The sequence below is a fragment of the Ochotona princeps genome, chromosome 31 (assembly GCF_030435755.1).
Source record: "Ochotona princeps isolate mOchPri1 chromosome 31, mOchPri1.hap1, whole genome shotgun sequence".
In the NCBI taxonomy this organism is placed as follows: Eukaryota; Metazoa; Chordata; class Mammalia; order Lagomorpha; family Ochotonidae; genus Ochotona; species Ochotona princeps.
This window is the reverse complement of record NC_080862.1, coordinates 9,490,790-9,612,444: the sequence shown is the minus strand read 5'-3', so window position 1 is coordinate 9,612,444 and position 121,655 is coordinate 9,490,790. Positions and strand designations below refer to the sequence as shown.

At 40.6% G+C, this 121,655-nt stretch overlaps 2 protein-coding genes across 5 annotated transcripts; one reads left to right on the top strand and one right to left on the bottom strand.

The window, feature by feature from the left end:
* Positions 1-21,176: 21,176 nt before the first annotated feature.
* JAK2 (Janus kinase 2) lies at positions 21,177-97,877 on the top strand. Of its 4 annotated transcripts, none has more exons than XM_058657320.1 (25): positions 21,177-21,248; positions 29,883-29,968; positions 51,474-51,724; positions 59,040-59,163; positions 64,018-64,135; positions 66,758-66,903; positions 70,418-70,739; positions 71,520-71,639; positions 76,193-76,350; positions 77,730-77,841; positions 79,672-79,858; positions 81,665-81,792; positions 83,287-83,421; positions 83,795-83,882; positions 84,528-84,655; positions 85,376-85,514; positions 88,143-88,294; positions 88,443-88,593; positions 89,283-89,419; positions 91,670-91,859; positions 92,713-92,837; positions 92,990-93,162; positions 94,407-94,524; positions 96,685-96,798; positions 97,044-97,877. In XM_058657320.1, the coding sequence occupies exons 3-25, from the start codon at positions 51,499-51,501 to the stop codon at positions 97,149-97,151; spliced, it is 3,399 nt and encodes a 1,132-aa protein (XP_058513303.1). In that variant the 5' UTR covers positions 21,177-21,248; positions 29,883-29,968; positions 51,474-51,498; the 3' UTR covers positions 97,152-97,877. The 4 variants fall into 4 exon arrangements, with proteins under 4 accessions (XP_058513303.1, XP_058513304.1, XP_058513301.1 ...); XM_058657318.1 differs by lacking the exon at positions 21,177-21,248 and adding an exon at positions 29,288-29,429; XM_058657319.1 differs by lacking the exon at positions 21,177-21,248 and adding an exon at positions 29,288-29,433.
* A 4,618-nt stretch (positions 97,878-102,495) lies between these two features.
* INSL6 (insulin like 6) lies at positions 102,496-109,261 on the bottom strand. Its single transcript, XM_004591872.3, has 2 exons — positions 108,978-109,261; positions 102,496-102,899 (listed from the first exon to the last, which is right to left on the bottom strand). Exons 1-2 carry the CDS (start codon positions 109,222-109,224, stop codon positions 102,541-102,543), a joined length of 606 nt encoding a protein of 201 aa, XP_004591929.2. The 5' UTR covers positions 109,225-109,261; the 3' UTR covers positions 102,496-102,540.
* Positions 109,262-121,655: the final 12,394 nt, after the last annotated feature.

The window sequence follows — 121,655 nt, the reverse complement described above, 5'->3', positions numbered from 1 at the left end:
TAATTTCAATATTTGCAAACATCACAGGCTATTCATATCAGCTGAGTTGGCCACTATGCCCTTTGGCAATAAAATGATATGACCCCACCATTGTAGAAGCACTTGGTCATTAATCGAAACATCATTATGGGGTGCATGACCATATTTGGTTTTTGAGTCAGGCATCTTAGTTTACAGTCTATGGACATTTCTAACAGAAAGACTACATTTTCAAAATCAAGTCAAACAAACAGTAACTATAACACAATTAGACTGCGAAGCATTTGAGAACATCTCGACTTTAACTTGTGAAATCCACATAATGCCCTGTGAATACTCAAAAAATGTGCTGCAAGTAATTTATTCATGTGAAAAAAAGATTTAATTATGGGATATAATGGTCATTTATTATGTATTTGACATAAGGTTTTCTTTGCAATGGATTCATTGTTTACCTACAAACGCCATATGGTTAGTAACAAAATGATTGGGGGAAGAAAAGCCTGTCTATTGCTGTCCCATGGAAATCGTAGGGAATTTTAAAGAAATAAAGTCAAAAATTTTTTCTTTATAAAGTTGATATGTGCTATTAAAAATAACTTGAAATCTCCTCCAAAGTTCCAACACATACAATCAACTGTGGGATTTTTTTTAGGCTTATGTTATTTTTTTTCCCCAGTATTTTATTATGAGAATTGTCAATTATACTGAAAAACTGAAATATCTGCACAATGAAGTGGTAGAGAAATACTACTTTAATTCTTTAAGTAGAAATTACTTCTTTTGTCATATGTTTACCCAGCCATCTTATTGGTTGGTTTTTATATCTACCCATCAGTCTAGGCATTTCACGGCAAGTTAAAAACATCAGTGATCTTCACCCATTCCTCCAGTTTGCCTTCCACTATCTAAAGTCCAGGATATGGGAGTAAGATTTTATGCATAGTGGATCACACAGTCTGTGCACTGATTTATGTACCATTCGGGAAATTGCATCAAATACATTCATTGGGTAAGCCAAACTTCTACCAAGATACAGAATATTTTTACCATCTCCCAAATAATCCACAAATTCATCCCTAAAAAGGAAATCACTGTAGTTTTCAGCATGGCTTGATTTAGAACAGTGTCGAAAAGTGTCAGTTTCTCCACATCCTTAATGAGTTTTGGTGGTGTTCATCTTCTCATTTCCATTTTCAGTCTGATTTGTTTATGTTGTTATCTTTCCCACTTTTTTTAGCATTTGTGACATTCCTGTATCTTTCTTTCTGGAATCTTAGATTAAATCTTTTGCCAGAGCCAGGCTGGTTAGCCCCAGAGGAAGCCTGACATGCTCCAGCTCAGGCAGCCCAGGGTGCAATGGTGCCAGGTGAAGCCCTTGGGCCACCTCACATTGTGGTTGTGGGGACTTGCGGGTGTGGGCTTGCAGGGGATCTAGGGGATGGAATAGGCTGGGGGCTTGCAGGGACCTGGGGGCTCATAAGCAGGAGAGGAATGATCTCTGAGGGACTTGCATTGACAAGCTACTGCTCCTGCAGATCCGAGCCTCCTCCGTGGCAGTGCACTGGGGCCTGCAGAGGGCATCTACTACCATAGCAAAGGAGAGAGGAGGAGTCAGGAGACATGCGGGAGGAAGGACCACCTAGGGAGTGTGTTGCATGTGAAGAACAACTACTGAAGGACTTCCATTGACAAAACCACTGTGCTTGCAGGTAAGCGAGGGGGCTGAGACTGAGTGGCTTGGAGGGAGGACCTTTAGGAGACAGACTGAAGCACCAGCCAACATGGGAGACCTGACCTGGCTAGTTGGCATCAACCACCACCAAATACCACTCACTGGCACACACTAAAGCTAGGGTGGCAATATGTATTTTTTTTAATGTCTGAATAGTATTCCTTATTTACACTCAGCACATTCTCTTTTTCATCATCTAAGGATGTACACTTTGGCTGGTTTTATATCTTGGTTGCCGTGAACAGTGTTGCAATAACCACCGTGGAACAGGTATGTCATATAAAATGACTTCATGCTTTTTGGATAAATTCCCAGTGGTGAACTGACACTTTCAGTTTGTATTTTTTAAAGGAAATATCTATAACGTCTTCCATAAAGACTGTGCTAATCTGCCTTCCCACCCGCAAAATCAATATTGGTTACTCTTTGTCTTTCCTGACCTTGCCTTTATGACAGGGTTCAAGTGATAGTTACTGATATTGAGCATTTTCTGTTGTTTGTTTACTATATTTGTTGGATATTTGTATTTTTTCTCTTAAAATATGTATTTATTTTTGTTGAAAAAGCAGATTTTACAGAGAGTGAGAGACAGAGAGAGGTCCTCCATCTGACGATTTATTCCTCAAATGGCCACAGTGGCTGGAGAAAGGCCAATCCAAAACCAGGAGTCAGGAGCTTCTTTTGGGTATTTCACATGGGAGCAGGGTCCCAAGGACCCAGATCATCCTCAACTGCTTTCCCAGGCCACAAGCAGGGAGCTGGATGGGAAGTGGAGCAGCTGGGATACAAACTGGCGTCCATATGGGATCCCAGGTTTGCAAGGCTAGAATTTAGCCACTAGGCTACCACACTGGGCCTGATAATTAAGGATAATTAGTTTTGTAGGGTCTAGAATTCTGGGTTACTGGTTTTCCTCAACATATGAAGCACTCATGCTGCTGTGTTTTTGTTTCATGGTTTCTGAACAGTCCTCTTAGCACAAACATACTTGATATACAATAGTATTTTATGTATTAGATCCTATGTTGTTTTCTTCATTATTTTTTAACTGACTCTCAAAATGAAAACTTCAGTTGTTCGTTTTTGCATTTCCTAATACTTTTTTTCCTGCCGGCTCAAATTGGTTGTTGAACTCTGTAAGTGAATTTTTTTCCATGTTAATTTGTATAGTTTTCAACTCTACAACATTTGTTTCTATTTAGTTTCTTCTTTATAGTTTCTGGGTATTTCTTGTTGTTTTTGATAAACTCTAATGAGTGAGAAATGATTCCGTTGGTTTTCTTTAGCTTTTCAACTACAAGTCATTCAATTTAAAGTCTTTGTCTAGCAAATTCTCATTAGTAATTTCTGCTGGCTTATTTCTTCCCTTAATGGACAGACTTGTTTTTTTCCATGCCTCACGAATTTTTAATATTCGACATTTCAATATTGTAATTTTGTCCCTTCACCAGTTTGTTAATGTCCCTGTTGATTATTGTTCTTTGCTTAATTACTGACCTTTTTAAAAAAGATTTATTTATTTGAGAGGCAACATTATGTGCAGGAGAGCTGGTGAGATGAAGCCAGGTTTATGTCCTGGTGTCAGTGACAATTTATGAAACTGGATACACCAATGAGAGTGGGAGAAGGGGCTTCCATTCATGTACGTGCTGACCAAGGGCTGCAGGATGGAGCCATTCTGGCCTGCTTCTTGTCCTGGGCTCCCTAAACCAATAGAGAGAGCAGAGGAGAAAGAGAGAGTGAGAGATCTTCCCATCTGCCTACTCACTGCCCGGTTGGCCAGCCACAAAGGGCTAGGGCTAGACCAGGTCCTGGAACACTCAAACCATCTTCCTCTGCCTTCTCGGGTGCTGGGTGGGAAGCAGCGCAGCAGGGACTCCAGCCAGGGTTGGTACGGGCACCCAGCACCAATGGGCCTCTCTCAACTGCTTCTTAAGGTGTGTGTGCTTGGCCAGGCGGAGCCGCTGGAACCTGTGTTCTGATCAGCAGATGTCAAGGCCATTTTGACGGAGCTGCCTCTCCCAGGCTTTGCAGAACTGTTGTGTACCAGGGAAGTCTGTCAGTGCCATGCCGGCACATTGGCAGCTCTTCCTGAGCAGATATTGCAGGCCAGTTAGAGGTAAAAGCACTGTGCCTACTCAGTCTTTTCGGGCATCTGTCTTACCGTGGGTATGCTTTTATTGTAGCTCCTAGTTTTTAATGTAGTTTTCCTAGTTTCTTCATAGGCTTCTCTGTCTGTCTGTCTCATACCCAAAGCCTTCTTATTTGCCCCCATGCTGCTCTGGGCAATATATGTGCCTTTAAATGCTGTGAAGAGGAGTCACTTGGAAAGCTGCTCTAGCCCTAAGAACACTTTGGGTCAGATGAGACCAGAAGTCAGAATTCATCCACAGGAGCTGGTGTTGCATTGCAGTGGGTTAGCTATCATTCCATAGGGATAGACACCAGTGTTCTGTAGGGATGCCAGTTGAAGTCTCAGCTGTTCCACTTCCCATCCAGCTCCCTGTTAATGTTCCTGGGAAAGCAGCAGTGACCAAAGTGCTTGGGCCCCTGCCACCCATATGGGAGATTTGGATGAAACTCCTGACTTCTGGCTTCAGCTTGGCCCAACCCTGATTATTGAGGCCATTTGGAGAGTGAATCAGTGAATGGAAGATTTCTCTCTCTCTCTCTCTCTCTCTCTCTCTCTCTCTAAAACTCTACCTTTCATATAAATAGAATCATTTTTTAAAATCAGATTTACAGAAAAAAGTCTTCTATTCACTGGTTCACTCCCCAAATGGCCATAATAGCCAGAGCTGAGCTGGCCTGAAGCCCAAATCCAGGAGCTTCTTTCGTGTCTGCTATGTGGGTGCAGGATCGCAAGGCTCTGAGCCATGTTCAACTGCTTTCCCAGGGCATAAACAGGGAGCTGAACTGGAAGTGGAGTATCCGGGATATGAAGTAGTGCTCATATAGAATACTGGCACTTAAGGTGGAAGATTAGCCTTTTGAGCCACAACACTGTCCCCATAACTAGATTAACTCTTTTAAAATTTAAAAGATATCAACTCAACCACAGTACTTTGAGAGCAAGATTTGTGTTGCTCACTCTGCTCACCGTTGATCTGTGGTGGAGGGCATAGTAAAAGGGCAATTAAGAACAAGGAGTGCTTTAAATGAACCAGCAAGCTTGATAAGAATGACAATGCTACAAAGAAAAAGACTGAAGGAGTGAGCAGAGTGATTCTTTCCATATGCTACTGGTTCTTCCCAAATGGCCACAGCAGCTGTGCCTTGAGTCAGGAACTCCATCCTGGTCAGCCACATGGGCCCCAAGTACTTAGGCTGTCTCCCACTGCCTTCCCAGGCACATTAGCAGGGAGCTGGATCAGGAGAGGAGCAGCCAGAGTGGTGGCTTAACCTGCATGCCACAGCACCAACCCCCGCAGTGCTCTTTGAACACCAAGCAGAAGCTTCCTTCTTCAGCAAGTCTTGTGCTTATTGTAAACTTTTCAGCGGGTTGCAGGGTTCTGCCAACGTTGGTTTGGGCAGCTTTAGGTGGCTCTATGGCTGCTGAAACAGAGAGATGGATCCCTGGGCTTCTTTTCTTTGCTATTTTCAGTACATGCTGTTATCTGTTTTAGTGCATACAATCTTGCTATTGAATAACATTTTATCTAAAAGGTAAAATATTTATCATTTCTCCATTGTTGAATGTTAGCTTTTTGTTAAATTCTTTGTTATGTAGAATATAAAGTGGTTTTTATTTTTAAAGATTTATTAGCTCCTAAAGCAGCTTTTTTAAAAAATTCATTTACTTATTTATTTTATTGGAAAGGTAGATGTATTGAGAGAGGGAGTTACAGAGCAAGATGTTTTGTCTACTGGTTCACTCCCCAGATAGCCACAACAGCCAAAGCTGAGTCGATCCAAAGCCAGGAACTAGGAGCCAGGAACTTCTTCTGGGTCTCCCACATGGGTTCAGGAGCCTAAAGACTTGGGGCATTTTTTGTTGCTTTCTTAGGCCACAATCAGGGAGCTGGATGCAAAGTGGAGCAGTTGGGACACAAACTGGTGCCCATATGGGATGCTGGCGCTTGCAGGTAGATTATTAGTTAAGTCAGCATACCAGCCTTATTTCAAATAAAATTACAATGAACATCTTTACACATAAATTTTTCACCTTCCCATGAGTTCTTTCTTTCACCTGCATTTCCAGAAATGTAGGTACCAAATAGAGGTTGTGACAATTTAATGATTTCTGACACAGCTTCCACTTTGTGGAAAGATCTGCACCAATTTTTATTCTAACCTCAGACGTAATCTTAAACTTCGGATTTGTCTAAAATAGTCTGCCATTGGCATATGTTTCAGGAGGTAACATACATTTTAATTCTCTCTTAGTATATTAAAGAAGTGCTTCTCAGCCAGCAGGATGCAGGGATATTACCCCAGGATCTTGTGAAACGCAGACCTAATTCTGCCAAGTCTGGGTGGAACCCAAGACCCTGTTTTCCTAACAAGTTTGCAAGTGGTTCCCATAAGGATCACATGAAGATCTTCCTGGGGGGAGCCAGGCTGTGGCAGGGGAAAAAGTGGTGAAGCATTTCCTGAACTTTGGGAAAGAAATCAGTTTTGAAAAACTCACTTTCCAAAGAAAGCAAGGCATATGGTGGTAATACTTAGTGAAGAGAATAGAAAGAAAAAAAAAATAAGGTCAACTAGAAGCAGGAGCTTCCACTAAATGCACCCAGCATGATCAGCCCTTTTCGCGAAGGGATGTGTTAAAGATGGAAATTTTATATTCAGATTAGTGTTAATGATAGTCTTCTATCAAGACAGGCAACATTTTCAGTTTTGTCATTAAAACACATCATTCTCTTTGAAATCATTAATCTCTCTGTAGAAATATCACAGGTTCTCACTGGGCAAGTTTCAAGGATTATTGTTATTTATAAACAAATTCAAACCATTTTTTCTTAAAGATGTGTTTATTTGAAAGGCACTTAAAGAAAGATACTGAGACAGCAAAAAAGAGGGGACAGTCCCTCAAATACTTTGTTTCTCTTTCTTTCTCTCTCTCTTTCTTTCTTTCTTTCTTTCTTTCTTTCTTTCTTTCTTTCTTTCTTTCTTTCTTTCTCTTCCTTCCTTCCTTCCTTCCTTCCTTCCTTCCTTCCTTCCCTGCTTCCTTCATTTCTTTCTTTCTTCCTTTCTCTTGTTTCTCTCTCTCTTTCGTTCTATATATTTACGTGACAGAATTACAGAGAGGGAAATAGATCTTTCATCCACAGCTTTACTCCCCAAATGGTTGCAATGGTCCAGCTTGTTCCAGGTCTCCCACATGAGCACAGGGGCCCAAGCACTTGGGCCACATTTTGTTGCTTTCCCAGGTGCATCAGCAGCAAGCTGGACCAGAAATGGAACAGCAGACACTCAAACCAGCTCCCAAATGGTATGCCAGCCCTGCAGTGGTTATTTTATCTGTTACTCCAAAATTCCTTTTCTTTTTCTTTGAAAAACAGAGGCCTATTTACTTTTTTTTTAAGATTTATTTATTTTTATTACAAAGTCAGATATACAGAGAGGAGGAGAGACAGAGAGGAAGATCTTCCGTCCGATGATTCACTCTCCAAGTGACCGCAACGGCCGGTGCTGCACCGATCTGAAGCCGGGAACCAGGAACCTCTTCCAGGTCTCCCATGCGGGTGCAGGGTCCCAAAGTTTTGGGCTGTCCTCGACTGCCTTCGCAGGCCACAGGCAGGGAGCTGGAAGGGAAGTGGAGCTGCCGGGATTAGAACCGGCGCCCATATGGGATCCCAGGGGCGTTCAAGGCGAGGACTTTAGCTGCTAGGCCACGCCGCCGGGCCTGGCCTATTTACATTTATTGGAAAGGCAAATTTACAGAGAGAAGCAGAGACAGAGAGAAAGATCTTCCATCTGTTGGTTTACTTGCCTCATGGCTGCAAAAGCTGGAGCTGAGCTGATCTGAAGCCAGGAGCCAGACGCTCCTTTCTGGGTTTCCCATGTGGATGCAGGTTCCCAAGGACTTGGGCCATCCTTTACTACTTTCTCAGACCATAAGGAAGGAGCTGGATGAGAAGTGGAGCTGCCTGGACACGAACCAATGCTCACATAGGATACCAATACTTGAAGGTGGAGGATTAGTCTGTTGAGCCACCATAGTGGTCCAAGCTCCAAAATGTTTAACATATATTTGTGTGATATGTAATTGAGGCATTGACCAATTTAAAAATCTATTTAATGTCTTAGAAAATAAAGGAGAAATATTGGAAAAGTCTAATTACCTGTTTGTTGGGTACTGTAATTTATTTCTATATTACCAATTTCGGATGATTTTTTTTTTCAGTAGCCAAGTGGCCTGGCTCCTTAAGGATCAAGAATTAAGAGCAAGTATTTGAAGCATGTAGGAAAAGAAATCTTTGTGACCACATCTAGGCCTTCTTTCAAGAGCTCTGTCAACACGAAGTGTTAATTTGCTGGTGTTGACACTGATGCCTGAAAATTCCAGAATTCCGGGAATTCATCCTTCATACCGGGAAGATAAATGAAGGGGAGAATCCTTTAGCTATTTTTAAAAAATTTGGTCAATGATTCTGATTTTCTCTGTAATTATTGTATGACTCCTCTTCCAGTAACTCCTGATTTTTGCCTTGTAGACCTGGACTGACACCAACAACGATGCTAGGAACTCATACTAACGCAGGCAAGGTCCTGAGTCTTAAAATGGTGAAGAAAAAGATAGGAGGTTTTACCATAGTAGATTCTTGGGAGGGATTTTCAGATCTAGCTGGTTTCTATTGAGCCCACCCAGCCCAGGTCTTTGGAGAACTACTAGATGGTACCACGCGGTGGCACAACATACTAACACTCTGTCTGCAGGGCTGGCATCCCATTTACGTGCTCCTCAGAGTCTTGGTCGCTCCATTTCCCATGCAGCTCGCTGCTCATAGCCTGGGAAGGCTGCAGAGGATAGTTCAAGTCCTTGGACCCCTGCACCCACAAAAAGACTGGGAGAAGCCTCCTGGATTTGGATTGATTCAACTCCAGCTGTTGCAGCAATTTGTTGATAGAAGATCTTTCTCTCTCTCTTTCTTTCTTTCTGCCTCCCACTCTTTTTACGACTCTGACTTTCAAAAAACTATATTAATCTTTTAAAAACTAAATAACATCTAATCATTACGAAGAACTACTAATTATACCAGGCTTCACACTAATGACACACCTCAGCTATAGGTGTCTATAACGGTAAACTATTTCCAGTTATTGCTGCTTATGAAAGGCCCCAAAGATTAAATAAATGATGTCTTTTTATTTTTTGGGGGGCAGGAGGTGATAAGGGTGGTCTATTAATTCCAGTCCAATATTAATGAGTGTTACCTAAATTCCCTAAGCGGTGTATCAGTCCTGTAGATCTCTATTTTTTTCCATCAGAATTAGTAAAGAAATGCTTTATGGAACCACAATGCACAGACTTCTCCACTGACCAACAGAATTAGAACTGGTAGTTTTAAAAGAACTCTCCCTGGGCATGTCACATATAGTCACACATAGCTGTGGTTTTCAAACTCAGCTGCCTATTCAAATCACCCTGAAAATGTTTAAGTATCCAATTCCCAGGCTGCACTACAGACCAGTTAAGAAGCAGAAACTAGAATAAAGCCCAGGTCAGGCACCAATATATATACATTTTTTTTTATTTGAGTGGCACAGAAAGAGTTCCAGCTGTTGGTTCAACCAAGCTAGGCTAGCAGAAGGTGGGAGCTGGAACTCAGTTCAGGTCTTCTTGTGGGTGGCAGAAACCCAGCTCCTTAAGGCCTCACCCTCAGTCCCAGAGAAACTGCGTTACCCACAAACGAATCAATAGCTGTTAGCTGGCCATCAAACTCAGGTACTCTGCTATGAGCCCTGCGCATCTGAATCAATAGGCCTTCCCAGGACATTGGTCTTTTTTTGTTTTTCAAACCATAACAAATGTATATAGAAATTGGTCTATTTTCAGCATTCCACAGTCATGATAATAAGCCCAAGTTTGAGAACCATTGCTGACTCTTGTCTCCAACTAAACTAACCCATTGTGAATAAAACTGTGTACCTCTTGCCATGGATGAATTAGATTAGTGGTTCTCCTAGATAAATGTTCACCAGATTCCCTTGGGGTCTTGTTAAGATCCACTCAGCAGCAAGGGTGTTGGGATTCTGTACCTCTAATAAGTTCCCAAGGGCTACTGCTGCTGCTGGCGAGAAAACCATACTCGGAGTAGCAGTCAGGTTTGACTGTATGCCTGGCATCTGAATGAACCTTCAACCAGCAAAATACAAAACAGGAGGATGGTGGCGAGGATTTCATATAGAGAGCCAACATTACAATGATTCATTATAGTTAATTAGCTCTAATGAATTTCTGGTAAGAAATCATATTTTAATAAAAACCGGGAGGATTATATAGATAATTGAAAAGTCAGATTTACAGAGGAGGAGAGACAGAGAAGATCTTCCGACCAACAATTCACGCTCCTAACAGCCACAGTAGCCGGAGCTCAGCCAATCTGAAGCCAGGAGCCTGGAGTTGCTTCCAGGTTTCCTGCATGGGTATAGGATACCAATGCTTCGACACTTCATCGACTGCTTTCCCAGGCCACAAGCAGGGAGCTGGATGGGAAGCAGGGCTGCCAGGATTAGAACCGGTGACCATATGGGATCCCAGTGCGTGTAAGGAGAGGACTTTAGCCACTAGGCTACTGCGCTGGCTCCACTACAGTTTTTCTGATAGAATTACTTACTGGAAAGACGGAAAAGATTCCAACATTAGTGAGATGTTTTCATCCTTGCCGTGTGGCAATCCTCTTTGAAGAGATTCTTTACTGAAAACCCATGAGCTGAAGCAGACACGATAGTTATGTAAGTTTTACAGTGCTGTTTAAAGTTTGGTTTGATGGGAAGGTATGTCCGTGTCAGGAAACCCTGAACTGTTTGCCAATAATTTCTGGTCCTTTAGAGTACGTGTAGACTGCAGTCCTGTTATTCAACACACAAAGACTGTAAGAAACCTATTTTAAGGAATTCAGTTACAGCTCTGCTGAGCTTATATACAAAGTGTTCGTTTATGTGATATGGCTTATGGCCACAAGGTTAATTTGATCTTGTCATGATTCATTTAAAAATTTTTAAAAAATTTTTTCTCTGTCTTGTTGCCTTACTATGGATCAGTCAATGTTATGGATGGAACAGGACTTGGTGCCTGAAACTAATGTGGATATTTACAAGCCCAAGTCCTGTGTTAACCCATGGTGACTGAACGTGATGAATAATTCCAGCCTGAGATCTCGCCCTCGGCACATGTGTCCCAGGTGTGTTAGCTTTCCAGCTCGGCACATGCTGTCCAGCTTCCAGCCTCTGCCACATACCCTAACAGCCAAGTTCCGGACATGGCCCAAGTACACCTCCAAGTACAAGCCTAAAGAAATGCTTTCTTCCTCAAGAGCTGCTGGCAGGGTTGTTTTGTTTGCTTGTTCATTTTTGTAGTTGCTTTTAGTATTTTTTTTAAAGGATGTATGTGTTTTTTGAAAGCCAAAGTTACAGAGAGAGAGAGAGAGAGAGAGAGAGAGAGAGAGAGAGAGAGATCTATCTTGAGTCTGCTGGTTCACTCTCCAAGGGCCTCAGAAGCCGAGGCTGAGCCAGGCCACAGCCAAAACCCTGGGACTACTGTCTGGCTTTCTCTGCTTCCCTAGGGAAGGATCTAGATTCTAGTGGAGCAGCCAGGACTGCAGCAGGTGCTCACAGGGGATGTCATCGTGGCAGGTCTGTACCACAGTGTGGCCCCTCAGGTAATTTAAAATAACAACAACCAAAAGGGCTGGCTACTATAGTTATGCTTCTAGGAAATGAAAATAATGGGAAGACCTACTTGAAATTAACAGATCATTGCATCTCCAAATACAAATGCATGCTAACTATGCAAAAAAGAATTCAGAAACAAACCACAAAAGTAAAATGCAGAAACCAAATTATCTATGATATTCACATACACACTTGCCTTTACTTTTCCTTCTTCTTGTTTTGCTTTTTTTCTAAGTGAGATTGTGTCATCTTTGGTGCAGCCTATCTGCTTTTACTCTATCCTGTGTCATAGTTGCAAGTTTGAGGTTTGCCTAACCCTTTCGCCTCGCCAGACGATTGGCGGAGGTGGCCACGGCTGTGTCTGAGCCCCCTGATAATCCTTATCAGGCTCCCAAGGCGCTCCGGTGAATACTCAGGTCACAACAAGAATGCCTGCTAGACAGTGTTGTTGGTGATATGAATTCCCTCCAGGCAGCGGCACCACCCTTTCAACTGGATTGTCCTTCAACTTTTCCTGCTGAGCCCTCTGTGCCAGCTCCCCGAATAACTGATTAATCAGTGTGGGTCTGGGTGAACAATGAAAAACTTTGTTTTTCAGACCTAAGTTGTTCTTTGGAGGTCTCTTTCTTGCCATTCTTTTCATGTACACACACACACAGGCTTTGAAAAAACTCAATTTCTTATATGATGAGAAAGCTATACATGAATTTAATTTTTTGGTACCAACAACAAATTATCTTTTAATTCAGATTTTCTGTAAATGTTTTAAACACCCTTGAACTCTCTAAAGAGATTTTTTTTACCCCCAAATCTACTTAAATAGGCCAACTTCCTCTACTGGCTTGCTTGTTGCCAAAGTTCACAGGAAAGTGGGAGTGAATTAGATTTCTTCTTCCCTGGTTACGCTTTAAAATCGTGCAGGCAGTAAGCCGGGTATCAAAAGTTGCTTTCTTTGGTCTTATCTATGTTTAAAAGTGGAGAGGGACTTTTACTGAGAAGTATTTTAAAAATCACTAATGTGTTGTTGTTACTATTTGAAGAAAGTTTTCCCTTACCCTTGTGCCAATTCTTTATGTGTCTCTGCTTGTCCTCATCTGCCTCCTGTCTTTACCTTCCTTGTGTACCCAGTTTATAGTCCACGAGCAATTGTTTGTACAGGTGAGCACCCTCATTAAAAGAATCGGAAATCAGAAATGCCCCAGAGTTGAGAACTTGAAACCATGCTTGAGAAATTCTACCCCTGATCTCATGGTATATACCAGCTGCAGTCAAATCATATGAAATAAAAATATTGTATAAAGTTACCTTAAGGCATTGTGTATAAGGTATTTATGATGCATACACTGATTTTGTGTGTGGACTCTGGTTCTACCCCCAAGATATGTCATCCTGTACATGCAATGTTCCAGAATCTGGGAAAAAAAAATACGAAATCCAAAGTACTTCCAGTCTGAAATATTTCTGGTAAGAATTACTCAGCATGTGTTCATCATTTGCATGTATGCTCATTCTGCTTGCCCTTTTTCACTTCCTCTTACTCACCTGGGAAAATTCCAACTCAGCTTTCATTGAACTTTTCCTCCATGCTGAGCTTTGACTGAGAGGCTGAGTGTAGGAGGAGAAAAACCCACAGCCAGGCTGCTAAGTTTCAAATGTTTGACACCCAGTGGGTTCTTAATGTTGATCACATGACATGGGTCTGTTCCTTTCAGCCTCCTCTCTTCTGGATGAGTTTCTCATGCTTTCACTTTTTGTCTTCAAGCGTTCACTTCTGTACTTATTGGCCCCGCCACTATCAGCTAATGACTTGGCTTCCTATGCATAGAAAAACAGAAACAAAGAATAGGTCAGTAGATTATACTCCCCAGCAGAAAGAAAGAAAGAAAAGAAGGAAGAAGAAAAGGAAAAGAAAGAAAAGGAAGGAAGGAAGCAAGGAAGGAAGGAAGCAAGGAAGGAAGGAAGGAAGGAAGGAAAAGCTCCAGTATGAAACCTTCGCCATGCGTGGTCCGGGATCCCATATGGTCACCGGTTCATGTCCCAGCTGCTCCACTTCCATCCAGCTGCCTACTTGTGGCCTGGAAAAGCAGTAGAGGATGGCCCAAAGTGTTGGTACCCAACACCTGCATGGGATACCAAGCAGAAGCTCCTAGCTCCTGACTTCGGATCAGCTCAGCTCCAGCCGTTGTGTTCACTTGGGAAATGAATCAGCAGACAGAAGATCTTGTGGTCTGTCTTTCCTCTGTTAATCTGCCTTTCCCATAAAATAAACAAATCTAAAAAAAAAAAAGTCTCACAGCTGTTTGTTCTGCACTCTGTCACCAGCCTTCTCTTACCCCTTAGCATTGTGCGTGGGAGCCTCTACTATAAGGTGTGCCGTGGAGGTTAGCTTCCCGCTGACCCACTTTCGCTTTGGGGGCAGCATCTGCACTGAAAGCCCACTCTTGCTGCTGTTACACCCTCTTCCCTCTCCTCCAGGACAGTGACTGTGTGTGGTGGGAATACTGCACCTGGGTGTTACCCTGTATTGCTCAGCTCCAGTTTCTCTAGCAGGCAGTCTCCATTCTGGTACTCCTTATACTCCTGACCAAGATTTTCTTAGAATAGCACTATAGTCTGAATTTCTGCTTAACCAATCGTGTCCCCACCCTTCTTTCTTCATTTTTTAATACTATTTACATATTTACGCTGTACATTAATCTTAGGATTAATTAATCTTCTATGTAGACTCTATACTGGTGGGCAGTTCATTACAGGCATTATACAAGAAGTGATCTTTTGGGTCAGGCTTCTTTCACACAGAATGTTTTCAAAGTCCAGCCACGTTGTACAGCATTGTATCAGTACGTTGTTCCTTCTTATTAGGGAGTGATAGTTCATTGCATGGAAATATCACACTGAATTTAGCCATTCATCAGGTGATAAACATTTGGGGTTGCCTCTGCTTTTTGGCTGTTAATACTAGTGCAGTAAATCTTCATGCATAAGTTTCTGGATGGACATGTATTTTTACTTATTTGGGGTGTATACCTAGTAGCAGAATTGCTGGCCCTTGTAACAACTCTATACTTCATCTTCTGGAGGCTCCAGCCAACCTTCTTTTATTTCTTCTTTCTGCAGATCTCAGAGCTACGTGATGGTCTGCAGGGTCTTTCTACCTTCCTCTTTCACAAGCATTTCTCCAGACTGTACATTAATTCCATCCTGACGTCTACTTTCCATAGCCCCAGGCCTGTGCATCCTGGGTAATTACTCTGTGCTCCTTACGGTCTAGTCTATATCCCCCGTCTCTATTTGGGACATTACTCCAACAATTCCCCTTTTGTTTCTTTTTCTTTCCTTTCCTTTCCTTTTCTTTCTTTCTTTCTTTCTTTCTTTCTTTCTTTCTTTCTTTCTTTCTTTCTTTCTTTCTTTTTTCTTTCTTTCTTTCTTTCTTTCTTTCTTTCTTTCTTTCTTTCTTTCTTTCTTTCTTTCTTTCTTTCAGGTTGTTTAGTTTCACTGGAAGGGCAAACAGAGAAGGAGAGACAGAGAAGATCTTCTATCCTCAATTCACTCCCCAAATGGTTACCATGGCCAGAGCTAAGCTGGTCTGAAGCCTGGAGCCAGGAGTTTTTGGCAGGTCTCCCACATGGGTACAGGGTCCCAGGAACAGCCTCCTCTGCTTTCCCAGGTCATAAGCAGAGAGCTGGACGGAAAGTATAGCAGCCAGGATACGAAATTCACCTATATGGGATGCTGGCACTGGCAGGTGAAAGATCAATTTACTATGTCATTGTGCTAGCCACCCCCCTTTAAAATTATCTACTTGAAGATAGATCGATCTGTCTATCTATCTATCTATCTATCTATCTATCTATCTATCTATCTATCGTCAGAATTAGTGTGACAGAGAGAAAGATAGCTTCCATCTGCTGATTAACACCCCAAATAGCTGCAATGGTCCAGGGCTGAGCTTATCCTAAACCAGGAGCCAGGATCTTCTTCCAGGTCTCCCACATGGGTACAGGGGCCCAACTTAGGCCATCTTTCACTGCTTTCCCTGGCAGAGAGTGGATGGGAAGAGAAGCCACGCGACATGAACTGGAAGCCATATGGGATGCTGGCACTGCAAGGCAAAGAATTTTCCTGATGTGCCACTGCGCCAATCCCAAAGATTTATCTATGTAAAAGACAGAGAGAGACACAGAGAAAGAGAGATCTTCCATTTGCTGGTTCACTGCTGAAATGGCCACAATAGGCAAGGCTGGGGCAAGCTGGCACCAGGAGCCTGGAACTTCATCTGGGTTTCCTAAATGGGTGGCAGGAGACCAGGAACTTGAGACATCTTCTGCTGATCTCCCAGAGCCACCAGTGGGGAGACAGATTGGAGGCAAAACAGCCAGGACTCAAATCAGTGCTCAGATATGACATGCCAGCAAGTGCCAGCTCCTTATTTATTCGACCATGCCATTTTTATACATACAAAATTGTGAAGACGTGCTTCCTTTGGGTTCCATGTCCCCTTCAGACACTTTTGCATTTATCATTTTTTCCTTTCTATTTATCTCCTCCCTACTATGCTTTTTAAAAGATTTATTTATTTTTATTGGAAAGGCAGGTATACAGAGAGAAAGGGATACAGAAAGATCTTCCGTCCACTGGCTCATTCCTCAAGCGGCTGCAATGGCTGGAGCTGAGCTGAACCAAAGCCAGGAGCCAGGAGCTTCTTCCAGGTCTCCCATGCGGGTGCAGGGTCCCAAGGCTTTGGGCCATCCTCCACTGCTTTCCTAGCCACAAGCTGGGAGCTGGATGGGAAGTGGAGCTGCCAGGATTAGAGCTGGTGCCCATAGGGAATCCCACGTTTGTGCAAGGCGAGGACTTTAGCCACTAGGTTACCATGCTGTTATACTAGTTTGATCTACATTTTGCTCCACTAGTTTGTAACAGCTTTTGTCAAAGTCATCCTCAATACCTTCACAGGGTTCAGTGTAGTAGACAATCCTTATTCTTATCCTTACTGATTTCACACTCTATTGGTTTTTCTTCTATTTTGGTGGTTCCTAATGAAATCCATTTGCTATTTCCTTTCTGAGGTCTCCAGACTGTGAACACTGAAGTATCCCAGGTTTCTTTCCTTGAAATTTTCTTTTCTAGCTATACCTGCATCTGTTCCCTATACGATTATATCCAGGCTTACAATTTTAAAAAGCACATGTATGCTGATGACCAGCAGATTTTTATTTCCAGCTCGGATGTCTGTTCTGAACTGCAATGTCATATATTTAACTTACTGTCTTTTCTCACACACATAATTAACTTTTCATACTCATGATGAGCAAAATGAAACTTTCCAGCTTGCTTATTGCTGAGTCTGTTTCAGTTGACCACAACTCCATCTTTATGGTAGCCCAGACAAGAATCTATGAAACGTATATTTTTCACATCCTAGTGCCAATTCGTTGGCATATCCTGCTGACTCTATCCTTGGAAGGTATCTGGAATCATGTAACTTTTCACTACTTCCAAAGCCACTTCTCAACTGGTCTTTTCTTTTTTCTTTCTTTCTTTTGATTTATTTATTTTTCATTGGAAAGGCAGATTTTTCAGAGAGAAGGAGAAACAGAGAGAAAGATTTTCACTCCCCAGCTGGCCGTAATGGCCACTGAGATGACCTGAAGCCAGGAGCCAGGAGCTCCTTCCTGGTCTCTCCCAGGCAGGAGCAGGGTCCCAATGCTTTGGGCCATCCTCTACTGCTTTCCCAGGCCACAAAAGGAGAACTGAATGGGAAGTGGAGTAGCTGGGACACGAACTGGTGCACATATGGGATTCTGGTGCTTGCGAAGCAAGGATTTAGCCCATTGTACTGGGCCCTCAGTTGCCTGTTTCAGTGGGCTCCTTATTGGTCTTCTGGCTTTTACTCTTGGCTCTGATAGACAGTTCTCCACATGCTAGCCAGAGTGATCTGTTTGAAATGCAATTAATTATTCAATGACCTCTTTGAAATAACCAGAATCTTTATGTACCATCTGAATATGGTATTAGGAAATTATTGTTAGTTTGGGTGGAGTCTGATGATACATGGTGGTGATGTTTGTAAAAACTGCTTATTAGCTAGAAACACGTACCGTTAGAAGTGCATTCTATAGCATTCACAGAGGAAAGGAATTACATGATATTCTGGGCTTGCAAAATGTGAGGGGAAGCAGAATAAACATATTTAGCAAAATTCTGATAGTGGGGAGGGTGAAAAATGCACTTGGTGGGGTTCAAGGCTGTCATCAATTGAGTTGCCTCATCTTAGCAAATTCGGTAGCCCACAGGGTGCATACTGAAGGATATGATGATTAAGTCTTCTTACTGAACTCTCATTTAGATAGTTCTTCAGTATCAACACCCCGTGATTTTAGAATTTTCTTGATTTGCTCTAAGTGCACTCAATTCTATTTGTTATATTGTGACTCACTGTAGCCTTAATAAAACTAGGGACTTCATATGTGATCTGACCATGATGTTCTGAATACATTCAAATAAATACAGGCATAACAGTTGTTAAAAAAGAGAAATTTTAAGCTTATTTTTCCCAAGGGTATGAAAAATGGATCCAGACAACAAGTTAAAGCAAAATGCCTTAACATTCTCTTCTGCCATTCATTTGTTACTCCCTTCCACACAATGTGAAATGAAGCTGCTTGTCCACCCTCCAAGGCACGGACTCCAGGCCTCACCTAGATTCCACATCACCCCACTTTTCAGCCCACATCACCTTTTGCTTATAAAAGGCAACTTAAATTTGTTGGCTTACTTCCTTTTACTCCCAGTGCATGCGTCCTTTACAAAGTGGTCTTAAACTTGAACACACATCAGAATCATCTAGAAGGCTTATGGGGAAAAGATGGCCAGACCTTATTTCTAGAGTTTCCAACCTGAGGTCTGAGGAAGCTCAAGAATTTTCTAGTAACTTCTCAGGTGATGCTGAAGCTGTTGTTGCAAGGGACATGTTTTGAGAGCTACTGTCTAAGATGGAGTAGCTGAAAGCTGTTCCCAGAAACAAGAGCCTCTCCATGCACAGAAGGTTTTGCTACATATCCTACACTCATCGTGCTCCCAGATGCCTCTTGGGGTCATGTAAAGCTTAAGAATTTAATGGCTCATCTTCGGTCATTGTATGTAAAACTTTGTAGGTAGGAGTGCATATTTGGATAGGCTCTGTCACAAGCAACAAGAGTAAAGGAAATAATATTTACTGCCTGTTTGTCTTTATAGCAGGAATAGGGTGTGGTTATTAGAAGTAACAATGAAGCCAGGCCCTTGGGACTTAGTTGTGGCCTTGCAGGGTTTCTGGGAGAGTTATTCTTTTGTGCCTCAGTTTCTTTTGACATAAAGACAATTAAAGTAACTACCTCAAGACCCAGGCTGTGGCTAGTGGAGTGGATTAAGGCACCGCCTGTCTCTACTGGCATCTCATTTGGGTGCTGGTTGGACTGGATGCTCCTCTTCTGGTATAGTTCCCCACCAACTTACCTGGGAAAGCAGCACATTGATGACCCACCTGCTTGGGCACCTGCACACGTGTGAGAGCCACAAAAGAAGTGCCCCGACTTCTGACTTTACTGCCCCAGCTTTATCCATTGCAGTCATCTGGGGAATAAATCCGTGGATTAGAGACCTCTCTCTCTCTCAATAGCTTTTCCATTCAAATAAATGAAATAAATCTTTTTAAAAATGCAAAAAAAAAAAAAAAAAAGAGAGAGAGAGAGAGAAGAACTGCCTCTGTGTGGCAGTGAAATTCAAGTGATTCCATGCACATAAAACCCTTGAATAATGTCCATTGTCCAATAGGTAACTTCCTCTGCTGCTAACTGTTGTTGTTAATCAGCAATTTAGTAAGTGTTTTCTATGTATTACCTTATTGTAGCTTCAAGTCAAGTCTGAAAGCAAACACTGCAGTTGTTGTGTAGACTAGGAGACTGAAGCTCTGGTAAGTTGAATAACAGCAAAGTCTCCCAACTATGAATGACCCCTGGTCTTCGTAGTTTGCCAACATTTTCCTAGGCAAATCATTTTCTCCTATAAGGAAAATGGTCCAGGTAAGCCGTACCATTCAAAAGTATATTTAAAATTGATTGGATAGTGACATGCTTAGTCAGTATGATTGGTGAATTTTTGTAACTGAGTGTTATTTTGTCTAATTTCAAATTTATTAAAGACAAGCCATGGAGGCAAGGATGGCTTAGGAGCATGGCTACATGTAACACACTAACAAATACTGAACATTTGCAGAATACTTGTCACATAATAGCTGTTTCAAAAAATACATGTTGAACCTTTGCAATTAATGTGATTAGGATTAAAATTGCTTAGAATTAAAGACTAGTACTATCTAGAATTAGTGAGATAATAGAGAAATGGGCATTGGGATGCAATCATGTGATTTTTGGAGCCAAATGGTCAATGGCCAGTAAAGTTTAAATATGCATTTCTTTTAGTCTAGAGAGTCTATTTACAAATATCTATCCTAGAAAATACTCATGAAATGCACTTATAATAATGTTTAAATTTATCAATTCTTATAATTGTGAGACATTGGAAAGCTAAAAATTCATACATGGAATTATTTCATCAATTGGATACATCTGTTTTATCGGAGACTGAGTTTAAAAGTGTGAGGCAGGGCCCGGTGCAGTGGCCTGGTGGCTAAGGTCTTCGTCTTGAACGCACCAAGATCCCATATAGGCACCGGTTCTAATCCCAGCAGCCCTGCTTCTCATCCAGCTTCCTGCTTGTGGTCTGGGAAAGCAGTCTTGGGAATCTGCACCTGTGTGGGAGACCCAGAAGAAGCTGCTGGCTCCTGGCTTCAGATCAGCACAGCTCTGGCCGTTGCAGTCACTTGGGGAGTGACATGGGACAGAAGGTCTTCCTTTCTGTCTCTCCTCATCTCTGTATATCTGACTTTGCAAGAAAAATAAATACTTTTTTTTTAAAAGCATGAGGGGAAAGTAATACAGAACTTAAACTAAAGGTCTCCAAGATGTGTTAAGTTAATAAGGGTGAGAGGGAGACATTTATAGAATTATGTGTCTCGCGTACAAAGTCCAAAACTGCATCTATAGGAAAGATGTAGCAAAATGCACGAAAAAAAGTCTCGGAAAGTTAAGGGGCTACGGACAGTGGGTCAGGAGGAATTTCTGTTTTGTGCATTGTATCTTCTATGTTGTATGGGATTTCCCACAGTTAGTACATATTAATGTTTACTTAGGGAAAGTCAATGAGGAAAATGTGACTTGCCTAAACCATTCCTTACTAAGGACAATACATGGCAAAACGCACAATGAGAAGTGTTCACGAGCCTTAAAACATATCTGTTCTCGGAGTTTGCAGTTTCAAAAATTTTCCAAAGTCATCGTTGTTGTGACATAATTTACTTGGTGACGCTGCGGATTCCCCGAGTATTTCCTGTGAGCACTGAAAAGGCCGAATGGACACATGATATGAAAATTCCCGTGCCATGAGAGTACTCGGCTGAAGAGTTAGCCTGAAGACTATTACAGCACTTTACGCCTGCCCCGTGACAGGTGGAGGTGACAGTAAAATGCTACTTCAGTTTGTGGTGTGTGTTCACGGTCACCTTCTACAAAAAGAGCGACGCAAAACTACAGGTGGATGGCCCTCTTCATGTGTTGTGAGAAGCACAGATGGGAGAAGAGAACACTATTTCCAGGTGTTTTGTGTGTGTGTGTGTGTCAATTTCAGTTTGAGAGGATAGCTTTCTACGCTGTGAAGCAGCTTAAAATAAAGAGATACTCTTTCATAGTTGTGAAGTCTCTGCTTCCAGACTCAAAGTGTTCCCAGGGCCATGTTGCCTGCAAATGCAACCTTTAGGATGTGGTCCTTTCTTGCCTCTTGGGATTTCCAGCACTCTGAGGTGTCCTCACCGGTAGCTGTCATCACTCTAATCTGATTCTTCTTCATTTAGCTCTTCTCTTCCCGCGTCTGTCTTCTTACAAGTAGACCAATCATACTGACATATGATCGCACTTTCCATTGACTACACCCTACAAGGGCCCTATTTTTGAAAAAGGTCACATTCATGGGACTTCCACAGTTTTTTGGTGAGGGGTGGGAAATAACCCATAGTATGAGGCATATTCAAAAAGATCACTGGAAAAAGAACTCTTCATGGATATTGTAATTGTTTTATTGCACCACTTGTTTTTAAGATTTATTTACTTTTATTGGAAAGTCAGAATTACAGAGAGGAGGAGAGACAGAGAGGAAGATCTTCCATCCTCTCCATCCAATGATTCATTCCTCAAGTGGCCACAATGGCCAGAGCTGAGCTGAGCCAATCTGAAGCTAGGAGCCAGGAGTCTCTCCTGTGGGTGCAGGGTCCCAAGACTTTGGGCTGTCCTCTACTGCTTTCCCAGGTCACAAGCAGGGAGCTGATTCGGAAGCGGGACTGATCGGCAGTCATATGGGATCTCGGTGTGCGCAAGGCGAGGACTTTAGCCAGTAGGCTATCGCGTCAGGTCCACCACTTGTCCTTTAATTCCATTTTTTCTCGTCCCTTTGTAGCTGACTTTAAGTTTGACCAGGTTTTTCCAGTGAAGGATCTATTTATTTATAGGAAAGGCAGAGTGGAAGAAGCAGAGACAGAGGTAGGGGAGTTCTTCTATCTGTTAATTTACTTCCCAAGTGCCCACATTATTCAGGGGGAAGGCAGGCCAGAGCCAACTGTCAGGAACCCTATCAGGATCACCCACGTGGGCATCAGCAACCCAAGTACTTCGGCTAATGTCCACTGCCTCTCATCTTTGTTAGCAGGAAGCTGGATCAGCAACACCTAGTAATAGGGAATCAAACCAGAACTCTGATATGAAGTGGGAACATCCCAAGTGGTATCTTAACATGCATGTCACACCTGTGTGAAATTATTACCAACAATTACTTAACATATATGACTTGAATACAGGATTTTGATTCAGTGGCCTTTAAAGCATATCGGTCATAAGTGTGTGTTTTTTAAACATAAATTTCAGGGGTTGGCACAATGGGTAAAGTGGCTAATCCTCCACATCCAAGCGTGGCATTCCATGTGGGTGCTGGATTGTGTTCTGGCTTCTCCACTTCCCATTCAGCTCTCTGCTTATTGGCTCCTGGCTTCAGATCAGCTCAGCTCCGGCTGTTGTGGTCATTTGGGGAGTGAACTAGCAGATGGAAGATCTTTTCCTCTCTGTCTCTCCTTCTTTCTGTAAATTTGCCTTTCCTATAAAAATAAATGTCATTTAAGTTAGAGAGAGAGGGTGGGAGAGAGAGAGAGAGAGAGAGAGAAAGAGAGAGAGAGATACAAACTCAGAGCTTCAGAAAGAGAAGGCAGGAGATTTAAAAAATGGCAAAAGAGAAGAAAAATGTCCGGTTAAGAGCAAATTGTAGATATTTGGAGGTGCTATGTTCAGGCAGTAGACAGAAGGAGAAGTTAAAATTGAGAAATGTGCCATGCCTTACTTCCTGGCTCAGTTGTATAGGTTTTTAGGCAATAGTGAAATACTCAGTAGCCCAGCACACTGGTCTGATAAGTTCATACATAATCCGAGTCAGTACTGAAGCTGGAGTGGGGTGATCACAGCAATTAATATCACCACAGTCCAGAAAATTTATACAATGATTGAGTTACACACAGGCTGAAGAAGGTATGAGTGGGCAGGAGAATGAGAACGGTGGGGGTATAGTAGGTGATGCTATCCTAGCATATTTTACCTTTAGAACAATAGCTGTAGGATGCAATTTTCCTGCAAATTCTGCCCTTCCCCCCTCCCCCTTAGGAGAAAACCGCAGCTTTGGTTCACGAATTATCTCCAAGGTGTCAGCATGAATTCAGTTCATCACCTATCCTGGTATTGTCTGCTGACAGCCCTTTTACAGTGGGTCTTGTAAGAGCCTGTAGGCTTCAGGGAATACCTCAGATTCTCTCTGGCCTTATGATTGAAGGTAAACTTCAAAATGTATGAGTAAATTGAATTAAAAAAATTTTTTTCCATGTTGTGAAAGACTGTATCTTCTTCTCATCGGTGAATTGAGACTTGTCTTACTCTAGTCTGTTTTAGCTGTAAATACTCTGAAACTTTATCTAGTTTAAGTAAAAAAGGAGAAATTTTTATAAGGAAGTATTTCTAATATGCCAAATACAGAAAGTTTGCTGGTCCTTGCAAGAAAGAGGAAACTGAAAAGCTATAAGGCCCCAGACCACGTTCCCCCTCCCCTCCCCCTTCCTCTTCCTGCCCTTTGTTTCTTTCTTCTGTCGTTCTGTTTCTCTTACAGCAAACCAACTTTCTATGCAACTCCACACACAAAGATGGCAGCCTCATCCCGCAATAATCTTAAATTCAGAGCCTCGATAACCTTGTTTCAAGTGACAGAGGCTGGTTCAGCTCGAGCCAGGGGTCTACATCCCAGAGTTGAGAAGCACGGCCACAAACAAAGACTTAGGTGCTTAAAGCTGGATACTTTTCAGAGAAAGAGAGCAGAACCCGTTGTCTAAATTAGGCCTTGGAATCTACACTTGATCTTAGCCAAAAGGCCGAGAAGCGATGGCCTTGGGAATCAGTGTATTACCAACTAGCAATTGTGCCAGGAAGATTGCTGCTCTTAAGAGTAAGTCCTGGTAGGAGTCTTTTTTAACAAAAATATCTTCAGTAAGTAGGTACCAGTTTTTTTTCTCTCTCTCCTTCTCTCAAAGATTCATTTGTTCTTTTTATAGGAAAGGCAGATTTACAAAGAGTAGGAGAGAAACCGAGAAAGATCTTCCATCTGCTGGTTCACTCCCCGAATGACCACAATGGCCAGAGCTGAGTTGATCCTAAGTCAGGAGCCAGGATCTTCTTCTGGGTCTCCCACATGGGTGCAATGTTCCAAGGCTTTGGGCCATTCTCTGCTACCTTCCCAGGCAATAAGCAGAGAGCTGGATGGGCAGTGGGACAGCTGGGACTCCAATTGGCGCCTGTGTGAGATTCGGCACTTGCAAGATTTAGCCACTGAGCCCTCAGCTACTTCCCCCACCCCCATCATGCTTTTAAGTTTAAAATGTAGAACACAGGTGCAGTTGACATTTAGCATAGCTGGCCACATGATTACTGGCACTGGAAGGAGCTGATCATTTCCTAGTTTGCCGCGAGGAAAACTGATTGAGCTGACATGTAGGAAAATGTAACTGCTCTGGTTCTCCCGGGGAAGGAAGCATTGTTCATCTGTGCCTTTTTGTCTATAAGGAAAGATGAGACGATTAATGTCAAGACAAGAATATGCTGAAGTGTGGATATTTTGAAAAATTTCTTTGACATAGTCAACCTAATTTTAAAAATGAACAAAAATGAATGGTCCTGAAATATTTTGGATATGTAATGTAAAAAAAAAAATGTTTGCATGTTTGTTAGCTTAACTCATACTCTCTGCCTTTACCTTTTGCTCAATCAATCTGGGCCCTGAATAAGTCAGCCCTGAGTACTGTTTCCTTCTGGAAGGAAACAAACTAAGTCCTAAGTTTTGGATCTATTTCCATATCTTGATTTGAGCTGGTTTTGCCTTCTAACGGTTCCTCCTGCATTTGTGCTCTCACATTTAATAATGCACTTAAGAATGAGGTCTTCATGGCACCATCATTTAGTGACATTATTTTCAAAAATCTCCAAATGCAGGTCTTTGCATTCATAACAACTCGGCTCATTTCCTTCCCGTTCTGTGTGGCGCAGAGCTCTAATTGTGACAAATGTTTCAGGACATTTTTAAGAGAATTCAACGTACTGCTAATACCTCCCAGTGTGCTGTTATCTGTAAAATTGACATTCCATGACCATAATAGACATTTACCAACTGTGCTAAAGGTTTTAAAATACTGCTTTTTTCTTAAATGATTTATTTATTGTACTTGAGTTACAGAGAGAGAGATTTTTTTCATCCATTGATTTACTCCCCAAATGGCCACAACAGTCAGACTTGGGACGGTCTGAAGCTGGAAGTCATGAGCTCCTGCCAGTTCTCACTTGGATGTAGGCCCAAGCACTTGGGCCATCCTCTGTTGCTTTCCCAGACCATTAGAAGGGGAGCTGCTAAGACAAGAACCAGTGAGCATGTGGGATGTCAGAGCTGCAGGTGGAGGATTTGCCTACTGTGCCACCACAGCAACCCCTAAAACGCCTTTTCATTTAATCTTCAAAATATCTCTTTGGACAGAGCTATTATCATCCTCATACTAATGTGAAAAATGAAAGCTTAAGACAGTTTAAGTGACTTATTTGGTGAACCCGACTGAAATCACTGTTACCCAGAGTCTCAGACTGAAGTTTTTAAACTTTTGGTCCTGGATTGAAAGCCTTGTCTTCGAAGTAAAACTACGTAAGAATTCAAAAGTGATACAGAATCCCAGGCTCCATCTCACATTCAATGAATCAAAGCCTTGTAAGGGTGTTGGGTTTGAGAGTGACCATTAAGACATACTACAAGGCCTGTCCATGGTAGAAGCCCAGTTTGGTAGGCAGACCCCACACACAGCCCCACAACTGGTCGTTTCCATTAATGTCTACCTTTTGGCTCTGGCCATATAATCAATTCTGAATCTCAGTGTGTAGCTATGGAGCTCACATCTTTTGTTTCTCCATATTGCACGGATGTCAGGAAGAACTTGGTTAAATCCCTTGGAATTGTCCTTTACCATTAGCAGAGCAAGAGGAAACTTTCTGAAATGTTTGCCCTGGGAGCAGGTTCCTACTGTGAAAGTCACCAGGAATCATATAAAGAACTCAAAAATTCTTTAAGACACAGACTGGAAAAAGTTCAACATCTCAGGGTAGCCAATCTTAGTGAGGAGAGAGACTTTGAGTCTTTGAGTTACTTCATCTTTCTGTGAGGTGGGAAAACTTCTTAGTGTAATAAGCCTAAGGATAATACATTTCCCTTATCCATCTTATCTTCCATAACTCAGGTTCCTAATATGAAAAAAAAAAGAGGGACAGGTGGTTAGCGTGGTGTTGAATATGTCACTTGGGATGATCATATATCATTTCAGGGTGTTTGGTTTCAAGATCCAGCTGCCCTGTCAGTTCCAGGCTTCTGCTAATGCACCGTGGAAGGCAGCAGATAATGGATCAAGTACTGGAGACTCTGCTACCCACGTGGGGCTTAGGAGATTGAATTCTTGGCTTCTTGCTTTGGCCTGGCCCAGCTCTAGCTGTTGTGGGCATGCAGGGAGTGAATCAGCAGATGGGAGGGCCCTCTCTATCTCTTTGCCTTCCAATCCAAATAAAAACCCAAACAAATAATAATAATAATAATAATAAACCCTATCTTCCTTCACAAAATATCCTCAATATTCAAGTCAACAAACTGTGGACATGAAAAAATATCATGCCTACTTGAATAATACATCATTGCAAAAAATATACACAGCACTTAAAGATTCATTTAGAAATCAAAGAAAGAGAGAGATTGCAATTGATCTGCCATGTGCTGATTCAGTTCCTAGAAGGCTGCGACGAGGCAAGGCTGGGAGCCAGGGACTTCATCAGGATCTCCAGTGGAAGGGGCAGGAGTCCAAGCACTTCTCCCAGGCCTTTAGTGCAGAGCTGGATCAGAAGTGCAGCAGCTGGGAAGTGACCTCAAAGAGGATCCTGACGTCACAAGCGGTGGCTTTACCCACTGTGCCACAATGCCAGTCTATTACCAGTACTTATTAGAATGAATGCTTTTGCCTCGTTTCTAAATTGTTTAGTCTTTGACAACAGGTATTCCCCCCGCCCCTTCTCACAATAGGTAACACTTCCATTTCTGCAGTTTGGATGTTTTTCATTTTTACCATGACATTAAGATCACCTTCACTACTTTGGGCTTTTGTTTTGGTGTCTACCTCAGTAATAGTTTTTGGAACCCATAGTTGTTGCTGTTAGTAATTTTATATTTTAGGCAGATTTTAGATTTGTCATGGACTCACAACTCTCATTTCTAATCTCTTTAAAAGAAGGATCTTCTGGCATCTTTTACCTGGAAGAGGGTAGCTGTAGTTACCCAATTTCCCTACAAATCCCTCCCTCTCATCAGGAAAAAAAAAACCAGCTTTATCAATTATTTATTTTAAAGGAATCAGCACAAATTCAAGTCATTTCCTGTTCTGCTATCATCTACTGAAAGACCTTTTGCAATTGGTCTCGCAGACGAGAACAAAACTAAAAATAAGACATTCAACACAAAGTACAGCCCAATAGCAAAAACTCGCCACTCAACCTAAGGTAGACCTTAAGGCAAACCCCTAAGTGGCTCACTTCCCCTCAGTTGACAGAGAGGGGCTACCAAGTGAAAGGGGTCAAACACTTCAGCCTTCAGTGTCCTCCAGGCACACTGACCTCTGACCTCTTCCCTTGCCCTTGAACTTGCCAAACACAGCTCCTGCCTATTTTTCAGCATCTCTGTGCTAGTCCCCCAACCTGAAGTTCTCGTCCACGCCCACTCCTCCCATGGGAGACTGACAGGTCGGGTTCATTCTTCTTTTTTATATCTCTATTCATAATGGTCCCAGATTTTGAGATGTCTTGCCTGCCCACTGGAAAACACCACACTCCCACACTCCCCCTCACTTCCTGCTCCATTACTTCGTATTTTCTTTGTGGCCGGTACACATCAGCATCTTATGCAATTACAGTTCTGTGTGTGTATGTGTGTGTGTGTCTCCGGGGGCTGGGGTGGAGTGTCTGTACAGTCCCGTGTACCTAGCAGGCTGTCAGTACTTATGAGGGAATGAATGGGGCTCACTGGGACCATGAAAGTTATTTCTCTAAACGCTCGGCCCGCTTGCCAGCCTGCAGCCCGCCGGGCACCTCGTGGCATCCTCGCCCAGCAGTGGTGGCAGACTCCAGGCAGGGATTTCATCGCAGGGGAACAGCAAGCCTTGAGAGCGCTGCCCACCTCGCGGGGATGGGGGGCCCCAGCGTCCTGCGCTGAGGAGGGGAAGAAGAGGTCTCCGCAGTACCCGGAAAGTGGAAGCGAAAGCAGAAAAGGGTGGGGAAAGTCTGCGTAGGCCCGGCTGACTCATTCCCAGCCGCCTCCAGGGCAGGCACACACGGACACCCTCCCCTCCGGAGAGGGCCCGGCCTCCGCGGGACTCCAGGGCTCGGCCGACCCCGGCCACTTCCACCCAGTCTCGCTTTGGGCCGCGGTAGTAGCGAGGCCGCGTCGCCAAGAGGTCCGACCCCGTCCGTCCGTCCGTCCGTCAGTCAGCCAGCCAGCCTCGCGGCGCACGCGCAGTCGCAGGGCGCGCGCGTCCAGCGCCGTCCGTCCGCCGCCTTCTCCCCGTCGGCGCTGAGGCGGCCTCCTCAGTCCGTCACCCACAGGCCGCCGGACCGCGGCGGGGGTGGCAGGACGCCAACGCCAAAGGGAGCGTCGCCTTGTCGCCTACGGCGCTGACAAGGACGGTGTGGCCTGCGAGAGGGTGGAGACTTGCGGCCGTGACGGCTTCCCGGCTGCCCGGAGTGGGAGTGGCGTGGGTTGCAGGAAGGGGAGAGGAGGAAGAGCGGCAGAAGGGGGCAGCAGCGGCCGCGGCTAACGGCCTCCGGCGGCGCTTGACAGGCTGGGCCGGCGCCGGGCTCTCCGGGGGGAAGTTGGCACCTCCGCCTCTGCCCTTCCCTTGGCCCCTCGGCGGCCGCACCCCCGCCTGGGCCCGTCCGGGGGGCGCAGGGCTGCCCCTCGCCGCGCAGGAAGAAGGCCCCGCTCGCTCGCTCGGTCGCTGCGCTCCCAGGGATGTGAGTGGGGAAGCGAGCCCGCACGGGAGGGCCCCCCGAAGGGCCCAGCCTGGCGGACGCTCGGACCCTTGCCCGCTCTGGGGGCGTCACCAAGACACCTTGGCCCAAGCCGGAGGCGCCTGGTAGGTAGGTAGGACCAGCCTCCCCGGAGAGCATGGGGATGGGGGTTTGGGGGGGGAGCCCCGGGCGCCTTATCGGTGCAGCCGATGGGGTGGGCGTTATCACTGCCTGGCCTCTGGGGGCAGCGTGGGAGGGGCTGGGGGGACCAGCAGCTATCTCTCTCCAACCCCTTCCCACCCTCCCGATCCTCTGCCTCCCATATCCCCATCCCCCTGATCCTGCTACTGGCAATGAACTTGAGTGTCAGGAAAAAAAAAAAATCTTCGTTTAGAGGAAACCCAGAAAGGAGTATGTTGGTTGCTGCTTGCATCCGTGGGTGCCTCATGCTGCCCTCACCACCCCCTGGCTTATCCCTCTTGTAAAATTTTAAGACATTTTAACCTAGAAGAGAGTATCTGTTTCTGTTGGGTTTTAACTGCTGCTTTAAAATATATATATATATCTATTTTTTGTAGGTTTCAAAAGCAGGCAACTAGAACAAGATGTGAAGTGTTTTCTGCACAAAGAGGCCCTCCCTCCCTTCCTCCCTCGGCCACCGACGGTGGGTACCCATCCTGGCTGCCCCCTCCCCGCCCCATGGCTTCCTTCCCTCTGCGAAGAGGGGCTGCGGGTGTCACGGGCTTGTGTAGACAGGCAGGGCGTGTTGCTGCTTAGTCGGCGGGGTTCGGGGATCAGGGCGGTGTTGAACTTTTCGGTGTTGCCCTAGGAGGGCATTGGAGGGGTGCGGTGTGGAGGGTCGCTCTTGGATCCACAGTGGCTGTGCAGGGGGGAGAAGTGGAGTGTTGGCCCTGAACCTTTCAGCTCCAGCGGCCAGAATTTCTCCAGAACGCTTCTCAAATGCTGTGGAGGCCTTAGTTGTCCGTCCTGGGGTTTCTGCTCCCACATTAGGAGACTTGTTTCCTGGATGTTTTTTTTTAATCTGCCCAAGCTTGCTGTGGTCGGTTGAGTTTACCCGGTTGGCTTTCTGGTTGGTGATTACTCTGTCAGGGAGGAAACTCCTTTTCTTTGAATGAACAGGATGAGGACAGGCCTGAATGTGTCAGAGAGGGCAGGAGACATGTGTTGAAGGAAACCCCAAGTGGGAATAAGGGAGGCGACAACTGCTCTGGGTTTCATAATAGCTCTGGGAATGGGAGTTGTCGGGTTCCTGAAGCTTGTGATGCAACGCCTGGGTCATCAGCTTGTACCACTTCAGGTGTGACAGTGGCTTTGGTGAGCTTTTTGATGTGCAAACTCCATGTGCATAGCACTTAGCTAACAGTCCGTGCGTTTATGGGAAGCCTGCGTGGCGGTTGGCTGTGTGAGCACCTGAGGCTTGGGCTTGCCTTAACGGAGCATCCTGTGATTGCAGTGATAACACCTGTGAGGGACCAGCTCCGGCAGTGTGCTTCCTTTGGTGCCCGGTCCCCAGCGCTGTGGGACAAGGGCATCTTTCTGTACTTCACCTGCCTGTTAATGGCGGGCAGAAGCCTTTGGAGGCAGAATTAGAAAAGTGTGTTGACTTTGGAGTCCCATACGGGTTGGAATCATTGTATTCTTCATGCTTGAGACTCGGATGGTTTAAAAACTCTTGAGCTGGGCCCCGTGCGGAAGCCTGGTGGCTGGAATCCTCGCCCTGCATGCGCTGGGATCTCATGTGGGCACCAGTTTGTGTCCTAGCTGCTCCACTTCCCATCCAGCTCCCTGCTTGTGGCCTGGGAAAGCAGTCGAGGATGGCCCTAAGCCCTGGGACCCTGCACATGCATGGGAGACCCAGAAGAAGCTCCTGGCTCCTGGCTTCAGATCAGTTCAGCTCTGGCCGTTGTGGTTGCTTTGGGAGTGATCCGGAGGACAGAGGATCTTTCTGTCTGTCTCTCCATCTCCGTGTGGGTCTGCCTTTCCAATGAAAATAGATAAATCTTAAAACAACTCTTGAGCCTTGCTTCTCTTTGGAGGTTGTTGTGAGGGTTGGAGGAGATGCATACAAAGTGGTAGATTGCTTGGCCACCGTTGGAGTCTTGGCTGCCTTCATGGCTGGGCTGTTAGAAGGAAAATGAGATAAAGGCAGAATGTCCCTGCCAGGACTGGTGTTTCTTCCTCTTCAGTATAAAGGGCCAAAGAGCTTTGAGATGGTGAGCAGACTAAGGGTTAACTCATTGCTTGCCTTGAGTCCCCTTGATGCCCCTACCTGCTGTGGTGCTGCCCTCTTGTGGTTAAACTGTGTTAAGAACCTGTCTTTTGCTCCTCTCCAGCTGCATTTTTTGGGGGGCCTGGTCAGTCTCCCCGTCTCAAACTATGTGCCCAGGTGCATAAAGGAGCGATGAGCTCCTTGAACCGTTAGCCTGAGGTGGTTCAGCTTTAGCGTTATATACCAACATCCCTTATTACACTGTCACCTGTTTGTAAAGCTGTCTTCTTAGAACTTGCTCTGCTAAACAAAACAAAACAAAAAACACAAATCGAGGTGCTGAAATCAATGTGGAACAGGAAGTGACCGTGTGGTAGAGTCGACTTTGAGCCCATGGTTGGAGAAGTTGTATTTTTTTTTTTTTTTAAGGTATGAGGACAAAGCCTATGAAGAATCCTAGTACTTAAGAAAGGCTTGTGGAAAAATATTAGGAGATTTTATTTTCATGGATAATTTTTTTTTGGAATTCGTCCACATTTGTTTTTCACAACACATGTTATTCAAGAACAATTTTGAAGATTTCCTCACGTTTCTTTTGGCCTAAGTTGCGAAGATTCTTAAGGGATTCCTGAATGAAGATGTCTTGAGAACCTCTTGCCTTTATGTTTAATTGGTGGCTTTTCCAACAAAATATAATGCTGGTTACAGCAAATCATGGCTAGATACATTTTTTTCCCTCCTGCTAATAGCTTTAGAACTTCAGTTCTTTTACTTTGTAACTAATTCTGTTGTTTGCTTTTTTTATTCATCTTTTTTTTTTTTCAGTAATATACTACTGCTGCTGTTTAACAACATGGCCCCAAGTGCCAATCATGATTTATGCCCCTTAATTTCCTCCCCTCCTGGTCATGTAGGCTTTCCTTTAGAGATTATGTTTAAACTAGCTCTTTTGTTTATGTTTATATTAACGCAAATGACATGTTTGTATGTCTTCTGGCCTCTCTGATTTCTGCTTTCCTGCCTTGACCACCTGAGCTTAGCATACTGAAAATCTGATCAGTCTCTTCCTTCAGTTTTTCTCAATAGAGCTATCACTGTCAGAATTCTTATTGTGGTGTTCTCTTACCCCCAAATCTTGGCTGTATTGACATTTTTCACCTGTTAAATTTAACATTGTTTTCCTGGCTTTCAGAATACGCTGTCTAATCCACCTCTGCCCTGTGGAGTATTTTGTCTCCGGGTTCTCGGCATGCGTTTCCTGCTGTTGTCTTGGAAGTGGAGGTCAGGAGTTTTGAGAAGCAAGTCATGCTTCTTCTGTTGCTGATAAACTCAGTCTTTCTTCCATGCAAGCCTAATGTCCTTTTACACTGCTCATTAGGTCTGGAACAACTAGTGCCTTACTCTGCTAATCTGGAAAAAGGGAGAATTGTAGTACTTTCCCCGTAGGAATGTAGGGAGAATTGAGTGAGTTAAAACCTCACAAGCCCAGCATATTAAGCTATCCTTAACTGTGAGCTGTTATAATTGTTTTCACTATAGCTGTAGCTAGTACTGTATTTCCAGTTAAAATTCTGCACAATTTGTGAAAGTGTTTCTTGCTAATTTTTTTTTCTTTTCACATAGTTCTATAACTCCGTAATGTTATAACTTTTGATAGATGTTGGCTGATTATATATTAAAATGTAACTTTACTCCATAAATATCTATGGTGGGGAAGATTTTTTTTTTAACCATGTCCCAAAGATAAAAAAAAAAAGGTGAAAAATATGAAGTAGGTTCCCTGAAGAGTTACAATTGCGGGGTATATGTGATGAATAATAAAAGGTATAGATATTTGAGACCACTTAGATTTGACGTGAGCAGAGAATTCTCTAGAAAAAAAGGAGGTAGAATTAAAGCAGGGCAGGGTTTGATTTTCATAAAAGGAAGTGACTTGTCTATCATATAAGGTAGAATATGGACGACATGTTCAAAGAATAGTGCATAAAACAACTTGACTGAAATTAAGATTATATGAGAGACTATTAAGAAATCGGATAAAAAGTAGAGATTGCAGTTATATTATGGGTGGCTTTTTGGTGTCGGGATGAGCAGAATATACCTCATACCATGGATAATGAGAAACCATCACAAATCTTGAATTGGGGAAAAAAGAGCTCGTTAAAATAATATTAGGAAAAATAAAGTGGCACCTGTCCTAGCTATGATATGAACTGGAAAGAGAAGTGATGCAGAGATGGGGAAAAAAGTCTGGGCCTGGAGTGATGGGACTTGAACTTATAGGAAATAATTCTGACTTGATGTCACAAGACTTGGTTATGGATTGGATAAAAAAGGAAGACAGGACAAAGGAGTAGTTAAAAAAAAGACTCCAGGTTTGATCCTCAGTGAAGGGGGAAATTAATGAATGTTGGAACTTGAAGATATCTCAGGATATCTGTACCAGTCCATCTTAACATTTTGCGCATTAAAAACCTTGAGAAGCTGACAGGTTTTAAAATGTGTCCAAAGTTCCTGAGTTGGTGACAAAGGGTTGGAATTGAGTTGATGATAGATGGTTAAGTACTCTGAGTAGGTGTTTGTGGCAATCTGGACAATTGAGTTCATGTTTTTGATCTGTAGACAACAGAATAGGCATGTTGAAATAGACAGACAGTAGGACATATGACTGGAACTTGGTGAAGAAGTTAAGGTAGCATTGTGTTCCGAGAGAAGAGTACAGGACCTGAGATTGAGTGTGGGACTTGCCCATCACTAGGGAGTAGGTGAGCAGATAACAGGTAAAAGAGACCAAGGCACAGTTAGGAGGAGAGAGGCAGGTGCGGAGTAGGTTGAAGTGTGATTGATAACCAGGTAACCCTTGTCGGTGTCAGCCGAGAAATAAGAATTTGAGTTGAAAGGAGATCCTCAACGTGCGTTAGTGGCTTTCATAATATTAAATCTTGAAGAGCAGAAGAAGAGGAAAAATTATACATAGTTGTTCCATGAAGAGCTAGGTACTTTGCTTGTTAGTTTAAGAAAGACCTTTGAATCCAACAGTTGGTCAGTGGAGACTTCTGTTTAAAGCTGTCCATCACTGGAACCCCTGATGAACATTTTCATCTCAATCAAGACTTGGAGGTCCTTTCTGATAGTGTCTTACTCATCTGTGTCTTGTTATACTATCTCTCTCTAGTGGAACTGTTTCCTACCAGAATTAACCCCGTATTTGTTCACTGTGAGTAACAGCAGGGCAGATGTTTTGGACCATTTACTGTTGCTGTAATGAAATGCCTGAAGTAGACTAACCTAATCAAGAAAAGAAGTTAGGTTAGCCCACACATCTGGAGATTTAAAGTCTGAGACTGGACAATCTCATTGGTTTGTTGGCTCCTGGTGAGCGCCTTCCTGGCTGTGCCAGATCATGGTGGATCACAGTACGTCAGGAAGGATCACACTATGGATCACACTATGGTAGCCAGAGTGACCAGGGTCCTCCAGGGCTGTCTGAGGGCACACCATCTTGGCCTAAGGCCACCTCCCAATACTGCCACCCTGGGGATCGAGCTTCCAACACGTGCATTATTGTGGGACAGACTGAAACATATCCAGCCGTAGGCTTTTACACCTGGCCTCCAAGGTTCGTGTTCTCCTCATCATGGGGGATGACATTCGTCCCATCTTCAGTAGAACTGAAATTTTAACTGGTTCTAGCATCACTCAGCCATCCAAGGCCAAGGTGTCCTCTGCTGTAACACAAATTGTGTTTCAACTGTTTTTTTTTTTTTTTAAGATTTATTTTTATTACAAAGTCAGATATACAGAGAGGAGGAGAGACAGAGAGGAAGATCTTCCGTCTGATGATTCACTCCCCAAGTGAGCCGCAAAGGGCTGGTGTGCGCCGATCCGAAGCCAGGAACCAGGAACCTCTTCCAGGTCTCCCACGCGGGTGCAGGGTCCCAATGCATTGGGCCGTCCTCAACTGCTTTCCCAGGCCACAAGCAGGGAGCTGGATGGGAAGTGGAGCTGCCGGGATTAGAACCGGCACCCATATGGGATCCCGGGGCTTTCAAGGCGAGGATTTTAGCCGCTAGGCCACACCGCTGGGCCCGTGTTTCAACTGTTAATCTTTGTCAAGTAAAGATAAAATGAAAGCAATGTGTTTACCAAACACAGTGATGGTACAGAGAGAGGATAAATATTCCTATTTCATTTTTATTTTGAATTTATTATTAGTTTTATTTTAAATTTTGAATTTCGTGATACAATTCTGTATAGTCTGGGATTCCCCGTCCCCCAATTCCCACCACCACAACTGATTTTCCACATATTGTCACAACAGTGCATCCCTTCATAAGGAGTTCCAATTCCATCAGTCTGTTACTTAAGTATTCCCCAGCATTGCTGATATAATGTCAGTCCAGCATCGCATTGTCTAAATATGTCCAATACTTTCACTGGGAGTCAATCTTTTGTTTGGAAGTAGGGATGCATGTTGTGTTGTGTCTTCACATCTGGATATGGTAGTCTCCATTTCTGTACATTCCAATTGGTATGATGATTTCTTATATTAGAAAGAACATATGGTATTTGTCTTTTGGGGGTTGAAATGCTCCTATTTCAAAAGGAAGGAATAATAGAAAAGTCGAAAGGAATGCTCAGTCCAAAGTAAGACTCTGCAGGGCAGATGTTAAATCCTAAAATTCCAAGTATGGCACCTGTGCCCATTGAGGCAAAGGGTGGGCCCCCAAGGCCTTGAGCAGCTCTGCCCCTGTGGCTTTGTTGGCTGCTCTGGGGCCTCCTATTGCTGGTGTTGCTGGCCTGGGCACAGCCCGTTGATGTTTTTCTCTGCCTTTCCTGGGGTCCCTGGCACTGTTCCATTCTCACAGCATCATCAGCAATCACCCCGTCAGAACTAGGACAACCTTTGACTCCACAGCAAACTGTCTGGCGTTTTAGGCTTTCCTTTGGGGTCTCCATGGAAGTGCCAGGACCCCATAACTCTCATAGTCTTTGTGCCTGGGACATAAGTTCTCTGTGGATACCAAGGTCTGCCCATGTGACTGAACATGAGCTTGGTTGAACCATAGCTGCTGGGGCCATAAGATACTTTGCTGGAAAGTCAAAGTCCTGAGGCCCCCCCAGGGGCATTTCTAGTGCCCAAAGCTCCCAGAAACAGTTCTGTCCTGGAAAGTCTCTGCCCTCCCCACACCCCCCACCCCACGTGATCTGAGCAGTGGCCTCACTGACGTCTGAGGAATAGTATTCTTGCTAGTCTCCTCTGTGGGCTCCAGTCTGTCTTCTCGTATCCTTACAGGATTTCTCCTTTCTCCTTCCCTGGCTAGACAATGAATTTTCCAAGTCTTTCTTATCCATTTCCTTTTGCCTCCAAATTTCATCAGAGAACTTACTACAAGCAGCCAGCACAACCCAAATACCACTTGCAAATTCGTTGTTGCTTTGCAGTATCCTCTACCCAACAGGCTATTCCACAACTGTACAATTAAGCCCTTGGTCAAGTGTTAGGACGCGGGCATAGTGCCTCTTGGTTCTTGGAGCTCGTGGCATTACTTCAGTTCCTGGTGGACCCCTCATTTCCACCTGAGGCTATTCCCCTAGACTCCTTGTCTCTGAATTCTTACCCAAATTGCCTGTCAAGCCCTGCTTATAATGTTCTAGGCTTTTTGTTCCAACTTCTGCTACTCAGTTCCAAAGCTGCTTTCATAGTTTTAGCCTTGGTTACAGCTTTCCTTCAAGCCCAGTTTGTGGAACAATATTGAAACACCTGAGGCTAGATGACTTTATACAGGAAGGAGGTTTATTTAACTTACACTTGCAGATGTTCACGGGCATAACTCAGGTGTCAGGATATCTCTGGTTCAGGGCTTCACAGCCAGCAGTCCTCCAACAATAGAGCCTTGTGGGAGGAAAAGATCACAACTCATCACTGAACACCAGTGAGCAATGATTCGGGGGGTCAGATTCGTTTGTGTGATAGCTGGCTTTTGGGAGAACTCAGGAACCCCGTGAAAGCTGCCTTAACTTGTTTTAAAACCATGCCCTCAACAACCTGAACACCGCCCACTAAGCATTGCCCCCCCTTTTTTTTTACATGAAAGAAATTTTTAAATTTTTATTTTGATTTTATTTGAAAGGGAGAGAGATTTGCCATTAGATGGTTGATTTCCTAAATACCACAACAGCCAGGGCTGGTTTAGGACAAAATGCTAGGACCAAATTCAATCTGGGCTTCCTGTGTGAGTGGCAGGAACCACAGCTACTGGAACTATCACCTCTTGCACTAGCAGGAGCAGAAAGGTTGGAGTTCAAACAGGGCACTCTGGTATGGCATCCAGTGCCCTAGATGGCAGCTTAACTTGTGCCAAATGCCAGCCTTTAGGCATCATCTCTTAAAGATATCATTATCACCTCAGCATACTGCCACACTGAGTACCAAACCCGCACCCCATGAACATCAGAGGGACACCCACACCATATCCAAACCAAAGCATTAGACAAGTGATGTCTCGGCACTTTTGTACTGGTCAAGTCTAAATCAAACAGTAGACCCTATCCCTGAAATGGAAGAGAAATTCTTGATAGATAACTCATAGAACTAAGGGTAGAATGATTGAATTGCCAGTTGAGGAGGACTGGCTAGGACAAATTAAAACACGAGTTATTGTGATGCCTGTGCAGTGTGGCCACATAGTATGATCCAGGTTGGAATGGTTCGCCAGCCCTTGGTTTCCCTTGCGTGCTTTTCCCGAGTGTGATGCCAGCTTTCTGTGAGTTTCCTGGAGCTCCTGCTTGCTGCTTTCTGCTTGCTGCTGCTGCTGCTTTTTTTTTTTTTGGTATTACTTTTTGGAAGAAAGGTATTCATCACTACTTATTGAATGATTTTAGTCTCATAAATTCTGATGGTGAAGAATAATGCTATGAGGTAATGTTTTTGTAATACCAAGATCATGCTCTGATTTGCAAATCAGGGACTGGAGACTTACCCTGCTGTCAGTGTGGTATGCGATTTTGAGCAAGCCATGTAACTATTCGGTCTCATTTTTTTTCTCTTTTTTAAAAATAAGGGAATGGACTGTGTGTTTTATTTTTATTACCTTAAAAAGAATCACAGGGTGAAATATGTTAGAGTTAAAAAGGAAATGGCTCGCCAGGCTTTTAACAAACCCAGCAGGCCCCTGCTTTCCCCATTCCTTCACCCCTACCTCTAGTCTCCGATTTCTGTTCTCCAAGGAAACTGCTTTCAAATCTCATGGTGTCTTCTGGTTCTTATCTCTGTATTTTGATTGAAAATAATTCACCATTGGTAGAACTTCCTAAAAAAAGAAGACTAGAACTTCCTGCTTCCTCTTCTTTGCCTCTTTCATTTCTCCAATGGCAGAATTGTTCAGTGACGCGTTTAGGGCTTCAGATTCACTTGACTTAGAGGAGCCCTTGCCCTCCTTCTTTTCTTGTGTTACTTCTTCCCTTTGTGGCATCCTTTTCGGCATTATCTATGATGGTTCGTTGAAAATACAAATAAAAGATGTATTTGGCTACAAAACTTCTTGAAATCCATTTATTTAAAAATAATGCAACATTTTCATGAACTTTCTAGAAGACCCCCCTTGTTATTGTGGTTGCCGCTGTTGTAAAACACAATTAGCCCCGCCCCCCCAAAAAAACTAGCTCTGTGAAAGAAGCTTGGATGGGACACGTTGGGGAAGCGTGTGCTTCCGCGGCGCAGTGTGTGGGAGCTCAGAGAGCTTGCCAGCTCGGAGGGAGATTGCAGCCCTCAGGGGCTTCTTTTTACTTGAGAGGGAGTTGACGCTGACAGTTGACTGGGCTCTCAGCCCGCCTGTTCATTGGAGCATGCTTATGTGGCCTGGACTTTTTCACAACGTGAGGTCCTAAAGCTGGTAAGGTTTTTTTTCACATAGTGAGTTGGGATTTCAAAGTCACCGTTTCATTTCTCTGTGACTATGTATTTATTTATGATTAATCCTTTCCAGTTGCACACTATGTAACTTTTGTGTCATGCTGTTGGTTTATAAATATGTCAGAAACCTATTCAGATTTAAGAAGGGGGGAGAGTTAGGCTGTTTCTTGACGGAAGGATGAGAAACTAGGATTTATCCTTGTTTTTTTTCCCCCACTATTTATTAATCAATTTATCTTTGCATATTGTTTTGAGTAGACAGGATTAGAATTCTGCCTGTGATTGTCAGCTGTTGCACTAGTGTTTTTATCCTAATCCTGCTTAACAGGTACCACTTCTGTTGTCTCGAGTTTCCTCTCTTGAAAGCCTACCACCTCCTGATGCGCTGTGACAGGAGGTTTCCATCTTTAATACATGTCTGCTGGAAAATTCTCCTCTCATGTATGACAAGAACCAACGTCTCTTTTCTCTTTCGCATGAATTCCCCTGCAACGGTATGGGCTTGAAAAATAATCGTTTTGAAATGGTACTTTAAGGAAGGAAAAAAAAAAGCTTTCAAAGATCTATTTGAAACATTTCCCCACTTCTATTATCATTCCTTTGTGTACATTATTCATAATTATATATATTGTTGCATTTATGTAGAATCATAAATCTTCATTTTGCTGTGTAGTCATCCTGAGGCGTGATTCTAAGGAGCGGATTACAGTCTGTCTCGTTGCTTAGAAAACAGGCCAGGGACTCAATCTGGGGAGTCAGCTACCCTTTCCAGCTCTCTATTAAGCAGGAAGATGTGGTTTCAATTTTGTTGAATGGTCCAATGTGAAATTAAAAAGTTTGGCTTCAGTAGCTTTAAATATTCATCATATATCCCTTGCTTAAATGTAACAGTTGTGACATTGTTTTAAGATGCATGATACATTTATTTGGGTCATTTAGTACACAGTTTTAGGAGGTAATTGTAGTATATAAGATTTGAACAATGTCTCTTCCAATAAAATTCAAGTGAATAAAAGTGATCTGTATAAAATTAATTATTCTCGGCGAAGGGGAGAAACATACTTACAAGTGCTTCTTGCGGCTGACACAACTTGATGAGTGGGTTTTAGTATCTTTTAGATGTCTTTGCTTAGTAGTAAGTTTACATACCATTTCAAATGTGTTTTAAATGTGTAGGGTCATCCTGTTCACTGCAAACCGACTCATTTTAATTCAGTATTGTATTATGGAGTCGTTAACATTGCGATCATTAGAGATTTGTTAATTCAATCCATTTTGTTTCACTCATCAACCCTTATTCCTTCATCACTTGCTGACTCATAACTCCTTGCTTGGTCACTAGCTCAATTGTTCAGTTATTATTAACTCCCAGGCCACTTGTTTGGTCAGCTGTGTATTCTCTTTGTTGCGTGCTCACTTACCTGGCTGATGGGTCGATCTGTCACCATGGGTGAATCACTCGGGGTGCCGCTCAGTCACTTACTTGCCTGCACATGCCACAGATTAATCAGTGTACAGCACATCACCCATCAAATCAAACATTGGTGCCATCAGGTATTGAACACAGCTTTACTGTCTGTTTTCTGCTGTGCACAACGTATAATGCTAAGGATAGAAGATAAGGTCAGTTAAGAGGAAAACTCCATCCCCGCCCCCAGTAACAAGTCAAGAGTTTGAGGTGAAAGAAAGAGAACATTTAATCTCTCAACAGATGACAGGTTCCCCCCGCCCCCCCCTTTTTTTTTGTAGGAGGCTTCAAGGAAAGGGTGCCAGTTTGGGCAATCCTTGAAGGAGCTGTGGGTCTCTGGTTCTGCGAATTGTCCTTAGGGTGATGGCAGTGCGCTGCTTCTCTGCTCAGGGTGAGCCTTGAGAAACACAGCTGGTGAGATTAGATCTGGGCTGAGCAGGTCTTCCTGCTGTGCAAAGAAGAAGTTGGGATAAGGAAGGAGGAGGCAGTATGTGCCCTGAGGACACGGTGAGCCGGAAGCTGACAGTCCAGCCCTGAAGCATCAACTTTCCCCCTCTCTGTTTAAATTGCTCATTCATGTTATTTTATACCTGATTACAAACCGACTTCAGCTCTACTGCCTTCATGGCGTTCTGTCAGCTAAGTATGCAACAGTTGAAAAGATTTCTTTGACAATCACTGAATGTTTTCTTTACTGTTACAGTGTTTCTTAGAGATCTTGGTTGTGCACACTGTGATTCTTGTACTTTTTACAAAAGCAAATTCTGCGAGATCCCTTTGTTCTTCCTTATAGCTTTACCAGCACTGGGTATTGCAAGCCTTCTTACCTTTGCTATTCTGATAAGGAAGAAACGGTATTTCATTTTAAATTTACTTTTCTCTGATTATTAATGATATTGATCATGTTTATATTTGTGGGGTTGTTAGCATTTCTTTTGTAAAATGTCCGTTCATATTCTTTGTTCATTTTCTTACTGATTTTTTAAAATTTGTATTTATTTATTATTTTGGAAAGGAAGATTTACAGAGAGAGGGAGAGAGAGAGGGAGAGAGAGAGATCTTCTGTCCACTGATTCACTCCTCAAGTGGCCACAACTGCCGGAGCTGAGCCAATCCGAAGCCAGGAGCCCGGAGCTTCCTCTGGGTTTCCTACATGGGTACAAGATCCCCAGGCTTTGGGCTGTCCTTTACTGCTTTCTTAGGTCACAAGTAAGGAGCTAGAAGGGAAGTGGAGGTGCTGGGACACGAACTGACATCCATGTGGACAGCAGTGCGTACAAGGCAAGGATTTAACTACTAAGCCATTAAGGTAGGCCCTTCTTACTGATTTTTAAGAGTTGTTTGTATAAATATTGTAAACTTTTGTAGCATACTTTTTATGTTTTGAAAACTTTGATTATGGTGTTTATTTTTTTTCCTGTTGTTTTTATGCATTTATTGATTTTTACTGGAAACTCAGATTTACAGAGAGAAGGAGAGACAGGAAGATCTTTTGTCTGCTCCTTCACTCCCCAAGTGGCCGCAAGCGCCGCAGCTGAGCCGATTCAAAGCCAGATCTCCCACATGGATGCAGAGTGCTAAGGCTTTGGGCTGTCCTCGACTACTTTCCCAGGCCACAAGCAGCGAGCTGGGTGGGAAGTGGAGCAGCCAGGACACGAACTGGTGCCAACATCTGATCCTGGTGCAAGCCAGGCAAGGACTTCAGCCACTAGGCTGCCATGCCAGGGCCTTTTTCTATTATTTAAAAAAACGTAATATTTGTTACAAAGGTGAGGAGGTTAGAGACCCATGTAAGATGATGCCTTTGATCTTAGTGAGGACGGAGAGGTTTGGTGTTAGGGTTTTCCCTCCTTTGTCCTTGCGGGGTGAGAGAAAAACAGTGTAAGGTAGTTTCTTGTTGTCACACTCTCTCAGTGCCTAGGGACTGAGACTGGTGTAGGGGGTTATTTGAGTGGTCTTGATTGTTCTAAGAAGTTGTCAGCTTTGTTACACCAGAGGACAGAAATTCTTTCCAAGACCTATTGGCTGTCCTTGTGTATCCTCGTGTGCCCCCAGACCTGAGTACTTGCTGGAGAGTCTAGCCTGGAGTGTTCCAACTGTTTCTTTTGTTTGTTTGTTTGTTGTTGTTGTTCATCTGGGTCTGCTCTCCATTCCTGCAGGAGAATCAGCAGCTAAGGTCACCCAGTCCTGCAGTTTGTGCTCCAGGATTGGCCCACATTTGTTTGTGACTTTCCCTGAGGTCATAGGGCAGGGATTAAGCGCAGCAGTCTAGTTGGGGAGCCCCCTAAAAAACTTCACCTGGGAGGTCTTCAGACCTTGCTCTCTTGCTCTCGAGTGTGTCATCTGGTTCAGGGACAGGCTCAGTCCATCCAGTGTATGTACCAGTGGGTGCAGTTGTCTGGTCAAGCCCACCCCCAGGCCTGGCTCTTGCGTGAACAGGCAGGAACTACAGCCTAGCCCAACCCAGCCTGTCCCCAGGTCGGGCTCTCCCACATACTGATGAGTACCATGACCTAAGCAATTGTGCCATCTTATGCTCCCCTAGGCATACTAACAGGGATCTTATTCAGAAGTTGAGCAGCTGGGACTTGAACTAATACCTATAACGGATGCCGATATTGCAGGCAGCTGCTGAACCCGCTACACCACAACACTGGCTCTGAGACTTTCCTTATTATTATTATTATTATTAATTACATTGCATTATGTGACACAGTTTCATAGACTCTGGGATTCCCCCAACCCCTCCCCATGCCCACCCCCCATGGTGGATTCCTCCACCGTGTTGCATTACCACAGTTCAAATTCAGTTGAGATTCTTTCATTGCAAGCATATACCAAACATAGAGTCCAGCATCTTATTGTCCAGATAAATTCAACAGTTACTTGGGGAGACCATCCCTGGTCTGAAGGTAGAGCTGGCAGAATATCATCCCAATCAATTTAAAGCCACAACATAACATCAACACAATTTACAACATTATGGAATTAATTGACATGGTATTGAGTAACCAATATGTTAAAAAAAAAATGCAAGTTCTTAACCACATCCTGTGACTACTTCATTGACATTTCAATTTTAGTTTATATACAACCGGCTTCTATACGCCTTAAAATGGCTATAGGGTACTATTCAGCTGTCTTGTGTCTGTTTTCATTTTAGTATTTAGCAGTTTATTGTGTTGAAGCATAATTTTGCTGAACTTGGCAGATTTTAGGATAGTCTAAACTGGCTTATAACTCTAACAAGGCATATGTCAACAATTGAGGTGCAGAACAGTTTTAGGAGGGGTGTGCAGACAAATTTTCAATACCTTAGTGAGGAGTAACTAATCTTTGTGACCATTTGCTGTCTGGTTCTAAGCTTTCCTTGTTGTTTTCTGTCCGTCTATTCTAGAAGTTTGTTTGTTTGTTTTGAGGAGCGATCCTGATGATCATTGCGAGACAGGGTGGGGACCCAAAGTTGGAACTAAGTAAGGACCAGAGAAAGCTCCTCTCCCTAGTTCCAAAGGAAGTTTACTGTTTTTCTGTTTCTGTGGACTGCTCAGGGCTCCTGGCTGTTGTTCTGATGACCTTGAATCCTGTGAGGGAGGATTTGGGCTTCTTCCATCCCATGTGGTAGATCCAAACAGGGGTGGATGACCTCAGAGTTTTGGCCTCTGAAGGCACTCCAATTCCCCGTGGTCTCGTTAGCAGTTGGGATGTAGTCCTTGGTGCCCATACTGATAGTCCTTGGTGAGGATCCGGGAGTCTCCAGTGTTGGGATACAAGCCTCCTCCTGTCCACCTGCTCCACTCTGGGGTCCCCCCCGTTCTGTGCCCATGACCTCCTGTTAAGAGGTTGCCAGGATCGCTCTTTTCCCCCTATATGTCTTGTAGTTTTACTGTTGTCTTGTTTTAGAGACAGAGCCCTCCCATCTGCTGGTTTCCTCTCCAGTGACCTGCAGCAGCTGGGACAGGAACTGGCCAAAGCCAGGACTCCAAGAACTCTGGGGTCTCATATGGATGGTGGGGACCCTGTTCATGGAGCCATCACCTGTTGCTTCTTGTAGATTTCAGGAAGAGGGAATCAGGGACAGCCTAAGGTGCTTTCTTTGGGATGTGATGTCCCAAGTAGCATCTGGTTTTTTTGCAGACTTACAGGGAGAGAAGGAGAGAGAGAGAGAGAGAGAGAGAGAGAGGTCTTCCATCTGCTAGTTCACCCTCCATATGATCATGACAGCTGGAACTAGACCTGTCTGAAACCAGGAGCCTGGAGTTTTTTCCCAGTCTCCCACATAGGTGCATGGGCCGAGGACCTGTACCTTTCAGTGCTTTCCCAGGCACATTGTTAGGGAATTGGACCAGCAGTGAAGCAGTCAAGGCTTGCATCAACTCCTATATGGGAAGCTAGCACTGTAAGTGGAGACTTAACCTACTAAACCACTGTGCTGGCCACCCCAAAATAGCATCTTAACTACTGTGCCAACACCTGCCTTTTTTTTTTCTTTTCTTCTCTCTCTCTCTCTTTTTTAAATTTTGAACACTGTCATCTCTGCTTTCTCTCCCTTCCCCGTGGCCACCTCTGCTGCAGGAATGAAGTCGTCCTGTGGGACTCGCTGCATTTGGCCTCTTGGTTTAGTGGTGAAAATCCCTAACAATCAGTGGCAGTAACAGAGAAGCCTGGACCTCCGCATGTGGAATGTGCACTGTGAATATGGAATGATGATCGCGCCACGCTGCCTGCCTCTCCAGTTCCACTTCTGTGTTAGCAGAGTTACATTACTGGCAGATTACCTCAATTCTGTGGAGATTTGTTTTTAGGGCTTCTTGGAATAGGTCTGTTTCAGCTTTGCTTTTAGTCACAGGATATAGTTCTTCGAGGCTTGCCAGAGTTTGAGCGGGAAGCCTGAGGTAGCGCCGCTTCTGTCACAGCAGCTGTTGGTAACCTCTTGCTATTGCCTTCAGATTCCCTCCTGGAGCCTCTCTCTGGACTTCTAGATTTTTTTTTTTTAAAGATTTTATTATTATTGGAAAGCCGGATATACAGAGAGGAGGAGAGACAGAGAGGAAGATCTTCCATCCGATGATTCACTCCCCAAGTGAGCCGCAACGGGCCGGTGCGCGCTGATCCGAAGCCGGGAACCAGGAGCCTCTTCCGGGTCTCCCACGCGGGTGCAGTGACCCAATGCACTGGGCCGTCCTCGACTGCTTTCCCAGGCCACAAGCAGGGAGCTGGATGGGAAGTGGAGCTGCCGGGATTAGAACCGGCGCCCATATGGGATCCCGGGGCGTTCAAGGCGAGGAGGACTTTAACCGCTAGGCCACGCCGCCGGGCCCGACTTCTAGATTTTTGTCCCGTGGACTCAAACTCAGGAGCCAGCCACTCTGTATCCAGTTTGCTCTGAGATTTCTGCCCCCAGTTTGTAGCTTTTCTGTCAGCGACATACTTTTTTTTTTTTAAAAAAAATAATTTATTAATTTATTTGAAAGGCAGAGTTTACAGAGAGGGGAGAGACAGAGAGAGCCTCTGTCCACTTATTCAGTCCTCAGATGACTGCCAGCAGGTGGCGTTGGGTGAGGGCAAAGCCGGGAGCTCCTTTCAAGTCTCCCACATGGGTGCAGGGGTCCAAACACTTGGGCCAGCCTCCATTGCTTTCCAAGGCTCAGTAGCAGAGAGCTGGGTCAGAAATGCAGCAGTGCCCATTTGGAATGACAACTTTGCACAAGATAGCTTTACACACTACACTGCAATACCAGTCTCGATTCTTTGTCCATGATTTAATTCCCAGTACACCTGCAGCTTTCCACAAGAGCTGTTTTCTTCTGAACCTTGCCTGCTCACTGAAGAAACAAACTGGAGTTACGTGAGGTCAGTGTGGACCTCGTTTGGTGTGTTTTTCCTCTTTCAAGGGTTACACTCCTTGTAGTGCCTGCTTGTTTCCTTGCTATTGCCTTCAAATAGCGTTGTTGTTTTTTTAAAAACGTTTTCTTTCTGAAGTTTAAAATTGTTATCAGTGGAAATGGTAGTCTAGTATATAGCTGTTTTCTCGTTCAAGAAAGTCCACATTTTAAAAGTTATTTTAAAATTGTTATTTGCTATTTCATTGATGTCTGAGATAGAAGGTGAATGATCTTGATTATTCCAAATATTAGTCAAGGATCTTAGTCTTGGTACCCTATCTGTCTGAGTTTTCCACAGACCATATTGGTTTAATCATACTGTTATTTTCATGGTCAAAGCATATATTTGCTAACTATCTGTAGCAAGATCCCTATCTCTATGAATAAATAAATAAAGAATAAATTTGGGGGGCAAGACACATGAGCTCCTTTTGTGATTTATAGGTTATTATAACTTTTATTTCAATAGTGGAAGGAACACATAAGAGATTTATGATGAAATTGAAAAAGTAGGTTGTGGACACGTTTGAAGAACGTGGGGAAACCACTAGAGACTTTTGACAGGAGTTTTACAACAGGAATCTAGTCACATTTTAAAAATATGATTCTTTCCTCCCTTGTGTCGATGGGATGATTATAAAGCAAAAACAGGTTGAGGGAAAAACGAAGGACCTTACAGCAGTTCAGTAGAGAAACGATAGCAACTTAGCTTATAGTGGTAGTTGTGGAAATGAAAAAGAGTAAATGGATTTGAAACAGAATCTGGAACTAAGGTGTCAGTGCGCTGCTGCTGGATTGGATCTAGATTAGAAAAAGTTGAAGAAGAAACGGAGATCAAATCTTTCATCTCAAAATAGAAATGCTTGTTAAGAGTTCCCTTCTGTTCGTGTTCATTTTTGCTTGCTCAGTAATAATCCAAAGTGCTTTTTGTCGCAATAGCTTCTTTTGCTTGTTTTAAAGACTTATTTATATATTTGAAAGTTACAGTTACAAAGGGGAAAAGGGGGAGAGAGCGAGAGAGAGAGTGAGAGAGAGAGGTCTTTCTTCCAGGGGTTTATTTCCACAACTGCTGGAGTTGGACCAGTCTGACCGAAGTCAGGAGCCAGGAGCTTTTCCTTATCTCCCACTGTGGAGCCCAAGGATGTGGGCCTTCTGCTGCTGCTTTCCGAGGCACATTGGCAGGGAGCTGGATGGGAAGTTGAGCAGCCAGGACTCAACTAGGATGCTGCGCTGTAGGCAGTACCTTGACTCACTCCGTCACAATGCCAGTTCCTCCTCAATAATTTTTATCTTTTGTGATGAAAGTACCTAAACGTATGAATGAATGCTCTTTAAAGCAGATTGTAACACAAAATCCTTTTCAGTTTTACTTTACCCTTGTTAATATTTGCCACGATAGGATATGAGAACTGGAAGAAAAACATGTTACATCTACTTAGATTATGAAAATTTGGTGCTGTTTTACAAAGTAAAAAAACCAAACCAAACAAAAAGCTGTGTGCTGGAGTACCATCCACAGTTACATGGATATTAAAGGTTAACATAGTATTTCACGTGTATTTTGTATTCTTGGTCCCTTCAGCCCATTGTGGAAAAGTTAAGAAACATTGGCCAATCTGAACCCGTCAGTCCAGCCAGACTTGTCTCTGCTTTGTTCCAGGAACACGCTGTGTTCATTCTTCTTTTATATTTTTCAGTGTCTTTCTCCCTGCCAAGAATGTCCTGTCTCTCAGAGTCTAAATTCTGTTTTTCTTTTTGAGGTCTAGTTCATGATGTAATTGAATGGAATTTCTTTAACAGTCCAAATTGTTCTTTCCTTGTCGCTTTTGCATCACTTATTTATTAAAGAAAGTGAATTTTGTCATATAAATAGTTGTCATGAGAAAGTTATTTTTAGGTCTTTTGATTCCCAGTTCAGTTGTTTTTCTGATCTGATAGCTTAATTATAGGTATTTATTGATCTGAAAGGTCATATCCTTTATAATTTTTTTATATATTGATAAATTTAGACAGCATTACCTCCTAAAATTCAGTATTTCAAGTTCTGTTTTTCCATTTTATATGCATAGGTGAATTAGCATTCATTCCAATGTTTTCATTTATTCAACTTGTTCCAGGTGTTGAACCTTATTCTAGGTATTAAAGAGTATACTTATGAATAAGAAATCCAAATTGCAACCTTCAAGAAAGTTTTATTCTAGTGGTACAAGACAGTCAGTGAGCAAAAGAATAATTCAAGCCATGATGGAAAAGTATCCATGATAGCTGTGTGCATGATAGGAGCAGGAGCTGTGGAAAAGGAACATTAAAACTTCCCGGGATGAGGGCAGTTTCTATAGGGCTTTGGGTTTCATAGACATGCATATTATTGAGTACAGTTAAAAGTTACACATTTTACTGTATTTAAGGAAGAAAAAAGTCTCATAAAAACAAAATGTATCTAACCAATGTATGACTTTCAAAGAACGATTAAATACCCATACCATTGCCACCTTTCCCCAAGAACCAAAATATCATCTGGAATTCAGAACCATGTAGTTTTCATCCAGTCATCCTCCTACAGAAAGAACCACTGTATTCTAGATTTAACATTTCTTGGCTCAAGTTTTGTTTTTATAACAAGTACAGAAGCTTTAACTATGGAACTGTTCAGTTTTTATCGGGTCACTACTGTTCTGCTGCTACCCAACAATTCTTTCTACATAGGTTATCAGGAAGGGAACCTTTTGTCAAATATTGCCTGGTATGGTAGCTTGGAGTAAGTTGCAGGGTTAGGGTGGTGAGACAATACGAATCATGGAGCAGGATAAAATTGCAGCTGTTCTGCTTTATGGTTGGGACTTCTTCAGGGCAGAAATTTTAACCTGTTACTCAGAAATGTAACATAAATATATAGCTTGGTTAATTTTTGTGAAGTGAATAACAGTTTAATAATTTCTACTTAGATCCATACATACGTTACTGACACCTCATAGTCCTTCCTGTGCTCTTCCTGTCATGCTATCCTGGGCTCTGATTTGGCCCTGCAGAGCTAACCATTGTTCTAACTTTTGTTACTTTGAAAAAGAGCATTTGAAGATGTAGAAGTGAGCTTGAAAGGCCTCCGTGAGCAGCAAATTCTTGTGTTGAAAAAAATTTCAAAAAATCAGAAAAAAAAGATAACTTGGCCCATCCTCTGCCTCTTTCTCAGGACCTTGGCAGGAAGCTGGATCTAAAGTGCAGTTGCCGGGGCTTGAACTGGTGCCCATGTGAGACATCAGTGCTGCAGGTGGTGGCTTTACGCACTACGCCCCAGTAGCGATCTCTGAGTCCTGGTGTTGGGGTGTCTGGACTGCCCTAAATTCATTGTCAGATGAGGTGGGAAGAAAGGGGGGGGAGCAAAAAGATCACACCAAATGAGTGAGCCTCCTCCTGAGGATGAGCCTCGGGGAACTGCCCCGCAGCTTCCACCGAAAGTGCATTTGCTGAAACCAGTTCCCACAGCAGTTTGTGGGAAGAACGATCTGTTGTTGTTGAACACATACCTATCTCCTGCAAAGTCTGGATTCTGTTTCAGGAGAACAGGGAAATGCCTGTTAGGTAGCATGGTGCCACAAATATCCATCTGTAAGTTTTAATCTTTCTTCAGTGTTACAACCTCACATTCAAATCAATTATTGAATATATTTTGTACTGTTTAACCCCCTTGGTGCTATTTCTTTTTTTCCTAGAATGTCTTTCTCCTCTTCATCTAAATTCAGTCTATCGTTTTTTTAAATATATTTATGTATTTTTATTGGAAAGGCCAACATACAGAGAGAAAGAGAAACAAAGAGAAAGATCTTCCACCTGCTGATTCACTCCCCATTTGGCCGCAAGGGCCAGAGCTGAGCCAATCTGAAGCCAGGAACCAGGAGGTTCTTCTGGGTCTCCCACCTGGGTACAGGGTCCGAAGGCTTTGGGTCATTCTCTACTGCTTTCCCAGCTAATAGGCAGAAAGCTGGATAGGAAGTGGAACATCTGGGACAAGAACTGGTACCCATAGGGGGTCCTGGGCTGCGCAACTTGAGGACTTTAGCCACTAGGCCATGGCCCTAGGCCCAAGTTTAAAATTTTTAATGTTCTGTAATAAAATTCATCAGGTTATTCCAACCTGAAAACACCGTTTTTCTACTACAGGTACCAATAAGCAATTGTTGAATAACTCATTTGTTGGATGCTATATATTGCCCAATGAAATCTCTTTTTCTGTCGTCATTAACTGATATTTCTGGGTTCTTTTTTTTTTTTAAGCCTGTGAAAGGCAGTTAGAGAGAGAGAGAGAGAGAGAGAGATATCTACCAGTCACTGATTCACTCTCTGAGTGGCTGCATGGGGTATGGGCCAGAGAGTGGCCAGGGCTGGGCCAGGTTGAAATCAGGAGCCAGGAACTTCATCCAGGTATCCCACACGGGTACTGGGGTCCAAGAAATTGGGCCATCTTCTGCTGCTCTCGCGGGTGCTTTCGCAGGCACCTGGATTGAAAGTGGAGCAGCAGAACTTGAACCAGTGTCCATATGGGATGACAGAGTTGAAGGAGGCAGCTTAACCCAGTATACCACAACATGGGTCCCAAGAAAAGGCTTCTTTGTATTTGAAGGACACTTTAGTAGTAGTATCATCTTGATTTTAATTTCTTTTTTTTTTTTCTTACAGGCAAATGTTCTGAAAAAGACTCTACATGGGAATGGCTTGCCTTACGATGACAGAAATGGAAGAAACATCTCCATCCCCTACACATCAGAATGGTGATATTCCCGGAAACCCTAATTCTGTGAAACAAGTTGACACAGTGTTTCAGGTGTATCTTTACCATTCACTCGGGAAAGCTGAGGGAGATTACCTCCAGTTTCCAGCTGGGGAGTATGTTGCAGAAGAAATCTGCGTTGCTGCTTCTAAAGCGTGTGGTTAGTGTTATCTTTTTATTCATAGATCGTTGCTGTAAGCTCGCCACTCTAATACAGTATACTCTCATCTTCTGGTGGGAGAGGATTTAAAAATGGTTGAAGAGCCAGCAGGTGTGTTTTCACATCCATTAAAAAAATGCGACTAAAATAAAATTTAAAGTAGATCTTCCCTGGGTTAGGTATCAAAATAATAGATGTATTCTAGGCATTCTTTGCAAAAATATCTAAAGAATATTTCACACTCTGTGTAAAATGCTAAAGAATTCTATCATGGGATATTTTATGACACAGAGTAATCTCAAAACTGAATCTTAGGAGCAGCCTGAAAGAAAATAGCATGTTGGAATATGTATTTTGAATTCTCATTTGGTATTTTATAGTTATGCCTGACAAATCATTCTAGCTAGCTGAAGATTGTTATCAGTATTTCCCTATATATACATTTTTATTGTTTCTCTTAAGTTACTTTTCTAAAGATTTATTTTTAAAAAAATTTTGAGAGACAGAATTATAGAGAAAGGAGGAGAGACAGAGATTTTAACATGCAGTAGTTTACTCCACAAATGGTTGTAACAGCTGGGGCTGGACAAGACCAAAGCCAAGAGCCCAAAGTTTCATCCACGTGGTTGCAGGGGTAAGTACGTGGCCCATGTGCTGCTTGGCAGGGACCTAGAGTGAAAGTGGAGCAGCCCAGACGGGGAGTAGGCATCTCAGGTGGAGGCTTAGTGTGCTACATCATAACACTGGCCTTTACTTGTATATTTGAGTTTGATTATGATATCTCTCTAGCCTATCTAAAACTATGTACTATAGAGCTCTATCTCTTTTTTTTAATAAACCAGATAAACTTCACTGGAACACTGAGATTATCAATGAGTCTGTTATTATGATATCTGTTTCTAAGTGCTCTTTTAATGGACCAGTTGATGATTTGTTTAATTCTATAAGTAAAAGAAATGGCTTAACGTCACATCCATATGAACATGAACATATCTTTGTACTACTAAATATCATAGATAAGGTTACATGTTCAGGGCAGATCAGAGTTGCCATTAACTAAGTTGGAGGAATGTTTTCCTTTCATTCACTTCTGGAGTACGTTATGAAGGTATAGTCATAGAAATTGGAAAATAGTAATTGGAAAATGACTGGCTTTGTTTTATGAAGAATATGTATTGATTTAAATAAATATGTTTGTTTTTTTAAGCCAGCCTACTAATCTTTGCCATTTGATTGATGAGTTTAATCCATTTACATTCAGGGTTAATATAAATAGGTGGTAATTTGGTTCTGTCATTTAGTGTTAGGTTGTTCATTGATTTAGTCTTCTGTTATTTTACTGGGATGTTCTTCACATTTGCCTTTGGTTTTGGTGGGTACTATTCCTTTTCTCTGTCAAAAGAACATCTTATCCTTTGTAGGACAGGTTTGGAAGAGCCAGATTCTTTAACATTTTTTTAATGTGAAAAAGTTTTATTTCATTTTCAAAGACAAAGGAAAGCTTTCCTGGGTATGTTGTCCTGGGCCGATAGACTTATGAGGAACTATACTGTTGTAAATATATGGGCGAATTCAGTGGATGAGGGGCTTGGGGGCGGGGGCGGGGAAATCTCAGGGCCTGTGGAACTGTATCATAAAATGATAGTAATAAGGAAAATGAAAAAATATGTATATTTGTATAACAGATACAACTCTTTTTTAAAGGATGATTTGTTTATTTATTTGAAAGGCAGACTTGTAGAGAAGGAGAGGGAGGAAAGCAGAAGCAGAGGTCTTCCATCTGCTGCTTCACTGCCCCAGCGGCTATAACTTGAACAGCTGAAGTTGGGAACCTGGAACTCCACCCCAGTCTCCCACTTGGGTGTTGTGGGCTCAAGCAGTGGACCCTCTTGTATTGCTTTTCCAGCATGTTCTCAAATGCAGGCATTGCTGGCAGCAGCTTAACTCCACTGTGCTGCAACACCTGCTCCCAGTGTCTCTGTCGATACTTTTTGAAATCTACACATTTTTTTTTAATTTTAAAAGGTCTAATTGCACCTGAAAATGCCACGATGAAATATACTTTTCAAGAAGCTACAAATGGAAGACATGTCTGAAACCAGTCTGACAGACATCTACGTGTAGTTGCATTTCTAAGACTAGTTCGACATACTAGTATTTTTTTTTTAACCCTGCAGATCTTATCTCATTTTAGTGATGACTTTTAACTCAGTCCTTATTAAGATGCTGATTAAAGGCTCAGTGGCTTTAATAGCCTGCTAAGTATCTTTGGTAATTTGTCATATCACTGTTGCTGGAGCTGCAAAGATCACATGAAGTTTAACCTTGCGTTCTTTCACATGTACATACAGTATTTACGTTTGAGAACGGACAAAAGGAGATGTGTGTGAACCAGAACTTTCACTTGCAGTTGCTTTTCCTTCTCAGCAATGGTTCCTTTGTAGTTCTGTTAACTAAGGAAAGGGAGGCTAGTGAAAATGAAGCAATGTGAAAAGAGAAAAGAAAGGTTCCCTGCAGGTGTAAAAACGGATAGAGAGATTTTGTCAGGTGTTACGCCTTTTTTTTTTTTTTTTCCGGTCCTTGGCTTGGATCAATTCTTTGCTTTCTTGTCCTCTCACCTAACACAGTTAAAGGCAAGTTCAGTCGGCTGTTGTTTTTCTAATAGTTGTTTGATACCCACCTTGCTGTTGCCCAAGAGAGCTACTGATTATGTAACCATTTAAAATTATGGATCTGAAGCTATATATAATAATAGGAAAAATGCTTCTAGTGTTAAATTTAAGGAAAAAAAAAGATTTATTTTTTATTTGAAAGGCAGAATACTTATTTCTACTACTCCCTGAATGTTAAGGTTCCTGTTGAAACATCTGTCAATCTCTTAGGGGTGCTTTTCTCTTGTAAATGTAGGAATTCCCTCAAGGTGTTGGTAATTTTGAGTTTGTTTTTTCTTTTTTTTCTTTTTCTGGTTCTAGCTGCTTGATGTTGTATGGATGCTGAGTGTTCACGTCTTACAGGTTGGGCTACTTTTTTTTTAAACTAGATTTTCCGTGTCCTTTCTCATTTCCTCTGCCTCCGGAATTTCCAAAACTCCGATGAAATGTTAGTTCTTTTAAAGATTCCCCAAAGATCTTGGAGACTGTATTTCAAAAGACCTTCAAATTTAGATTTTTTTTTCCCCCTTCTGCTTGATCTCTTACTGAAGATTTTGTTTGATTTACGGGTTTTCACATCTAATATGTCTGTTTCTCAGTATCTCTCTTCTGAATTTCTCATTCATTTTATGTATTGATTTCCTAATTTCACTTAACTGTCTGCATTTATTCTGTTGTGCTTGTTTGAGTGACCCTATAAACATCCTTTGAAATTCCTCGTTGGACATTAGCATCTGTCTGTTTCCTTGCTCTCTGACACTAAACGATTGCTGTGCTCCTTTGGGGACACTGCATTCCCTCTTTTTGGTACTTTCTATGTCCCTACATTTTCGCACATTTGTTTTTTTATTTGTGACTTTTCCTTAGCCTTCCCGTCTTGGCTTTGTGGTGAGCCTAATGACAGCCTGAGATAAGATCTCGGTGTCTTCGTGAACCGCTCTTCCTGCTTGTCTGCATATGGGTGCCTGACTTCCCCAAGAAGCTCTCCTCCTGCGTGTCCTTCCTGGTCTGTAGCTGCTCTGTTTGCTCTGGCGTTAGAGCTTTGCCCCAGATGGCAACAGATTGTTCACTGGCCTTGTAGTGTCTTCAAGGAATGTCCTTGCTTTTCTGCTCTGTTGTGTTGACCTTCTTATCACCATGAAGTTTACTTTTATCACTACTGTTGTGTCTTCCTTAAAGTATATTTTATCTGCTATTAATGTGACTCATCAATTTTTTTTTTTTTTTGGTTTCTGTTTGCACAGTATGTAATTGCTTCTGTATATGGGTGAGGACATGCAGTATTCTTTTTTTTTGGCCTAATTTAGTTTACTTATATGGGTATCCTTCAGTTACAGTCATGATGCTGAAAAATGATATTCCTTTTTATGGATAAATCCATTAATTTTTATGGCTAAATCTTTCATTTTGCAAATGTACCATCCTCATCTGTCTTTCAAAGAATGATTTCTCACCTCTTTTTAAAACCAAAATATACTTTTGTTGTGTGTCTTTGTTGCTATGAAAACTGTTTGTAAACGTGGGAATGTAGTTGTCTGGTGTTCCGATTTCATTTCCTTCGGATATACAGCTGGTAGTGGCATAGAACAATGCTGTTGATTTTTTTTATATTCTGCAACTTTGCCTGGTTATTTGTCAGTTATAGCATGGTTTGGTGGAGTGCTTAGATTTTCTTACTTATGGAATCAAGTTATCTTCAAAGAGTAATAATTTGACTTGTTTTATTTCTTTTGCCTTTCTTCCTTCTTCCTTTTTTTTTTTTTCCTATTTGTTGTGGCCAAGTCCTATACTATGTTGAATTAGAACGATGGAACTGAGTATCTTTCTGCTGTTCTAGATATTAAAGGATATATTTCTAACATTTCCTCATTCAGTGTGGTGTCTGAAAGTTTTTCATATTACAGCATTTAGCGTTTAACGTGTGGAGGTGCATTCATTCTGTGCCTAGTTTGGTGAAGATTCTCTTATCATGAAAGTATATTTATGATTGCTTTTTCTATGTGAAGATCATCATAAGGTTTTTGTCCTTCAGTTTGTTGATCTGATATGTTGTTTGTTTATTCGCATGTATCACCGTCGATGTATCTCTGGGAGTCTTGGTCATGATGTATAATCTTTTTGACGTACTGTTGAACTTATTCTGTTAGATGCAGAAATACTTAACAAAATAATATGTTCATGATCGATATTTTTATTTGCTTCCTTCCCCCTTCCCTTCTTTCTTTTTGGTTTCTTCCTAGAATGAGGTTGGAAAGAGTATACCATCTTTATTATTACTTCACATAGATAGGTAGGAGTTGGAATTCATATGTTAGCAATTTGCCAACTTCAACAGTGAAACCCTCCTGTCCTGGGTTTGTCAATACTGGGAGACTTGCTGTGACTGTCTCAGCATTCTCATTTGTTATTTGTCTAGATTTTCTGTGTATTTGTGGTTCAGTTTGGTAGATTGTATTTGTCCAGGCTGTCATTTGTTTCTCTGAGGTTTTAAACTCTCCAGTGCTGTCATGATCCTTTATGTTTCTGTGCATATTGTTAATAGGGCAATAATCTCTTTGGAATGTATTCATAATTACATACAGTTCTGTCCCTTCCTTTATATGCATACTAATTATAATTTTGACAATTATTTTATAAAATATAATCATTTTTTCCTCTGTATTTTTCTTGTCTTTCAAAAAAAATATTGTGAAAACTACTTACACCAACCGCTCATTACACTGTCTTTTTGGGACTATTTAGGAGAAATTACATATTCTTTTAGTTGTTACAGAGAGCAATTTTTTTCCTTGACTCTCCCTATTGCATGTTTATTTTTTTCCCTGCTGTTTAGGATGTCCTTCCTTCAATTTTCTTTGAGATCATTCTATTTTCTAATATATTAACTGAGCTACTTAAATCATACTTTTGTTATTTTCTTATCTAGCAAGTTATAACTGCATATTTCACTTTCCAGTATCAGTCATATTTCACAATTTTTTAAGAACTCAACTTGCCGCCTGCCAATGTCTGATAGGAGACGTGTGTATCCTAACCACATCTTCCAAGCATTGGCTTACTTTCAGGTGGCCGCAGTGGCTAGGGTGGTGCCGGGCTGAAGTGTGGAACTGGAGCTTCCTCTAGGGCCCTAGTACTTGGGGTACATTAGCAGAATAGATCAGCCAGGACTTGAAGTTGTGCCTGCATGGGATGCCAGCCTGACAGGAAGGTGTGGCTTCACCAACTATGCCACTGTGTGAGCCACCAGAAGAGAATTAGATTTTTTATAATTGATTAGTATGGAGAACATGGTATGTCTAATTATTCTTTGGCATTCTGGGGGATTTGTTTTGGGTTTTTATGTGATTGTTTCGTGGTTTGTGTGCATATCTGAATATCTTATATGTGCTTGAAAACAGCGTGTATTGTTTATGTATCTCAGGTGTACTGCTTAGGTTTAGTTTGGTATTCTTCCACATTGTGTGTTACCTCTTCAAGTGTCTCTGACGAAAGCATCTGTGCTTTCCCATATTTAAAGTGACATTTAAATTTCTTCACTGTGAATTTAAATAGTGCAAAGGATACAATCACTAGTGTATTGTGTGAAATTTGACATTTGAAAATAAAGTTCTTGTCTCCCATGTTCTGATGCGGTGGGTTAAGCTGTGGTCTCTAACGCTGATACCCCATCTGGTTGCCGATTTGAGTCCTGCTGTTCCACAATTCTAATGCTATTCCCTGCTATTGTGCCTAGAAAAGCAATGGAAGATGGCCCTAGTGCTTGGGCCCCTGCCATCCATGTGGAAGACCTAGATGAAATTCCTGACCCTGGCTCTGCCTCTCCCAGCTCTAGCCCTTGCAGCCATTTCTGGAGTTACGCAGTAAATGGGAGAGCTCTTTTACACTCAATCTTAGCCAAAATGCCGAGAAGCAATTGGGAGATTTCTTTGTATCTCTCTTCTTTTCCCTGTCTCTTTTTAACTTTGCCTTTAAAATAAATAAATGTTCAGATTAAAAAAAATGTTTGATTGTTCATGAAAAAGTATCCAGTGATTGCTCTTATTTATTTGAGAGACAGAGTCAAAGGGAAGGTGTTCCCATGTGTGTGTTCCCCACCCCCAGTGCTGTCATGGATGAGACTGGCTTTTGCTGAAGCTGGTAGCTGGGAACTCATGGGTGGCAGGCACCCAGGAACTTGAGCCATCACCACTGCCTTCCAGGGTATTAGCAGTCCCTGGAGTCAGGAACTGCAGCTGGGTATGAAACCCATGGCATTTGTTAGGGAACTCTGGCCTCTTAACTGGTGAAATAACCGCTATGCTGAATACCTACTTCTTCAATGACTTCTATGTTTTCAGTGATTTGAAAGCCTTGAATACCATTGAAAGCACGTACCCTCAGGCACACACGTACAAATGAACCTCAACCTCCAGTTAAGGGAAACCCGAACGTTTCCATCAGTCTCTTTGTAGAAGAAAAGTAGAAGAATTAGATTAAGTGTTTTCTGTTTTTTAAATTTTAGTTCCAAGAGTCCTTTTATTAAGAATTGAATTGCGTGTGGTGTTGTACCAAAAGATGTCAACTGCTATTGCATTTTTTGTTGATTTTTAAGAACTGTTTGAAATTATACATGTTATGTAAAAATGTCAGCTGTTTGTAATAATATTTTCTGCTTTATTTTCTAGGTATTACACCTGTGTATCATAATATGTTTGCTTTAATGAGTGAAACAGAAAGGATCTGGTATCCACCTAACCATGTCTTCCATATAGATGAGTCAACCAGACATACTGTACTCTACAGAATAAGGTACTTTCTCACATAAAGTGACCGAATGGTAAGAGGGCAAAGTGGGAGAGATGTATCAAATATATTTTGTATTGATTTGTCTTAAAATATTTATTTATTTAAAAGGCAGCGTGACAGAAAGAGGAAGAGGCACACACACACACGCCCACGGAGTAAGAGCATGAGAGATCTGTCTACTGGGCCACTCCCAGTCAGGTCACAACAGCCTGGGGTCAGGCCACGCTGAAGCCGTGGAACCTCCCGTGTGGACAGCTGAAGCTGAGTACTAAAGCCGGCATCTGCCGTTTCCCAGGAACGCCAGCCAGAGATCTGGGTCAAAAACAGAGTGGCTGGGACTTGAACCAGGATGCCAGAGACACAAGTGGAGGTTTAATCCTCTGAACCACAATGCTTACCCCTCAAAATACATTTTTTTTAATTGCAAGGTGCATGATACCAGACACCAGAACCAGTTACTTAACATTCAATCTACTTCATTTGAAATTCTGCTTCTCCATTGAAGTATTCATGCATGGTTTTTAATTAGCTTGCTCTGAAAATAAAGCTATTCATACAGGATATCTATTTGCTAGGCATTTCAAGATTATAATTAAAGAATATTTTTAAAGGATGAGAATGACCTTCATTAGCAAAATGCTAAATATTTGGAATATTGTTGATTTTCCAAAAAAATGACAACTTATATAGCAAAATGCAGGCTAACTATTCTTCTTTATGAATTATTCTTTAAAGTTGAAAGACAAGATTGTAAGATTGTTGCCAGTGTTTATTTGCAGCCCTAAGTTTTAAGTTAATTTATTCACCATCTTAGGATAGTGTGTAATATCTTGTTTAGAGAAATTTACAAATATTTTGTACTCAGAAGGAGGAAAGAAATAAGTTTGATCTGTGTCTCACAAGCAACTATGCTTTTGTAAGCATTTATATATTATTTAATTTTCATCACAACTTTATGAAGTATTAAGAGTTCCACATCAAAAACTCTGATGATTGAAATTTTACTCAGATTTATTTTTGGTCACACAGCTAGGAAATAACAGAATTCAAACTGGACCTACTCGGCTTCATAAGCATCTCTTTTCACGACTTTGTGTAGTTTTCATGAAGAACGTACGCAGAGCATTTAGTGTTGTGACTAACTTGAAGGATCCTCAGTAGATTCTTGTGTTGCCTTACTTAAATCAGTTGTTGTAGCATGAAAGCAGCCACGCAGGGTAACTAAGGGAGTTGGCATGGCTGTGTTCCAATAAGACTTTATTTACCAGAATCAGCAGTGGATCTCATTTGGCCTGCAAGCCATAGTTAACTGACCTCCATTCATGAATTTAAAAAATGTACTTCTTATCAAATGAGAACAAAAATGAATTTGTTCCATACTCAAACTAAGGACTCATATATCCATAGCTACCTATTATCCAAATTTTTAGTAGAAATCTAACCAGAAATTATTTAGAGACTTTTTCTATCATTTCTGCAGGTTATGGTTTACTTCCTTTGTTACGTGTGTAACAGCTACTTAGTTCTATAAATGTTGAAGTCTCTCTGAGGCCTACAGTTGTAATTTGTGTGAAAAAGGCATCGAACAAAATTTTTTGTGTAACTATTGATTAAGATGGTATTATTAAAAACTAGATTATTTGAACATGCTAATTGAAGTTCACAGGACAACCTCTAAGAAAGGAATGCAACAGAGAAACAAACAACAGTAAAAAAAAGACTTAGCCTATACTCTAGGAAATAGTTATTTGACTGAAAAGAAGATGTAGTAGAGGAATGTTAGACATGTGAGGCCAGCTTTGCGATGCAGTAGGCTCAGCTGCTGCTTGCAGTGCCTGTGCCTCATACGGGCACTGGCTGCCCCTTTTCCAAACCAAACGCGGCTAAGATGCGTGGGAAAGCAGTGGAAGATGGCTGAGGTGCTTGAGCATCTTTGCCCAGGAGGGAGACTTGAAAGAAACTCCTGGTTCCTGGCTTCAACCTGGCCTAGCTAAGCTGTTGAGGCTCTTTGGGGATTGAACCAGCACATGGAAGATCTCTCTCTCTCTCTCTCTGTCTCTCATTTTTTGTTTGTCTGTAACTCTTTCATATAAATAAATAACCCTTTAAAAATAAGACACATGAAAAAAATAGCAAAATAAAAGCTATTAATCCTCCTCCCAGTATTTAAAGCTAAAAATATCAAACACTCAAAAGACAGAAACTGGAAGAATGGAATGAAAACGTGATCTAAAGATATACTGTCTGTACAAGGAACACTTTATATTCAGACTGGAAGTAGAAGATAGAAAAGACCAGAAAAAAAGCAGCTTTTGATAACTAAACAGGAGCTGGAATAGCTATCCAAATGTCAGGCAAAGCACACTTTGAGAGAAAAATTGACACCAGAGACAAGGAAGAAGCATTTTACAGTGATAATTAGGAAGATATAACAATTACAAATGAACCTAAAAGGAAAATCCTAAAATGTATACATCAAAATCTGACACTCTTTTTCTCTTCCATTTGAATAATATTACTGACTTCAGTGATAGAAAAAATAGATCATTAAGAATATGAAAAACTTGAACACTGCAAACAAACTAAATGTAACGCTCACAGCGTAACACTGATTTTCCCCTAACATCGACCATTCTTCAAGATGGAGTGTATATTCGGCCACAGAGAAAATCTCATTCAAGTTTAAAAGACTGAAATCATTCAGAGTGTGTTTTGTAGCCACAATACTACATTAAAAGTCAGTAACAGAAAGAAGATAGGAAAATCCAGTTCATGAATTTTCTGAATACCCAATGGGCCAAAAAAGGAATCACAAGGGAAAAAACAGAAGTGGTCCTTTGCTATGACTGAAAGTGAAACAAAGCCGAAGTTTATGCTGTGCATCTGAAACAGTGCCTGGAGGGCTTTGCAGCTGAAGACCTGTATTGAAAAATCAGGGGGCTGTTGTCCTGCATCGGTGAAGCTGCTCTTGAGGGCTCATTCCATCATCAGAGAGCCTGATGTGGGTTCTAGCAACTGTGCTTCTGAACTGACCATCTTCCTGCCAAAGCATCCTGGGAGGCCAGAGCCGATGGCTCAGCTGTTCATACGCTGTCATCCATGTGTGGGATCTCGATAGGATTCTAGGCTTCTGACTTCAGCTGGTCCAAGTTCTGCCTATTGAGAGCCTTTCAGGAGTGCACCGGCTGACCATTGCCCCACACTGTATACAAAAAAGTAACATCAAGATGGTCCGCAGACCTAAACTTGGCAGCCAAAAGCACAAAATTTGTATAAGAAATAAAAGGGTAAATTTTTACCTAGATTAGGCAATTATGTCTTAGAATAATAAACGCAGAAATGATAAAAAAAATTGAAAACATCTCTGTGTTAAAGAAAACTGTCAGAAATGTGAGAAAACAACCCATAAATAGAAGAAACTTTTGAATCATGCATCAAGTCTTTATTTCCAAAATATATAAAGAGCGCTCATTAGTCCAATGGCAGCCCATTGAAAAAAGTAAGCAAAGAATCTGGGAAAATCTCATTACTCCAGAGAAGGCATGAAATGAAGTCCACAATTCGAGGAGTAGGCATTTAGCCTAATGGTTAAGAGGATGGTTTGGAAGCCTGTGTATATCTCCTTGAAGTTCCTGAACTGGGTATTTGTCTTTCATTCCTAATTCCAGCTTTCTGTTTGTTTGGACTCTTGAGACACAGCAGTACTGGTTCAAGTGTTACATTCCTGCCACCCACCTGGGAAACCTGAACTGAGTTCGTGCCTCCTGGTTTTAACCTCCCTCAGCCATTGTAGACATTTGGCGAAGGGGATGCCAGCACCCCCCATCAGTGCCTGTGTAGTCTCAGCCATTCCGCTTCCGAGCCACCTGCCTGCTAATGCGCCTGAGAAAGCAACAGAAGATGGCCCAACCTGTGTTGGAGCGCTAGGCTTCAACCTGGCTCAGTCCTAGCTATTACAACCATTCTGGAGAGTGAATCAATGGGTGGAAGATCTCTCTGTCTCTGTAGCCCTCCCTTTCAAATAAAATTAATGAATGTTTAAAAAGAAGAAAGAAGAGGAGGGAGGGGGAAGAGGCGAAGAAGAAGAAAGAAGGAGAAGAAGAAAACAGTTTGGCCATTCCTCAGAAAAATTAACAATAAGATCCGAAAGTCCTACTCATAAATTTATATGCAAAGAAAATGAAACCGTAGATTCACAAAACTTGTACGTAACTGCTGATACCAGCATCATTCATAACAAAACAAATGAAAACAACCATGATAACTCACACGTGGTATTTAAGTAAAATATGACATATGCATACAATGGAGTATTGATTCAGTAATTAAAAGAATACAGATGCATACTGAAATGGGAGAAGAGGGTGAACAGGAAAGGCCACATATTAGGTGACTTATGAATTGTGTCTGATCAGTGCTTTATCTCATTTCTTTGAAAGCTAAGTTTTTAACTTCTATTTCTCTAAAAGAAAAAGCAATGAATTGTTTTCACACTGAATTAGCATTTGCTGATTCCTTTGCTGATGTTGCTGGTTTAAAATTTTTTGAACTTAACTTACTGTGTTACTATTTTTACTTCTACATTTTTGTATTCTAGTCAGTACACTGAAGGAAGAAATAAATTGATTTTATACTGATTTATTTCTTGTATTTTTGCTTGCATTACTATCATGTTCTTACCCAGAAACCCTTGTGATCCCAACCTATATATGTCAACTATGCTTTCGGATCATGGTATAAAACCTTTCAGAATACTGGATGAGGTTTAATGTATATGTGTATACACACACACACACATATTCTGTGTTTGTATTTGAATTCTTGGGAGACTGACAGAATGTTGTAATTATCTTGTAGATTTTACTTTCCTCACTGGTATTGTAATGGCAGCACCAGAACCTATCGACACGGAATATCTCGAGGTGCTGAAGCCCCTCTTCTTGATGATTTTGTCATGTCTTACCTTTTTGCCCAGGTATGATTACATTTCATTTGTACGTGAAATGATATGGATCTTACCATGTAGTATGGTTCTTTGGGGAAAGCTTCGTATGTAGGTAAATTTTAGTTCTGTGTTACGTAGCAGGTACAGAGATGTAACAAAATGAAGTTTTTAACATAATTTTTTAATCCCATGATATATAGGTAATCTATTTCATAAAGGGCCTTTGGATTAATCCTTTTGAATTTTTCTTTTCCTTTAGTATTTTTTTTTTAAGATTCATATGTTTATTTGAAAGAACTGCACAAGAGAGAGGGAGAGACAGAGAGATCTTTCTTCTGCTGACGGTCTCCCCAAGTGGCCACAATGTCATGCCAAAGCCAAGAGCTGGGAGTTTCCTCCCAGGCCTCCTGTGTGTGTTCAGCAGCCCAGGTACTTGGGTGAGCCTTTGCTGCTTTGGCAGGCTCATTGGCAAGGAGCTGGGAGCTGGATTGGAAGTAGAGCAGCCAAGACTCAAAGCTGCGCTCCTCCAGGATGCTTTGTCACGAAGTGGTGGTTTAACCTCTTGTGCTGCATTGCTGACCCCGGAGTTTAGATGATTTAAAGGATTTCATGAAGTATAGAGAGTTTAGCAGTGTGATTCATGTAGACATAAGTAGTTGCAATATTGGACAGTGAAATTTCTGTAAAGTTTTTTCTAAATTTTCTACAAAGTTTCAGATTAAATAGTGGATAATGAAAACTGTAAATTAAGTAGATAGCCCAAAATGAACTATGGAGGCTGGCATGGGGCAAAGCAGGTTAAGCCTCCATCTGTGGCGCTGACATCCCATGTGGGCAACAGTCTGAGTCCCTGCTACCCCAAGGTGTTTGAGGTCTTGGACTGGTTCACTGGAGTAGCCAGGCTTGTCACTTGTGTGTGCCTGGTCTCTGGAGGTTTGGCTGCAGCCTACCTTCGGGCCTCCTCCGGAGAGCTCATCCTGCGTGGTATGACTCTGGGCTGAGCCCTTCAGCCTGCATGGCCCAGGCCTTCTCCTGGAAGCGGGAATGGGAAAGGGAAAGGAAAGGAGAAGGCTAAAGAGAGGAAAAGGGAAAGCTCTTCATTTCTTATTTTGCCTAATATCAATTTTGATAGGGTCTTTGCTGTCTATTGTGTCCTTATCATATCATATCTGAGCTAAGAACCTCTGAAAGTTTCTCTGTGAATACATTTTATTTACTTCAAGCACATCTGTTATTGCTTCTGTTCTGTCAGTGGAAGAGATAACATGAAATTGGTGCTTTTAAAAAGAGAGATTTCCATTATATCTGGGGACATGTTATTCGACCCACAGTCTGATTTCAATTTATGTTACCAAGGTTTAGTGTATGCTATTCCCTTATAAAAATAATCTAAGCCAAGTAGAATTTTAAAATATCTTCCAGTATGCTTTGTGTTTTGTTTTTCCATCATTTCTCTTATTTCTTGACTTTGTTTTGTGTCCATCAAAATTTTCCTTAAGGAATAGAAAATGTCAAATCTTCTATGAATCCTTCTCTGATTTCCCCATCTCAGTATTTTAACTTTCTCTAAATTTTTGAAGCAGTTATTATGTTTATTTTCTTCTGTTCAATATCTGGTATTTTAATTATTTGTTTACATGTTTAGTTTCCAAGCTAAATTTTAGTCCTCTTGGTGACTGAGACCATATTTTTTCATATATAAAATATTCTTGTATCCATCACACACCATAGTATATAACAGTTTGTACATAATGGAAATTTATTATAAATTTGGCTAACAACTATTTTAATTTCTTTATTTAAGAGGCAGATAGAGAAAAAAGTGTGTTAGACCCCTTCATCTGCTGGTTAATTTCCCAGGTACCTCAAGGAGCAGAGGCCAGGCCAGATGTGGGAGTGGGAACTCAAGCTAGATCTTCTGTGTGAGTGGCAAGAGCCCAATTACCTGGACCACTGGGTTTGTATTTGCAGAGAGCTGAGCTGACAAGTCAGACCTGGTTTTTGGACAGTGTGGCACACAGGCATCACACCAGCGTCGTTAGCACTAGTTCAGATGTACTCCTCTGTAAGTTTTTTTTTAAAGATTTTTAAAAAAGACTTATTTTATTGGAAAGGCAGACTTACAGAGAGAAGGAGAGGTAGAGAGAGAGAGATTCTCAACCATTTGTTTCACTTGCCAAATCCAGCAGCTTCCTCTGAGTTTCTCAAATGGGTGGCAGGGACCCAGGGGCTTGGACCATCTTCCACTGTGCTCCAAGACGTGTTAGCAGGGCGCTGAATTGAAAGTGGAGCAGGTGGGATTTGAAGTGGCACCCATTTGGGATGCTGGTGTCTCAGGCATAGCTTTAATTACTTGGCCGCATGCTGGCCCCAACCTCAGTAACTATTGTGTAGAAGATGTATATATATATCTGATGAATAGGTTGACGGCATGTGCTTTGTAATTGGAAATCCAATTTAATTCAGTTTCGATTTGTAAGTGAACTTCTAAAATTTTATAACAGAATGAAAATCAAGGGAGCAGTTGAGTTATACCTTTTAAATCACATGTTCTGGAAATTGTCTTATGGTTAGAATTTGATAACAGACTCAAATGTGAATGTGAAGTGCATGATGAGCTGTTTCATTGTGAAATTTTTACTTTTCTTTTAGTGGCGGCATGATTTTGTGCATGGTTGGATAAAAGTACCTGTGACTCATGAAACTCAGGAAGAATGTCTTGGGATGGCAGTGTTAGATATGATGAGAATAGCCAAAGAGAAGGATCAAACTCCACTGGCCATCTATAACTCTGTCAGGTGAGTAATTGTCCTCTACAAATTTGTGTAACTATGTATGTTAGATATTTTATGTAATTAATTGTATTTGCTGTGTTAGTCCTCACCCTTTAATTTTGCTTATTTTTGAGGTTAATTTAGCTTTTTAAAATAAAAATATATTTGAAAGGCAGAGCTTACAGAAAGGGAAAGAAGGAGGTAGAAAGAGAGAAAGAACAAATGTGATGTTCCATCCTGTGGTTAATGGCCCAAAGTGCTGGGTCAAGTGGAAGCCCAGAGCTTCATCCAGGCCTCCCACATGAATGTGTGAGGCCAAGTACTTGGCAAGCCTCTGCTACCTTCTAAGGTACATCGGCAAGGAGGTGGTTTGGAAGTGGAGCATCCATGACTCAGTTGTGTTGGTAGTAGCTTGATCTGCTATTCCATAGGGCTGGCCCCTAATTTGATATTAATAGGAAATCATGTAGGTAATTTTTGCTGTATAGTGAGAAAATTACTTGGTAAAATGAAATTATTCCAAGCTATAGTGCTACAGAAAATATAAATATTCAGTATTATTCATCTAATTTGTTTTGAAAACTCTAGAACGTTCAGAGGAGCAGAAGGGACACCTGAATGGGGCAATTTTTGAAAGTACATCCTCCAACTATATGCATGATTTGACTCAGTAGAAGCAGTCTTCAAAAAGTTCATGGAAAATGTCTACCATGAGAAAACTGCTTGGATGTCCTTTTTTTTTTTGCTCCCAAATAAACGTATATTTAAATTTCATTTTTTTGTGACCTTTCTGAAGTTCCATCATATTTACAAGTAGGTGGGCTATGTTTTACTTCCGTTAGGATCACTGGGTGCCTAGTACAGTCACTTGGCAGTTCTCAGACTATAACCCAAGGGATATAGGTTCAGTATATCAAAGAAGAATCCCACAGATACAGACTTTTACAAATACTTAGTAGACTCGAAGGCAAGTGATCCGAACTCAGGCACTCTTTATTCTTGTGCATATTGCTTTATGAGTTAATACAATTTTTTAAAATGCTATTCCTAGAGCCCAATTTTTGAGGGTTATATTTCTCCTTCTTTTCTAAAAAGGTGTTATATAACTATGAAAGACTTTGGAATTTTTTTCTGAAAAAAATTGTATTTGAAAAGCAGAGAGAGAGTGAGTGAGACAGAGAATGAAACAAAGACAGATAGATTTTTCCCAAAGTGAAGCTGACTACTGATATCTTACGTATGTTCCATGATTACTAGACTGAAAAGTTGAGAATGTGAATGGGCCTAAAACCCTGTCATTGTTTTGAGCTTGTTTTCTCATTAATTGGCCTTGCTGACTCCGTTAAAGAGTTGCATATACAGTTTCTATAGGAGCAGTTTCTGTGTTTTTTTGTTTTAATAATTCTTATTTCATTTTCAGAGGTCTGGCAGGTCATAACTCATAGGTTAGGATTTCAGTTCACATAGGTTTGTACTTAGGCTTGAGTTTCATTAAAAATGTAGACATATATCCCTTAGTTATGTAAAAACAGCATGCTTGTTCATTAAATATTCATTTATTGAATACTCATATGTACACTTACAGAGTCACAGGGAATACTGATAAAGAACTGAAGCTTACTAAAGATGAATGTTATAAATTTGAAGCCATTTCCGGACTTATACTGTAGTAGAGTATATCTAGTTTTTGTTAAGGTTTATTTATTTTTATTGGAAAGGCAAGTTTGTGGAGAGGAGAGAAAGATCTTCCATCTGCTTGTTCACTACCCACAAATGGCCACAATAACCAGAGCTGAGCTGGTCTGAAGCCAGGGGCTTCTTCTTGGTCTCCCACATGGGTGCAAGGTGCTAAGGCTTTGGGCCATCCCCCAGTGCTTTCCCAGGCCACAAGCAGGAAGCTGGATGGGAAGTGGGGCTGCCATATGGGATGCTTATGCATGCAAGACAAGGACTTTAGCCATTAGGTTACCACACCGTACCCAGAAAAGATTCCTAAAACATAATAATTGGTATTGTACCTGAGCTAGCTCCAGAAAACACTGGTAGAAAATTGACAAGAACAGGATGATGTAGTGAGTGATAGCAGGGAGTAATAGACAAAATACTGTGAGAACACAGGCAGGAGCATCGATTCCAGTTAGATAAGGAGGCCCAGAAGAGGAAATCTGGACTTTGTGATACAGGAACTGACAGTTGTGGGTTGAAAAGAGCTTACCTGAAAGGAGATGTGTGAGAACAGAGTAGTGTATGTGGAGAACTGGACATTTTTTATAGTACACTTTGGTACTACAACATTCTTCAGAATCACAGAAATTGAATATCTATCTTCTTTAGGATATGGTCTGTAGAAATGGAAGAGTCAGGACATTTCTTTTTCTTTTTAAAGCTTATTTTTATTGGAAAGGCAGATTTACAGAGAGAAGCAGAGATGGACAGAAACATCTTCACTCTCTAAGTTCACTCTCTGAGTGGCTGCAATAGCCAGAGCTGAGTCTATCCAGAGCCAGGAGCCAGGATCTTGTGAGTTTCCCACGCAGGTGCAGGGTCCCAAGGCTTTGGGCCATCCTCTACTTCTTTCCCAGGCCACAAACAAGGAGCTGGCTGGAAAGTGGAGCAACTAGAACACGACCCAATACTCTTATGGGATTCCAGTTCATACAAGGCGAGGATTTAGCCACTGAGACATTGTGTAGGGGGGCTTATAACATTTCTGAGTAGACTTGTTTGATTTATTAAGAAATTATGAGGAAATATTGAAGCTGTCCTGCCAAACTATATGAACAAAGTATGGCTGCATGTGAACTGTGAAATCCAACAAAATAACAGTGTTTAAAATTCACATGAATTTTGGAGTGTCACATTATACTGCAGCACCACTCAAAGGGCAGCAAAAAATTTACTTTCAGGAGCTGGTGCTACAGCATAGCAAACTAAGCCTCTGCCTGTGACATGGGCATCCCGTACAACTGTGGTTAGGTTATGGCTGCTCTACTTCAAATCCAGCTCACTGCTTCTGTCTTGGGAAAGCAGCAGAGCATGGCTTAGCACAAGTCCTTGAGCCCCTTTCCTGTGTGGGAGATGCAGAAGAAGCTCCTGGCTCCTGGTTTTGTACCAACCCAAGTCCAGCTGTGTGGTCATTGGAGGGGGGGTGAACGGGTAGATGGAGGATCTCTCTGTGTGTGATGCTGCCCTTTCAAGTAAATAAAATCTTTTTTAAAAAAATTGCCTTTATAAACTTATTTCTGAGAGACAAGATAATCAAAGAAAATACGTTTTTTAGAGACCATACTTAGACTGTTTCCATAAGAGAAAAAAATCAGTATCTCCTATTGTAAACATTTATGGTAACTCAGTATGTCTGTGTTCTACTATCAGCAAATGAAACACTGGATTCATACGCTTTGAATGGTGGTTATGTCCACTTCTCTTGACTGCTGGGTTGTAATAGTACCCATCTTGGAAAAATGTGGTAACCTCTCTCGAATTTGTTTAGATTGAGCTTCCAGCTTCTGTTTCTCTGTGTGCTCTTTATTCCTAGCTACAAGACATTCTTACCCAAATGTGTTCGAGCCAAAATCCAAGAATATCACATTTTGACAAGGAAGCGAATAAGGTATAGATTTCGCAGATTTATTCAGCAGTTCAGCCAATGCAAAGCCACAGCCAGAAACTTGAAACTTAAGTATCTTATAAATCTGGAAACTCTTCAGTCTGCCTTCTACACAGAACAGTTTGAAGTAAAAGAACCTGGAAGAGGTCCTTCAGGTGAGGAGATTTTTGCAACCATTATAATAACTGGAAACGGTGGAATTCAGTGGTCAAGAGGGAGACATAAGGAAAGTGAGACTCTGGCAGAACAGGTAATCCTCAATGATACCTTCTCATTCTTTATTGTCTTAAATAGAATGGCAATAGAAACAAAGTAATTTCAATGATTTAAACCTGCAATTGTGTTTGTCCCATGGATGGAAATTGTTGATAGCATGAAGCCATCAAAGTCATAGATAAAGTTGTTTTCCTGTTCTCAATTTTTTTTTAAAAAAAATTTACTTATTTATTTTACCAAATAATTAGTAATGACTTTCTTTCCTAGTTTCTAAAAAGGATTGAATTCTAAAACTGAGTTTCAAGATCAGTTTTCTGTTTTCTTTCACTCTTGGTAATGGATGACTGGCATAAAATTGATTAGATGTAAAAGATTAAATTTCAAGAAGATATATCTGTTCATTTAGATTGTTAGGTTTGTGTTGCAAGTTTTAAATGTGTGTGTATCTTTGTGATTCCTAGGTTGTTAATGGCTATTTGAAGGATGGTTTTGCTCTGTATTTCTTGTCCTGCTTGGTAGTTAAAATCCCAGTTTTATAGCAGTGGTTGTTCCTGACATTATTTGGCTTGAAAAGCACTGTACCTTCCTGTTTTCTGGTATCCTTTATTGTTCCCATTTTTGTAAATCAAAGGAAGATATGATACGGAGTTGAATTTTTAAAAGAGGAAATCATGTTTAATGTCTGCTGTTCTGAATACCTTTTTGTCACCCGTTTTTAATTTTAAAGAATTTGAAATGATTGTTGTGTGCTTTGTAGATTTTAAAATGATTTCTCAAATTCTGACTTTTATTTTTTAAATGCTTTTGGTTATAGGATTTACAGTTGTATTGTGATTTCCCTGATATTATTGATGTCAGTATTAAGCAAGCAAGCCAGGAAGCTGTAAATGAAGGTAGAGTTGTAACTATCCATAAGCAAGATGGTAAAAATTTGGTAAGTTTGCTTTGAGACTAAATACTGTTTACATTTTACACGTGTCACAAACAAGTATTTCAGAAATCTAGCACCAGAGCTACTTTGTTTTAGAGGTTTTTAATCATAGTTACATATATTTTTCTAAAGGCAAACATCAGATTTGTATTTTAGTTACATCATGTTTTTGGATTGTTTTTCCCCAATTTCTTGTACATTGCTATATTTGTCACTTGTTTTTATGACTACCAAGACGTTAGTTACTCTGCTATATTCTTGGTTATACTAGTTCCCTGTTTGTTCCTGACTTAAAATTTTCTTATGAATAAATATATCCAGACTGCCAGTTGCAGTGCCTAATTAAAAGAGAAAAATAACATCTAAATAATTATATAAAAATGTATATAACAAAATGTATAGATGGGCGCAGAATGGTAGCCTATTGGCTAAAGTCCTTGTCTAGCATGGGCCCGGATCCCATATGAGGGCCGATGGTATCAAGTTGCTGCACTTCCCATCCGGCTCCCTGCTTGTGGCCTGGGAAAGCAGTCGAGGACAGTCCAAAGTTTTGGGATCCTGCACCCACCTCAGGTGGGAGATCCAGAAGAAGCTCCTGACTCCTGCCTTCAGATTGGCTCAGCTCTGGCCCTTGTGGCCATTTGGACAGTAAACCAGCAGATGAAAGATCTTTATCTCTGTGTTTCCTTTGCTCTGTAAAATCTGCCTCTCCAATAAAAATAAATAAATCTTCCAAAAACAAAACAGACAACAACAAAAAAAAAACCCAACCCCAGGACATCCAGGAATTGAATTTCTTCTGCCCATGTATTCACTAGTGCCATATGAACACACTTCATCTGCTATACCATGGCTCCATCTCGGCTGGAAGATATGATTGATTCTAAAAGATGAATCCTCTTTCTTTATGTAACTTCAGAAATCCGTTTTTATTTCATTAAAAGGAAAGAAATTGATGCTGTTACACTTCATTTTGTTCTTAGTTTTCTCTCTTTTATTGAGAGATCACATCCACACCCCCACGCTGAGATGGAGTTGGGGAGCTTCCATCCACTGGTTCACTCCTCAGTGCCTGTAACAGCTGGAATTGGGCCAGACTTAAGCAGGGAGCCTAGAACTCGATTTCAAACTCCCGTATCAGTGGCAGGATCCAAGTACTGGAGCCATTCCTGTCACCTGCTGGCTCCCTCGTGTGCATTAGCAGGAACCTGGAACTCACTATAGCTGTGATGTGTCCCAAACAGCATAACAGTTACACCTAAGGCCCCTTGCTCAAGGCTTTGTTTTGAACTCAAATGTTTCCTGAACTCCTGGCTTGGATGTCCTATTCTTGTTATTGTTCCTTTTTCATAGGTATCTATATAGCTTGCCTTTTTCACCTTTTCAGTTTTATTGCTAAAATTGTAATTGAATTGAAACGCTCTTATTCAGCACACCTTACTGTTCTTAAGTAGAATTATGACAAATACATTAATTTTAAGTTTATAATACAACCAGGCTAATTTTCAAGGTCACAGTGTGGGATGAGTGGTTGGGTTTTTAAGAAATAAGCTCACAATTTGAAATCCTAGGCTTTTTAACTGTGGTGTTACCTTGTTTTTGAGTTTCTTTGATATTCCTTGAAAATAGTGTGTTCATATTTTGATAAAATTTTGCTCTAAAGATTTGTGAAGAGCTAACATTTCTTTTCCATTCCACATTTTCTATTTTAGGAATATATTCTTCTGAACCCACGTATCATTTTCTATTTTAATATTATATTTTAATAACTTATATTTTAATATTTTAATAACTGAATCCAAGTATTTTATATTTTAATAACATGATGTTTTTATTTATACATCATGTTTCTTGCTGAATTTTGTGATGTTACCCTTTTTCTGCTATTTATTAGAACTAAGAAACATTTTCTCAGTCTATTTGTTCCTAAGACTTATCATTGAATATAAGAAAATAATTTTTTCTTATTATGTCTCTCTGGACTGTCATGTTTGACACATGTGTTTTACTATAATTTTACTCTGAAATTTCTTGCATCTATTTTTGCATCTAATTTTTTAAAAAATTTTTGCTAAAATATATTTACTGTTTGAACTGAGTACCTTAACCACTTTTTTATTTTTCTCCCAAAAAAAAGAGATTTATTTATTTGAAAGTCAGTCCTGCAGAGAGGGAGAAACACAGAAAAGCATCTTCCATTCTTCCATTTCTGGCTCACCACCCAGATAGTCACGAAGACCAGGACTGGGACAGGCTAAAGCCATTAGTCAGAGCTCCTTCCAGAAGGAATGACAGGGGCCCAGCATCTGGGTCATCCTCTGCTGCTTTTCCCAGACGATTGAAGTGGAGCAGTCAGGACGCCAACAGGCAGCTGTATGGGATGCTGGCCTTGTGGGCTGCAGCCTGACCTTCTGTGTCACAACCCTGGCCCCCTTCTTAACCATTCCTAGGCATACATGTTGGTAGATTCAGCATGTTGACCTTCTCCAGGACCTTTGCATGTTGCAGCACTGAAGCTCTGTACTCAGGAAATGACCACTCTGTTCTCCCTTCTTCCAGTCTGTGCAACTACCGTTCTGCTTTCCAACCACCTGCTTTTGCCTGTTCTAGATACCTAACATAAGTGGAATCACAGTACTGTCTTTTTGTGCCTGGCTGATTTCACTTAACGTAACGTACTCACACTTCTGCATGGGATCGCATGAATCAGCATTGCATTTTTAATATATCCATTTGCTTAGCCATTCATCCCTGGATGAACATTGGGGTTGTTTCCATCCATTCTGGCTACTATGAATAATATTCCCAAGAATATGGGTTAACAAATACATCGTTGAGACCTTGCTTTCAGTCGTTTTTGGCTAGATGCCCAGAAGAGGATTACTGCAAACGATGGTGGTTCTCTGTGCAGTGTTTTTGAAGAACCACCATGCTGTTTTCCATTGTGGCCATTCTCCTTTACATCCAATAGTAGTGCACAGGGTTCTTCTTTTTTTCATATTCTCACGAGCACTTGGTTTTTTTTCTGGCATTGTAATAGCTTTTTTCATATGCCTGTTAGGCATTTCTGGGTTTTGTTTTTGTTTTTGTTTTTGAGGAGTGCTTTATCAGTTTGGTTATTTTTTCATTGTTGAGTCCTAGAGGTTTGTTATTCTGGAAGTAAGTCTCCTTCTAGACAAATCATTTGCAGATATTTATTCCTGTTCCATGGGTTGCCTTTCTGCTCCACAAACACGCATGTACAGAAATGTTTACTTTTCAAATAGTTCAATTCCGCTTCTCTACTCAAGCACCTCACACACACACCGTTCTTCACTTCATCCTTATTGTGTATTCCCCCTGTGTGCGCGCTGTGTTCTCAGCTCGTTGTCTAGCTGAGAAATAGGCTGGAATCACATTGTTTTCTCCTTGGTATCTGTAGTAGCATCTCCATCGCCTTCAGTTACTCTGGAATAGCTTGCTTCTCAGTACCTGGTTAAACCTGTGACGTATTGTGTCATTTCTGCCTGTTTCCTGGAGAAGCCCCTGTTTGGGCAAACTGTAACTGTTTTGCCCATTCCTTCCTTATCATCCTGGGAATTATTTTCTTGTATCTTTTATGTTCATTCCTTAGTGTTTTGAATTCTGTAATTGCATTGTCTTTCTCTCAGTTTATCTATATATATCAGTACTGATTGATGTTTTTATTGGGATTGTAACCAATCTGAGGATTAACCTAGGAAAAATTTTTAACTCTTTCTGATGCTGAGTTTTTTTTTCCAAGAAAAGTATTAATTTTCTAAGTTTTCAGGTCAAAATTGCATCTTAAAAGATGGATAATTTTATAATTACTTAATTGTTAAACTTGTCTGCAGATATTAAATCATTTTGTTATCACTGAAGCTTTTTATTTTTGACAATTTTTATATATCGAAGTATAAACATATACAAATATGTGGAAATGAATGCATTTTTTTCTGTAGATATAACATTTTTAAGAATTTATTTGAAAGGCTTGTTGTCAGAGAGATATCTTCATCTTCCACTGCTGTAGCCAGCAGCACTGGACCCAGCGTAACATTTTTACTCATGTGTAATTTTTCACTCAGTAGCATGCTTCCTTGTGTGTTCACGTTAGGTTGTATGTGCACATATGTGTATATGATGATACAATTATGACATAACCATAGTCTGAGTACTTTGACCTCTGATATGTAATGGTATGTAAAAATAGATTTTTGTGAAATCTAATTAATACTCGATGTTAAGTTAGATAAATTTATAGTTGAGATACTGGCCTGTTAGTCTAATTAGGGGCATTGGAATCCTAAAATAATGTATGTAGAATGACCTGTACCTGGTAAGGCATGATAAAGCTATATTTGGAAGGTTTGTAAATATCAGACATAAGAATTTATGATTCACATTGTCTAATTGAGAGCTTAAAAGCATGAATGATTTAGTAAGAAAAATAGTGTAGAATTACTTTAACAACAGGAAGTGAGAAGTTTCAATGTTTAGCATGCACTTGACCTTAAAATGATACATGTGGCTTCTCTTTTGCTTTCTCTGCTTAGGAAATTGAACTTAGCTCCTTGAGGGAAGCTTTGTCTTTTGTGTCATTAATTGATGGATATTACAGACTAACAGCAGACGCACATCACTACCTCTGTAAGGAAGTTGCTCCTCCAACAGTGCTGGAGAATATACAAAGCAACTGTCATGGCCCAATTTCGTGAGTAATACCAACTTCCAGAGCTTTCCAGCTGTGAGTGCAGTTGACCATCCATCCCCACAATTTCAACATCACTAGATTCAATCAGCTGCTGATTGAAATATTAAAAATATTTGTGTCTGTCTTGAACATGTACCCACTCTTTATTATTCCTTAAATGCTTTTTGGTAATACAGCAAAGCAGCTGTTCATATAATATTGCATTGTATGGAATTTAGATTGCAATAAAATCTTGTAAGTCATCTAGTTATGATTTCAGGTAAATGGAACAATATCCAGATGGTGAAAGAGTAGAGTCATACACATAGATGAAGGCATTTTGAAAAAAGATAGTGTAATTTGAAAAAAGAAATTCAAAAGTACCAATCCAGGGGAAGTGCTGTGGTACAGCAGGCTGTTCCGTCTATGGCTGGCACTCATGTGGATCCATTTCGAGGCCTGGTTGCTCCGTTTCCAAGTTGGTTCCCTGACTGTGACCTTGATTTTGATTTCTTTACATCTAAACATGTGGATAGTAACTACCACGTTGACTTGTCTGGTTGTTCTTTATTACTGGATAAAGCCAGGAATTGCTGGACCAGTCATAATATCTGTTTATCCAAAGTTCTAGTTATGTGTCAGTAAGGATTTGCTTTATAGTCAACACCGCATTAAAGTATTTAAGCAGAATTGAAATCTGGGATTGTGAGCACATGTGTCTAAACTTTAGCCTACCCCTAATATTTGAGAAATTGTATCTTAAGTGATAAGTGCGAACTGCTTCAGCCTTTATCTGATAAGTGTTTTTATAAGTCTGACACTGCCTGGACATTTTGCATAGAATTGGTATATTCTATTACATGCAGACACTATTTTATGAAAATACGTAGTAGGAAACAAATTATTCCTACCTTTTATACATTACATTTTGCTTTTCTTTCAAGATTTGCAGCTTCATTATCATGGCTCTTCTAGTAAACTTTGATATCATACTAGATATATTAAATAATTCACATAAATTTGTATATTAGTAGAAGAGACATAAAAAGTACTTACGGTTATATTGTCTATATAATTAAAGGAAGGTTTTGGGGAGTGAATATGGCTTTTTAATAAAAAGGCAGAAGATGTCAATGAATTTTTCCTTGTGATTTTAATTGTTTTCTATTACCTTATATGCACTTTTAAAGTAATATAATTTCCTCTTAAATTGATTTTAATTTGTTGGAAAATAGCTTGGTACTTTGATTTTTTTTTGAACCTTGAAAGATTAACATGAAGCAGACAAGACTTCTAAAAATTTTGGGTTTTAAATTTGATTTAGGACTTTTATATTGCTTTTGGTCGTAATATCAGGTGCTTGTGGATTGTCATTCAAACTCCTTCTTCTTTACCTTTAGAATGGATTTTGCCATTAGTAAACTGAAGAGAGCAGGTAATCAGACTGGACTCTATGTACTTCGATGCAGTCCTAAGGACTTTAACAAATATTTTTTGACCTTTGCTATTGAGGTAAGTATGTCATATTTATTAATGGTAACACTTTTTTAACCTACGTACTTTGCTCTGCATGTATAATCTATTATGTTTCCTTTCTAATACTCAAAGGTTATCGCTCTAAGATAACTAGCTTAATAATGCTCACTTTCCTTCAAAGATTCTGTACAAATAATATAAAATATATTTTATATAAAATAATTTTGTAACGTGTTTTAGATTTTAACTTACCATTCATTTTGTTTTTTGATCTTTGGATGTTACCAGTGTATCTCATGGTATTTCACAAAATCTTTTTGTTTTCTTTCTTTTTTTAAAAGATTTATTTATTTTTATTGGAAAGTCAAATTTACAGCAGAGGGAGAGATAAAGAGAAAGATTTTTCATCTGCTGGTTCACTGCCCTGGTGGTTGCAACGGCCAGAGCTGAGCTAATCTAAGGCCAGGAGCCAGGAGCTTCTTCCAGATCTCCCACAGGTGCAGGGTCCACGGCTTTGGGCCGTCCTCTATTGCTTTGCCAGGCTAGAAACAGGGAGCTGGATGGGAAGTGGAATAGCTGGGACATGAACTGGAGCCTACATAGGATCCAGGCACAAGCAAGGCAAGCACTTCAGCCACTAGGCTACAGCGCCAGGTCCTTCACAAAATTTTTTTGAAGTTTCTTTTTTCATAGGTACAGAAGCCTTTACCAAATCATGTAGGATGAAATAGAAGTGATTTTTCTGTTTATTAGCAGTGGTTACATTTTTTAGAGAAAAATACGGCATTAGCAAATAGAAACATGATAGCACTTTTGACTAGTAATTTTTCTAACATTGATAATGATTTGTAGTATATGCTTTAACTGTGGAACCACAGCAAACACCTCACTATTGACACAGGTCACTTTGGACTATTTACTATCCAAAATCATCTAAAAACTTACCACCAGGTGTAAAGCTAAGGAAATTTTATAGCAGTTTCTAAATTTCTTTTTGAAAGTAGAGAATACAATGATTTTGTTATTGAATGGCAGTTAGCGTTTGTAGAAAATAGATTATTTATAAATATAGAAGGCAGGTTACTTCTTCACTTCACTGTTGTATAAAACTGATAATCTAGCCTGGTTTCACAGTGCCTTCTTACTGTTACATATGAAAGTCCATTGTTCATTGATCAAATAAAAATTTTTAATATTTGAGATAGCTGTTCATCCTAATATGAGAGATATGTATTAGTATAATAAAGTTAAAACTTCAAGAAACTAACTTTTCAGATAAATAGAAATTTAAAAGTATACCAAAAACTGTTGAATTGAGAATTATAAATATAGGCAAGATAATTTTTAAGAAATATTGTTCAGAGTAGGAAATACATGAGGTTGACTTTGAGTATTAGCAGTTTTTTTTAAATAAATGGCTTTAAGTAGAAAGAATATGCTTATGAAAAACAACTCAAGAAGTAGATGAATAAACAAGTTTATTGTAAGTGCACAAAATAGATGTTAAAAATCTATCACTTGCTTAAAATAGCATATTAGGGAATAGTTATATAAACACAATACTGGTGCCGTAAGACGGAATCTTTGTGAATGGGTGAGTATTGTTGGAGAGGACTCACAGTAAATGTGATACTCAGACCCTGAGTTTTCAGGAATGGGAATACTCCCCCAAGTAGAGAGAGAATGGGTTTTGTGTGAGTGGCAAAGGCTGAATTTCAAGGTGGAAGTGAAGCCAATTTATGGAATGCCTATGTGCTGTGCTAGTTCTAAACTATCTTATACATAAAAAGAAAGAAAGCTGTTAAGGATGTATTATTGTGATCATTGCTTTCATGCTTGCTCCTCTTTGTAATTCAACTTGTGTAGCGAGAAAGTGTCATTGAGTATAAACATTGTTTGATTACAAAGAATGAAAATGGAGAGTTTAATCTCAGTGGGACGAAGAAGAACTTCAGTAATCTTAAAGATCTCTTGAATTGCTACCAGATGGAAACTGTTCGCTCAGACAGTATAATTTTCCAGTTTACTAAATGCTGTCCCCCAAAGCCAAAAGGTAAGATGTTTTCTTATCTTAAAACTTATGGATTACCACCAGCACCTTAATTTCAAAAGGAGTACCAAAGAAATAGCTCCAGGAGTAAAATAATCTTGAAGTACTTATCAAAGCATGCATCACCAGATAGATTGTGCAGTTTAATTACTTGTTCTTTTGTGCTATAATGTCATTTTTTAACATATTTTTAAAAAAGATTTCATTTTATTTTTATTGGAAAGTCAGATATACAGAGAGTTGGGGAGACAGGAAAATCTTCCATCCAATGATTCACTCCCCAAGTGACCGCAACAGCTGGAGCTGCACCAATCCAAAGCCAAGAGCCCAGAGCTTTTTCCAGATCTCCCATTAGGGTGCAGGGTCCCAAGGCTTTGGGCCGTCCTCAACTGCTTTCCCAGGCCACAAGCAGGTTGCTGGAAGGGGAGCAGGGCCGCTGGGATTAGAACCAGTGTCTGTATGGGATGCTGGTGTGTGCAAGGCAAGGACTTTAGCCACTAGTCTACCATGCCGGGCCCATTTCAATAATGCCATTTTAAAGATAATAATTGCTTCATGTAAGTCAGTCTCTTATTTATTGAACTGGTAGGTCTTACTACCAAATTCTCATTTGTTGTTTTCAGCAAAAATTTTCAGATGCTTTGGGATTTTAGTTTTGCTATTTTAAAAAATAAATATAGTGGTTGGAAATCAGTGGAAGTCTATAAAATCTTGAAAAGTGTATTAAATAAAGTATTGTTATTTTGAGCAAATGAAATAATTGATAAAAGTATATGTATTAAGTGGATAAATCCAAAAACATTTTTGTGTGGAAAAATTATTAATATAGTCAGTATTCATTTGTAAAGGACATTTCATTTTATTTCATTTTGGAGCAATTCATATTGTCTGTGTTTTTTTGTGATGCATACCCATATGGATATGGTATGAGATATGGATATTTCAAGATGTTTGTGGGAAATAGAGTTAGAACATGTTTAATTTGGTTCAAAAATTTTAAAAGCCACAGTAGTTATCTCATAATACACATCTCTATGACATTTTTTCAAAAAGCTTTATTTATTTTTATTTGAGAAAGAGAGACAAAGATCTTCCATCAGTTAATTCACTGCTACTGTGTCCACAGCAGCCAAAGTGGATCTGATTAGAAGCCAGGAGCCAAGAGCTTCATCTGGATCTCCCACAGGGGTGATGGGTCCCCAAAACTTAAGTCATCCTTTGCTGCTTTCCCAGCCCGTAAGCCGGGTAGGAAAGTGGGGCAGCCAGAATAGGAACTGGTGGCTATATTGGATTCTGGTGTCATGGGTGGAGAATTAGCCAGTTTCTGCACAGCATGTTTTTTTTTTTTTCTTTTTACAGATTTATTTACTTTTATTTGACAGTCAGAATCAGAAGAGGGAGAGACAGGGAGGGGTTTCTTCATCCTCTGGTTCGTTCCCCAGATGGCCACAGCAGCTGAAGCTGGGAGCCAGGAGCTTCTTTTGGTTCTCATGCATGGGTACAGGAACCCAAACACTTAGGCCACCTTCCACTGATTTCCCACACTATTAGCACTGAGTTGGACTGAAAGTGGAGCAGCAGAGACTTAAACTGGCATCCATATGGGATGCTGCCACTGTGGGTAGAGGATTAAGCTGATATGCCACCATTCTGGCCCTATGACCCCTTCAGGACATTTTTTAAAAAATGCTTTGTGTCTATGCATTTTAAGATTTTTTTTGGTACTAAAATAAACTTTTAATTCCATTTTCCATGAATCTTTGAAGCACTCTTGTATACTTTCATGTATTTTGTTATTTTTTTCCCCAGATAAATCAAATCTTCTAGTGTTCAGAACCAATGGTGTGTCTGATGTACCACTCTCACCAACATTACAAAGACACAACAATGTGAACCAAATGGTGTTTCACAAAATCAGAAATGAAGATCTGATATTTGTAAGTCGTTAATACTAATTGTTATCTTCTTTATTCTTTTAATATAATATCTCTTTTCTTGATTTTTTTTCTCCACGTTATGTTCATCTCTTACGTTGGATTGGTTTTTTTAATGATCTATAATATAAGAATTTGAATATATATTCAAATTCAATTTGAATGTGATTTATGTATTTTATTCCTTAGCAAAAAATGTAACAATCTTGAATTGGAAATTAATAGAATTATTTTAAGGGTGGGACTATAATCCATTAAAAAAGTTTAAAATATTTCTTTATTAATCCTAATGAAAATTGTAAAATTCTTCTTATAAGAAGCTCTTTGCAAGTTTTTGAGATAGGGAAAATCAAAATGTTAAAAATAAACAAGGAACTGAACACAAGTGGTTCTAAGAGCTGAAGATTTGACTGCCAAGTTGTGTTGAAAGGTTGAGATTAGCGTCACTTATTCAAGGGTTAAAGTTTAAAATCAGACTAAGAAGACTTAGACCTATGCAGGGCATCTCTGAGTGAAACAAGGATCTTGAGTAAATACATCCTCAGAAAAACTACATGTGGAATGTGGAAAAATTTACCTACTACAGAAGGAGAAGAAAGGAAACATTGTGTTTGGCTATCAGTAGAAAAAAAGGAATCTTTCCTGAGGATTTGTATTTTTTTTTTTTTATTAATTATTTTGCATTATGTGCCAGTTTCATAGGCTCTGGGAATCCCCCACCCCTCCCCCTCCCCTCCCCCTGGTGGATTCCTCCACCTTGATGCAGTATTACAGTTCAAATTCAATCAAGATTCTTTCCTTGCAAACATATACCAAGCCTAGAGGATTTGTAGTTATAAGCTTTTGAATTTGGATTTCTTTTTACTACTTGCCTAGTCTGAAAAATCTCCAATAAACTGTAGTGGTGCTCCCCCTGCTGTCCGGCTAGGGAGAAAGAAAGACAAAAATCTTGGAGGAACATACTCTGAACATAGGCCAACCAAGATTCCCAGAGCTAAAATCAAACATAAGGTTTGAATTGAAAATTTACAGAAAGATGAGGAAATGTTTGAGGTTCAAGCAAGAGTCAGCAGGTCCACAGATATCAAAATGAGACATACGAGAACTTCCTATAATTGCATTTTTAGAGGTATGTGTGGGTGTGCGTAAAGATACAGAACATACTGAAAGCAACTGAAAACAGTAAGGTATTAAAAAAAAACTATTACATTTTGAGGGCAAAGGCGTAGAAATGAAAAGTGTCCATTGACATTGAAGCGAAATAATCAGGTTCGAAAGTAGAAAGAAATTCACATGAAAACAATCATGAAATCTAAGCAAGGCCATCATAATCCAACAGAGTCCTAAAAGGAGCAGAGTCAGGCCCCTCTGCTAAATCTAGGTTTGTCTGTAGGAGAAATAATTTGCTCATGAGTTTTGGAAGGCTTTTTAGCATTGAACATGTTCCTTATTTCCCTTTTTTTCACCTTCACTCACTGTTTTCTCTTATCCTTCCAGAATGAAAGTCTTGGCCAAGGCACTTTTACAAAAATTTTTAAGGGTGTAAGAAGAGAAGTTGGAGACTACGGTCAACTACATGAAACAGAAGTTCTTTTAAAAGTTCTGGATAAGGCACATAGAAACTACTCCGAGGTATGTATTTTTTTTTTTAGTAGTTTATGCTATTTAAATAGGATCTGTTAGCAGGAAGCTGGAATTATAAGTTAGTGCAGGATATGGGACCTGGGTGTTCTCTAAAGGGCAATGGATGTTTTAACCGATGTCTTCGCTAGCAGGCAAAATACCCATTTCTAAATAAATGGCTGTTTAACTTACATAGTGTACTCTGCAACTGTCCGGGTTTATGGCAGTCTTAAGACCACACTGTTAGGTTAAGCATACTGTTACTTAATCCATTGTAAAGGGATGGGCATTATTCTTATAACAGAGAGTGATCCTGAAGTTTTTCTGTACCATGAATATTTATAGATAACAATAAGTTATTGTCTCATTTTTTTTCCTTTAGTCTTTCTTTGAAGCAGCAAGCATGATGAGCCAGCTTTCTCACAAACATTTGGTTTTAAATTACGGAGTTTGTGTGTGTGGAGAGGAGAGTAAGTAAAACCACTGGCTTTCTTATGTAAACTTAGCACTTTTCTCTGAGAAGCCATTGTTGTTTCCACAGAAAATTCGATTTCAGGTGTCAGTATAAGCCATAATTTACCAGGAGTTATTTAAAGAGAGCACTGTCTGGTTTTGTCTTGTGTGGAAGTAAAGCAATCAGTGCAGCTGAAATGCAGCAGACAGTTAACAGACCTCAAGTTATTATCCCCAAGCACAGAGTATTACAGTAAGCAAGCGTCATGCAACCTTTTGCGCTTACCTGTAGCTCAACATAACATTGGAAGAGTGGGCTCTTTCATCATAAATGTATTTGGAATGATACAGACAGAGCATGAAAATTATAGATGAATTTTTAATGGAACTGACTGAAATGATTGAATGTTGCTGCAAGATGTTTTCTGCAGGCATGCTGGAATGATGTTTTATAGTATGTAATGCTGTATAATATATAATATATGGTAGACTCCTACTGCTTGCCATTGTGAATAAACTAAAAACCAAAGTATTCTCTACATTAGCAGATTTTGCTTAGTTTTATTTCTCTATAATACTGCTACATAACTATAGATCTAGGTTTTTAATGATGTGTTTTGATTGCATTTATACTTGAGCTTTGTTATTCTGTTTTAATGCAGATATTCTGGTTCAGGAGTTTGTAAAATTTGGATCATTAGACACATATCTAAAAAAGAATAAAAATTCTATAAATATACTATGGAAACTTGAAGTGGCCAAACAGTTGGCATGGGCCATGCTTTTTTTAGTAAGTAATTAATACATTCTTATCAATTTATTGCTTTAACAGGTGAAGTAATGTAGACTTTATTCTAACCTGTCAAGAAGAAACAAATGTATGAATAGATTCTTAGCCTTTTAACATACATTGTATTTGGTGACAAAGGAGCAGTTTAAAGGAAAATAGCCTTTGACAGTGTTCAGTCATCTCGTTAGTCTCTTAGAACTATTTGTGAGCAGTCTGTAGTTTTTGTTGGTTGTACTTAGAACATTTAACCAAAGCTTTGATACAGAAACAGGTGCTGGCAGGAATAACAGAAAACACTTGGTCGCGTTGTTTGTGGGCATTTGACTGTTTGTGGTCGATGAGAAAGCAGTGTGGATGGAAAAGCTGAACACCAGTGGGCTCGTCATTGAAGACAGCCCTCCGAGGACCGTGTGGCTTCACACATTATACCACAACATTGACCCAGAAACACACACCGTTTAGAACCTTACCTTGAGAATGTGAAGTGATACTGGCAACTATTAATTTACTCATTCATTTCTTCATGAGTAGCTGTTATTTTTTCACTTAAAGTACATAACAGGAAAGTGTAATAAAATTTCCTTTTATTATCCCAAAGCTTCCCAAGTAATATTTGTTTTACTGCCTTACTTGACATTCCTCTTGTAATCTCTAAATGTCTTGTCCCTTTCCAATGCTGGAATATCTGCGGGTTAATATTTGTGCATTTAACTTTAATAGGAAGAAAAAAACCTTATTCATGGGAATGTGTGTGCCAAAAATATTCTGCTTATCAGAGAGGAAGACAGGAAGACAAGGAATTCTCCTTTTATCAAACTCAGTGATCCTGGCATCAGTATTACAGTGTTGCCGAAGGACAGTAAGTACTACAGGGATTGTACTTAATTTTGTTCAAGTATATTTGGCAAGTAACCTGAAGAATATGTTGTAATTTTCCTCAGACTCTTTTTATTGTTATGTTCTTTATCAATAACAAAATTTAATTGTCACTTTTTAAAGATTTGTTTGTTTGTATTTATTTGAAGTATTTACAGATATGGAAAGAGAAAGGAGAATTTTCCATTCCGTGGTTCACTCCCCAAATGGCTACAATAGCCGGAAGCCCAGACTTTCTTCTGGGCCATCTTTCCACTTGGGCCGTCTGCTCCTGCTTTCCCAGGCACATTAGCAGGGAGTTGGATAGGAATTGGAGCAGCTGGGTCTTGAACTACACTCATATAGTGGGTCAGCATTGCAGGTAGTGGGTCAGCATTGCAGGTGGTGGCTCAATTCGTTGTACCACAATGCTGGTCTCTTAGCTATCACTTTAAACAGTGTAATTTATAGTTATAGCATAGTGATAGTGTAATTTGCAGTTATATTCTAATATCTGTCCTTTTTTTGCCACCATGGCCTGTGGAATGTTTTTTTTAAAAAAAAAAAAACAACAAAACAGTTCTAACCCCTAACTATGAATGGAAAATAGAATTTTATCCATTTTTATGGGGAGAGTTTTAATGTTATTTGAGCCCCAAATAAGTCATCTAAAATTTCCTTTCTGGTTATCACTAAATAAAATTTGAGATAATGCATTATCTGGCTTAAGATTCCCATTTAATTATTTAGCTGTGACACAAACTTTTAAAAAGTTTCTATTGTGTTTGATCGTCCATTTAACACAATAAGTTGAAAGTACACACTTCAATGAAAGTTGAGAATGGAGAGGTTTTTTTCCTTTTTTGGTCTAAACTATATTATAGTTACATTTCGTTTTCTTAATTTCTCTAGTAGAATGTTATAACTTTAGAATCTAAATTATCAGGTTTTGGGTACATTGGTACAATAGTATGGTATCCTGTTTGAGCTGATAGGATTTAAGCTGGCTGGCTTACCTGACACTGAGGGCAGCTACAATAAAGTAATGACTTGAGTCAGAAAGTTCCCTAGGGCCCTACGTCTGTTTGTGAGAATCTACCCTGTTAAAGAAGAAAAATTCTTCAGAATTAAATTAGTAGAATTTATTTGAGCAAAGCAAAATAAAACAAAATGATTTGCAAATTGGGCAGCTTCCTGAACCAGAACAAGTTCAAAGAATCTGCAGCAACAGCAACGTGGTCAGGCAGCATTTAGAAGGAGAGAGAAGTGGAGCATAGAAAAAAAATTATTAATTGGCAACAGTCCAGTTAATCAACTAGTCAGTGTTACAGCTTAGCTAGTTGTTTATGGGCCAATCAATTAATTGGCTAAAGGACCTTCTGCAAACCACTTGTGCAACCAGCTTAGAGTCTATGTTGGTTTGATCTGTTGGGAACATGCAGACACCTACTTCCAATCCATGGCTTTCTCAAAAATGTTTAATGATTCTTTGTAATGGGAGGTGAAGAAAATGTATTCATGTGGTGCAGAAGAAAGGAACTAGCAGTTCCCTGAATCTCTTGATTAATGGCAAAAGTTTTCACATAACTTAGAAAAGTAAACCAAGTTTTACAGAACTTTTTTTTTCAAAGGCAGAGTCAAAGGAAGAGGTAGAGAAATTGATATGCTGGTTGAGACGCTATGAGTTAATGGGAAGATATTTAATTATTTCAGAATTAATTGTACAGAATTGTAATTCTGACCCTAATACTAACAAATTGTGTAACTTTGGGGAAATGACTCAGTCTTTACAAGTTTGTTTTGTCTTTTTTTTTAAGATTAATTTATTTTTATTGGAAAGGCGGATCACAGTTAAGGAGAGAAACAGAGACAAAAAGAAACATCTTCCATTCACTGGTTCACTCAAGTGGCCAGAATGGCCAGGGATGAGCTGATCCGAAGCTAGGAGCCATGAGCTTCTTCCGGATCTCCCACATAGGTGCAGGCAGGTTCCCAAGGCTTTGGGCCATCCTCCACTGCCTTCCCAGGCCCCAGACAGGGAACTGGATGGGAAGTGGGGCAGCTGGAACATGAATCGTCGCCCATATGGTATCCTAGCATGTGTAAGGCGAGGATTTAGCCACTGGGCCATTGTGCTAGGCCCAGTATTGTTATTTTTAAAGGTTTATTTAAGTATTTGAAAGGAAGAGATATAAAAGGAGAGACTGAGAGAAATCTTTCACCTTCTGGGTTACTCCCCAAAGGGCTGCAATGGCTAGAGCTGGCCAGGCTCCAGCCAGATCAGGACCTTCTTCCTGGTGTCCTCCATGATTGCAGGGGCCCAAGAACTTGAGCCGGAAAACACTACTTTTCCAGGCCTAGCAAGGAGTTAGTTTGGAAGCAGAGCAGCCAGGACTGGTGCCTACATGGGATGCCATCATCACAGAGGATGGATTTACACACTTTTACCCACTATACCTCAGTGCCAGCCCCCACATTGTCATAATTTTTAAGGCTTACATATTGAATTAGGTTGTCTCAGGTCCCGTCTAGCCCTGAAGCTGTTCAAACATGCTCATACTGGCTTATTCAAACGTGCTTGAAAACTGTTTACTTCTGAGACTAGTTACGCATACTCTGTATCATCTAAAAGTTCTTCAGGAGCGAATACCATGGGTGCCACCTGAATGCATTGAAAATCCTAAAAATCTCAATTTGACAACAGACAAATGGAGCTTTGGTACCACTTTGTGGGAGATCTGCAGTGGAGGAGATAAGCCTCTGAGTGCCCTGGACTCCCAGCGAGTAAGTTCATCCAGGCTGTGGCTTGGGACTCATTCGTGGCCCTTCATAGTTCTTTCACATGAGTTGATACCTTCCATCTCATCTACTTGTAACAAGCAAGTTGATGAAACACACAATTTATTCTCCGCTTTTGGTGTTTTAACTGTAGAAACTACAGTTTTATGAAGATAGGCATCAACTTCCTGCACCAAAGTGGACAGAATTGGCAAACCTTATAAATAATTGCATGGATTATGAGCCAGATTTCAGGCCTTCTTTCAGAGCCATCATACGGGATCTTAACAGCTTGTTTACCCCAGGTACGTGTCGATTGCCCTGCCATCTTTCTGTCCTTGTTGTCGCTCTGTGTTAGCGAATTTTGCAATCCATTGCAAGTAAGCCCGGTATTTTTTTTTTTAGCTCTCTTAATTTCTATGTTCATAGGACCTCTCATGTTTTCCACATACTCTCTCTGATTCACGTTCTTTTCCAGTTTTTAAAGGGGCCCTTTCTCCTTTAGTAACAATTTTGGCTTGCCAGTTAATGAGTTTATCTGGCTGCTCATGTTTGTTTGGCTAAATTGACTTTTTAGAATCAGGCTGTTTCCACTTGTTACAGCTAGTTCCCGTACATTTTATCGTTGAAGTTATAAGCATGAGGTCATTTGTTTTTGTTTGATCTCTGCTCCTGTGAGATACTGAACTCAGTCTGCACGTGTGTGACCTGTGGTATTTCCCGCTTCTATGTTCACACCACAGAAACCCATAGGCAGCTCTGAATATTGAAGCTACCTATTTGAGAAAGTAATCATTTATTCTCTGCAAAATCTTTCCCCAAAGTCTACCAGGTTATGAGTAATGATTAACAACTCTCATTAATATAAGCTCAGCTATGTAAGGTTCCCTAGATCATTTAGTGTTTCTTTCGTTCTGTCACGATGAGCTTGAATGTGTATCAGTTTAACCCAGAGACTATGTTAGCCAATTTATAGTATTTTCTCTCTCTCCAGATTATGAACTATTAACTGAAAGTGACATGTTACCAAACATGAGGATAGGTGCTCTGGGGTTTTCTGGTGTTTTTGAAGACAGGGACCCTACACAGTTTGAAGAAAGACACTTGAAATTTCTGCAGCAACTTGGCAAGGTAATTGTCACAAGTTTCTCAAATAGAGTAGAGGCTTATAACATTTTATTTCAGGGAGAAAAAGCTGTGGAGAGTCTCTAAAATCTACTTTCCACAGTTTTAAAGTGTTTATAAAAGTGTTTAAAGTTTTAAAGTATATATAAAAAAGGTTTAATTGTTACATGTTTGACAAATGCTGTGTTAAATAAAACTTTTGGGGCTGCTGCCATGGTGTAGTAGGCTGATCTTTCACCTGTGTCAGCAGGTGTATACTGGTTCATGTCCTAGCTGTTCCACTTCCCTTCCAGCTCCCTGCCTGTGGCCTGGGAAAGCAGTGAAGTATGGTCCAAAGCCTTGGGACCCTGCACCCACATGGGAGATGTGGAGGAGGCTCCTGGCTTTGGATCAGCTGCACTGTGGCCATGGCGGCTATCTGGGGAGTGAACTGGGGATGGAAGATCTCCCTGTCTTTCCCTCTCTCTGTAACTCTGCCTTTTAGGTGAAATTAAAGTGACTCTTCAAAAGTAAAATAAGCCAAAATAATAAAATAAAATAAATTTACAGAAGAACTTCTCAGAGCCTTTAACAAATAGTGAGCATTGACCACATTAAGAGAGTGATACATCAGGCGGTATTTTCCGAAGCAGTTGATCCTGGCATTCCTTGCTAGCGAGGATTTGTAGTTCATTGTGAGTGAGTCAGTGAAGCAGAGAAAGGAACACGTAAGCCTTTCTCTGTGCCTTTTGCTTTCTAGTAATCTCAGGGTGAGATAATATAGTTGCTTAGGATCTAGAATATTGATCAACCATGGTAAGTAGTAGTCTTTATTAAAACTCACAGTCATGTGCAGCCTACATGTTGTAAGAAAAAGAGAGCAGGCCCAACCATAATGGTAAGCTCCCTCCTTCCACTAAGCTTGCTAGGGTAAGATTTTGGTACTAGGTGGCCCTTAAGCTTGGGTTTTGGCTTGGATGCAATATGAAGACCTCGTTTTGAATTTGAAGCTAAGTACAATATCCCAACCTAGTTTTAACGGAACTAAATTTTGGAGGTTATATTACAAATTGGCTTGGTTGTATTAATACTTAGCTGGTGTTTCTTGTTTATAAAATGTTCTTGGGAATGTTTAAACGGCTATAGCAGTGTCACAAAGAAACAAATCAGGCCCATCTAATTACATGTTCAATTATTATTACTGAATAACAAGTGCTTCTAAAACTTAATAGCTGAAAGTAATAGACACTTACTGTCTTTGGTTTCTGTGAGTCAGAAATTTTAAAATAAGACAGGTGGGTTGTTCTAAACCAGGGTCCCTTACAAGACTCTAGTCAAGGTGACTCACAGTGCTTGCTGTCTCACCTGGTGTCTTCGGTAGTAAGTGAGAGCCCAAGCTCACTTACGTGGGCCTGTGTGTAGGGCTGCCTCACAACCTGGCAGCTGAGAGCACACCCAAAGCCAGGTCTTTTTAGAACCTAATTCAGAGTAGCATTTCATCAGTCTTTCCATATTCGCTTCATTACAAGTAAGTAAGTATCAATGTGGCCCAGGCCCAAATAGAGGACATTGTAAGAGAGTATATGAATGCTGGAAGGTGGAGAACACTCGGCATTGTCTGATGGGTTTGGTTGCAGTTTTACTCTGATAGCACCCATTTCAGTAGTAAGAAATACATACAGCATTTATTAAGCTATGCAAGTCTCCTCATGCCCACTTGCATCCAATTATCTATTGACACTCCATAGGAAATGCTTTCTAGAATGTTGCTTGTAGTCACATAGCGAGATATTAGCCAATGTGAGATGAGAGCCCTTGTTTCCCCATTCATGTGTCTGTGGTGCCCCCACTGTCCCACATGCACATGGGATTTGGTGTATGCTTCAGGTGCAAGACTATCTTCTGTTATTATCTTCTTTGGGAAATCACTTACTGTGCCACTAAGATATAAAGAAAATAAAAATTTAAATTCCTATGGATGGCTGCTGTTTTGATCGCATAGCAAACACTAAGCTGCTTCTGCAAAAGGAGCAAGTTCATGTGGCTTGGTCATCTTAGTAATGAATGTTCATTTGTTGCAATGCCTTCTTGTACTAATTTACATTTGAACCTATGCTTCTGAGGAAATTACATTTATGGGTTTTTTCCATCCACTCATTCAAAAAGTGTTTCCTTTAATTCTTATAAGTTGTTTGGCATAGCATTGATAACTCGAGCTACTGGGATTTACTTTATGATTGTTTTTTTTTTCCCCGTGCTAACGGGCATGCTGTTTAGGGTAACTTTGGGAGTGTGGAGATGTGCCGGTACGACCCTCTGCAGGACAACACTGGAGAGGTGGTGGCTGTCAAGAAGCTCCAGCACAGCACTGAAGAGCATCTCCGAGACTTCGAAAGGGAAATTGAAATCCTGAAGTCTCTGCAGCATGACAACATTGTCAAGTACAAAGGAGTGTGCTACAGTGCTGGTACGTTGCCCACCGAGCAGTTTCACACTCAAGGTGTGTCTCTGGCACCCTTGGCACTAGAAACCCCAGTGCCCACAAGAGATCCCTTCTGTGTGACTGAAGATTGTGTTTGATGTTCATGGGTTGTAACTACTAGAAGTCTTTGGCTGGTTGGTTAATCGTTGTATCTCCTGTTCTATTAAATTTACCAAGAGGATGTTAAGTTTTTTGGGAAAGGTTAATGTACTGCATGGGCTGAACACATTCGGTGTTGGAGTGCCTGGGTCCAAGACCTGCCTCTCCTTCTGGTCCAGCTTCCTGCAGTGTGCACGCCGAGGGGCAACAGGTGTTGGCTGGAGTGCGTGGGCCCTTGCCCCACACACTGAGACCCGAATGGAGTTCTGGGTTCTTGCTTTTAGCCCAATCCAGTCTGGTTGTTGCCGATGTTTGAGGAGTAAGCAAGTAGATAGAAGATCAGTCTCTCTTCCATTCTCTCTCTTTGTCACACTGCTTTCCAAATAAAAACTAAGTTTTAATAAAAAGAAAAATTCTTTGCTCACATTTTCTATAAAACATGTTGAAGTTAGATGCTTTGGATGCTTTTTGTTCTATATAAATGAGGAGAAATTTTCTCCATTAGCTTCTTCTGCTTTGCTTATAGAAGACTAAACGTGAAGTTTTAGAAGACTTAAGACATGAATACTTTTAAAGCTTATTCATTCAGAAAGCCCATGCTCTTCACTCCTGTATCACCTTTAGTTTTTATAAAACTTTGTCATCTTTGGCTCAGGTTTTACCTACCTTTCAGTCATTTAGGTATGGTTGTTTTTAAATACTTCATAAGAAAAATGTTTCCTCATTTGTATGTTTAAAGGTCGGCGTAATCTGAGATTAATTATGGAGTATTTACCATATGGAAGTTTACGGGACTATCTCCAAAAACATAAGGAAAGGATTGACCACAAGAAACTGCTGCAGTACACATTTCAAATATGCAAGGTGACGAATGTCCTGCTGTACTAACTGTTAAATCCCTGAGACTTTTTTCCTTCGATTAAATAAATAAATAAATAGATAAACAGGGAGCAAATAGTGGTAAGATCCCTTCCATTTTTATAAAACTAGCTGAAAGAAAAACATCTTGTCCACAGGGTATGGAGTATCTTGGCACAAAAAGATATATTCACAGGGACCTAGCAACGAGAAATATATTGGTAGAGAATGAGAACAGAGTTAAAATTGGAGATTTTGGGTTAACTAAAGTATTGCCTCAAGACAAAGAATACTACAAAGTGAAAGAACCTGGGGAAAGTCCCATATTCTGGTGAGTACAGCGTGTTTCAATATAATAGAGTGAAATTTTAGAGCACAAACTTCAGGTTTTGACTGTTATTGAGTAGTTTGTCATGTCTATATTTATAATAAGAGTGTTTTTCATTGCTTTCATTGGACTGAATGTATTTCTTAGATTATCTCATTTAGCACCCATTTCAACTCTTAGAGCATAACAGTTGTCATCTCCATTGTAAGCCTGAGAGAATCGGGACATAGGTTGAATAACTTACCTGACATCACATTAGTGATAAATGATAGAACTAACTTTTAAACCCAGATGATCTTGTACCTGAAGTTTGTGTTTCTAAGCTTTCTAAACCATTGCTTGAACTCAGTCATTGGTGGAATATTTTTATATGCTGTATCTTATACATTTTTTATGTTGCAGCTAGAAGTAACCTTTTGGAATATTTATGTATTTCTTTGCAAGTCACCCTCACCTGGAAAGGGAGAAGAGACAGAGAGATCCCATCCGCTGGTTTACTTCCCAAGTGGTCAGAATAGCCAGACTGGGCCAGAGCAAAGCCGGAACCAGAAGGTTCCTCTGGGTCTCCCACGTGGGTGCGGGGGCCCAAGGATTTAGGCCTTCCTCTGCCTCTTTCCCGGGTCCGTTAAGCAGGGAGCTGGATGGGAAGTAGAGCTGCCGGAACATGAACTGGTGCTCATACGGCGTACCTGCTCACATTTTTTTTTCTGAATTGAATTTTCATTAAAAATATTATTTGGATGATACCGAAAATTTTGATACATTTCTTATGAAATGAGTCGCATGGAGGAACCCCCCCCACCGCAACAAGTGCATATATCCATGGATGATGATAGTATCTATTCTTACCATGAGACAAGGCTCAGCATTAATTCTGTGTCTTACGTTTCCTTAGTTGTAAAGTGAGAAAACATGTTTATATAAACATGTGTATATATGACTAGGTAATACCAGAAGCAATTCTGTTTCATGTCAGTGTCATTCAGTTTGTGATTCCAAGATATGCCCATAAACAGTATGCATTGATCTACCATCAAAGGCTGTATTGGATGGCAGTTTCATTGAATCTTTTCCAACTTTATTGAAAATAAAGAATTTAGACTTTCAAAAAAGAGTTTATTACCAGTAGTTAGAGTCATTTGTTTTCTCAGTTATATACGATTCTATTATATTATGATCCAGTGATTTGCAGGCAAGAACGGAATTCAGCCAGTCACGGGCCTGTTTCTGGGTGCTCTCTGTTGCAGGTATGCTCCGGAATCACTGACCGAGAGCAAGTTTTCTGTCGCCTCTGATGTTTGGAGCTTTGGAGTGGTCCTGTATGAACTTTTCACGTATATTGAAAAGAGTAAAAGCCCACCAGCGGTTAGTGTGTTTTTGTATTACTCTTTCTCCCTCTCTCTCTTCTTTCCTTCTTTCGTTTAATAAATCAGAAGACTTTATCCAAAATATAACAATAAGCTTAGGGATCATTTTAGGGTTTCTCATGACTTTTTGAGAGGCGATTTTTAACTAAAGAACTCTAGGTTTATTAAATGAATTTAAACGTATAAAGATGAGTTTGTAACACTGTTTCTTTAGTATATTTTGTTAATATGTTTAGTCAATTCAATAAACTTATTCATTCTAGCAATTACTGCATATGTTAACATAAATAAGCCTTTTATACTAATGTTTTTCCTCTTCATTGTAGAATTTTTAATGTGATAAATATGTAAAATTATATCTAATGCGATTACTCAGAGATAATCACTTTAATAATCTAGTATTTTATCTTCCAAGTGTCTTTATTTAAAATAATAAAAGTTAAATTTTATGAAGAAATATTTCTTATAAAACTTAAATTATACTGTTCAGCTTCATGTCTTATTTCATTATATTTCTGCATAGTTTATATGTATTTGCTGCATGGATATTTTGCTGTATTAATACGTATCTGCTGCAAATATGATCTCATTGTTAAATAACATTTTATCATAAGGATATATGTTTGTACATTGATTTCCATTTTCAATCTTTTAAGTAATACTTCAATGAACATAGTAAATATCCTTTTTTATGTATTTATCTTTGATTATGATCTTATAGCATAACTATAGAGGAAAGATTTTGAACCATAGTAAATATTTTTTGTTATTTTAGAATGCTTTCCAGAAAAGCTGTGCTGGATTCGATTTCGATAGCAGTGCAAAGAGATGTACACTCCATCATTTATCATTATATTTTATACATTTTTGCTAAACTGTTAGAAGAAAAGTTGTTTATGTTAATTTGCTTTTCTCTTAGTAGTAGGGTTAGGTATGCGTATGTTAAGTGGGTAAATATGCTTGTACAAGAATTGTCTCTCCTGTGATTTACCTATTTTGATATTGGTGATTTTAAAGTCAATTTTAAGAGCTCTCTTATTTAATGTATAAAAATCATGTATTTGTAAATATTTCTCTGGCTTGTTGTTGACATACAGTTTTCCTCTCTATATTAAGTTATGCCCAAGTATTAATTTTATAGGGGCCGGCATGGTGGTATAGCAAACTAATCCTCCACTTACAGTGCTGGCATCCCTTATAGTCACCAGTTTGAGTCCTAGCTGCTCCTCTTCCCATAGAGCTCCATGCTTAAGGCCTAGGAAAGCATCACAGGATCGCTCAAGTCCTTAGGTCCCTGCCTCCATGTGGGAGACCAGGAAAACCCTCCCGGCTCCCAGCTTCAGAACAGCACAGTTCTGGCTGTTGCAGCCAGTTGGAGGGTGAACCAGCAGATGGTGGATCTTTCTCTGTAACTCTTCCAAGTAAAAGTAAATAAATCTTTAAAAGATAATAATTATGTATTTTTCTATTTCCTGTTTTACACTTGTTTAAGTTTATTTATTTGAAAGGCAAAGTTCCAGAAAAGGAGTGGCGGGAGAAATAGGGAGAGATCCTCCACCTGCAGGTTCACTCCCCAGTTGGCCACACAGGCAGGGCTAAGCCAGACAGCAGCCAGGAACTTCAGCTGGGTCTCCGATGTGGGCAGCAGGGACACAGCAGCCGAGTCATCACCTGCTGCCTCTGTGATGCAGTAGCCAGAGAGCTGGGCAGGTGGAGCTGCAGCATCCATCCAGCACTCATGAGCCCCAGCATGGCAGCCTAGCCTGACAGCTGAATCAACCCTACCACAGTGCTGGCCGCCATACTTTATTTCAACTAAAATATGATGTCCTGTGTTGAAGCAACAAGAAAACCCAAAGTAAATATCTCTTTCACTCACATGGGTCCCCGTCAAGGAATTTGTGTTGAGTTTGCTAACTGTCATAGAGATGGCATTATACAATTTCCACATTTCGTGGTTTTTTTGTGACATGTGACTGGAAGGAAATTTGGGGTTAAAGTAGTTTGTTTTTTTTTAAAAGGGACCCACCATATCAAAGTATATCTGCACTAAATTTAACAATTTACTGGGAAAGAAGTTCGAGAAAGAATTCTGTTTCAGGTTGAATATACCAAGAAGAAAACCAGAACCTAATTAAAGAGTGGGTTTGTGTTTCAGGAGTTCATGCGCATGATTGGCAATGACAAACAGGGACAGATGATTGTATTCCATTTAATAGAACTCTTGAAAAACAACGGGAGATTACCAAGACCAGATGGATGTCCAGATGAGGTAACAACGTTTTTTTTTTCCATCTCCACATTTATTTATTTATTTTTACTCAAGGAGTTCAGGTCACTTTCTGGAATTTAATTCGCCGAGCTTTTAGAGAAAGAGCATAAACAGATGAAAATAGATCCAGGCTTGGCTAAGACACATGTCCTAATAAGAAAATTAACTGGGATTTCATATTCATGTCTTTCACCCATATGGCATGAAGTACTGGTTGTAATTTTGTCTTACCTCCTCTCTCACAGATCTATATGATTATGACAGAATGCTGGAACAATAATGTAAATCAGCGTCCCTCTTTTAGGGACCTAGCTGTTCGAGTGGATCAAATAAGGGACACCATGGCTGGGTGAAACAGATGACCTTCACACCGACACCAAAGTGGACTCACTCACAGAACTCAGTATTTCCCATTGCTGTGGACTGCTGTGACATAGAGTGTGACATGTCATGATGCTAGTCAGCAAAGGTGTGAAAATACCAGCTCAACAGTGATGATTCCAAGTGGGGCTACAAGTGGAAAACATGGATGAAAACTTCAGAGCAAGGAATTTTATAAAAAGTTTCATGAACTGTATCAGTTAACTTTTCTCTGTCAAAGGACAGAAAAACAAAAGGACTTCTCAACTCAGCTTTTTAAGGGATAAACAAATTATAATGTAAACTTTGAATTGTTCAGGATGCACAAAATATGTATGTACAGTTTTTATCACAACCAGTGTGTAATACCTTGGCATCTTGTGTGATGTTTTACACAGGGCTGAAGTTCATTCATTATGTTTTCTAATTTTTCCATAGTTGATTTTCAACAACTTCACCCTAAAAAGAAAGCATGATGCTTAGATGAATGAAAAAAAGCACTTTTGCATTCTTGTTTGTCTCTATCACTGACCAGCAATATAAGCAGGTGTAAACTTTCAGTTTGTAGTTGCATGCACTGTAAATATTTTTCAAAGCAAAGGGAACAAATGCCTAGTTTTATTTGTACAGGAAATCTCCCTTGCCCTAAAGAACACATTTTGAAATGGAACAAGCTTACAAAGATAAAACATAATCTATTTTCTTATTTGTTTCTCTCATGCCTATTTATGGTGACTGTATTTTTTAAATAGAGCTATCTCCAGTTTTTTCAAAGGCCACATGAATACTTTTCTTTTGAAATTTCAGAATTAAGAATGCCAGGAATAGTGTCATTCTTTGGAGCTGTTAACTGCCAGCCAGTTTGTTCGATCCCGGGGAGCTTATGGTCATGCATTAAATTTAAGCATAAGCCATAAAATTGATTGGTGTTAAAATGTCTAAGCTTATTAAGACACATAAGAAGTGGGCAGAGAATATTTTTCTAAAGGCTGTATATTTGTGGGGTTTTGTAATTCTCTATTTCAAGTCATAGAAGAGATTTTCTTGTATAATATAAACTCATGCAGTAGGGAGAAATTAAGGAAATTGGTGAAAAGGAATGTTTGTTAATCTTATTCAAGAATGCCAGCAGTGCATTTAGAATGTGCAACTTTAAGGAAATGAGACGCATACAACTTTTTAGTTTCAATACAAAGGATTGTTTGTTGTCATTCTACTTTACTTGAGATGCCATATCGAAAATAAAATATGGTGGGTTTTTGTGTGCTTGTTATTTATACAAAGTCTAAAATATCTGATATTTTGGCTAAAAAGAAAATAGTTTCTTTTCAGTGGTCAAATTTTTCAGTTTTTAAAACTTGTATTGAAGACTTCTGACTTTTGGTTGAAAGAGAATAAATGAATTTCACATTGATCATCTTGAAAGCATCTTAGTAGCTGTTGGATGCAGAAATTACCAAAAAAGTGACTTAAATCTTTTAGAAATATTTCTAGTAGATGTTCTGAGGAAGACTTTGAATTTGTAAATGTATCTCAAGAATTTTTATATGAAATGAAGAGATCTTCCAATCTACTTTTCACGTGAAAAGTAGCATACACAATATGCTTAGTCTTAGATTTCTGTACAAAATTTTAGTACTTAAAGATATAATATTCTCAAAAGTCTGCAACATTTGTTTTTTTAAAACAATGGTATGAACTAGATGTCTTCAAACAATTTTGATGTTTCATCTTTTAGGTAAACAGTGTCACAAATCCACTCTTTTTTAGAGTGGGGTGACTATTAAAATCCTAAGTTTTCAGCAAATATCTTTTTCATTCTGAGTTCGTTATATATTAAGTTTTGGTTCTGAAAATCTGTAGAGGAATTAACATTGCTGCTGTTAAGTTGGTTCTGCACGCTGCCAGTTTATTCCAAAATGCTTTTTCAAGTGAATATTATCCAAAAATGTGGATAAAGTTTTTTTTTCTTAGAATTCTATAATTCTGTAAATATTCCAGGCTACCAAGTTATACAGTCTTTATAAATAGCTGCCTACTTCTGTGAGTACTTGCTTTGGTAAATTGTCATTTTTTTTTCATGCTATTTATGTATCCTGTCAGTAAAACTATACCATGCTATTCAAGAGTACTTTCTTAAGAAGTCTACTTAATTTAAAATGAAGTGATATTTTTATCCTAACTTCCGATAAATTTTTATTTAAGCAGATTTTGTATGCAGGAGATATCAGAAAAGACTTAAAAGTTCATTACCTGGGAGACCAGTTTCATATCTGGATTTATGTACTTAATTTATTGAGACTGTTAATTTCTTCATTGTTCCTTTAACATGTTCCCACAAAATTGAAATGTGGACATAATAAATATTCAGAAGTTATTTTCTTTTGTATTGCCACCTAAAACTAAGGATCAGGTGAGGAGTGTGCAGAGAAATCTATTTATATTACAAAACTTTCAGATTTTAAGAAATGTTTCCTGTGACTGTGATCTGCTGGGCTATTTTTTATGAATATTGCTGTGTCTACTCTAAAACTGGTACTTAAATAATTTCTAATGAAATTTTCTCTAATTTTTCAACATAATATTTTGTTCTGTTAGAATGAATGATAAGTCACCAGATTATCCAAATAACAGACTAAGCTGTATGAATTAAGTTTGACTTAAGAAAAATAGGAAGGATCTTCAATATTTTGGACAATGAGCACCATGTATTTCAAAATTTATTAGCAGCAAAATAGACCTCTTAAATTTCATTTTCCATGAACATTTTAAAGATTTTTTTTTTTTACAGGAAAGTCAGATACACAGAGAGGAGGAGAGACAGAGAGGAAGATCTTCAATCCACTGATTCACTCCCCAAGTGGCTGCGAGCCGGAACTGAGCTGATCCGAAGCCAGAAGCCAGGAGTCTCTTCCAGGTCTCCCACATGGGTTCAGGGTACCAAGGCCTTGTCCATCCTCGATTGCCATCCCAAGGTACAAGCGGGGAGTTCGATAGGAATCGGGGCCACTGGGATTAGAACCTGTGAGCACATGGGATCCTAGTGCATGCAAGGTGAGGACTCCAGCTGCTAGGCTACCACACCGGACCTCTGTGAACATTATTAAGTATCTTCATATCATTGCTATAATTTTTGACATTTTCCCCACTACGTTTTCTTCTAAGTGTGCTTTTCCCCATTTTGAGTTCATTTTTCTATGTGATAGTCAGGAAAGGGTCCAACCCAATTTCTCTATAACTAACTCTTAGTTTTCCTAGAAATTGTCTTTTCCTTTATTCTGTTCTTAGTACCCTTGATGCTAAATCTTTGATCACCCCCCAGCGTTTACTCCTGTCCGTGTCCACACCATGCCAGACGACGTCATTCCATTCCATCGTCCTACCAGGGTTCCTTTAAACTTTCAAAAAGCTTACATGGGGTGACCTCTGAGAGAATTAGGCCAGATTATAAAGAAGTGTTGTTTAAATTGGCTTCCTACGTAGATATTTCTGGTTGCTTGAGAAAGCAAATGATCTTTTCCAATAATCCCCATAGATCACTGGCATGCTAGAAGAGACGGGTGAAGCCACTCGTGTCATAGTTGAGGAAATAATCCAAAGGAATAACACGCCCACATTGCAGAGCTGAGCAAGAGCAAAGCCATGCTGGGGGCCAGTTCTTCTGACTCTGATCCATACCTTTTTATGGCATATGCTGAGAGTGTATTTCTACTGATGTATTTATTCAAAAAGGCAGCGTGACATCTTCCATCTGCTGGTTTGCTCCCCAGATGCGCAAAAACAGCTGAGGCTGGGCAAGCTGAAGCCGGGAGCTGGGAACTCAGGTACTTAGGCCATCATCTGCTCTTCCCTACACACATTATCAGGCAGCTGGATTTGAAGCAGAGTAGCTGGGACTTAGGCTGGCACTCCTTTCTGAGATGTAGGCATTTTAAGATGCAGCTTAGGGCCCAGCGGCGTGGCCTAGTGGCTAAAGTCCTTGCCTTGAACACCCCGGGATCCCATATGGGTGCCGGTTCTAATCCCGGCAGCTCCACTTCCCATCCAGCTCTCTGCTTGTGGCCTGGGAAAGCAGTTGAGGACGGCCCAATGCATTGGGACCCTGCACCTGCACGAGGGACCCATGTATATTTGGAATCTTTGGCAAGATTTCAAATGATGCTTACCAACTAGTTAATGGGTAAAAAGTAAGGATTTCGCTTTAGATTTTTTTGGACTAATTTTTCTCTAGCTTGTAGCATTACAGTTGTTTCATATGTGGACATAAATTGAAAAACACCATAAAAATATTATGTTACATAGTTATATAATATTTATTTGGAGTAAAGATACATAGGTACACATAAAAGGATTTTAACACTATTCATATGGTGACTGTTCCACCAGAACTTTTTTGTCTTTCAGATACTGCAGGTCTTGTAACTAATTTCAGCTGGTCTGTGGTGACATCCTAGGACTGTAGTACTAGGAATTCCCAGCGGATGCTAATGCTGCTTGTTCGGTGAGGGAGCAGGCTTTGAGAGCCCACACTGCACACATTCGAATAATACGGGAATCGGGTGACACACGATTTCACTACTTTCAAAGCAAAGACAGGGTACCTTGTAGAGGCCCTACGCCCTAAAGTCACTTACTGAACTCTCTGTAAGATCATACTAGAAACTGTGAAGAGAAATTGAACAGCTACTAAAAATAAAACTCAAGAAAATAAGAATGACAATAAGGTGCCAGGACTCTACCATTGTCTATACCTACAATGTCATGATACACTTAAATAGCAGAATGATGGACTTACGATTGTTGCTGAAGGAGTGTATTATTGTAATAACACGGTGGAAAACAGTACAAGAGGATGAGGGGCTTGGAAGGAGAAATCCATGTGTCTATGGAAAAAATAGTAATATAAAAAAAAGTGGAGCAGCTGAGACCGAAACCAACCAACCAAACAAACAAAAAGAGTGTCACTACTATCACAGTGCAAGCGCATCAACGGAGTGGTGTCTGGTTAGCTATTTCTGGTGCTGGAACAGATGTTGTAGCATCGTGGACTGAGCGTATCATCATGGGCATCAATCTGGATGACATATAGATAGAATAGAGGAAAATGCCACAATCCATTGAATTGCAGCTTAAAAGACAAGAAGCGAACAGGTAATCCTTAGAGCCTCAATGATCATGCCGTCTTTTTAAAATATAAGGAAAATAAGAGACAAAATAGGAATCGACAAGGGAAACCCTAAGATCCTATTCTGTCAAAAGATGCTGCCTAATGCTGCAAGGCCATTCAGGCGGTGTCCACAGCATAGCCCCCAAAGGCACAATTACCAAGTAGCGAACTCAATCTATTCATCTTTTATTAAGTTAATAGAATTCCTGTGATGGTCAGAACAGTTCGGTCCTAAGTGCTGCTGCTTTTAAGTTGTTGAAATCAATATAAGGAAGACATGCGATGCCCAGTTCTTCTTTGGTGCATCCCTTCAGACAACACTTATCTGAGTACCCTCTGCGTCTTCTCTGGGGATGATTCCCCCAAAACATACTGCTTAAGGTTTTAATTCGGTCTGTGCTTTCCTTCTGTACTTTGATGCGCTGGTGAACATCTGGGTTGCTCTCAGGAGATGAAGGCAGTGCTCTGACGGCCAGAGGAGGAGCGGGTTGGGCCCTCTTGTGGTGAGACTCAGGCAGTGACTGCAGCTTCCAATCATCTGTTCCTTCATCCTGAGAGGCAGTAGTAGGTAAGACTGTTGAGAGACACGGAAAAAAAAAAAATCTATTAAGATTTTCTATTACGAGAAAAATAGAATCAGTTTCTTTAAAAAAATAATCACATTCTAAATAAAGAATGGACCGTATTGCTTCAAAGCAGCATATACTTTTGTTAAAAGAATTGAATCATCTCCCTATTAGAATAGTCCATGAAATGTGCACATTTTCATGCTAACGTTTTCTTTTTTTTTTTAGATTTATTTTATTTTTATTACAAAGTCAGATATACTGAGAGGAGGAGAGATAGAGAGGAAGTGGAGCTGCCGGGATTAGAACCAGCAGCCATATGGGATCAAGGCGAGGACCTTAGCCACTAGACCACGCTGCCAAGCCCAATGCTAACGTTTTCACTGAGATGCCACGCACATGCAATCAGATTCGGAATTGTATAGGTCAATGCTTTTCAGTGTACTGACTCAGCTCTGTAGTCATCATTTGTAATACCTCTCCCCCAAACCTCTCTGCATTAACAGTCACTCCCATTTCCCTGTTCCCTTAGCAATCACCTAGTCCATTTGCTGTCTATGTGAATTTGCCTACTCTGTATATTTCAGATAAATGGAAATATACAATATAGGGTTGTTTGTGTCTTTTTTCACTTATAATATTTTCAGTGTTCATCCATGTAATAGTATTTCATTCCTATTATGGTTGAATAATTTTCTATTACACAGACAGTCCACATTTTGTTTATTCATTTAGTAGTTGAAGGACATTTAGAGGTTTCCACTTTTGGTTATTATGATGACACTGCTATTAAAACAAAGTTTGTGTGATATGCTTATTTGTTTAACGTTTGGAGGTACTACCTAAATTTCCACAGGATCTACACATTTTACAATTCCATTACCAATTTACTGGGGTTCCAATTTCTGCACTCGTTCACCAACAACTAATGCTTCACAATTTTCAAATTACAGGAATATGAAGGGTTGTGACATGGCATTTCATTGTGGGCAACCCCCCACTCCATTTTTAGTTTGAAAGGCAGGGAGAGAGGTGTCTCCCACTTGCTGGTTTATTCTCCAAGTACCTGCAACAGTTGGGCTGGCCCAGGCTGAGCCAGGAGTCCAGAGCTCAACCCAGATCTCCCACATCAATGGCAGAGATCCAAGCGGTTGGGCTATTAGCTGCTGCCTCCCAAGCATACGCATTAGCAGGAAGCTGGAACCAAAAGTAGATTTGGAATTCACACCCAGTCAGTCTGAGATGAGAACTGGGTGTTCCAGGTGATGTCTTCAGCATTGTCCAAACACCTTCCCCCCAGTGTGGTTTCTACTTAATGACTTATGATGCTGAACATCTTTTTATATGCTTATTATGTGCTCTTGGTGGAGAAATGTCTATTCAAATTACTTAGCCATTTTTAAATTGGGCTATCCTCTTCTGCATATTTTATAACCATTACCTCCCCCTCAAAACTATCCATTAGCAATCACTCTCATTCTCAAGTGGCTAACAGAAACCATTTTTTCCCTGAAATATAAAGAAATGGAGAAATTACATTCCCAAGATATAATGAACTAAATGTTGCCATTATACTGCTCTTAATGTATTCTGCATTCTGGTGTACTGAATACTGAAACTAAACTCTAAAAGGTAATCATTTGGAGGTCAGCTAAACTTCCGCCATGACCCTTGCCCATTTATGGTTCCTCCTAGGAACTTTGTCAACAGCTTTCACTGTAGAACCAGTCCTTGGAACCATATCATCTCACCTTATAGTCAGTTACAAGATACTGGAAATTGGGACCTGATTTCCAGGAAGCCAATAATTTTTACATTATCCAGCAAGCAATGTCAAGTTAAAAAAATTGAATTGGTTTAATCACATCTTCTCCTTTGAAATTAGAACTAAAAAGTGATAAGAAAAGGTGGCAACAAAAGTTGAAAAGTTTCTATGAGGTTTCTCATGGCAAGCTGAAGCTGAAAATAAGAACAGAAAGGAGAAAAGATTCAAAAAGGCAGGAAAAAAGAAGGTGGTTTTTAGAGTGAACGTGATTTTGTAGGCTTTCCAAACTCACTTCTGGAGTTTTGGGGGGCATTTTATAATAACACTACTTCCCTCTTTTTCTTGAAATTTAGGTGAATCTCTGTCTTTCGCTGTTAAGAGTACTATTATAGCACTTTTTAATAACTTTGTGCTTATTTAAAACGTTGATCATTAAAACGGTTAATAAATAGAACTCTAGCCAGATGCATTAAGAAATAAGATAACAGAATGTGGTAGGAAAAGAACAGATACACATAAAAATATGAAGGGAATCAGTAGGGGAGAGGGAGCTTGGAAAGGGGATAAAGGAAATCCCAGAGCCTATGGAATTGCATCATAAAATAGAAAGTTAAATTAAAAAACAGGTACACAAACAACTAAGTTTCAAAATAAATTAAATGTAATGAGTGCTTGTACATTTAACAATCAAAATGAAATGGATTAATTCCTAAATTATAAGACACTTTAATTGGCACACAAAGTAAAAAAAAAGGGCATAAAGTTACCATCAATGTTCAAATAAGTTACACTTACTAGAGAAATGTACATATATACCCTTTAAGATTTGAAGCAAGACATATCACTGTGACTACCACCTAACACCTCTAGAGGATGTGGAAACGCTAGTTGGAAAGGAAAAGAAGAATGGTACAAGATTTAGAAATAAAGTGATAACACTGTCTTTTGTAAAGAACGAACAACTGAATCAAGAAATTGTTAACATAATTCAGTATGGTTGCTAGAGCAACTTAGAAGACTCAATTGCTTTCTCTAACCATAACTAACTAAAAATTTAATTCACAAGTATTTATAGTAGCAACTAAAAGCAAATATCACAACTTAATCAAACTAGTCCAAAGGGGCCAGTGCTTGGCTCCACGGGCTAATCCTCTAACCTGCAAGCATCGGCATTGCATAGAGATGCTCATTCTAGTCCTGGCTGCTCTGCTTCCTACTCAGCTCCCTGTTTATGGCCTGGAGACACAGGTAAAGAAGGGCTCAAGGCTCTGGGACCCTGCACCCGTATTGGAGACCCAGAGGAAGCTCCTTGCTGCTGGTTTTAGATAGACTCAGCTGTGCCATTGCAAATTGGGGAGTGTGACAGTAAATGGAAGATCTGTCTCTCTTTCTCTTTGTAAACCTGCTTTTCTAATGAAAAATAAATAAATCTTAAAAATACATAGTCTTCATAGAAAGACTACTAGGAAGATAGTCCATAATTTTGATAGGGATGAATTTTCATTACAAAGAAGTGGGGTCTCCTAACTTTAACCCATGTAACTCCATGCATCCTGACTATACTTTTAGATTAATTTAAAAATTCAGTCAGCCCACTCCCACATAGATATGGAAGAATGAATATCAGAGATAAATCTAGTCAATCTTAAAGGAAGACTATTGGGATGCCCTCGCAAAGTGGGAGTGTTAAAAGCAGCAAAGCAATGACACAAGGTCGAACACACCAATGAAACAGAATGGGAGGCTCAGACAAACTTAACGAGGAAAAGAATGTTTGCTTAGTAAAAGGTGTCCAGAAAACTAGCTTCATATGTATATTATGTAAGGCTTTCTGAAATACCACCAAGAGATGACAAAATGGGAAAATATCGTTTTCATGATCTAAAATCAGCAATTGATCATTATATGTCGATTTGAATAACTCTTAGAGTCAACCGGAAAATTGCAAAAACAAGGAAATATGGGCAAAATAGCGAAACAGAAAATTTTCAGAAAGATGAAAGACAAAAAGTTGACATGCAAGGGTGGAGATGCTCAAACCCAGCACAAGTTACAATGTAAATGTGATTTCATGCCTGCAGCACTGTGCAGAACTAAAAAAATGATGTAATACTAATTGATGGCATCCACATGAGGACACAAAGTTGATGGTTCAACCATCAACTGGTGTAGCCCTGTCGGAGAACAATTTGACACACTTCAAGCAAGTCAAGAATAAATAATTTGTAACACAACAATTCTACCCTGTAGATATTTATCCTAGACAAATTCCCACACGGGTCCATAAGCGGTCATATACAACGATGTTCCCAGCCTTGCTTTTCAAAATGGCGGGAAGATGAAGGCTATCCAGGTAGGTATTTATCACTCCAACTGTGAGTGCAATGCAACCTTCTGCAGAAAATGGAGTAAACGTTCACATTACAGCAATAACATACAGAAATCTTGCTCCCCCTACACAATCTTGAGAGTTTCTTCCTCCCTCCCTTAAAAAAAATCATTTATTTATTTGAAAGAGTTACAGAGGGAAGCAGAGAGACAATGTTTCTGCAATGGCTGGAGCTGGGCTTGTCCCAAGGAGCCTGGAGCTTTTCCAGGCTTCCCACACGGGTGTGGTGGCCCGAGGACTTGAGCCATGCTCTCCCACGGCTTTCCCAGCATGTCATCAGGGAAGCTGGATCAGAAGTGGAGCAGCCAGGACATGAACTGGTGTCCATAGGGGATGTTGGATCTGAAGATGGAGGCTTAACACACTACATTATCACACCAGCCCTCACTGTTCTTTATTCTGAGGTTCCATGAGGGCAGTAGACTTCACCGTTTTCTATTTCAAACACCAAAAATGTTTCCCACATAAAGTCACTCAAATTTTGTTGAATTCATAACATAAAGACTGGTTTCCTGCATGGCCCAGTTAGGATCTCTAAGCAAAAGACCAAAGTATAGATGAACATAGCCAAGAGTAGCCAAATATGATCAATTCAACTGAAAGCTGAAACATTCATGAATTCATTCGGCACAAGATGGTCTGGAGAAAAAGAGCCCTCATTTGCTAGGCAGTGGAGACGCAGGTGAGAGGGGGGCTCAGTAAATAGGCTAATGGAGAAAAGTCTTACGCAGTCGGGTCTTTCCTGGTACTTCTTATAACTTGATCAGGGAATGGAGTGATTGCTCTCAAATGAAAATATGTTGCCGTATTGGTAGCTCTTGTTAGCCTGCCTCTGTCTTCGCTTCACTCTAGCAGCAAGTCTTGGTTGGAGATCAAATCAACATCCTATCACACAAAAGCTTGTATGAGACAGCTTCCATAAAATAGTACATCACGCAGGGCTGGCTCTGTGGAAGTGAGTCTTGTGTGTTCACACAGGTCCTGCATTTGATTTTAACGCCCCACTGCCCTAATCTTGAAAGTCTCAATAATCGTGTGAATTGATAAGAGAGGTGCAAGTACAATGAACTTGTAAGCGAGGACTGGTGGAAGAATGTACAGGAGATACTGACCAGAAAGGGAGCAAGCTTAACATTTTACTCTCTTTAACTCCTTCCCTGCCTTTTGACCAAAGGGTTTTCCTTTCTCGCCTTGGATTGGGTTGAGCCAGTCAGGTAGCCAGTCCTATGAGTACTCAAAAAGATAGCACGTTAGATGCCTTCGCAGAATAGAACGTGAGGATTCAAAAAACAAAAAACAATGCTGAGCTGGCATCGGGAAGCAGAGGGTTAAACTTTCGTCTGCAATGCCAGCATCCTGTATGGGAGACAGTTCAAGTCCCAGTTGCTCCACTTTCCATACTGCTCCTTGGTAATGTACCTGGAAAAGCAGAAGGCGGTCCAAACTGAGGCGTCAGCTCCCACGTGAGACCTGGATGAAGTTCCTGGCCATCTGGGGAGAGAACCAGCCCATGGAAGATACTTTCCTGTTCTTTTCTCTGTTATCTCTGCCTTTCAAATACATAAATGTAAAAAGATAAAACACAGGCACACACAGAGCAATGCTGACTTCACAGGGACAACAAGACCTAAGGCTTGTTTTGAAGGGCCAAATGGGGTTTGCAGGATGGCAAACATGCCTCTGCAAGGTGCTTCTACGGGACAACAGTATGCTCACATACGCCTATAATTAATTCCTATTGATCACACAAAAGCAAACACTTTACTTGGATTTTGTATATTTTCCATCCCCTGGTTATTATTATCTATTTATTTAAAAATTTGCCTGTGTTCTAAACACAAATCCCATTTCCTGGGGAAACTTATTCTGATAGAACACACTTGGGGATGACAAATGTACCGAGATGCACACGCCTGTGGCCGAGCTGTTTACCTGGTTTTACTCCAAATTGGTCCGGGATGAAGGCAACAGTGCTTCCCGACTCCCCGGAAATCTGCTCCTCCAAAGGGGTCTGCTCCTCGAAATGGAACTTGCTCCAGTCCCCATGGCCGCAAAGTTTTACTATTTCTTTCAGTAGGTGCCGGCCGCACAGCTTCCTGGCCCTGCTTAAGTCCTGGTTCAGCTCACGGGAAAATCCAATCAGTAGGAGCCCCAGCCACACACAGAAGAGGCGAGGCATCCCGGGAACCCCAGGCCAGGGAACCCAGGCTCTGCAACTGCCGTTTGCCCGCCGGGCCGGGCCGGTTCCAACACTGCTGCCCCTCTCTGCGCCTGCGCCAGAGGTGGGCACGCACAGAACGCCGGCGTGAGGAGCCAGGGCCGCGTGAGGAGCCAGGGCCAGGTGAGAACACCTGCGTGAATGTCCGCGTGAGGGGCGTGAGGGGTCAGGGTCATGCGTGAACACCCTCGTGAGGCGCCAGGGCCGCGTGAGAACGCCCGCGTGAGGAGCTTGAGGAGCCAGGGCCGCGTGAGATCACCCGCGTGAACGTCCGCGTGAACGTCCGCGTGAGGGGCGTGAGGGGCGTGAGGGGCGTGAGGGGCGTGAGGGGCGTGAGGGGCGTGAGGGGTCCGGGTCACGCGTGAACACCCCCGTGAGGCGCCAGGGCCGCGTGGGAACGCCCCGTGAGGTGCGTGAGGTGTGAGAGGCGTGAGGCTCGAGCCGACGGGGCTCGGGCCTGGTTTTTCTATGGGCTGTGTGGCCGTGGGGGACTGACTCCTAAAATGAGAGCTCAGGAGATCCGGGCCTGTTCGGTGGATTCGTGTGTTTCTTTCCTTCCTCTCGGGGATGTATTCATTCAATGAAAAGGGGCCTAGTGGCTAAATCTTTGCTTTGCATGCACTAGGATCCCATACGGGCGCCGGTTCTAATCCCGGCAGCTCCACTTCCCATCCAGCTCCCTGCCTGTGGCCTGGGAAAGCATTGGAGGACGGCCCAATGCATTGGGACCCTGCACCCGTGTGGGAGACCCGGAAGAGGCTCCTGGCTCCTGGCTTAGCTCCAGCCGTTGCGGCCACTTGCGGAGTGAACCAGAGAATGGAAGATCTATCCCTTCTTCTCTCTGTAAATCCTTTAAAAAGAGAAGTTGAGACCGCCGGGACCCAGATAACTGAAAAAATGTTCCCTCTGGCTGGACTGTGTTTCCCGCCTTTGTGTGTGTGTGTGTGTTTGTTTTGGTCTGGTTTTGCCTAACATTGTTTGGCTTCACCCAGGCATAGCTGTCGTGTCCTTCGTGGCGTTTATGTAGATATGTGTGGTTACGTTTTCTTTCCCTAAAATCGCTGCGTTTCCTGAAAGCAAAGAGCCTATGTCCGTGGTATTCCCTGTATCCCGGCGGGTAGCCGTTAAACACATGTGTGTTCAGACGCAGATTTGTGCACTAGGTTATGGTCGGTGGGCTTTAAAGTCAGAATCAGAGATTGTTTTTGAAAATTCCCAGTGGATCTCGAACTGCATTAGAACAGAAACGGCTGGGATGCTGTTCCTAGTGGGGGTGCTGTTCCGAGGCACCTGACGGGGCAGTGGGTTTGCTGAAGTGCTGGAGGAGTGTTGCCAAATTATGGTGTGCCCGTGGCCTGGCTCACCGGAGGATTTGCATTCAGAGAATAACAGCGTGAAGTGCCCGTTAGAGGTATTTCTGTTCTATTAGGAAGGAAAGGACGGCGAGTTGCGCCGAAGCTGTGGGGTCGCTGTTGTTGGGAGGTGTGTTGGCTCCGAAGGATTCGCTGTCAGCCACTAGGGGGCGCTCGGGGGCCTTTGTCAGCAATCCCCATCGTTGACAATGTTATCTTCGCCCTCTATCCCTGTCTTCTGCCTTTCTCCATTTCCTCTTCCACGGTTATCTATGAATACTGTTAAATCAGGTGGAATTCATTTTTCTTATTTTTTAAGATTAAAAAAAAACCCATAGATTAACACAGACCGGTCACCTTCTTTGCAAAACAACTAATGAGTGGCAGACCTTCATTACAGAAAACCTGTGAGAAAAAAAATAGTCGTCCTACCTAGGGGAAAATTCAAAAGGAAACTCCCAAACAGTATGCAGCCAAACTTGGCAGATTTCATTTAGATTACCGGTCTCTTAGCCCTCTCCACACTCTCATCCTGCTATTTCCCCGTATAATTCATTTAACATACACTGCGTGCTTTAATTTTCAGCATGTTTACTGTGTCATGCAGGAATTTTCAGGTGTTTACTTTGGTGTGGCAAAGGTGAAAGGTAGATGATAATAATATCTTCTGATAAAAACTGTTTAGATGAATTAGTATGTGAAAAAAAATGTACAGTCCAGTGCCCGACACATTAACTGTTAAAATCATCCGCAACTCAGTTTTGCTAGAGTGTGAGAGTCAAATGAATGAATAGAAAATACTCTTTAAAATAGTATTTGTAATTGTTTAAGTATACATATAATTTTCTGTGTTAATTAGGCAGGCGCTTGAAAAGTAACATTAAAAGTCATCTTTTATCTTTTTATTTCCTTTACATAAAATGTAGCATGCAATTAGTATCATCATGTTTTAGTCCTAAAAGGAGAGATTTATCATGAATTTAATTGCAAAAGAAGGTCTTTGATGTTTAGGAGATACAAATGAAGTAAGTAAAATATGCCCAAGCGCATATATGCCCAAGCGCATAATAGGCTGTCTTGTTCCAATTATTCAAAACATAATTAAATAAAGTTATTACTGACTATTGAAATGGAATGTGGAGTAGTTCGGTAAAAGAACTGTTTAGCAGCAATACAGTTGTGGATGGCAGTGGTCTTTGAAGGTTTCATTTTCTGGAACAAGTGCATGGAAACAAGTGAGCAAGGAATATTCCAGAGAAAACAACCTCGATGATAGCTGTATTAGGGAAAGGAAAAAATGAAATGTGGCTATAAAATAATCAGGGTCTGAAAATTCAGAGTAAGGAATTGGAACTATATGTCATTTTATAGTAGGAGTAGCATTTTGTACTTTGTAAATAAAGTATGGACAATATGGAATCAAAGTTGAAGATTATTGACTTTAGTCTATGACAAAGGGAAGGATTGACCCAGCAGCTGGTGAGAGCCAATGATATGGTGCAAGGGATGAGAAGAAACAAAAAGGAATTCATGAAAATCATTTGTAAAAAATATATATATATGAGATTTGGCGACTTATTGCTTGTGAACTAGAGCTGGAAAAAAGAGAGGACTTTACAAATAGATTAGTGTTTCAAGCTGTAAATAATGAATATGCTGATGATTGTGAAGGATATCATAAGAGGACTCTGATACCCAGCTAAAAAGTCTTAACGTGATGAATATTAGGTGACCATAAAATGTTGTGAAGGAACTTCCTGATGGAAGTGTATAGCTGGCAGTATGCCGAGATGCTGGGCCTGACAACCGAGGTTTGGAAGAGACTGGAGCAAAGAACTGTGAGTTAGAGACGTGGAAACTGAACTCTGATGAACAAGGTGCCTCAGAGGGAAGGAAGTGTGAATTTGCTTGGGGAGAAGTAACAGACCCCCAAGCCAAGCTTGGCCACTTCCTTAGATGCCAGACTAAGGAGCAGGTTCACCCATGAAACATGCCGAATGGCCTGTCCAGAATCTCTAGATGGGCAGGGTGGTGAAGGGCTTTCCCCACTGAAGTTGTTACCCAAAATTTCTTCAAATTTGCATATTATATAAATGCATTGTCAAAAGGATCATGAGTGATCAGGGAAGCATAACACAACCAAAGGAACAAAACAAAACACCAGCAATTAACCCTAAGGACAGATATTTAAGAATTGCATGACGAAAATTCAGTTTGCTGGCGTTCCAGGTAGCCTAGCCCATTGTGCCACAATGCCAGCCTCCAAAGACCTACATTTTAAGTCCATTCTTCTCACATTTTAATTTAAAAAATTTTTTGTTTAATTATCTGTTTGAGTCACAGAGAAATAGAGAAAAAGCTCTCATTATTTCCCAAATGTCCAGAATGTCCGCCTGGCCAGAGGCCAAAGCTGAACACCAGGAACTCAGAGCAGATCTCCACCATGAATGACAAACGCAATAAATTGAGCCATCATCGGTGACTTCCAGGATCTACATTAATAGGAGCCTGAAGTCAGAAAACCAAATCAAACTATTGTGTGCAGGAAGGCTGATGCAAGTGTCTGAAGAGATGCCTTAGTTACTAGGCGAAATGTGCGTTCCACACACTTGGATTTTTGATATTGCATTTTGTATCTTTCCATATTGCCAGTCTGAAAATATTCATGTAGTTTATTATTTTAACTGTTTAATATTTTAGTTTTCAGGGGAAGGGAATTTAGGGAGGGGCCAGGGGAAATCCCAGAACCTGTGGAATTGTATCATAAAAAAATAACATACACACACAAATCAATAATTTAGTTTTCATAATATAGAATAACATTCTATATAATATAGAAATGCTTTATGCATCATGTTTGCATTAATAGAGCATTCTGAGTTAGTGTATTTATTCCTAACTTCTGATATTTTTCTTGTTATTATTTCTTCTTCTAGTTTGAAGACTTCCCTAAAGCACTTCTTGTAATACAGGTGTTAAATTCTCTCTGTGAATGTCTTTCTCTGTCCTTTATGTCTAAAAACATATCTTTTCTGGGTATGGTAGAGATATGGTTGGCAGTTTTTCATGTAGCATTATAACAATTTCATTTCGCTGTCTCCTGGCCTACAATGCTTCTGCTAAAAGTCTATTGTCAGGTAAATTGGAGATACCATATGTGTTATTTGTTTCTGTTCCTTAACCTTGAAGAAGTTCGTTATAATATGTATTGGGGTAATGATACTTAATCTTATTGGTAACTTTGATCTTCCAGTGTTTAGATATTTATATCTTCCTTTAGATTAAGGAATTTGCTATAATTTGATCTTTGGATAAATTTTCTACTTCCTTGGCATTCTCAAGTCGTGGTTGAATCTCAGTAACTTCAATGCTTTCATATTTACTGTTGTCCTTTATTGTCTTGATTCCTTTTCCTTTTCGCCCCTTAATATTCATGTGCCAAACCACCTTGGCAAGATCTAAGGATGACAGGTGGATGGTCACAGCACCTGCTTTTGGGGTAATGATAGAAAAGATGAATAAAGGAAGGCGGAAAGGAACCGATTGTCCACATCAACCTTTTCCCAGCTTCTAACAGAGAAGAGTGGAGACATACACTATCTGCCTTGTGGAAGGAGAGGAAATCAAGGATAGACTGTAATATCGAAACTCAGCATCTAACCCAGCACAGGGAAACCCAGTTCCAAACAAGACTCGACAGCCCTTTCCTTGAGGCTAGCACTCCTGATTGTACGCCTGGGCCCCCTTAAGCCAGGAAGCCAAGAGAGTGCCTTTGTAATCCCTCCCCTAACCTTAGACACAAACAGAAGTAAAATTCCTGCCACAAATTAGGAAATTGAGCGTAGAATTTGCTGTTGGAGTTCTCTGCTAGTTCTGCCATGGTGAGTAGCAGCACCAGACAGAGCTCTTAGGTTCCTATCTTTAGGCCAGTGCTTACAGATGAGGCCTCTAGAACTGCCTTATCAGATGGAGACCGTACCCTGATAGGATTCCTGTTTTGTCAGTAGCACCCTAAGTAACTTACAGCCTGGTGCTCACATTGAAACCATGTAGATTCTATGGCTCCGAGAGTCATGTGAGAACCAGCTTAGAATGTCAACCTGGGTGACCAGTAGACTGATTCCATCATCATTCTTCCAATCTTGGGCAGACAGCGAAAGAAGACGACCAAGAGTGCTACAGGGAAGTTAACACAGGACAATGTCTTTATTATTGTTATTATTATTATGTTGCATTATGTGACACAGTTTCATAGACTCCGGGATTCCCCCAACCCCTCCCCATGCCCTCCCCCCATGTTGGATTCCTCCACCTTGTTGTAGTATTACAGATCAAATTAAGTCCAGATTCTTTCTTTGCAAACATATACCAAGCATAGAGTCCAGCATCTTATTGTCCAGATAAATTCAACAGTTTCTTGGGGACACCATCTCTGGTCTAAAGGTAGAGCTGGCAGAATATCATCCCAATCAATTGAAAGCCCCAGCACAACATCAACAACTATTTACAACATTATGGAATTAATTGACATGGTATTGAATAATCAATATGTTAAAACCATGTAAGTTCTTAACCACATCCTGTGACTACTTCATTGACATTTCATTTTTTGTTTATACACAGAACCGCCTGCTATACACCTTACAGTGGCTATAGGGTACTATTCAGCTGTCTTGTGTCTGTTTTCATTTTAGTATATAGCAGTTTATAGTGTTGAAGCATAATTTTGCTGAACTTGGCAGATTTTAGGATAGTCTAAACTGGCTTATAAATCTAACAAGGCATATGTCAACAGTTGAGGTGCAGAACAGTTTTAGGAGGGGTGTGCAGAGAAATCTTCAGTACCCTAGTGAGGAGTAACTAATCTTTGTGTCCTACCTCCAGGACAATGTCTTGAAATTCAATGCAGGAATGTTAAAATATAACATTGATAAGAACCCAGTAGTTCTGTATTCAGCCTAGTGATTGCAAATGGAACCTCTGGACCCTTCCCAGCATCAGATTGTAATCTGAGACCCTCAATAAACTGGGCTTCTGTCCTGGCAAGGAAAACAATGTGCTATTTTCCTTATACTATATTGAAGTTTAAGGCAGTTTTTCTGACTCGATAGCAACATCCTGAAAACTTGAGGAGTTCAGAATGAAAGATGCTGACATGTTTAAGGAAAGGATCGTCATCCTTAGCATCTTTTTACTCTGTCCTCAATGAAAGAAACAAATCCAACGTTCTTAACGCTTTACATGTCCCCTAAAGTTCATGTGTAGTTGACGCTTTTAAGAGGTGATTAAGTCACAAGGGCTGTGCCCTCAAGAATGAATTAATGTTACTGTTATGGGAGTGCCTTTGTATCACTACAGTAGGTTTATAATGTGAGTTTACAACTTTGGTTAGTCAACTTTTTCACTACTTGAGAATACTTAAGAGAAGCTACTTTGAAGAGAAGATTTGTTTAGGTTTAAAGATCAGAGGTTCACAGTCCAAGATCAGGGACTTATTAGTCTAATATGTAATGGATGCTGGCAGTAGCATTGCGCGTATGAAGAAATTATCATTATGGTGAGCTTGGAAGCATGCTCTTTCTCCATTTTCATGCGTCTTAGAAAACCAGCAGAATTTGATCATGAATTTCCATCAAAGCAGTCTAACCTGATTTAAACATTTCTGAAATGGCCTACCTTCAGAAATCTTAATTGGATCAGACCCCCACCTTAATAAGTCCATGATTAGCACTAATCCATTAGCAGTTAACATAAGACTTTGGGTTAAATCTGTATACGAGTTTAGGAGTCAAATCCTGTTCAATCTGTGCCTTTCCAGGAACAATAGCAGGAAGCTGGACTGGAAGCAGAGTATGAGCAACTTAGTCCACTCACCACAGAGCCCAGACTGTTTTGCCATCTTTGAAACACTAATGGGGATTCTAAGATGGATTGTAGGGAAAAGTCATAGCGATCACAGAGCAATTACCAAAACACCAAGAGTGTCTACATTCCTAGGAGATGGGTGGAGAAAAGTTCTGAATGAAAAGTCTGCAGAAAGAAGAAAGACTATGGAGCGATAAAGATTGTGCCAATACACAGCAGTTCACAGGATACCAGTGACTCTCACAGGCAGTAGCTGGTTGGGAGACCATCTTCCCAGAGCGAGGAGAGGGGCATCTGCAGGAGCCCATGGGGTGGGGATCTTCTTTGGGTGAATACCTTGCAGTCTTCACTGGTTTTGAGCCCAGGTAGACAGGGCACCCACTTAACTCTGTGAATGGAGGGCACATAGCTTCCCTTCCCTCCCTCCACCAGGGAGATACTCCATCTTCCTTGGATAAGTCCAAGGAAACTGCTGCCAGCCTGTGCAACTCTGATGGATTTTGTCAGAGGGAGAAATTCCCAGTCTCTCCAGCTGATCGGGAGAGTAGTTGGCACAGGCTTGCCACAAGCTCCCCTTCTATTCTCCCGCCAAAACACAAGACTGCTTGCCAGGGTGGAGCACCAACTAATCTCAGGCAGGCAGCTGGCTCCAGGGGTGGGGCACATCTATCTTTGGATGAGGAGGCTCTCAGGGCAGCCAGTGGATTCCCTGAAATCTATCATTATGGGACTGCTGTAACTGTGTGATAGCAGGCCAGGAATTGATAAGACTGTGGGATGTGGCTGGATCTTTGGGCAATTACTGATCCAACTCCAGGAGTTGCTCGTACTACAGAGCATGTAGATTCCTTGTGTGGTCCATGCACCCGAGTGGGTGGAAGTTGCAGACACAGTAATCTCACCTTACACAGTTGGTTCACTTTGTCACAGAGAAGGGCAGAGGCGGTCATCATGCCAACCCAAGATCATCCCCTCTCCCCTACTGACTGCAGAAGAAATCCATCATGCATGACTTGGGTTTCACTCTGGACTTTTGTCTCATCTACAAATGCTGGCCGGAGCTCATTTGTTCCATCCAGCACACATCTCTGGAGGGCTAGAAATTAATACAATTAGAAATTGTAGCAAATTTTTTAAACACATGGTGATTGAACAACTTGTCCCGAATGAAGAATAGATCACAGAAAAAAAAATCAAAAAGGAAAACAAAAAAATTCCAGGAAATGACAATGAAACAAATAAAAAAAATTATGAGATACAACAGAAGGAGTTTATCTCAGGGATGTTTCAACATATACAAATAAGTAAATATTAATATGTCACATTAAAAGTAAAGAATAAGGGCCCAGCGTGGTGGCCTAGTGGCTGAAGTCCTCACCTTGAAAGCCCCGGGATCCCATATGGGCGCGGGTTCTAATCCCGGCAGCTCCACTTCCCATCCAGCTCCCTGCTTGTGGCCTGGGAAAGCAGTTGAGGACGGCCCAATGCCTTGGGACCCTGCACCCGCGTGGGAGACCCGGAAAAGGCTCCTGGCTCCTGGCTTTGAATTGACACAGCTCTGGCCGTTGCAGTCTTGATCTTGAAGATGCACTCTCCATCTTGATTATTGATTAGTCTTTTTAGGCTTGCCGAGTTTTTGAACCTTCTTGGTAAGTTGTATGTGTTCAGAGGTATATCCTTTTCTTCTAAATTTACCGATTTGTTGACATACCTGTTAGAAGTAATTCAGGATGACTGCTTTTATTTCCATGGTGTTTATTTTAATATCTCCTTTTTCATCTCTGATTTTATTAATTTGGGCCTCTCAGTTTTTTGCTAGTCATGGCAATGATTTATTGATTTGTTTATTTTTTTAAAAAAACTTTTCATTCTCTTCCGTATCCTTTTTATACAAACTTTTTCATTATATTTATTTGTTCTCCGATTTTTGTTATTTCTTTCCTTCTACTAAATGTGAGCTTGGTTTGTCCATATTTTCCTAAGATCTCAAGCTATACACATAGACCATTTATTTGATATTTTTCCAATTTCTTTATACTAATTGCTATAAATGTTCTCAGTCCTGCTTCTGTTGTATCCCATAATTTTTATTTGTTGTGTTGTCATTTCATTTGTTTCATGGATTTTTTTTTTGCTTTCCTTTTTTATTTTTTTCTGTGACCTACCATCATTCAGGAGCAAGTTGTTCGGTCTCTATGTATTTGCATATTTTCTAACATTTCTTATGCCCGCATTACATTGTAGACAGAGGTTTATGGTATGACTTCACTTTCTTTGAATTTGTTGTAATTTATTTTATAGCCTGGCCTGTTGTCCATACTACAGAAATGTCTACGCATTGTTGAAAAGAATGTGTATTCTGCAGTTCCGTGATGAGAGATGCTGCCGATCAAATCTATTTAGTCTAGCGTCAACTAGCTCTCTTCTTTTTGTCTAGTACACTTGTCTTTTGATGAAAATAAGGTGCTGAGGACCCTATGATTTTTTTAATTGGAGTATATGTCTCCCTTTTGATGCATTAACCTTTGTTATCAAGTGCCATAGCTTGGATGTGTATACATTTGCCACATTCACATCTTCTTGTTGCATTTATCCTTAGTTGTTACATAGTATCCTCCTTTGTCTCTTAATAGTTTTTCCCTTAAAGCCTTTTTTCTCTGATATTAGGCTAGCTATTCCTGTTCCCTTTTGATTTCCATTTGCATATGGTATCTTTCCCCTCTCTTTCACTTTCAGATTGTATGTGCCTTTATGGGTGAGATATGTTTGTTGTAAGCGGCATATAGATAGATCTTGTTTATATACATTCTATATCTTTTTAAAAAGATTTATTTTTTTATTGGAAAGACAGATACACAGAAAGATATTCCGTCTACTGGTTCACTTCTCAAGTGACTGCAGTGGCAGAGCTGAGCCGATCCAAAGTCAAGAACTAGGAGCCAGGAGCTTCTTCTGGGTCTCCTGCATGGATGCAGGGTCTCAAGGCTTTGGGCTCTCCTCTACTACTATCTCAGGCTATAAGCAGGGAACTAGATGGGAAGTACAACAGCTGGGATATGAACTGGCTTCCATTTGGATCCTGGTGTATGCAAGCCAGGATTTTAGCCACTGGGCTATCACACTGGGTTCTCTATATCTTTCTAAAAAGTATTTATTTACTGTTATTTGAAAGGGAGCCTTACAGAGAGAAGAGACAGAAAGAGAGAAATCTTCTATCCTGATTCACTCCTTGAATGGCTGCAGTGGCAGAGCTGAGCCAATTCAGAGCCAGGATCCAGGAGCTTCCTCTAGGTTTCCCACTTGTGTACAAGGTCCCAAGCACTTGCATCATTCTCTGCTGTTTTCTCAGGCCACAAGCCGGGAGGTGGATCAGAAATGTAGTAGCTAAAACATAAACCTGTGCTCACATGAGGGTGCCAGCACTGTAGCCATAAGATTAGCCCAATACACTGCCATGCCAGTCCCATCCTATATTTTTAACTGAAGTATTTAGACCATTTACCTTTAATGGTATTATTGGTAAATAGTGAATTGGTCCTGCCATTTTTTGTTTGCAAATATTGCTGTTTGTTTTAAATTTCCTATGCACTTTTACAAGGAGGTTTTGTGCCTTCATATTCTTTGTAATGCTGATTATCTTTGTTTCTATGTGTTTTGCATCCTTAAGTATTTTTTTGTAAGGCTGTCCTAATATTAAGAAATTACTTCAATTTTTCTTTCTTTTAGAAGGTATTTCTTTATCCTTCATAAATAAATGAGAGCTTTGCTAGGGACAGTATTGTGGACTGACAATTCTTTTTTAAGGGTTTAATCTAACTCTCTCCACTATCTTGTATCTTATAGGGCTTCTAATAAGAAATTATGATTCTTTAAAAAAAAAGATTTATTTATTTTTATTACAACGTCAGATATACAGAGAAGAGGAGAGACAGAGAGGAAGATCTTCCGTCCGATGATTCACTCCCCAAGTGACCGCAATGGCCGGTGCTGTGCCGATCCGGAACCAGGAGCTAGGAACTTCCTCCGGGTCTCCCACAAGGGTGCAGGGTCCCAAGGCATTGGGCCATCCTCAACTGCTTTCCCAGGCCACAAGCAGGGAGCTGGATGGGAAGTGGAGCTGCCGGGATTAGAACCGGAACCCATATGGGATCCTGGTGTGTTCAAGGCAAGGACTTTAGCCGCTAGACCACCGTACCAGGCCCCAAGAAATTGTCTGTGATTCTAATTGGAATTCCTTTAAAGGTGATGTGGAGACTCTTTTTTTGTACAATATAGGAACTTTTCTTTCTGTTTTATCTTTTGGAAAGTATTCGTGAAAATCTTCTCTCATCATGTCTGTTTGGAGGTTATTATTGTCTTGTATTTGGATGAACACATTGTTGTAAAATTAGGGACATTTTCTGTTATTATTTCACTGAATATTTTTTCTAAGACATTCTGTTGTTCCGTTTCATCAGAAATGCTTACTACATGTGTATTTTGTCATTTGATAGTATCACATAGAAACAGAGCAATATTCAGTTTTTCTAATTTCTTTCTCTTACACCACCTGTTACTTTTTTGTCTGTTTACAATGATTTGTTTCCTAGAATGTGAATATTCATTCTTCTGCCTACAAAGCCTGTTATTAAGGTTTTCTACTGTATTTTTTATTTGACATACTGAATACTTCATCTCCGATATTTCCGTTTGAGTTTTCTTTAATATATCTATCCTTCAGCAAGTTTTCTCATCCATGTTATGCATGGATTACTTTAACTGAGATTTTTACTTCTCTCTGTGTTTTTTAAGTAATCTGATGGCCATCTTTTTAAATTCCTTTTCAGGCAATTCATCAATCTCTTAATCTTCACATCCTAATATTGAAGTATTGTAGTGTTTCTTTTGAAGAGTTGTATTACCTTCCTTGTTCATGTTTCTTGCATTTCTACCTTTGTTTTTAAGACTTCTGTGAAAACACTGGTTGGTTTTTTACTCTATGGACCTGGTATTCTTTGAAATGTAGTTCTGTGACTTAGTGGAGTACCCACTCTTTGTGGGAGACCCAGAAAAAGCTCCAGTTCCTGGCTTTGCATGAGTTTAACTCCAGCCATTGTGCCATTAGGGGAGTGAACCAGGAGATCTTTCTGTCACTCTTGCTCTTTGAATCTAATATATATATTTAGATATCTCTCT

What these genes read in the sequence shown, in the direction of transcription:
- JAK2 (XM_058657321.1), top strand. Translation starts at nt 51,499, where the DNA reads ATGGGAATGGCTTGCCTTACGATGACAGAAATGGAAGAAACATCTCCA. An exon ending in TTTTGACCTTTGCTATTGAG is followed by an intron (nt 77,842 to 79,671) that starts GTAAGTATGTCA and finishes CAACTTGTGTAG; the next exon opens with CGAGAAAGTGTCATTGAGTA. An exon ending in ACACATTTCAAATATGCAAG is followed by an intron (nt 92,838 to 92,989) that starts GTGACGAATGTC and finishes TCTTGTCCACAG; the next exon opens with GGTATGGAGTATCTTGGCAC.
- INSL6 (XM_004591872.3), bottom strand. Translation starts at nt 109,224, where the DNA reads ATGCCTCGCCTCTTCTGTGTGTGGCTGGGGCTCCTACTGATTGGATTT. An exon ending in CCAATTTGGAGTAAAACCAG is followed by an intron (nt 102,900 to 108,977) that starts GTAAACAGCTCG and finishes GTCTCTCAACAG; the next exon opens with TCTTACCTACTACTGCCTCT.